This window comes from Amphiura filiformis, chromosome 6 (genome assembly GCF_039555335.1).
Source record: "Amphiura filiformis chromosome 6, Afil_fr2py, whole genome shotgun sequence".
Lineage (NCBI taxonomy): Eukaryota > Metazoa > Echinodermata > Ophiuroidea > Amphilepidida > Amphiuridae > Amphiura > Amphiura filiformis.
The window spans coordinates 14,452,746-14,590,509 of record NC_092633.1 but is presented as its reverse complement, the minus strand read 5'-3'; the positions used below and the strand labels follow the sequence as shown (position 1 = coordinate 14,590,509).

The window sequence follows — 137,764 nt, the reverse complement described above, 5'->3', positions numbered from 1 at the left end:
ACATGATTTATACTTTTCAAATTCTAAAGTTCAGTTTAGAACCTCATTTCTTTTCAATTTTGGTCTTTTCCCGCGATATTTTTATAAAAAAGCCGTAGAACGTCGGGTACCATAAACTTTTTTGAATCAATCCATTTAGAGCAATGGGGACGAATGTCATAATGCGCTGAGATAGTATTTATTCGACCATCCGTATCAGGAAGTATTGTCCATCAAAATAGCTATATTAGCCAGTATGCCTAATTTGTGTTGAAACCCTACTGTTGAAACATTACGTTATTATTTATGAACTAAGCTGCTTATATATATAAATACATTCCTTGTGTATGTATTTATTTATTTATTTATTTATTTATTTATTTATTTATTTATTTATTTATTTATTTATTTATTTATTTATTTATTTATTTATTTATTTATTTATTTATTTATTCATTTATTTATTTATTTTACGAATTGTTCTGAGAAGGTATAGGCCTATAGGCCTACTATAAAATTACACATTTATTTTCAATTTGTTATTCCGGGTTTTTTTTTTAGTATGAGAAGGACATTTGGAAACAAAAGAATTTTTGCATCAGAAAATATTATTTAAAACAATCAGGTTACAGAAAACAATTCTTGTAAAGTCACTGTATCTGAAAATGTCAAGCGAAAGCTGATATTCTTGGGAAGGAATGATGGTATTAAACAAAACTCAAGTTACATTGTAAACCAGTTAAAATAAGAACGAAATCCATAATTTTAATGTCATTGTTAATAAATAAATAAAAAAATAAAATAAAAAATAATGCTCAGAATAATGTTATGCATAAAACGTAATCGCGCCATAATTATAGTTTCGTGTAACAAAACCGGTGGACCATCATCACCTATAGAACCTATCCAATAACCGGAACGATATAACAATTGGAATGGCAGGACAGATTGGTGGACAGATTGTTTTGCCAAATTGGATAGGGTCTATGCCCTAAGTTGAGAATGGACCGTCCCACTCGATTTGTAAAAAGGTCGCGAACCCTTATGGTGGACCCAAGTAACTGCCTAAAATGAGGCAAAATTGAAAAGAAATGGGGTTTTAAATTGAACTTTGGAATTTGAAAAGTATAAACCACATTAGGTCTAAGGCTGTGCTAACACTTTTCTTTGATGACTTTGGCCACAATTATCTATTTTTTCGAATATCTTAAAAATTCAAGAATCTAAGCTAATTGAACAGACAGTAGGTATGTAATCTCGATATGACCCCCCCCCCCCCCTTACACTTGATATGACTCGCTTGTGTGTAGTCATCGGTCATTCTTAACAGAAAACCTCTATGATGATGTGATGAATTTTGTGTAAGCTTCAAGTCTATCAAGTGGGCATTGGGAGTAACTACAGAATACCCCTCTCGGGGGTATAGTTGTATAAAGTTGTAACATGTTTGTATGTATTGGAATAGGGTGTTTTGTGCTTGAGTGGGGTATTCTGTTTTAATGATTTGTGTATGGTAATGTTGTGAGTGTGTTATTCTGGAGACTAAGTATAGGTCTTGGTTTTTTTGTGGGCGCAGTTGGCGCAGACGTAGTCGAAAAACCGAAAGAGTTGGCGTTTGACGTGGACGCAGTTTAAATTGGCGGGTTGATCAATGCAGCGTAGATGCATTATTTAAGTTGCAGATGAAACAAAGGAAGTATGTTTGCTGGTACTACTCGGGAGTAGGCCTATAGGCCCTATAGGTGTCGGTTTTTAACAAGGCGCAGTCGGCGCAGACGTAGTTGAAAATTGACAGGTTTTTATAAATGGGGCGTGGACGTAGGATTTGTCCCCGTTATACCGTTGAAGGAGTTCAAGATGTGGTATTTTTTGTGTGATTGTATTTGAATTAGTTGTTGGTACATGTATAGGCCTACTAGGACAAATTCTATGTCTAGTTTTTATGTCGGCGTAGTCGGCGCAGACGTAGCTGAAAATTAACAGGTTTGGGCTTTGGGCGTGGACGTGGATAAAATTGGTGATTTTATGAATGGGACATAGTGTTTGGGGGATTTGTGCCCATGATGTTGAATTAGTATAATATGTTAAATTGTGTGTGAATGTGGTGGCAGTACATGAACAGTATGTTGGACATAGGTCTTGGTTTTTAAGTCGGCGCAGTCGGCGCAGCCGTAGTTGAAAATGGCAGATTTTGCGTTTGGGCGTGGCGTGGACGTAGTTAAAAGTGGTGATTTTAAAAATGGAGCGTGGACGCAGTATTGCGGGGGATTTGTCCCCCAATGGCGTTGAAGGAGTAGGCCTACAAGATGTTGTTTTGTGTTTGATAGTGTTTGAATTTGTTGTTGGTACATGTAAATTGGACAAAGTATAGGTCCTGGTTTAAAGTCGGCGCAGACGTAGTCGAAATTTAGCATGTTTGGGCTTTGGGTGTGGTCGTAATTAAAATGGGTGATTTTATAAATGGGGCATGGACGCAGTGTTGGAGGGGATTTGTCCCCGTTGAAGTTGAATTGGATGGTATGTTGTTTTGTGTTTGATACGAGAAGTGTTTGAGTGTTTTGCTGCTACATGCAGTGTTTGGACCGTAGGTCTTGGTTTTATGTCGGCGCAGTCGGCGCAGACGTAGTTCAAAAATAGCAGGTTTTGCGTTTAGGCGTGGACGTAGTTAAATTATGTTAACTGTATCAAATAAATACCCTTATCTGGAATGAACTTTTGTTTTGGTTTTTAATACTGGAACATTTACGAAAATATTGCAGGATATTCTTTATTTTTTGCTTCAGGACTAATGTTGCTAAAGTTTTTACAGCCCCCCCCCCCTAAGTGCACAAAAACTTTTTAACCCCCTGTTCATACACCCAAAACTTTTGAATCCCCTATATTCAGAACTCCAAAATTTTATAACCCCCCCTACATATTTTTCAGCCCCCCCCCCCTAATAATTGAAGATTCAGTATGTTTGAAAGTGATATTAGTTCTTTAAGGATGACTTTGGCTATAGGGGTGGGCTTTGGTACGATTTTATGGCACATGATTATTTTGTTCATTGCAATTTTTTCGCGCGCATTTGTCCTGGTAATTAATGTTTTTTAGTTGAACGATGCGATGTGGAAATTTTGGCCCCTTGCTCCGGTATCCCCCTTCGCATTTTAGCATTGATAGCAAATTTTCACGGGAAAAGAGATTTTTTGGGACAGCTTGGAAAAGTTAGGTTACAGATCTGAAGGGCCAAAGCTGAATCATGTTGCCTTGCACAGGGCACCCCGAGAAAATGGTCTCTGGCAGGAGTGATGATGAGTTCACTGACCTTTTAACAAGTTCAACCATGGTTCAACAAAAGTCAATACGATTACGTAATTGTTCATGTGATGACACACACAGAGGGAAAGTCAATATTTACATTTCTTGGTCATAAACCTCACCTCCATGCAGTAGCCTTTATTATACGCATTATCGCTGTTTTGGGAAACGAAACTCTTATGTTCTCAGCGTGTCCTATGGGTTTAATAACATGCTTAATTTCCGGGATTGATTGAATTTAAATAATGGATACACATTTTAATTGTAGAATCAGTTTTTGTTATTTAGTTAAGTTGGGTTTTGAGAATTAAAAAAAAAATATTTTGCTTAAATCATTAGAAAATATGTACCATATTGGCTGAAATTTTTAGGTTGAAAAGTCGGGTATGAGAAGTTAGGGTCACAAATTGTACCAACCCGAAATTTTTATCACTTTGTAATATTTTCATTTGGTATGTTTCTTATTAATATTTTTTGAGGAAAAAAGTGAGGATTTTTTATCACTTTGTAATTGTTTCATTTGTTATGTTTCTTATTTATAGTTTGTGAGGAAAAGTGATAGTTTTTCATCACTTTGCACATTTTGAATTTTTTATGTCTTTTAATATTTTGTGAGGAAAAAAGTGAGAATTTTGTCATAACTTTGCAAATTTTTTATTTATTATGTTTCTTATATTTTTCTGGTGAAAAAAGTGAGGATTTTTTACTACTTTTATATTTTTGATTTTTAATGTTTTCTATCATTTTGTGATGACAAAAGTGAGGATTTTTTCATCACTTCGCAAATGTTTCATTTGTTACGTTTCACATTATTTTGTATGGAAAAAAGATTTTGAAATTACTTTGGATTTTTTTTTTTTTTTGTATAATGTACAATGTTGCTTTAAGCCCATGGATTGAGAAATTTAATATTATTATTCCATGCCTTGATATTGTTTGATTGCATTTTGTAATATTGTTTTCAAAGTGATGAAAAAAGTGATGAATTATTATGATGTCCAAAAATAGGTGCCAAAATTTCTCCCCCAAATCGTGCCATATCTAATTATATTTCGAATGTGATAGAAATCCTCACGTATCTCATCACAAAATAATTTAAAAAAATGAATGAAAAATTGGCGTCGTAAAATGAACAACTTTTTTCATCACAAAATAATAAGAAATATAACAAATGAAAACATTCCAAAGTGATAAAAAAATCCTCACTTTTTCCTCACAAAATAATAAGAAACGTTAAACATAACAAATGAGAAGTTGGCGAAATGATGAAAATAATTCTCACTGTTGTCATCACAAAACATAATGATAACAAGTACAAAAATTCCTTACTTTTCCTCACAAAGTAATAAGAAACATAATAAACGAGAAATTTCTAAAGTGTTAAAATATCCTTACTTTTATCATCACAAAATAATAAGAAACATAAAAACTGCAAAGTGAGGATTCTTTCTCATTTTTAACTTTCCTTAAATCGGGCCTCAATTGTCTGAAATTGATAACATTTTATTTTTAAAGAGGGACTATGAATTTAATTCCAATATCATATTGGCATCAATATTAACTGTATAGCTACTACTAGCTAAAACTACCGTTCAATCGAAATACATATTATGCAATATAGGACTGTCCGCCTTTTTTTAGGTGGGTAATGTGTATAAAACAAATGAATATCTACGTCATTATCATTTGTTTCCCAATTTTAAAACAAGATGTTTTAGAAAAGGAAAACAAATCATACATACAAAAAAAAATCACATTTTTGACCAAAAAACACCTTCCAACCCAAAAATCACATTAATTTTGACCAAAAGTCACATTTTGATTTTTGACCAACAAAAAATCAAATTATTGATCAAAAAGCACATTTTAGACCAAAAACTAATTTTTTGATCAAAAATCACATTTTAAACCAAAATATCACAATGTAAACCAAAAATCACATTATAAACCAAACATCACATGAATTGAGTAAAATTACCCGGTGTTGAAAGAAAGATTTTACTCTGCTGTTTAGTAAAATTTTGCACAATACCGTACCTGGGCAAATGATAGCATTTTTTGCAAATCATTTATTAGACGAGTGGATTCTATAGCCATTTTGGCTGCTGAAACCGAATCCGGAAAGCTTTTTTGCCGGATTTTTTGCATAAAATGTATCTACATTGGTTCAGTGGACTTTTTCAAAATGGCCGGCAGTATATTGTGGTAGGGTTAGGGTTAGGGTTAACCGGCCAATATTAAAAGTACATGACCTAAAATTACAGCTATAGGTTAGATATTCAGAAATTTGGTACTTAGGTAAAATAGTGAGTGAGGGCAAGGCATAGCTAGCCAACTCCCGTGTTAATTGAATGGAGATTTGACCGAAAATTTTGGAAAACGGACCGCTCACTTCTGAAGAATGCCACACGAAAACGGTACAAGCTACATTTAAAGTACTCTCTGTTCGATCATCATGATGAGTTTCTTATATAGTATGCCGAAATGGGGTACTGAAGGTGATTGACAAAGGGTCGTACTTCGCTGATGAGTAAGTGACAGTGAACATGAAAATCAGCGCCCATAACCCAAGTTAGTAGCTAGTTAGCGGAGACCGTCGCGGGACTGATTATTGATTATTGAAGTGCCTTATTTTATAGATATACGCACGATTAGAGCGTGATGAAATAAAACATCACGATTTTCATCACAAAACAAATATAATGCATAAGAAATCGTTCGTTTTAGAGCGTGATGATGAAATAAAACATCACGGTTTTCATCACGAAACAAAGTAATACATAAGAAATCAATTTAATTGAATAGGAAGTTTGGTCAAACAGAGTATAAGGCATGATATTGATAATAAATACATAGTCTTAGGAAGCAAAAACATTGTTTAAAATTTCAACCATTTACTAGAAACATTTTACCTTCATTTGTAAATATTTATAAAAACGAAATATTTGGAGCAAACATCGTTTTCAAAATATTTTTTCAACTCCAAAATAACATTATGTTTAGAATGATTTGTACAAAGTTTTCAAAAATGTTTTTGGAATGTTATAAGAACGTAAAACATTTTAATAACATTTCAATGTCGCATTATATAAAGGTCGTGAAAACATTTTAAAAACGTGATTGTAAATACTTGGACAAACATTTTTTTTTCAAAATATTTTTCAACTCCAAAATAACATTCTGTTTAGAATGATTTGTACCAAGTATTCAAAATGTGTTTGGAATGTTATAAAAACGTAAAACAATTTAATAACATTTAAATGTCGCGTTATATAAAGGTCGTGAAAACATTTTAAAAACGTGATTGTAAATACTTGGAATGCAAACAAGGGAAGAGGCCTACGCATCATACACTGGAACATAGAAACATTCAAACATTACAAACTAGCGCACGAGATCAAATTAATGATGCTTAATCGTATTCTTAATATATCAATATACAGGGGAAAGAAGAATTTCGCATCGCACACTAGCACAATTAAACATGAATTTACAAATGGAAACATTACACGCATAGGCAGAAATACCAGAGTAAAAACTCCGGACATACCTGCCTGTGCGGGGACTCGAACCCCAGACCTCTCGCTTGTCGGGCGAGCGCTCTTACCACTGAGCTACACAGACTGTCCCTGATAAACAGGACTCAAGTCTGGTACTTATGGATATGAGCAGTCATGCGGGGTAAACAGTACAAACAACACATTACATACCAGTGTACGAGATCAGTTAATGATGCTTACCCGCCGGCCTAATATAATCATGCAAACAAGGAAAGAGGCCTACGCATCATACACTGGAACATAGAAACATTCAAACATTACAAACTAGCGCACGAGATCAAATTAATGATGCTTAATCGTATTCTTAATATATCAATATACAGGGGAAAGAAAAATTACGCATGGGCATGAAACTTGGTGGGTACAGTCAACATTGCTAGGAAACTGTCTATACATACAAAAACTTCCAACACACGGCTCGGGTTGTTTTGGTAAAGCAATACCAACACCTGTTGTGAACTCGACACCACGAGGGATATATTCCCAACCCGTGCTCTGGGCATCTTATAAAACATAAACATTACACAGCTGTGCGGCCTATTACATTTCCATATTATTTCCTTCTTTAATCACCCCACACTCCCCATCCACCATCCAGGCTTCGCCCATACAGGGTTCTGAAAAGAAACTCACATCTTAACACAACCACTACCATACCATCACCCAACAACCTTACACACCAACCGCGTATGCCGAAAACCGCGCAACCCGAGAACCGCTCTTTTGTTATTACTATCAATATTACCATCAAGAATTTAACAATAATTGTGTATATCTCTGTCTTTGAGTCACATTTGTATACCATATGCAACTTGGACCTCGGGGACAGGGGGGCACTCAACTTTGGAAGTGACGGGTATGTGCCTACCGGAGTCGCGAAGTAGGGGCCTATCGGGTACAAAGCGTTATTTTTAAAACTAAGGGGTCATTGGGTACAAACAAAATAAAAAGGGGTCATCGAGTATAAGATTGAAAGAAAGGGTCATCGGGTAGAAAATTGTGAAAAATGTAGCAAAATTTTGAAACTTTCGGCATAATTTGGAAAAAATGAAGCAAAATTGGACATTTTCGGAATTTTTTAGTTGCATTTTGATGATAAAATTAAAGAAAAAATGGGGTTATGGGTAGCCGCAACCAAAGAAAGGGGTTCATTGGGTAGCCGCAACTAAAAAAAAAAAAAGGGGGTCATCGGGTATGGATTGTAAAGTCCATTTTATCACGTTAAAATTGGGACAATTCTCCCGCGAATTTATGGCTTTGGAATAAACTGAATTCTAAAAATAATAGAATCCAAATTATATGAGTTTGGTCTTGTTGCGATGCATTGCACTATTACACATGTTCTTATACCAACAAACAGCAAAATAGATAAAAATTAATGAGACTGATTGAGACTCTTTTTATGGTTTTTACAACTAAACTAAAAATTTGATACGATTGATTCTAAATATATTACAAAAAATAAGGTCTCTCGTCCCAACGCGCAGTCGGGCTTTCTTGTTAGAACGAGGCATTCCCTCATACATTATGTTTAGTCGTGCATTGTGTTTAAGTAAGGATCACTGCGAGTTCTCAACTATGAGGTCTATACCTACACGCAAGTGTGTCCATTAATTACGGAACACTGCGAATTCTCAACTATGTCCACGCCGACTGCGGCGAGGTCAAAACCTACACGCAAGTGTGTCTATGTCCTGTTAAGTAGCATGCTGTTATCAAAGCCCCATATCGAATTCAGAACTACGTCTACGCCGACTGCGCCAACATAAAACCAAGACCTATAAGCCCTCTATCGAATTACGTCTACGCCGACTGCGCCAACATAAAACCAAGACCTATAAGCCCTCTATCGAATTCAGAACTACGTCTGCGCCGACTGCGCCAACATAAAACCAAGAATTGCGTGCATATCCTATTTGGACATGGACGCACTTGGTTAATGGCCCATGGTGCGGAACCTTGACTACTCAAATAATGAGTTTTCAACTGCGTCTACGCCGAATAATCCCGGCGAATAATACCTTATGGCTAAATCGCCCTCTCTGTGTACAAGTGTGTTCGGTTATTTGTCTAATTACCAGAATACGTCTTAAAAGACGTGACTGTAGGGGGATTATTTGTCCAGCTACTAGATAGATGGCGCTTCGTTGAAGACACTGCGTCTACGCCGACCAACACCGTCGGGCTGTTTTCAATCAACACGCCCTCTCTGTCTGAAATTATTTGCCCAAATACCAGAATCCAAAAAGCCATGTCGTGACTGTAGGGGGATAATTTGTCCAACTACTAGATAGATGGCGCTTCGTTGAAGACATTTGTCCAAGTCCCAAAATGTAAAAGAAATTATGATGTGACTATAGGGGATTATTTGTCAAAATACAAGAAAATATCAAATTGAGGGGGCTATTCCCTTCGAAGCAGCTCGGGGCTGTGCCCATGGTGTGGTGGGTATTGTGTAGTTATGCCGGGCATTGAGTTATGGTTTCAGTTCCTCGAGGGGCCGCTTCGCCCGCTTGTAATGTCAGAGAGGGCATGTCACGGTCCAATACACACTGAACAGTTAGTGCTATCCGTATTTTGACCGAAAGTGCTATCAATTATTTTTATGAAGTTTGCACTCGGGTTTGCACTACACCGGAAGAAGATTATTGAAATGGGTGGGAAAATCCAGTATTCTTTAATATTATTTGCAACAAGGGACCATTTCCTGATACTTTTTTTCTGCATTTGTTTTTAATTTGTACTTAAAAAAAAAAGATGTTGTGAAAATCAAGTTTAAAAAAATACATTATTTGGGGGTTCTTTTAACAAAGGACCATTTCCTCATATATTTATTCATTTAATTTGTCTTTGTTACTTTAAAAGATTATCGTGAAAATCAATCAATCCATGGATTTAACATTGTATAACAAATTAGAAAATAGTAGCCTATTTATAGTCAAACTTGTCGCTTATTGATTTTACTGAATTTTACTTGGTCGTCAAGGTAATATCTTAGGCTAATACATAAGCTTTGTTTCAATAAAATTGGTGGTCTACAAGAGAAGATATGATCGACCAATATGTGTAATGTAGTCCTAAAACAGCTAAGGAACTTGACTTTACGTAGCAAAAGTGACTGAATCAATCATGCATATGGTCTGTAAATAACTATGTATACTCTAAGGTTTGACACTATTTTAAAGTGTTGCGATTTGGTAGTTCACAGTTTCTTGCGAATGGTAGTCAGCTTTGGCAAAAATCGCATTGCTCATTTCATAGCGAGTGTGTAGAAGAATTCAAATATCATAGATATACTTTTGTAGGTCCTGTGGTTCTTGAGTTATGTTGTAGGAGGGCTGAAACACCTGCGACACTTACATAAACGTACATAACCCATTAACCCGGGCCATTAACAACAATAAATCAAGCAAGGTTTGAAAGTATATGGTTTGTAGAATGAACTTTACATAATTTATCAAATGAAAATCGATATTTTTTGGCTGCTTCGACCAACAGTACCTTGTCTACCCTTAAGGGTAGACTATAAAGGTATTGTTGATGGTCGAAGCATTATAAAATTGATCTTAATTATCTAAATCAATATATTATTGAAAATAACTCTTTGATGTTTTGCAAAAGTTAATTCTACAAAATATACCGGTACTTAATTTGAAAACTTGCTTGATTTATTGTTGTTAATGAGTTACGTACGGTTTTACAAAAGTGTTGTTTTTCAGCCCTCTTTACAACATAACTCAAGAACCACAGGACCTATTAAGGTATATATGTGATATTTGAATTCTTCGCTAAGAATTAAACGAATGCATTTTTTGCCAAAGCTCTCTACCATTCGCAAGATGCTGTGAACTACCAATGATCGCAACAGTTTAAAATATTTGCTAACCTTAAGGGAAGGGGTATGAACGTTTGGGCAGTATTTATTGTGGGACATTAGAGCACATCAGACATATCAAATTGCATTCTGAATACCAAGAATGTCCTGCTGATATCAAATAATTTTGATTTTTTTGAAATTCGCTATGTAATACACATTTTATGACAAATCATTAAAAATTGATATATTTGATATTTAACAGTACTCGAAGTAAACTTTATAAATCTGATGATTTATATTTGAAGTTATGTAGGTGGGATGAAAAGCCGACGATCAATTGAAAATTTTGACCTTTCGTATTGAAGATATGGATTTTTTTCCCAAAACACCAATAAAAAAATAGGTCTTTTGTTAAAAAATCCATATCTTCAATACGAAAGGTCAAAATTTTCAGTTGATCGTCGGCTTTTCCTCCCAGCTACATACACTTTAAGAATATATCATTAAATTTATAAAATTTACTTCGAGGACTGTTATATCTCAAATGTGAAAAATATCAAATTTTATTAATTTGTCATAAAATTTGTATTATATCGTAAATTTCATAAAATGAAAATTATTTGATATCAGAAAGACATTCTTCGTATTCAGAATGCAATTCGATATGTCTGATGTGCTCTCATGTCCCACAAAAATACTGTCGAAACGCTCAAAACAGTTCCCTTAAGATGGGTAATTTTAAACAATGGGGCATTTGAAGCGATGTTTTAATTTATGATTTTGAAATTAAAATCATATTATTTATTTACTAATGTCAATTAAGTGAAAGAAAATCATGAAAACCTTTTTGTTCTGAGATCTTTGACGATAAGCACGAGAGTTCATTTTCCGCGGTACAAACTTGATGTGCGAAATTGGCAAAAAGTGGCCAATAAATTATAATCGTATAATATTTATTGCTACAGTCTGTATATAGAACTTTTGTTGCTTACTCTAAAACAAATAATTACATAATGGTATATACATCATTTTAATGAACCACGGACAGTCTCTAATATCCCTGATATATAACATATATAATATAATATTAGCCTATTATTGGATCAGACTATTTGGTGGTATGATTCTGATGGTATGTGATTTGACGTCAATGAATGCAATGTGCACGAACCTTTCATATATATATTTTGCTACATTTGGAATTCCCAATTTTGGAATCATCGTCGTGAGAATTTACAATTAATAATTGCATGCATGACTGCCTATACCGACGTCACAAAACGTCACTGTCGCAAAAACTTCAATTATTGTATACTTCACATGACCAAGAGTTAACACAACCTTTTCATTCAGTTAACCTGTAGCCTGAACAACTTGTTCGTTCGGTTGTCTGCTTGTATGGTTTATTTGCTTGTTTGTTTATTTAAATTGATGCCCCGTTTGAAGCACACTTAGGTCCTGAACATGTTTTTAAATGATTTTCAACCTATGGTTCTGGTAGGAAAAAGTGTTCGTTTTTTCCTGGGATGGACCTGCCTAATACTTCTTTTACGACTACACATTTTTCAAGTCAAAAAGTCAAAGAATCATAGACGCAGGTTTGGGGTAAAGAGGTCGATTTTGAATAAAGATCACTAAAAGCACGTATTTTGACCCACCATTTTTGGAACAAGATTTGGAATATGTACAGGTTGTTCAAAAATAGGGGAGACCGGGGTAAGTGGTCGGTTGGATAAATTCCACTTTTTCATATTATTGCCTCAAATAAGTAGAATGTGAGGACAGTATGAAAGTACTATCATGACTATGCCTGCTTTTGCTACCGGTATATGCGAATTAATTTACGTATGAGCTGGACAAAAATGGAACACCAATGTTTTTGCTTGCTAGTGACTCTAAATACCTACTGAACAACATATCCAAAACGGGCAAAAAATGACACAGGGGAAAAGATGTTAATTTGCAAAATAGCCGCTATTACCTCAAATTAAAAAACTGGGGGAACGTGGATAAAAATCATATCTTATTATTAGGATTCAGAGTATAGTTTGACCTATCTCCGATGTATAGCTCTTCGAATTAAGGAAAATAAATGGTTGTCGCACGGACAACCATAAACAGCCTTACATTTCTGGTTGTCCGTCTAAATTTTTGGTCGTCCGTACGTACAAAGGTCCGTTTTGGCTACAGATTTATGGTTGTCCGTCGTGACTTTTTTAGTTGTCTCGGGCGAACGGACAACCAAAATTTCGAACGCTGAATTTTATTAGGCATAAAGGTCAAATGTCAAATTTTGGTCTCCATCATTATATATTTTTATTTTGTAAAGTAGAGGAAATGATAATGGAAATAAATCGTAATAAACATTAAAATCTATGGTTATATCAAGCCCCACTTACTTATGTATTATGTTTCATCGCATTGCGGCACATTGCGGTTGCAAAAAGAAATTACGCGCCCGGCACTGAGCGTGTGGAGCGTGCGGGCGATGAGGGAGAGGGAGAGAGAGAGGAGACGTGGGGAGGGAAGGAGAGAGGATGGAGTCTAAGAGGAGAGAGAAGATAAAAGAAAGAAAGTTGCTATTTCAGTGTGCATAATGCTCATCATTGATGGTTTGCTAGACTGTCGATGTCATGCAGCATGATGGATGTAAGCGTGATCCTCAAAATGCCTTTCACGGTGACCCAAACTTATTACAAGACCTCTTCTACATTGAAACTGGCTTTCGAGGTGGTGTTGGTCGAAGCAACAAAAATAAAATCGATTTTCATTATCTAGGCCTAGATCAATATATTATTAACAAATAACACCTTGATATTTTGCAAAAGTTCATTAATACTATGCTGAATTTTATATTTATTGTTGTTATTGAGTTATGCACGTTTTACAAAAGTGTTGTTGTTTCAGTCCTCTTTACAACATAACTCAAGAACCACAGGATTTACAAAAGTATTATCTGTGATATTTGAAGTCTTCTACACACTCGCTATGAAATGAGCAATGCAGTTTTTGCCAAAGCTTACTACCATTCACAAGATGCTGTGAACTACCAAATCGCAACAGTTTAAATAGTTATTAATAGGCTATAACCTTAAAGGGAATTTTTGTTATGATGTTCTCCTAAAAGACAGGCAACTTAAAAGTTGGCTTGCCCCTCTGAAACAGTGCTGGCTACGCCACTGATTATTTCCATTCTTCTGTGAAGAGTGCTATCATGGCTATGGTCTTCCTGTGTAAAAAATCCAGTCAACCTTGCAGTTGCAGCAAGGGTAGCGTACAACGCCCTCTGTGATATGTAACTGTTCCTGGTAATCAAAATAGGAAATAATAAGATGGTGCTAGACTTGAGTAATGGTAAAACTAAGCGGCGCAGAACAGCGGTTGTTGTAAACTTGAATAATGCAACGTAATTTTGGAATTTTGAGACATTGAAGAATTTCTTTATATAGGCCTAGCCGCCTAGGCCTAATTTAACTTGCACGTTCGATAATTGTAGGCCCTATATCAGGCATTTAGACCACATGTAATATGTTTGCTCCAAAAGCCGACCTAATTTTCCAATACACAAAAAACAACTGAGATAGTCCCAATCATATGGAAAGGTTTGACTACAAAACGATTCTCTTATAAACGCATCTATGCACAGTTTCCACCTCGATACATCTGAGCACAAAATTTCGTCCAAGAGCTTCCAAGCAAGCAGTGAATTGTCTCTACAGTCTTTGTTTACATAACACGGTTGAGTGCATAGCATCATAAGAGCTGTGTGAGCTTCTAAAAAAAAGCGCAGTGATTTATAGTGCGCTACGCACAGGCACAACGCCTAGGTTGGGATTCCGAAAGCCTCAGCACAATTCACAGGTTGTCGCTGACCACTATGGCCTCACATCATTCCACAAACTATTAAACAACAAATCAGGGACTTTGCTGCTTCAAGAGCGCACATCCTAGACATTCCACAAATAACCTTCGCAACCAGGATCAGCTCCCCGAGTTTCGTACGGGTTACAACGAGACAAATTAGCAGTGAGTTCCTTGTCCAGGGGAATTTCAAGCTAACTCAATTTTTCCGTGTGAGCGTACTAAGCGCCGCCAGGGTTCGAACTCTCGCACCACAGTCGAATACCTTATCGATTGAGCTAACTTGACTGCTTCTATAACTTGAGCTAACTTGACCAGCTTCTAGCTGGTGACTAGTGGAAAATAAGCATCTGTGAAAGAATAACCTTTTTTCCAAGCAAGCAGTGAATTGTCTCTACACAGTCTTTGTTTACATAACACGGTTGAGTGCATAGCATCATAAGAGCTGTGTGAGCTTCTAGCTGGTGACTATTGGAAAATAAGCATCTGTGAAAGAATAACCTTTTTCTAGATGCTTATTTTCAATTGTCATAATTTTCCTCATAATACAGTGAAAAACAAAATAAATAAATTTACAAACCCTACTAAATCATAGTCAAACATAGTAACTTTTTCCGGATGCTTATTTTGAATTCTCATAATTGTCCTCATAATACAATAAAAACAAAAGAAATAGATTTACAAACCCATAAGACAAAGTCAAACATAAGAATACCGTTTTTCTAGATGCTTATTTACAAACCCTAATAAAACAAAGTCAAACATAATAACTTTTTTCTAGATGCTTATTTTCCATTCTCATGATTTTCCTCATAATACAATGAAAAAAAAGAAAGATTTACAAACCCTAAAAAACAAAGTCAAACATAAGAATCCCATTTTTCTAGATGAACCTATAGCCAGAATGGAGTCAAGTGACTCTATAAGTGGAGTAAACTAGCACTGACTCTCCAAAGGAGTCACCTGATTATCACAGGAGAGTCAGTTGACTCTACCTGTGGGGTCAATTGACTCTACATTCAGAGTCGTCGACGGAGTCAAGAAATTTATGGCTCTTCACGGGAGTCAGACTCTGTAATTGCTTGGCTCTTGACACCATGGAATGTATATTCTCCCATTCCAAGAGGAGGGTGGTCAAGTTAAATTTTCTCCATCGTGTCGTCTGACAACCACATCTATGTGTATCATTACTTTGTCTTTTTTTTCGGACTGTCGGAGTAACCCTGTAATGGAGTCAGGGTAACTCTATTAATGGAGTCTGGGTTACTCTAGGAGCAGAGTCCACTCCAGCCACTACGCGACTCTATGTCTAAAATGACTCTATATTGGGAGTCAAATGACTCCTGTGTAGAGTCATCAACAGTGACTCTTAAGCGGAGTCACTTTGAGAAATTTATGACTCTTCAAGGGAGTCAAATGACTCCCAATATGGAGTCATTTTAGACATAGAGTCGCAGAGTGGCTGGACTCTGCTTTTAGAGTCACCTAGACTCCAGTTTGGCTTTCAGTGTGCTTAATTTCAATTCTCATAATTTCCCTCATAATACAATAAAAAACAAAAGAAATATATTTATAATAAAACAAAGTTAAACAAAAGAATAACTTTTTTCTGGATGCTTATTTTCAATTCTCATAATTTGCCTCACAATACATTGAAAAACAAAAGAAATAGATTTACAAACCCTAATAAGACAAAGTCAAACATAATAACTTTCTTTCGGATGCTTATTTTTAATTCTCATAATTTTCCTCATAATACAATAAAAAAACAAAAGAAATAGATTTACAAACCCTAATAATACAAAAAAACACAAAGAAATATATTTACAAAGCCTAATAAAACAAAGTCAAACATAAGACTTTTTTTTTCTAGATACTTATTTTTAATTCTCAAAATTTTCCTCTTAATATAATGAAAAACAACAGAATTAGAGTTTCAAACCCTGATAAAATAAAGTCAAACATAAAAATAACTTTTTCTAGCTGTTTATTTTCAACTCTCATAATTTTCCTTATAATACAATGAAAAACAAAAGAAATAGATTTTAAAACTCTAAAATTAAGGAATTCAATAGAGCGCGTGCATGTGAGTGAGGCCTGAAAACCTCATACTAAATTCCCCCTAAATCGCGCCATAGTTGTTTCGAAATCCCAAGAAGCTATGACCCCCCCCTGAGTGGTTTCAAATGAAAAAGAAAAAAGGTTCAATCTTTTTAGTTTTTTTGTTTGTTTTGTTTGTTTGTTTTTTGTATGTATTGGAAAATGTAGGTCGGCTTTGGAGCAAATTACATGTGTTCTAAATTTCTGATATAGGGCCTACAATTATCGAACATACTCCAAGTTAAAGCAGGCATAAAAGAAATTCTTCAATGATTCAAAATTCCAAAATTACGTTGCATTATTCAAGTTTACAGCAACCGCCGTTCTGCGCCGCTTATTTCTACCATTAATCAAGTTTAGCACCATCTTATTATTTCCTATTTTGATTACCAGGAAGAGTTACATATCACAGAGGGCGTTGTACGCTACCCTTGCTGAAACTGCAAGGTTGACATGACAGTATTTTTTACACAGGAAGACCACTCTTCACAGAAGAATGAACATAATCAGTGGCGTAGCCAGCACTTTTTCAGAGGGTGTGAAATGGTGGAGGGGGGGGGGGGGGAGCCAACTTTTAAGAGGGAGGACTTTGACAATAATGGTAAAATATGGGGCTAAAAAGAAAAGGCCTAAAATCTTAAATGTCAGGAGTCTATCAGGGCGGCCAGCATCCCACGGGAGGGGTGCAAGACAGGGACAAGACTTCTCACAGGGGGAAGCTGCCCCATTTTCCCCCTGGCTACGCCTCTGGATATAATATAAAACAAGATACATATTTGTTGCATACGGCTCTCGCGCCAATCGATCCATGTTCAGATTTGCGACGTCGAATATCAGTGCAAAGCAGATGATGACATTCTTGCGATATTATCCCAGGGATCCCATTTTTAACCCCCCCCCCCATTTTCATCGTAGTTCCCGTTTTTTTGTAGGTTGGGCGATATATCGCTAGGTTTCCCGATATATCGATATCAGCTATGTTCCTTCCATTCACCATGTTCACCATTATGAGAAGCGAGGTATCCTAATTGCATTGAAGGTACATACGTATACACCATACGGTATCTTAAAATGTGATCCTATTTGAGGTCCATTGGCCTCGACATGCGCTTGGCTATTTTATGTTGCATGTTGCCCTCCTCTTCAGGTTCATGTCCACCAATTTTGAGCCTAATCGGAGCAATTTTAAAATTTGACACCCAGATAACCTTTGACCTCGACTGACCTCTACTTAATTTTTAACATGTTCCGGCCCCCCTTGGTTTTATAGCCACCAATAGGTGAAGCAGTTCATTACTTTAAAAAAAAAATTCAGTGGCTTTAGGTTAGACTAAAGGTGCAGATGCATTTTATCAGATGTGTAGAAGAGAGGGCACTGCAGTAGTTGGTTATCCTGGTGCAATATATTTCCAAAGAGTTGTTGCCAGCTTTGAAATAAGGCGCGTCCTTGCGTCAAATATCCGTAAAAGTGGGAGAGGACCCACCACTTTCCTACGGTACGGGTCCGCGTGACCCGTAAAAATTGAACCAAGCAAAGAGCAGAAAATCCTAGTTTTGTTGTTCCACTGGAAAATCTGATTCACTTAATACGTCCAGCTCCCTGAGTACACTTTCATTTTAGTTTCACATCAAGTTTGCAACCCAGGTTTTTAATTTTCTTGAAAATTGGTGAGGACCCTTGAAATTTCAAAAGCAGATTTTTTTTCCTTATTTCAACGCCTGGTTGTTGCAGGGTTCATTTTATGACATGGCAAAGCTACAATGTATATCCTTGGATCAAGGTGCCCACATATGGGTCTGACAGAGACGGGAAAAGCAACAATGGCTTTGCATATATTGGCTAGGAACAAGCACCTAAACTGGCAATTGGTCTGTTCACCATTATGAGGACCGAGGAATCATAATTGATTTGAAGGTACAATCAAGCCGTGAGGAGAACCTAGCACGTGCCAACCACAGGAAAAAGTCCCATGTATGAAGACAGAAGGTCATGCAGAAGGTTGGGAGTTGAGAACTTCCTAGTGGATGTTGGAGGATTCCCGGGAGGATTGACCAATATAACACTTCAAACCTGCAAGAAACAAGTACCCTGGTTTAATAAATACAGAAATTAAGAAGACCCTGGATTATATGGCAAGAACAGCTCTAGATAACCTTCATGGAACAACATGGCTATATAGAACAATGAATCCTGAAGGGATTTCTACCAGTCACACAACACATCATGGAAACCCTCGTTGCAAAATAAAGTGCTGAGTATCTTTGGTGAGATCGTATAGCGGCCTTGTTAGACTTGACCAATGCTTATGGATCCGTTGTACACAACTTGATCCAATATGCACTACTTATCAATAATGGTACCACATCCCATCTGATACGTGAATTTATGTACCAAATCGGTCTGTTTCAAGGATGCCCCCTCTCAGTTGTGCTCTTCGTTGCTGTGGTCAACCTCTTATTGGACATTCTGACATGTCTGAAGACAAAACAAGAGCACGGGTACCAAAATAAAGAACACAACCTTTAAACAGTCTATTAGAAAGCTTATGCAGATAACCTATGACATTAATAACAAGAATCGCACCTGTATGTAAAAAAAACTTCACAAGGCTGTTGAGAGTGGACCTGCACAATGTAAACTAAAGCAACTAAATACCGAAATCTGAAGAAATCTATAAGAAGAAGTATAATCAGGCAAGTGGAAGGAAATCATCAACGTATACTCAATATGACTCAGACTACTCATCAGTGGAAAAGAGATCCGATTCCATGAGATTTATTGGTCAGGAGATCTTCAAGGACCTCCATGACAAAGAGATACGAACTAGTGTTGAGGTCAAGTTGAAATACCTCCTGGAAAGTGTGGGACAAGTCCATGGCAACAGCATCGGAAAGCAATGGCTATTATCAGATTATGAGAACCACATCATGATGAGCAGCAGGATACCATGCATTGAAATTCAGCATGCTTCCCAGTTTCATTCCCCAGAACAATCAAGCGGTGGCAACACCTTTAATTCAAGAAGTGGATTGGTCTTCCTACGTGTGCATGTAGATGTGTGAACTCGTCCATTCGGTACAGGAAAAGAAAGAGCACAGGACTGCAGCTAACCTTGTCCACTACTCTTGCGGGAGATTAGATTCCGTCAGTCCAAGTTTAGTCGATCAACATTTTACGCACGGTCATTGCTGATCACGAGCATGGCGATGGAGGGAAACTAAGAGAGCATAGGACAATGGTACAACTGAAACATCTCACCAAACATCTCAACTTATTACATTTAGCATCTTGTATTAACAGTATTCTGCGGATGATAATGACGATATCGAGATTGTGTATAGCGACAAGGGACAACAGCGGAAATTCCGCTGCTTTCGGAGAGAGATACATCTTTTCATATGAGATATGGAGAAAACAACATGAGCGTCAACATGGGCAAGGCCTAGGTTACCAAGGTCATCCTTGGTGAAAGACATTCCAAATGGGCATTTGCCATAGGTTCATTGCATGACATGTCAAAGCTATCCTTCGAGCAAGGTGTCTACCTGAGCCTGGTAGACAGAGCATCTGAGAAGCGAGGTATCACAATTGAATTGAGAATATGTCATCTCACACCAATAGTTCCTTATCGAAAAAAGGAGCACTGGTGAATGTGGTACAGTAGTAGATTTAAAACAACAGTCTTACTACTGGCAGAGCTGTGGTTTAATGAAAGTGATTTCTTCACCATACAGTTGCTGCTTCTGGAGAGGGAGCCCGGGGTTTCCGGGAACAAAGTGCTCAATCCAAAAGTTTGAAAGGAGGATTAATCATTACATGGGCATGATAGTTTTAACACTAACAAAGCTTCAAACTGTGCACATCCTAAAAAACGGCGAAGTTTTAAGTCACACTTCGTCTAGATTTTAGATTTTCTGGTTTACAAGTCGGATTTCGATAGGCCCGATAATTTGAGCCGCAGCATGATGCAGTCATGTCTACAGTAGAATTCATCTCGACCTTTGCAGGACTTAAACCCCATTAAAAGCTATTAAACCAAGATAACACTCATTGAAACAGCTCAACTGATTAAATCGGATCTTCTCTGGTTGTGCACAAGTGTCTGTTTTACATGTGCGATATCGCAATAAAGCTGGTATTATAGCTTCAGTTGGGTAACCGATTATAAAGGAAACGAAAGGAAACAATGGTATGTGTACCTTTGTTCACGAAATGAGACAATGGCCTGCTTTTTTGTAAACCAGCATTCTTGAAAATGAGCAACATAATGATTGTTGACTTAACACGGTTTGGAAATAATTTCTTCATATTTTTGGTGTTATCTGTCGTTTACATATCCTTCCTAAAACACAAAAGTGCGACCCTCTCCAAACACCTAAATTAGCTAAAATTTAGGACATGTTACAAAACTATATTTCCTAGAATTTCATAGAATAGTTTAAATGTAGCTTGTACCGGTTTTTTGTGGCATCCTCAGAACGGAGCGGTCCGTTACCAATATAGCTCAATATTTTCGGTCAAATCTCCATTCAATTAACACGGGGAGTTGGCTAGCTATGAGCTAGCTATGCTTTGCCCTCACTCATATTCTACGAAAGTGCGACCCCTTCTGAACATCTAACCTAGCTGTAATTTTAGGTCATGTTAGAGAAATATATTTGCTAGAAGTTTAAAGAATAGTTTAAATATTGGCTGGTTATTTTTCACACAGTGATGTTAACTAGGCAATGCCCATATACCTATAACATACACTGTTTGTAGAGGTCACGCGTCAATGGTGAGAGCACTGTGTATTGTGTATAGGAAACCGGACAGTAACTGCAGTATTCGCCACTTGCACGGTTCCGCCATTATGCACTATGTGCGGGGAGAGCCTCGAACTGGCAGCATACATGAATGGGAATTGAACCAGTCATATAACATTCTGTGTAAGGTTACGTAATTCTTCCTTTCATGTATGCTGCCAGTTCGAGGCTCTCCCCGTATATAGTGCATAATGGCGGAACCGTGCAAGTGGCGAATGGTGTTCATGGTGTTGCGCTTGCGTACTAAGGTGAAAACGATCCTCTCTGCTGATTGAGATAAAAAGTTATTTTGCATGAATAATAATTGAAGACCTGAGCGCAAGAAAACCGTAAGTCCACTTGGCCCCTTATAGTTTCGTATAGTTTGGTAATGTTTTATACATGTTCAGGGGCCAAAACATAATCTTTCACAACCTTACATGATGTTTTCACCCTGGAACATGTATTAAACATTATAAAACCCTAAGAAAGGTTTGGCTACTTCAAACATTGAAAAGGAGTACACATACAATGTATGATTATCAAGCATTCCTCAGTGATAACTTTATAAAATAACGAACTTTATTCAGGCAATGGGATTTACCGGTGGACCTATGGGATATAACTTGTCGGCAAAATGAATGTGCGATGGAACTTCTCTTGCTATACTTGCAATGAAACTTATTTTTTCTTGGTTATTTATGCCTTTTTGTTTTATTATGTTTCTTACTTTGTTGTTTCTTGCTTTCTTTTTATTTACAACATGCCATTTTTTCTTTTGGAGATAAAAGGTAGCCTGAAAAGGGATATTTGGTATGTCATTGGTTCTTCTGAAGTGAGTTTACTGTGCCGCTTTGCCCTCTACCTGGTTGCCTCCTGGTCCTCTTTGCATCACTTGCATTGCGTACCCTCTTTATACGCGGTATTTGCGAATGCAGCAGTAATACGGTTGCGAAGATGTTAGAGGCTAGCTGGTTATCCTTGATCATAATGAAGTGAATACGTTCCAAAGCCTATATCTATCCATGTCATTAACCGTGTGTTTCGTTTTAATCTTTGATGTAGCCAAACCTCATCCGTGGACAGAGTGAACAACGGGTACATTTTTTAAATAGGGTATATCTTCAAAAATTGTAAGCCGATTGAAATAACTGTTTTGGTTTATTAAAGCTAACGATTTAAGGTTTCTTTACATACCAAAATACATTTGAACAACTTTTCAGAAATAGGAGAAAACGAGGGCGCAATGAGGGTTCTGTTTTTATTGGGACACCCTGTAGCAACTAGCAAGCCCCCTTTTTCATGTTTTTTACTGCCTGCGGTCCAAGGACCATAATTATTATTAGGTCATGTACCAAATTTATCTCACCTATCATGTTGAGTCAAAAGTGGGGGTATAGGATTTGGATTTACGCAGAGACCTTTAGTTAGGATCAGAGTTTGGATCTGAGTTAGGATAGCCCTAGCTAGTAGTACCACCATCATGACCATAGAGCTTTCTATAGACGCTATACTCCAAGAACCGCTAAAAACCAGTGATGGTGACCGCTGCACTGGGTTTAGCAGTTGTCATTGGGTTAGCAGTTGTCACGTTGTTGTTGGGTTTTTTTTTGGGGGGGGGTTTGCCACGGTCCTGACGGTCAAAACGTTAAGTTAGGGGTGGGCCTGCAGTTTACAAATTGGTTGAACCTACTACGGAGCTACGATCGCTCAATAACAGCAATACGCAAGTTTACATATGGGCAATTTTAAGCTAAATTTCTACAGAGCTCATTTTAAGAGACCATGTTATTTTTTTAATATCATCTCGTCGGGTGCTTCACATACTGGTCTATCTTGAATTTTTGACTTTTTTGAGAAAATTGGTATATAGTTCTTTTTTACGGAGCTCTTCCAATACAACAAATTACAGACCTCAATTTGTCCTAGATAATTAGTTATAAAATGTTTAATTTAAACTATCTATGATTTTTTTTAAATACGTATTTTCACATACTGATCTATCTCGAAAAAAAACATGCATTTCTAGAAAATCGCAATTTAAAATCTTCGTATTAAGTTTACCTTTCTATAATTTAATTAGACTATGGATTTTCATGAAGGTGGTTTTAAATTAAATCATATACTTAACAGATTTATTTAAGTGGAATCTTTAATTATATTTACGTACGTAATATTGCTTAAAACTACACTTAAGTTGTAGTTCTGTATGTGAAATCGTTAATTTCCCGATATCGTATTGAAAGTGCATTACATACTGGTCTATCTCGAGATAGACCAGTATGTGATGCGTCTAAAGTCGCATTATTGTTCGCGAAATCGAGATAGCCCCCAAGATAGACCAGTATGAAACGCACTTTAAATACGATATCGGGAAATTAACTATTTCACATACAGAACTACAACTTTAGTGTAGTTTTAAGCAATACTGCATACATAAATATAATTCAAGATTCCACTTAAATAAATTTGTTAAGTATATGCTTTAATTTAAAACCACTTTCATGAAAATCCATAGTCTAATTAAATTATAGAAATAAAAGGTAAACTTAATACGAATATTTTCAATTGCGATTTTCTCGAAATGCGGGTTTTTCGAGATAGACCAGTATGTGATGTGCCCGACGATCTGAATTTTTATACAAGCGTAGCCCATTATATCCATAGGACATATAGCGTCACTCTTTGGCTACTGATAATATCCACAAGTTACAACATAATTTCTCTTGCAATGTTTCTCCGAAACATTCTGCCAAAGATCATGAAGATGATAATTGTTTGTCCCCTGCATGCATCTGGGACATTAACATCATAGTAAATAACAGTCCACATAATATTCTTTCTTCAGTTTAGTTTTTGCTGTCGAATATTCCAACCGGATCTACTTGGCATTGTCTGTGTTTATCTCATTACCACGTGCCCAACCGGATTCACTCTCACCCCTACTATTCTTGCTTATGGGGTTGTCAAATGATTTGGGAATTGGGTAAGGATCAGCAAAGGGTTAAGATGTCTTTGTTAACATGTTTTACGGCTCCTGTGGGTAAAATTGACATATGAGCTACGCGTGCCTATAGACGATAACAGATAAGATGGCACGTGTCGAAAGTTGAGTCGAAACCAAAAATAAATCTTCAAGAGGCACAAAAAGTTCACCAATTGCCTCACGGTTGGACCGCTATAGTATGTGCAATATAATATTCAAAGTACATTGTCCTATAGCATGATCATAAATATCAGGATGGCCAGCATCCCATGAGGGGGGACCTCTCACATGGGGCAGCTTCCCCTTGGCTACACCACTGGCTATACCCACCTGTAATAGCATGGTTAGTAATGTATGCACAGTTCTTGAGTTACAGGAGAAGGTAAAAAGTCAAAAGTCAAAATTTTGGACAAAAGTTGAGAATTCTCTGATTTTGATTTATAAAAACATACGGGCTCAGATTGCTCCAAACGCATGTTATACAAAGAATAGTTTACCACATCTTAGGTGGCTTGTTATCTTGGTAACATGGAAAACAAGATATTCCTGAAAAAAATTGGTGTCAGTTCCAATTTACAATGTAATTATTATTTGAATGTAATGTTAAAGATGGTTCCGAAAAATGGCTAAAAGCAATTCGACAAATAAAAAAATAGGCAAATGTGGTGACTAATTTGCATATCTTGCGACAAAAATTGCATCGGATCTTACGACTGCCGCTTACCACAATCAAGTTACATCCCTATACGCCTCACCAGTTCTTCGAAATGGGAAAAAAAACCCACCCAAAAACAATTTTTTTAAAGTTAAATATGCAAAATAGCTACCTAATTTGCGCCAAAAATTGCATCAAGTCTTAGGGCAGCCACTTACCACCAACCTACCAAGTTATACCCCAATACACCTCACCAGCTCCGTGAAACTGCCGCTTACCACAACCTCATCAAGTTATATCCCTATACGCCTCACCAGTTCTTCAAAATGGCAACAACAAAAACCCCAAAAACAATTTTTAAGTTAAATATGCAAATTAGCTACTTAATTTGCATTTTTTGCGCCAAAAATGCATCAAGTTTTAGGGCAGCCACTTACCACCCTACCAAGTTACACCCAGATACACCTCACCAGCTCCGAGAAACTAACCTGGAAGCCAAAGGCATTTAAAAACAAAGTTCACACAATACAAATGTATAAGACCCCATTATAGCATAAGGCAATTTATAAGTCATTTTAAATGATTTTAAATGTGACGTATACAATTTGTCTATAACACAGGGAGATATAAAATGTAGGGATTTGGGTACTTTTTGTTCAATTTTCACAGAAATTGAAGGATTTTGACCTATGTTTTTGTTTGTCTGTTTACCCCTGGGTCGCTGAAACAAAGAATTATATTAATTAAATCACCTAATTTATAATTAATAAAGGACAAAGAAAGATAAAAGCAAAAATATGCTTCATTTAGTTAAAACAATAGTAACATCCCTGTTGTGTACAAAAATATAACTCTATACGACAACGCAAATCAGGATCAATTCATGGACTAAGTGCACAGGGAAATGTTGAGTATGTAAATTAAATGGAACAGCCAAAATGCCAATTGGTATGTAATTTAACTAGAACATCCTTAAATTGATATCGATATTAATATTGACGTCACAGATTCGATTTGTCACGTGATCGTCAAACCTGTACTAAAGGTGTCAGTTCTGCAGGAACTGACACAAAAATCAAAGTTTATTGAGCTCTGTTGACCGTACCAATTTTGAGATGTTACCTATGTAACAGAACATTCAAAATAATGCAACTTGTCTCATTTTAATTAATATTTGCAGGTACAATTTGAGACCAATTTGATTAAAATCGGAGCATTTCCAATTGTAGACGCCTGTAGACCCCAAAATATTACCTTTTTGCCTATAACCCAAGAACTGTATGACGGAGACAAGTCATTTTATACTTTTCTGATTTATAATGATGAGATGAATACACTGATTTTGACCACCAAGTTGGCCAACTTTTAGATTTTACACATGCATATAAAAAAGCGGCCATGCATATTTTGGATGTTTGCAAAATAAGAAATGCGAATTAAGCACTGTTCCACACTGAATGCGCTTTCTGGGACTTTTGATATGTTCTTTATTGTGCTTTTCTGAAACTAAATAAATGGTGATTAAAAAATTCTGTTGCAATTAGTGCTGGGTTAAGCCCTTATTGTGTGATCCGTAGGAAATCACATAAGCGATCCGACCAGGTGCATGTTTGTTCGCGCTGAACAGGCCTAACTAGCTGGTTGTATATTCTATAATTTTCCTGGTGTGTTAACTGTGCTTACATCTAGTTTTCCTTTAAGGGTACACGATGTATTGTTGGTCGAAGCAGCCAAAAGAATCGATTTCCATTATCTAAATCAATAAAAATAACACTATGATGTTTTGCAAAAGTCATTCTTCAAATCATATACTTTGAAAACTTGCTTGATTTATTGTTGTTAATGAGCTATGTACGTTTTACAAAAGTGTTGTAGTTTCAGCCCTCTTTACAACATACCTCAAGAACCACAGGACCTAGTACCTATATACAAAAGTATATCTGGGATATTTTAATTCTTCTACAAACTCGCTATGAAATGATCAATGCAATATTTGCCAAAGCTCACTACCATTCCCAATATACTGTGAATTACCAAATCGCAACAGTTTAAAATAGTTGCTAACCTTAATTGACCTGAGCTCTATCAGCGTGTTTATAGTGAATATACCGCATTTTGAGTATAGGCCTATAATACCGTAGAAGCTCCTACTTTCGGTAATACCGCACACAATGACAATTTATACTGGTGTGTTTATAGTGCAAATATCTTGCGACAATATCCTTCGGGTGAGAAGGATATCGATGTACCGTACACACCGACATCGCCTGGCTAATAATTACTTTGTCAGCAGAGATACTAAAATAAATACCCGGGATTGATACACGTGAATTTGCTATGCACGAGTTTGATATGAGAAGAAAATCTTTGGATACCGGGGTAGAAAATGATGAATATCTCCCGTAACTGATTTCGTATAAAGAAACCAGATGTGGTTCCTTCACTTGAATATATATTTTGAACAGATATGATAGTCGTTAGCTTGCGTCTTGAGAAAGTAGCGTGCGTCTTGAGTCAAAAACTGATAATAATTCTGATTTATATATGCCGAATGATCAGATTATATAGCGCAGTGTATAGACGAATCCAAATTCACACATTCCTATACCTTAGCTTAATGGCTGCCAAAGTGGCCGGCTTAATCTCACATAAAATGTGAAATAATGCGGCCTTGGAGGGTATTTTAAACTGCATTCTATCACTCGTGTTACACGTAGACAAAAGAATAATGACAGTAACTGTTTACAACATAAAAGAATCTAACATCGATTTTTAAGCGGCTTTAATCCACCCAATTGGGCAGTCACTACACCAGTGTGGTGCATGCGGGGACCCGTCATGGCCGACCAAATCCTGACCATGACTTGGCTCGTTGGATTCGTCTATAGGCCAATCGTGGAGGTATGTCGTAAACCATATGACCTATTGCGTACCATGCACGACTCACGCACAGCGAGGTTAGTAACCGAGCTAATCGGGGCTATTGTCAGTAGCCTTAGTCAGATGTCCTTCGGCCCATTATGCGACTCAAAACTATTAAACAGGTCGATACAAAATGGCCATGCGTGGCGGTGGATTCAACCTACCATGGCGATTTCTGCCATGAAGATATCGGGGCGAAGACACTGTGCCGTACATACATATACTGCTAGTGTTTATCCGGATAATTTCTGACCGGATATATCGATCGGACGAAGTTTGAAATCCGTGATGACCTTTGACCTCGGTTGACCTTCATTTTATTTCGCACATTATATTTCCCTTGTATCAAGGATTCAACCCACCAAGTTTGAGCCCGCGGCGGGCAAAGTTTGAAATTTGAACCCTCGGCGATGACCTTTGACCTTGGTTTACCTCAATTTCATTTCACAAATATATTCCCCTGGTATCAAGTATTCCGCCCACCAAGTTTGAACCCAATCGGACAAAGTTTGAAATCCACGACCTTTGACCTTGACCTCCAATGACCTTTAAAACCACCCGAAGGACATGCTTTTCCCGGTGCGAAATATCGCATCGAAGCGTCGAAGCGTGGCGAAACGCATAGCCGGACAGACACACACACCCCGACACCCCACTTGCTCATTATTTTAGTAGTATAGATTTGTGATCAATTATGGTCTTGGCCTATTGGGCCTATATAAGCTGACTAATAAAGTGCGTCGCCGGTCATGCATGTACTTGTAAAAATTGTGTGCCGGGTTCAGTGATGTTTGTTGTTATTTCAATGAACCTTACCAGGAATTAAGTCTGTTTATATGGTTTATTTTTGGAAAACTATACACACTTTAACATTTTACACCGATGTTGAACGTCACAAAAGTGCCCATGTAACGTTACATGTTGGTATATCGAGGCTATTGAAATATCAAGGGTCACAAACGTCAAAGGAAATAATACAGATCTTCTTTATCATGCTTGTTGACGGCAGGCCCATGTGAACTACATTCAAGGTAAAAACTCAAACAAAAAGGTATACGTAAGCAGCCAGAAAACAAACAAAATCTTTAATAACCTGACGATTTCTGTTTTCTATATTCAGGTGCAATTTGAGGTATTTTGAAAATGCTCTAAGCATATTTTAAACAGATTAATTGAGTATGGCAATGTGCCCTTATCAATATGCCTTTTGTTTGAAACTAATCGGACATCTATCTATCCATCTATGTCCCATATAGCTAGGAGGCTATTGGGACGATGTAGTGATGGATGGCTAGAGATGCACAATTTCCAAAATTCTCTGTCCTCAGCTGTTCGTATGAGCTGGTCAAAGTTCAATCCAGTCAAGTCTTTATCAATCCACGTCTTCTTTGATCTTCCTCTCTTCCTTGCCCCATCTGTACCTCCCTGCAGATTGGTGTTTGCTAGACTGTTCTTCCACCTGACCACACGGCCAAACTGGAGTTGTCTTCTTTTCACAATGGAGATCAGATGTTCGTACTCCTTCAATCATTGCCCTTACTTACGCGTTAATCTTTTTTCTATCCCAATACAGGAAGACGGAAACTACCAATGCCCTCAGGAGGCTCATTCTTGCTGCCATTGTATTCTTGCTGCATGCCATTGTGATGTGTCTCTCCAAATGGGTTTCAGATTGGCTAGTGATGATGTCGCTACTGTAATTCTGATTTTGATATCTTGCACTGATTTGGCATCATCTGTGATGGTTGCACCACGGTATTTAAACTGTGTAACTGTTTCAAGATCTTCCCCACCAACATGAACGTCTACATTTCCATCAGATCCCATCTTCACAAGATCTTGCTCTTTGCAGCACTGATTTCCATGTCAAGTTGCCACTGTCATCCAGTCTTCTTAGCTCTTCTTGTGGTCACTTAATTTGTCAGGTTCCCGGTCAGGTTGTCTTGCCAAGCATGCCAAGAGTTCAATATCATCAGCGAATCGCAAGTTGGTAACAGTTCGCCTTCCGACACTGACTATTCCCTCGAATCCATTAAGAGCTTCCATCATGATACCTTCCTTGAGGAAGGTGTTTAAGATGGTTGATGACAGCAGACAGCTTTGTCGAACTCCAACTCGGGTATATATGAAACCACTCACTGATTTCATATCCTAGCAGTACATCACTCTTAGATGCAGTGCACGAACAATGCTTCAATTGTATTCCATATTGATGTTGAACTTTCTCATGACTTCTTGCCAGACACGGTCAAACGCTTTTTTGAAATCAATGAAGTTGTGGAAAATTTGTTCTACTGTGCTGCGCCTTTTTCTGCTTGTTCTTCTGCTATGATTTTCTCTGCTTGATGTCGAAGTCTGTTAAGAATGATTCGGAGTCTAAGTATAGTATCTTGCTAGGATGACTGATCAAGCTGATGGTGCGGTACCGCGGACCGGTAGCTGTTGCAAGATTAAAAGTTGGCTAGGTTGCCCTTCTTTGATAGAGGAATGATGACTGGCTGAAAATGTGTCCATGAGGATGGTCAAAATTATTCCTGATGTCCATATAATAGTACCTCATTGCAGAGTTTTGTGTAAACCTCGATTGTTGTTTGCCCACCGTACTTCAACATCTCCAAATCGTAGACTTATAAGGTTTTTTGGTGAAAATTTTATTATCGCAAACAAAGCGGAGAAAAGCAGAATATGATATTTGTAAAGCGGAATATTTTAGGCTTTACCTTAGGGTGCTATACGGGACAACAAATTCTAAGTTGCACCCTTCTTTCTAACAGTTGCAGGGCCGGATTTACCATTGGGAAAGATAGGCCTGGCCAGGGTTCCAACAATTTGGGGGCCCAAAATTGCCCTGTGCATGTTCCTTTTTAGCCCGAAAACACCATTCTTTGGACCAAAATATGGTAAAATTGCGCAATTTTGTGCGCTTCGCGGGCACTGGCCGTTTATATTGTAAAATTCACTTTAAATGTTCTGAAATTGAATTTTTTTCACGCGCTTCGCGCCGAAATGTCCTAGTAAAAGAAAATATGCTCGTCTACTTCTAAATTGCAAAATGCTGCTGCCGCCACTGACGATCTTTAGTAGGCTCCCTATTTTGTAAACCACTCTCGCCATTGAATACAAAAACTGACAGCATTTTGTTTTCTAAATACAAAAATTAATGCCAACCCGTAAAAATAATGACGATGCATGCAAAGTTTATCCAGACGTTTTATGTGTGTTTAATAATTTACTTTTGATTAGATAATAGGCGTCTTGATTCTGTCTAAAATTCACTTCACAATTGACGGTTAATTGTCATTTTATTCCAGGTGTTTACCAAATTGCGGATAGCAAACCTTCAACATGTTCAAAGCGAAGTTGAGCATTCATGCCATTTCATTGTAATTCATTGTATTTGAAATTAACTTGGTTGTATTAATTTTAGTAGAAATTCTTTTTAAGTTCCTACTTTAAAAACCACAATCTGAAAAAAATATGTTCTATGTCCCAACTTCTATCCTTAGTATAATAGTTCTTAATCTATTTCATCTTCATCTCTTTCTATCTTCTTAAGCTTCTTCTTCTTAACATCTTCTTCATTCACTAATTCTAAAAGACCTTCTTCTTAACGTTTTTCTTATGCTTCTTGATAAGCTTAGATTAAATGGGCTTCAAAAGGTCACGGGGAACGCCGATCTAACAACATCTAAAGGACTTACAATTACTCATATTAAGGCTTATGTCACTCTTACATGCAGAATAAAAAAATCTATAGGACTTCAAAATAAAACTTTGAAATTTAGAAAGTGCACGGCAAATGACGACCATTTAATATAAATTCATACAATGAATTGCCACCACGTGGCTTCAGATGGTAAGAATATAATCGATGATAATGACCAATTAATGAATCAAAACAATCATTATAGCTGATAAATCATGTATTATTTGCATTGCACTGTGCACATCGCGTTGTATTTCCTCCTAAATTGTCCACACGTGCACTTGCAATCCGCATTGTTTTCAAACATTATCAACCACTATCATTTACATACATCATAATGTTCTTCGGGCCAATCGAATAATTATTGTTTGCTATAAATCCCTATTAATCATGTCAAGCTCACTGACTCTTCATCAATGGTGAAACATTTACTGTTGGCACATAATTTTTGGTCACGCTTCATTATTCGTGTTTCCGAACGGTCGTTATTCTGAAGGGTCATTACTCCGACTTTACAACAAGGTTCGTTCTTTTGGAGGGCCGTTATTCCGAGGGTTCGTTATTCCGAAGGGCCATTACTCCGAATTTACAATAAGGTTCACTATTTCAAAGGTTCATTACTTCGAAGGTTCAATATTCCAAAGGTTTATTACTCCGGAGGTGCGTTATTCAGAGGGATCATTTGTCCGAATTTACAATAACTTACAATAAGGTTAATTATTTCGAAGGTCTGTTATTCCAAAGGATCATTATTCCGAAGGTTCGTTATTCGAAAAGGTCATTACTCCGAAGGTGCGTTATTCCGAAGGGTCATTTCTCCGACATATCAATTTGTAAGCGGTCTTGAGCAAAGTCATAGTTCATTGTACAACCGTGATGACAAAATAGGTGAAATCGGTTTACACAAGATTTGCAATTTAAAGAGAATTGGCCATTGCTCATTCTAATGACGCTAGTATATAATAGACAATATGAGTGTGCTCTTTCATTTAAGGGTGTACTACACCCCTGCCCAATTTTGTGCCTATTTTTGCATTTTTCTCAAAAATTATAGCGCATTGGGGACAAGTAAGATATGTATATTATAGGGGCAATGACTACAACTACTGTACTGACAATTCAGCAACTGAAAGCAAATAGTTATTGATTTATTGATCAAATATTGGTTTTCCCTCATTTTTGACTGCAACTCCGCAACTGTTGTCTGTGCTGAAATAAAATTTCCAGTGCAGCAGTTGTAGTCCTTGCCCCTATAATATGCTTATCGTACTTGTCACCAATGCGCTATAATTTTTGAGTAAAATGCAAATAAAATATTCCAGGGGTGTAGTACCCCCTTAATGACATAAAATATAAACAATATTACAAGGAACACTTGAGGTTTTGACTTTTAAAATCTACATTTTGGTCAAAAAGTCTGCTTGAATAAGTCGTTTTCAACAGATTTTTCACATTCGCGTTGAAATTGAATTGCGTCATCTGTTGACTAATGACAAAGAGTGTTTTAGGGGGGAAGTGTTGGATTTCGTTCGATATAAAAAAGAAATTCTGATTGGATGAAGGGAACACTAGAGGTTTTGGCAAAAACCAACTTCAGATGTCTATTTTCCACTGGATCTCACACAGCTCTTATGCTATGCACTCAACTGTGTAACATACGACTGCGTGGAGACTAGATTCGCTCGTTCTCGCTGTGCTGGAAATTTTTGTGTGATCTACATCGACATCTACCAGAATACTCAGTAAAGTTGCCAAAATTAAGGCAATATCTGACTGAGAAAACAATACTGACGCCGGTCATCAGACACGGATCAAAAACTGACAAATAATAAAATTACACTTAAAGCTACTTTTACTTACAAAAAGAACTGCACTACTTAATTAATACTTTTGTTTTTAAGACCAGATGTAAATGATTCCAGTTTGTTACAATCGAGTAATGATGAGGGTAATGAATTCCAGTCCAGTATAGTGCGCGGGAAGAAGCTGAACTTATATACGTTTGTTTTGGGAGCCATGACACAGAATTTAAGAGGATGATATTGGCGAGTATAATATGTGATGCCCTTGGTGTTTGTATGTAATCCGGTATGGGGACGGCAAAGTTTTGAGTTTGAATTTTGAACATGGTGATTAAACGTGATGTTTCCCTTCGTTGTTGGAGTGATATCCAGTTTAACTTATCTAACAAGTTGGTAACTGTGCCCTCTGTTCTATTGTGGTTATTATTTACAAATCGTGCTGCCCTTCTTTGCACCATCTCTATTTTATTAATATCCGCTGCAGTGTGAGGATCCCAAACTACACTCGCGTACTCGAGAATTGGTCTTACTAGTGCAAAGTACATCTGCTGTTTAATTGATGGTGGGCATCTAAATAAGTTGCGACGAATGAACCAGAGGGCTTTGTTAGCTTTCAGAGTTATGTTGTTAATATGTTCCACAGTTCAGACCATTTGAGGTTGTGGGTTAATTCAATATCAAGGTATGGATGATGTCTGACGCTGTCCAGAAAGTCATTTTCCATTTTGTAGTCATGAATGATTGGGTTCCTTTTTGTGGTGACTCGAAGAATGTTGCATTTAGCCGTGTTGAAAGATATTTGCCAAGCGGCAGCCCAGTCAGTGAGAGACTTAAGGTCTTTTTGCAGATGTTCTGTGTCGATGTGATCAGGTGTATCGAGGTGGAAACTGTGCGTAGATGCATTTATAAGAGAATCGTTTTTGTAGTCAAACCTTTATTACCGTATGCTTTACAATAATATTCGTTATTCCAAAGGTTCGTTATTCCAAAGGGTCATTACTCCGAAGGTCTGTTATTCCGAAGGTTACACAAAAATGGGCTTGTATAATAAACGATAGTGCTGTAGTCGATCGAGTGACCAGTGGCGTTTTGTTGGGGGGGTGGACACATGCCCTGGGCGCCACCTTAGGGACGCCGAATTGACCAATTGTAACACTTTGTTCACGCTTTCCTATATATTAGACCTATATTCATATACCTTTTCAGTTCAGTTTGTTTATTTGTTCCTGCAGGATGCGTAAACCTATTACCTACTTTATATGTATTTTTAGGCCCCAAACACGGAAAGTGGGTGTTTTCAATTCCTTCTAGTTTAGAGTTACAGAACCGGGATTCAATAATTGTGCCAAATTCTCACCCATTATTTAACATAGTAGCTATATATAGGAAGAAAAGTGAGATATTTTCTTTTTCAATTGCACATGTTTTCTTGCTGCCCCAATTTCAGCGCTGTAAATAATCTTTGGCGCATTTTTTAAAAGCTTAAAAGCTCGCCTATAGTATATTATGCAGGGGCAATTCGCGTTTTTAACTCGCCATTTCTCTAACTCACTTATCACCCATTCCCAAGTTTAATTCTAGCAAGAGTTTCAGTGAGCTGATGTTCATGTTTAACGTGGCCGAAATTCGCTCCCTCAAATTATCTTGCCAAGAAGCCGTCTACTATATCCTGCCTGCTATACACAGGAAACCCATTTGAGCAGCATTTTTATCCTGTTCGTTTGTCCAACACGGATTTCCCATAGGATCAGTGACAACGCATATTTGACCATGGCTAGTTTGACCAGTACCATGGCTAATTAGAGCACGTCGTCAATGACGCCGCATGCTGAAATGACCATTTGTAAGAGCGGACCAAAACGAGACCATGTGGTACTCCTCACTAAGAAGAGGGTTGAATTTTATTGTTACCAGGGATTGAATAAAAACTGCTACTCTCAAAAGTTCAATATCAGTTTTTGCCAATCAAGTTGGGATAGATATGCCGTACACGTTCGGCTCCTTTTGAAATTCCAATATACCTAAAGTTACAATACAAACATTAAACAGTAGATTGGACCCCACCAATGCCACCATGGCATTGTAGTTTTCTCATTTATCAATGTCTGGATCACAAACTCTATTTAATATTTGTCTATACTGCACAAATGACATCATTCTTCATTAATTTCGGGGAATACCCTTATAATTCCAAAGTTGACTACACAAAAGAAAATCTCCATAAAGTGATATGTGACATTTAAACTTTCCCTGCTTCAATAGTACAGGGGTATGGTCCACCGAGTAACCATAACTCATAGAAAGAGTGTAAACTTCAATCTGAATGAGTGCAAACAAAAGGATTTATTACTAATAATATACTTTGAGCTGCATGGCTTATACTTTTGATGCTTTAATTCTATTTGTTCGTACACGCTGAGTTCAGACACAAATTTCACAATGGAAGAAAATATGCATTGACATGATTTTCGGAAATATATCACTAAATATTGGTCTTGATCACAGTTTGACAGTTTGTAAAATAATATATCACCCCCGTATAACATAATGAACTCTCTAAGACAGAAACTATGATTGCCACACCACCTTTAAAGTTTTATTGTTGTTTACACAACAGGAAGTGAAACTTTCTGTTCCTTTGTAGAAGGTATGAAGAAAACACTAGTGGCAAATGGTGGTCATAGACCACAAACCTAGCTGGGGCATGTTGGTGTTGTGGAGGTATCTGACCCCTACAAAATGTTCCAAAAATGCTCCCCTGGTCATGGGGTTTGTTTTCACCAAGTTTGAGTCCCGTACTCCTAACAGATGTCCAAAAAATTCAATTCTAAGATTTGACCCCAGATGACCTTTGACCTGACCTATGCATGATGTTCCATAATGTTCCCCTGGTCTTGAGGTTTGTTGTCACCATGTTTAAGCCCCGTACCTCTTACAGATATCCAGAAAATGAAATTCTACGATTTGACCCCAGATGACCTTTGACATGACCCTTGCACAGTGTTCCAAAATGTTCCCCAGGTCAGTAAGTTTGTTGTTGTGGAGTTTGAGCCCCGTATCCCTAACAGATGTCCAGAAAATGCATTTAGAAAATTTGACCTCTACATGACCTTTGACCTGACCCCTGCAAAATGTTCCCCTGGTCATGAGATTTGTTGTCACTGAGTTTGAGCCCCATACCCCTTGCAGATATCCAGAAAATGAAGTTATAAAGATTTTACCCCAGATAACCTTTGACCTGACCCCTGCAAAGTGTTCCAACATGTTCCCCTGATCATTAAGTTTGTTGTCACCAAGTTTGAGCCCCGTACCCCTTACAGATGTCCAGGAAATGCGTTTCTAAAATTTGACCTCTGCATGACCTTTGACCTGACCCCCGCAAAATGTTCCCTTGGTCATGAGATTTATTGTATTGAGTTTGAGCCCCATACCCCTTACAGATGTCCAGATAATGCAATTGTAAGATTTTACCCCCTTAATGACCTTTGACCCCAATTCTGTGTGCAAGGTATGGGCACTGGGTAAAGCCGATGCACATGTGTAAGTGACGACATTGTGCTATGTAATATGTGGCAGAAGAAGCATTTTGAAGATATTTGGTTATATACCGAAAATGCCCCTTTATTGACATTTGATCCCAATTCTGTTTGCACCCTATGGGCACTGGATATAGCCGATACATGTGTGCAAGTTACGTAATTGTAGGGTGTAATATGTAGGAGGAGAAGCATTTTGAAGTTTTGTTGCCAGAAGAAGAAAGAACTAGACTAAGCTGTGGTCTAACCCACGAACACAGCCGTGTTGTTACCCCTAATGACCTTTGACCCCAAAATATATGAAAACGGCCATAGACATTGGCTAATGTCAATGCATGGGTGCATGTGGCACCACTTTGCTATGTTACTTGTGGCAGAAGGGGCATTTTGAAGGTTTTTCGTCTCAGACCGGAAGTGACCCCTTAATGACATTTGACCCTAAATAAAAAAAATACCACATATGAATTGGGTACCCACAATTCATGTGTGAACATACCGTTACTGTCCTATGTTTTTCTTAGCAAATAAAAAAATTTGACGGTTTTTCGTTTTATACCGGAAGTGACCCCTTAATGACATTTGACCCCAAATAAAAAATACCACATATGAATTGGGTACCCACAATTCATGTGTGAACATACCGTTACTGTCCTATGTTTTTCTTAGCAAATAAAAAAATTTGAAGGTTTTTCGTTTTATACCGGAAGTGACCCCTTAATGACCTTTGATCCCAAATCTGTGAGGACCCCATAGACACTGGGTAATAACAATGCATGTGTGCAAGTGGTGTCACTGTCCTACGTAATTTGTGGGAGAAGAAGCATTTTAAACGTATTTCGTATTATACCGGAAGTGGCCCTTAATGACCTTTTGACCCTAAATATAAAAATACCACATATACACAGGATAACTACAATTTATGTGTGAACATACCGTTACTGTCCTATGTTTGTCTTAGCAAATAAAAAATTTGAAAGTTTTTCGTTTTATACCGGAAGTGACCCCTTAATGACCTTTTGACCCAAAATCTGTGAGGACCCTATAGACACTGGATAATAACAATGCATGTGTGCAAGTGGTGTCACTGTCCTACGTAATCTGTGAGAGAAGAAGCATTTTTAGTTGAAATCACGTTTTTGACCCCTATGACCTCTGCGTGACCTTTGACCCCACGAGTTTCATATGACATGTAGGGGCATGGTCAATGATGGTTGTGACCAAGTAAGGTCAAAATCGGTGTAAGCATGTAAGTGCTAGAGCAAATGAAGTGGTCGGCAGAAAGAAGAAAGAAAGAAGAAAGAAAGAAGAAAGAAAGAAGAAAGAACCTGTAAGAAAAAAGACACAGCCGTGACTAACGTCACGGCTGTGTAAAGAAGAATCGGAGAGCATTACAGTACCTAGCTGGGGGGTGTAAACCCCCCAGCTAGGTAAATAGCATATCTTTAATCTAAATGAAGAAAGCAAACGGGCATGCTTTCACTGCTCCAACCAAGAAGCCCCTTGCAGATTTACAGTGGAGTCATATCGTGGCATATGAAAATGTTCTTGTCTGGTGCAACTTTTTGCTGAACCATGAAATTGTGTCAGCCTATGTTACTTGATTAAATACTTTAAAGTATTTAATCAAGTAACATAGGCTAACTGACTCCATTTTGGTCTGAAATTGACATATCTCGAAACGTCACGAAAGTCATTGAAGACCTAATTAAAAAGACTAGTTTGCGTCTGACGTTAGGGCAAAGGCGCGGCGTGATTGGTTGCTGACCTGCGCATTACGGCATTTCTGGTCCGGTTGACAGGACGTCATACGCAAACATACGCTATTTAATTCGGTATTCAATTACCGGTATATGATCTCGCGAGTGGTGTCAAATGAAAGAGAAAAGAGAAAAGAATATAATAAAAATACTGGTTGACACTCCTCATAAGACAGGGGTCAATATTTATATGGGTCTTTTTCATATCTCAAAATGTAGCTGGGATGAAAAGCCGACGATCAATTGAAAATTTTGACCTTTCATATTGAAGATATACATTGTTTTGGTGTTTTGGGGAAAAATCCATATCTTCAATACGAAAGGTCAAAATTTCAATTGATCGTCGGCTTTTCATCCCAGCTGCAAACACTTTAAGGTACGTATTTAGATTATAAAGTTGACTTCAAGGACTGTTAAATATCAAAAATATCAATTTTCACAAAAAATACTGTCGAAACGTTCATACCCCACCCCTTAAAGACGTCTTCATGATTTTTTCTTCGATATTTCTGAAAAGAAAATTGTTTAAGGGTATTTCCTAATTTATTAATCATTTTTAGCAATTTTTTTACCAATATTTTACACATTTTGTGGTCTTCGATGAATCTCTAAAAGTCCCTTTAATCATAGACCGTATCTTCACGGTCTATGCTTTAATTTGTAGACTGGAAAGGATTATTACCTATATTGGAAAACCCAACGCCCAATCACTGAATATTTTACTATAGGGAATCCCAAACCTAGACGTCCAAATGAGTCACAGAACTCACAAAGGTTTACATATTAAAAGAATTTTGCATATCAGAATTCTGAACGAATAATGAGGAAGAAGAGGTTGATTTTAAGTGTTAAATGTTGACAATGGGCTATTCCAGAAAACAAAATGCACCCCTCTAACTTTTCAATAAAAGAAATGTCTGGATTTCCAAGTTTGCTTTCCGAAAACGACTGGAATTCCATGCAGTTGCCACTTGCCAATGTTACTTGAAAAACTTATAAATGCAATTAAATGAATGAAAAATCGTGGAATTGTCCAAAATGAGCTATCAGATTAAGGATTTGTGATTTTGAATTATTTTTCTGCCGGATTTTTTAGCCTTTGGACACCGTAAAGTATATTAGTATGGACAGTCACGACTGGACAAACAGTCCGGAAATCCGGACTCCTCTATAGGGGTGTACACTAATTTTCTGGAATAGCCCAATGGCCAGCAGAAAAAGAAAGTGAAGATATTATTAGCACCATGTCTAAACATGCTCAAACTTATCCCGGATGTACCTGAGGATCCAGGGTAGAGTTTTTTGGTCATATCAGTTGTCACTGATAGAATTGTGTGTCTAGCTAAGATAAGCCCACAAACTAAACAAAATCAACTATTTAAAAATCTTTTGCACTTTTCCAAATTGAGATATACTTTTGTTTCTTTATTTGCTTTGTTTTATTTTGATTTGTCCAGAAAAGGTGAAAGGTCATGTCTATGTTCGCAAACCGGAGTGTCAATTTCTCTTTCGAAGCGCTGATCATGCTGATGACGACAGTGGTCGTACTCGTATTCTATATGATAATATGATTTTGTTCGCACAAAATCGCGGCCCGGAGGCCGAATTACATTGTACAGAAAGTATAAGCAAGAACAAAACAAAACAAAAAAAACAATCACAAAAACAAAAAAACAAACAAAAACAAAACAAAAACAAACAAATAAACAAACAAACAAACAAACAAACAAACAAAACAAAACAATGAGAAAAGTATTAGCATAACAACATATTAAATAAATATAAACAACAAAAGAGATCAGAACACAAGGCAACCAAAATGAAACGGGATCCTTAGCAAGGCAATGTTGGAGAGGAGGCAGGTTGCTGCTGTTTAGTAGCCCAACAGTAGTCCAGTAAAGAACTGGACTCCAAACCTATATCTGTACACGCATAGCAGCTATACAATCAACGAAAAAAGTCCTTGGAACGCTTGGCACACTCTGTGCAGAATTTCTTATGTTCATGGAAATGACCTATATTGTGTTTGGGAAGAAACATGACATCTACAACAATGATTTACCCTTCGCCTCTCCCCATCAAGCAATGTTGGAACACATTGGGAAACTGCAGACATTGGCATTTCTCAACATTGCACGGGGGAGAGGGGGTGACAGTTTCCCGTTATTTACGGCGCAAGCGTTCCAAGACTTTTTCGTTGATTGTAGGTGAGATTGGCATTGTTTAATAATTGTCTACCTTGACCTTTGCTGGGTGGAAGCAACTTGACGGTCCGATCAGGCTTGGACAATGAACGAGCGAAATTAAGGCAATGTTGCTCCCTCAGGAGCAATGAAATATGACACATAATAGGGCCCAGATCTCAACCTTAATGGACTACTTGGACGTTAGCGTGGAGTGCCAAATGATAACTTCTTAAGCACGAATAGCCTTCTATTAGAATGCATATGGCCAATTTGACCATCCCATTTGAGGTCAGTCTGGAACCAAATACCCAACAATTTGGCAGAGGGCACAAAGGAGATAGATGTGTGGGACCAATTGTTAGGTCTGGATGAGGAGGAGAATCTGTCTTGAAACAGAAAATTTGCCACTTGCCGGGATTAATTTGGAGTTGTTTATCAATCTACCACTTCAGGAAGTCATCAAGATCTGCCTGCAAATTGCTAGTCACACTGGAGGAGTCACACTGACTGCATGAAAGGTTATGTGGCCAAAATTTGTTCCCTGTGGAACACCAGCGCTAAGGTAAGCGGACAAAGTTTGATTGTAGCCTATAACGAACGCATTGGCGGCGGTTGTCCATAAAAAACTACAAATCCATGAAACGATAGTCCCCCGGACCCCAAGGCAATTAGGATTTGAATGACAACATTATGACTAAGTCAAACGCTTTGGAAAAGTCAGGGAGGACTACCTGTTCCAGTGTTGTAGTCCTCGAGGACTGTCCTTAGCCTCGAGGACTCCTCGGGGACAGTTTTTGAAGTCCTTGGTCCTCGGACATGTAGTTCTTGGCCTCGGATGTGTATCCTTACTTCTTGGCCTCGGACCTCAAAGTCCTTGGTCCTCTACGACTAGGACCCGACAAGGGCAATAAAAATGTATTTCTTTTTCACAATGCCCAATTAAAGTAGCATCTAACTCAAGCAAAAGCAAGATTTATCTTTTTTTTTCATGTATTTAGTGGTGTTCGTTTAGTGTAAAAACTTGAGATAATTACAAAAAACAAAAGCAATCACGATCACTAGTAGAGTACAAGAATATGAGTGGTTCATTTTTATGACGGTCCGTGGTCCTTGGACTTGGCCTCGAAGACAAAAGTCCTTGGCCTCGGAGGGTCTGTCCTTGGCCTCGAACACCATGTCCTTGGCTTCGGACACCAAGTCCTTGGCCTTGGCCACGGACATGAGGCCTCGAGGACCCTCGACTACATCTTTAACTTCCCAATTACATATGTGGAGAAACTGCAAGCTATATGCACAACGTACCTTCAGAAAATGGGCCACTCATCAGCAGAAACACCATTACCAGTGCATTATACAGACGAAGATCTACTTTTTATGCCATGGAGATGAAGAAACTGAATGCATGCAGTTGAAAAAAATACCACCTCAACAAGTAATCCAAAGATGGAACCACATAGACTCTGTAGCGAGAAGTCATAATATAGAGAAGAAGGAGAAGCTTGTACGTTGGAATGGTGTCAAAGAAACAGAACAGAAAGAACGCTACTAAATCATAATTCATCAATTAGATGTGCAGAAGACAGACAGAGTTGGACTGCGATACGCATGTGGAGCGCAAGCATGACAAGTAAAGTGGACTCATGGGACAATGTCATGTCATGCAAGTAGTGCATCTTTGAATAAAGTCTTGTTTATTTGGTCTTCAGAACTGCTTGGATTCCACGGAATCTCCATCAACGAGACTCTCTCATTTCCAGGCAATCTTAAACTCTAAGACCAATCTATGTTTATACCAGATATGTAATCACCATCACTGCACCCGGTTTCACATCTTGAATGGTTGCAAACAGTCCCTTGAAATGGAAAATATAACGGGAGACATGCTCAGACACTCAAAGCATTAGCCGAGTGTCTGCTTCCTTTCCATGAAGCAAACAAACGTCACCTGCAAGGAAATGGTTCCAACCATTGGATTTCAAACCATGGAGTGAAAAGCATATAGAAACCAACCCCAGTGCAACGCCATCGTAAATTCTGAGCCAAGCCAGTACATGGATGAAGACAATCAAATCGCATTCCCTCCACAAATCCTGGAGACTGCGAAACCACCAGGCGTCACCATCTATGCCAAGATATATAATAATAATTTTGGAAATGACGGTACCTATCGGGCAGAACCTTACCAATGCCAATGCAAGAAAGAAATGCAAGTACAGGGAACTTGAATCGCTCACGGACCAATCACTATTTCCCAATTGAAATAGGAAGCCAGGACTTCTATAACACATCCCTGCCAAAATGCCTGACAGCATTCGACATAAGAAGACGATAGCCCATTCAGCAAAGACAGCCGTGAGAGGAAGCTTATGCAATCTGGCTTAGCGGAATCTTCTCTCTTTCCAGAAGATGTCAACAACTCAGAGTCAGAGGGAAGTTAGACAGTTGTCACTGGTTGTGGCCACGTAAACCTAGTAGGAATCCGCCAAAGCTTGGTCAGAAGTGCAGGAACCTCTGGAATTAGCTACATAGCACAACAACTATATTGAGGTTGAATGATGCTGATGGTGGTAGTCGCCAATGATGCTGTATTCATTGTTCGTCAAATAATAGAGAAGGCCAAGGAAAGACGGACGCATATTCCAATACACTGAAACTTTGTTGATGTCAAGGCAGCATCTGGAGAGAGGAAATGCTTAGGATCAATAATGGAGGTGACAACAAGCTGGTAAATCTCATTGAGAAGATGTATGAGCAAATCAATTATTCGTAACGGGAAACCTCACTGCCTGGTATGAAGTTTCAGTTACTAGACAGGGTTGCTTTCTAATTCTATCTTTATGCCTCTGGAGTAAAATGCTCTGGAATCCAAATGGGGGAGAAGCAAATCAATAAAATCTGAGATGTTGATGATACAATGCTGCAATGAATCGAAGGAAACGGTCTTTGAAACGTTACAGCTATCCTGGAAAATCACGTTCCAATATACTATGTGAACTCAGCCTGATCGAATGAGCGTATTTCGTATAGCGAATACCGTATACCGTATACTTCTATGTGATCGCACCCTTAACGAGACACCCTTTGACGTAGTGAACGACTTTGTCTTCCTTGGTAGTAATGTACCATCAGTGATCGCACCCTATTCACTTTTATAGCATTTTTAAAGCTTTTTCGGATATAAAATATATCTATTAATGACGAAATTGGTGGCGCTATTTAGTTACTGAAAATTACTCTTTCAAGCTTTTAATACAAATAATTCCTTTTATTGTTTGATAAAATATGCTTATAAAATTTCCTTGTTGCTTGTTTCACCTATTCCAGGTGTTTTAATGGCAGTATTAATCACCTACCCCTTGCAAATAAAGAAATATGATTTAGGATAAATAGCGCCATCTATAGTTTGCATTTACTTAATAATGAAGCCAATTCTATATACATCAAACAACCGTGTAACGAGACACCCTTTGACGTAGTGAACGACTTTGTCTTCCTTGGTAGTAATGTACCATCAGTTGTTGAGGAGGATATCAAGAAACGTACAAGACTGCAGATGATAGCCTGGACATTTGGTAGACTTTACACATGATTACAAACTGGACCAATCATGACATTGCAAGACCACATATGGAGCTGAGTCATGGGTGCGATTCGAACACGGATTGACAAAAATCCAATGAAATGGTTATGCCGGTCCATCCTACATGAGTTATTAAAAGCAGGGGCGTAGAGAAAGCATTGGGGCCCTTGGACAAGTTTTAACATATCATTTATCAATCCTATCCAGGGTTCGATTGGGTTTAAATTAGTAGAACTTGGTGTTTCAGGGTTGGAACCTGGGTTATAAACCTTTGAGCTTATTTGGTCGGGAATTTGGTCAGGTTTAACCCATTGGGTGATCTGACACGAAATATCTCCGACCCTTAGCCACCTTTTTGCACCACCATGCAAACGAACATAACCATATATCTCCTAAACAAATATTTTTTTTAAAATCATTCAGTTGTTGCTTCATTAAAAGCATAGTAGAATGGTAGAAAGGAAAGTTCAATGCTAGAATGATAAAAAGTTCACATGGATGGCACAGGACCAACCGTCACATGAGCAGGAACGCCGACGTTTAATACTCACGCAATCGGATTATGCAGGTATGAACTAGGGGGATTTTATTTTCAGGATGACGCAAATTCCAACACACATGGGCGCAAGTCTATATTCCGAAGTGTTGTTTTTTCCTCAAATGCCCCGTCGGAATATAATTCTTTCGGAGTCGCGCACTTTGAAATATAACCATTCGCAGAAATTTCTGGACAAACAATCCTTCGGAATAAATGCTTTTCGGACAAATGACCCTTCGGAGCAACTGAAAGTTTGTGGGTTGACCGTTTTATGACCTCCACATAACCGTGTGCGAACATTAATCGCCGAACAAACGACCTGTTCGGAACAAAAAAACAGAAAACCGCCCGGAATTGGCAAAAATGACCGTTACAACAACTAAATTGCTGGGTGTTTTTGTTGAGGTGAGCGGCAGTGGCGTAGCGTGGGTCATCATAATGGGGGGGGCACCGACCATGATTGGGGGGGCACCGGGTCTGATGGGGGCACAAGCCGTTTTTGGCCATTTTCCTATGACGCTACGCCACTGGTGAGCGGTGGGCCCTGGGTGGGGTGTGGGTGGGTGGGTGTGCAGGAATTGGGGGGGGGGGGGGGGGCGTATATGGGGTGATTTCAAGGACTATTTGTGACGGCAGGGCTCTAGTCTAAGGTCAATGTTGGTGTGGACATAATACAAGTTGTAGTATAAAACATGTCTAACGAATCCAGTGGAAATCCACACCCCCTATGGATGGAAAGATATGATGACCTTAAATCTTTTACACAGCGAAAGTGAATTTCAAAAACGCTTTAAATCTGTAACACTTTTTAAACACGATAGGCGGTTAGTCAAATTTTTTGTTATTATCTACATGTAGGCCTACCTTTTCAGAAAAAAGGTTTTATATTATGAAACCTATTCTCCTACACATCACAAATCCAAAATAAAATCAACACCGTCCCTTTTGTTCAAGTCACACTTTGAATTTGTCTAAATTGCCGAATTGTCTAATTTGCTGCAATGCAAATGTTGTGACAATTAATAGCAAACATTCATCACTGCACACAGCAAAAAACAACAACAAAAAAACAAAAAACAACAACAGGGCAGCACTTAATAAACACTTGAACACTTAATAAACACATGTTTGTACAGTGAAGGTATAGGGGCGGGGGAGGTATGTATAAACCCTAAAATAACACTAAAAACACGTAAAAATATGAAGATGGTTATAGGCCTATGTTTTTAATATAAGACAGTGTTAATAAAAAATACACTTTTAACTATTTTGTGTTAAAAACATAATCATAAACATAGTTTTACGTGTTTTATTGTTATTTTAGTGTTTATAAATTAACTAAATTAACCCCCTATACCTTCACTGTACAAACAAGTGTTTATTAAGTGTTCAAGTGTTTATTAAGTGTTGCTCTGCTGTTTTTGCAGTGCAAAAGCTTAGGAATAAAAGATTTACAAATGACAAATGTAATGACAATTATAATAGTACTATCAAGGCCTAAATCTAATAAGAGTTTGGGGACAAAAGCCCTAACCCCTCCTTTCTATGAAAATCATATTATCTGAAATCTCCACGCGCCACCCGCACGTGGCAAGATCAAAAGCACGATTTCTTGGAAACCTGACAAAAAATCGACAATGCCATAGTTATTTGTGATCGCTGGATGCTCCCAAGGTCACCCAAAGCTAAATCTGGGGCATCATGATACCACAGCACAGACCCTAGAAAGAAGGGTCCGTGAAATATCTGTTTTGGAGAAAAAAAATATATACCGTACTATTATTACTAAGTTGTATAAAAAGGGCATTTCGCGATCCACAGCCTCATCTTCCACTTTTCTCAAAAACAGTTGAGATTTTTATACCACTCGAAACCTCTGGCTATATAATGTTTATGTACAACAAATTTCTTGCAGATTAATTCGTTTAACACAAAATATCGTCAAATTTGAATTACGTTCTGGTGTACAGAACGAAATTACAATATTTTTTCGTGGATATCTACTAAGAAATGTCATAAAAATGAGGATGCTAGGATCACGAAATGCGAAATTTGTGTGAAACTATAGTTTTTATATGCTGTACAGAAATGCAATTTGAAGTAAGGTGTATTGGGTGAAAAAAAAGAGAAGAATCGGGAAAAAATTGTATCCCATTAATATTCTGCTACAATCATGACAATTCGTAACAGGTTCGAATCCGTCTTTAATATATTCGCATTTGGACGCGATACGTGAATGTGTGACGTCAATTTTATGTCATTCAAGGGTGCCGGTTGGTTACAGCGGTTGATGAAGTGACATCAAATATAACTGACGTCACACGTAAGGTTCGAATCCCGGGGGTGCCAAATAACTTCTTTTGATTTTTTGAAATTTGAAAATACAAAATTGGTCTATTCTGGGTAAAATCCATACCAATGTATAAAAATAATACTCTCTTTATTAGGATGCAGAAAAAGAATAGTTTGACCTTTCTCCGAGGTACAGTTCTTAAGTTATAGGCATTAAGGTCAAATGTCATTTTTTTTTTGTCCACATGGATAAAAAATCTAATATGCTCCGATTTTGATTAAAGTGGTCTCAAATTGTTACGCTTGGAACATTACTTCGCCATATCTCAGTGTTTTGTTACCTGGGTATTAAACAGTCAATGTTAATTCAATGGGCTTTGACTATTTCCCTGTTATCCAAGTAACGAAACACCCGAGAAATAGCAAACTAAAAATGTTTTCTAAGCGGAATAATTTGAGACCACTTTTTAATCAAAATTGGAGCATGATTGATTTTTACACCTTTGGACAAAGCTGGGTCCAAAATATTTGACATTTGACCTTTATGCCTATAATAACTCAAGAACTGTACATCGGAGATAGCTAAGACTACATGCATACTTTTCCGAATCCTAAAAATGATAAGAATACAATTATTTTTTCTTAAATCCATATTCGCCAAATTTTGAAATTTAAGCCCTGCATTAGTATAGCGGCCATTTTTGTTTTATGCAAATTAGCATTTTTTCTATATTCCTTGTTGTTAAAAACGTAAAAGAAATAGGATGAACGGCATCATTCACCTTGCAATTGACCTTAATTTCCAGGGACTGCATAAATACCGAGCATAATAACAATGGAAAACCATTACTGCTATTTTTAACCCACTGATGTAATCATGGTAATAGGCTTGAACCGTTTTTGCTGGCAGAGATTTTAATGGCCAGTACACTACAGGGCAAATTGACCAACACAGATTCAAAACTTGACTTTATATATCCTAAATTCAGCATCGGCCTAATATCTTGAAAATTAAAGGCTTCTTGAGTGTCAAGATCAAATGATATCATTTTTATGTGAGGGAAAACTTGACGCTGCCCTAGTAAACAAACCATAATAAAGTTGGCTAAGTCACTGCTGCGCGCTGGTGGCAAACCGTGGTATCAACCAATCAGAGGAAGCCAGACTATGCCATTACGTATAACACAAGGTCGGGCGATATCGGGAAATCCCCGCACAGTTTACCAACGCTAAACTTGGGTTGTGCTGAGAATAGATAATGAATACATATTGTGGTGACTGGACCAAAAAGTTTCAGTTTATCTTTTGACACGATAGTTGAACAATCATAGCAAAGAGCTGTTGAACTTGTTTTGTGCGCTGCAAAGCCAGATTCAACTGAGACTTTAATTTGTCTTCTCTAACTCGCTTATGCATGGATTGGTATTTGTGGCCTATTCCAAGTCGTCCAGATTAGAGAATTCGGAAACTTGACTCAGCTGACAATTTGACGGCTTTGCAGGTAAGATAAATGCAATTTGATTTTACGAATTTCGTTTTTGATGCATTATTGTTTAAACAAATGGATTAATTTTGATTTAACAATTATACTTTGCTTTGCTTCAACATTTCCATTTTTATTTGTTTAAGACGATGTTCCTCAAAAACAACATCATTCTGTCTTTTATTTCATTGTCATAATTTATTTTACTTCATTTATATGGGGGTGATGATGATGGGGTGTAGTATCTGCATGACCAGCACGTGTCCTCCATGTTGTGTCCACTCCACACTGCAAAAACAGTAGAGCAATACTATATAGATACTTGCACATTTTAATGGCTAAAGTTTGTACAGTGAAGCCTTCAAGTGTGGCTAATTTAAAACACTAAAACACAAGATAGTGTTTAAAAAAAAGCACACATTTAACACTATCTTTAGTTTAAAAAACATAAACATCTTAACGTGTTTTAGTGTTTATAAATGAACACCCCTATTCCTTTACTGTACCAACCTTAGCCATTAAAGTGTTCAAGTGTTTATTAACTGTTGCTCTGTTTGCACTTCATACGGTACCGGGGTAACCCCGCCCCAGATGAATAATTCATTATTTTTAAGTTGTGGTCTAATTGTTCACAGTACATTAGGCAACTTATTTATTCTTGCTATGAATCATTGCAAGAATTTATATCGTCTATAGTTTATTTTTAGCATTGATCTTACATTGGGATTTTAAAGTAATTTCCAATATATATGGTAACTAGGGTTCTACGTAGCTTGTTCTTGAACTTTGGAATAAGCAAACATAGCGTAATTATTAACCGATACGTTTATTATAATACTATTACTAAAGTACTCGTAAGGTACGAGCACCTATCCCTTGAAAAAAAAGTGATACGGTTTTACTTTAAGTTACGGTTTCTGTAGAAAATACTTGATGATACAACAGCATCTATAGGTTGAACTAAACAACAACAACACTTTTCAAGTAACTTTGCCGGTTTCAATAGTTATGGGCTCCCAGGTAATGCATGTATCTAACTTTTCAGTAATTTGCCTTTTAGAAACGAGCTCAACAAACAAACAAACAAACAAAAAAGTTTAAATTCCTATACATTTTAGTCAAGGCACCAAATTCTGAAACAGGTTAATATTAAACAAGCAAAATATCTGAGAATTTTGGCAAAAGAAATCATGTGCGACAGGGTCGGATGTCACACTTCATCATATTCCTTATCATTGTACGCTTAAGTGTGACGTCATCATCGTACTCACTCTACATTGTTGATAAGATCAAATCCGGGTTCACGAAAATGGTGGTATAGCAATAGAAACCGATCAAGCTGACACTTAACTTTAAAACGTTAATGAAGTCATTTATTTATTTTACAATTTTACATCAGTGTGAGGCGCAGGTCCTATTTTGGAGACTATTCACTGTAAATAATGTGAATTAATCAAAAATCCATTCCAAATCTCGTAAGCTTACCGTAACTAAATTGGAGCTGGTTTCAAATATTATTACCGTATGCATTTAACATATTTAACCATGAGCTACCATGGAGATGGTTAAACCATAGGCCTTCAAGGCCTAAGGCCTATATGGTTTAACATACTCTCATTCAAATTCATATTTTATTTGAAGTTTGTACATTTCTTCAATAATATGCATACACGTGCATTAGAAATAACTCCAATGAAATTATGCATACAACACAACATACACTCTGGCACTCAGAAGGTTCACTGTATGATCGCACCCTCATTTACTACCCCTAATATCGACACCCCACCCCCTACAAAATCAAAAACACAATAAGACATAACCTTGACACCGGGCTTGACACATCCATTGTCACACATACGAACGAACTTATAAACACATTGGAAGAAATTTCGGGTGATCATGGAGCCAAATGAAAATTTGGTGAGGCTGAATTTTAGGATTCTCTGAGTATTTTGGGCGGATTTGAGAGGCTGTTTTGGACCTTGCTGGATGGGGTACACCGCTGCCCCCTCCTCTGGCTATGTAGCCTGACGACGCGCGAAGAAAAAGTTTCAATCGGCTTTGATTTAGATTTAATATACAAATCAGTTAAAATGATGCAAAACCGATATTTTTCTAAAAATCTCTTACATTCTTTTCGAGCGACCTCCAATTACAAAGTATTAGGCATACAAAACTGATTCAATCAACTAACCATCAGACCATGTCTAAATTGATTGGATACTTAATACTTAAATTGTCCGTGAGGAGTGGATCCAGTAATTGTATCTTTGCATAAGTTAGGACACTTGACGAACAAGTAGTTATCATTTACGTCAAAAGCAGATGCCTCTCTATCATGTTTATGCACATAACTTTTATGTGCATGTTTTTTTAATAACATCTATCGAGATGGATCTTTTGAGCATATATTTGATTGATGTCGATTAAGCTTAAGGGATCTAAAATGAGCGTTTATTGCGTTTCGACAGTATTTTTTGTGGGACATGAGAGCACCTCAGACCTATCGAATTGCATTCTGAATACGAAGCATGTCTTTCTGATATCAAATAATTTTCATTTTTGAAAATCACAATATAATACAAATTTTATGACAAATTATAAAAATTTGATATTTTTCAAATTTTTGATATATAACAGTCCTCGAAGTAAATTATATAAATCTAATGATATATTCTTAAAGTGTATGTAGCAGGAGGAAAAGCCGACGGTCAATTGAAAATTTTGACCTTTCATATTGAAGATATAGATTTTTTCCCAAAGAGACCTAATTTTGTTTGGTGTTTTGGGAAAAAAATCCATATCTTCAATACGAAAGGTCAAAATTTTCAATTGATCGTCGGCATTTCATCCCACCTACATACACGTTAAGTATAAATCATCAGATTTATAAAGTTTACTTCGAGTACTGTTAAATATCAAAAATATCAATTTTAATGATTTGCCATAAAATGTGTATTAAATTGCGAATTTCAAAAACCAAAATTATTTGATATCAGAATGACATTCTTCGTATTCAGAATGCAATTCGATATGTCTGATGTGCTCTAATGTCCCAAAATAAATACTGTCCAAACGTTCATACCCCAGCCCTTAATATCATAAAAAAAAGAGATGGACGTCAGACGTAGAAAAGCTTGGACAGAATACACACGTGAAAAAAAAAGTACGGTTAAGTTGCAACCGTTGCATAATACGTAATTTACACCCAAGAAAGTAAAGAATACTGCATTGTTGTTTGGTAAAAATGCACGGTATGCGTGCATTGTACAAATCATTTGCAAATTTTATCCCCCTTGCAAAGACAACTATTTATCAAATTGATATTGAAATTTATATGATTGGTTAACGCTTCAGTATGTAAACTTTCATTGAATTGACAGGCTTATAGGCTATATTAAGAAAATCAGATGACGGACAACCTTTAACAACCTACGATAAATGAGTTTATGTAGATACAGGTGCGACGAATCCGACGTGATGCCATATACGGAATGTCAAAAACGTTAAATGTTGCAAAAATATAGGCTGCATTACAATGTGAAACAAATGTTTGCAGACGAACATTGTCATAGTCCTTTTAATGCACATACAAAGTGCAAAGTGGGCGGTTTAAAGTCCAAACAATAAGCGAATTCCAATTGCTTGTTAATTTAGTTGCTTTGGTTAATAGTTTGTATTAGTGAAACTCTGCAAATATCTCTGTTACACTTCTTCACATGATTTACATAAGATGTAACCATGAAACTTATAATAGCTTATCTGATGAATAATATTGGAGTTAATGAGGCTCGTCTTTTGTGTATTTGTAAACTTACAGACCAGCCCTTGCGTGAGCGAAGCCGAGATACTACAAGAAAAGTTTTTTCTGAAAAGAACAGCAACGTAACATAAAGAAAAGAAAAGAAATGTATACTATGTATAATCGCACCAACCAGCCAATTAAAATTAAAATGGAAGGTCTCCGAGCCGACAAATGCGATCTGGTAAGTATTACTGGATAAACTTAAATATTAACAATAATGAATAATAATAATAAAATGACACCTTAATTAAACCGTCTTTGTTTGTGAAAAAAATAGAAAATAAAATCCTATCCTAGTATCAATGTCTCAAATGACGGGGAAAAAAGAACATATCACCAAATCTAATAATCTGATTTCGGTAAGAATTGAAAGTATGCATGCAAAGAAAGAAAATGGACCAAGTTATTTAGGAATGGCTTTTTACTGACGTCAAAAATTGTATTATGGCCTCGTTGTATTAAAAATTGAATATACATGTATATAGGATTGCCATGCAGGTCGGATTAAAGATTACGTTATTTTTTTGCAAAGTTGAAATCACTGGTACTCATGGTATTAAAGAATTATAGTTTTATCTTTTTAAAAGTGACTGTAACAAGAGAAAGCATGTAAAATAGTCTGATTTGTTTTGCATGGTTACCTAAGCGAGCTTAAGTACATAATCTGAGTTTGCAATTGTTTGGGAGTTTCACGTTTACAAGTCAAGAATGCCTTACTTGTGTCTCTAATGAGGTCTGGTGCTCTAAAAGTGGATGACACAAACATATTTGGTTTATTGAGGGATAGGACGTCTCCGAGAAACAACGTATTTGCTTAATAACTCGATTGTGTGGCATTACCGAATACTTGCTATATAGGATTCATTGAGTTGAATGTGTTATCGTATTTTAATTGTTATAATTGATGATTAGAGAAGGTGAGAAGCATTTCTTGGTGAGTCGAATCATTTTGATGGATTGTATTTTACCTTTTATTTTACAGTTGTGTTCAAAATTTGAGCACGCACGATATGTTTACAATATTAAGGTTAGCAACTATTTTAAACTGTTGCGATTTGGTAATTCACATCATCTTGCGAATGGTAGTGAGCTTTGGCAAAAATTGCATTGCTCAATTCATTCAATATCACAGATATACTTTTATAGGTCATGTGGTTCTTGAGTTATGTTGCAAAGAGGGCTAAAACAACAACACTTTTGTAAAACGTACATAACTCATTAACAACAATAAATCAAGTTCAAAGTATATGATTTGTAGAATGAACTTTTGCAAAACATCAAAGTGTTATTTTTCAATAATATATTGATTTTGATAATGAAATACGGTATTTTTTGTCTGCTTCGACCAACAATACCTCGTCTATATATAGATATCGTGATATATTTTATTGTTTTGTACCTATTATTACGCGTAGGCCCCTACAGATTTTATGCATGCTTGAAAGGTTTTGGAATTTATTGATTGATAATGTTATTTTGACAAATTTAAACATATTATTAAATCAGCATTAAATAGCTGGATCTGGACGAGCTATGTTGCACATTTTATGCATATATGATAATTATTTATCTATGCTCAGTTTAGAATTTTGTTTTTTAGGCTGCTATTATTAGACTCAAATTATGTTTCAATATGCCATTTTCACAGTTGTTTATAACTTGTATTAAACATGTTAAAACGGAATTAAGGGTTTGGGTCCAACACCAGCATGGCAATAGATTTTGACATGTGGATGGACGTACTATCAGGGATGACCAGGTGTTATATAAACCGGTATCTAGGTGCGGATATTTCCCGTAAAGGCTGTTTCCGTTTTTATAAATGTCAGCATGGTCTGAGTGAATACTATCTTGCAGATGACTTTTTCAGGCCATCTCGCTCGAAGGCCTAATATTAACACATTGACATTACATTAGCTGGTTTCATATTGCGCTCCTGAGCCTATTTCATAGTCACTATTTTTCATTTCTGGCGCCCTGGAGGTATTAACTGCCGCATAGCTACTTCATGATCATACTCTAGAGTATAATGTGGGTGGATACTCTAGAGTACGCACGTCGGAATCGTACGTACCAGTATACGCTGCACTGCACGGAGTAGCCACGAAGTATAGTGCAGTGTACCTCTAGGGTCTGCAGCTGAAGGCAAGGGTATCATTATGTTGATCATAGCAACTTAAGTGAGATTTCATTTGTACAGGAATTATGCTCAAAAGCTGTTTTAGCCTGGAAAGCACAGAAAAAATAGTTTTCGAAATAACATTCTGGCGAAAAATGCAATAAAATACAAATAATTAAAATTGAGTCTTTTGATTTTGATTCAATCCCAGGGTTCAAAACCTTCAGATTTTGATAATCTGAAAGCATGCATGATAAAATGCTGTGAAGCGAGACCAATCCAATAAATAAATTACCTTGCCTATCAAATATGGTACTCCATTTATTAACATGATTTAACAATTAATGTACGAAATTTGTTGTATACAATCGTGGTACTTATGTTCTTGTTTCAAAATTCAGTAAGAACTCAGGTATGATGTGATGCAGGTCATCAATCAATGCTGACATAAGTGACAAGCCTGACATCATCGTGACGTAATCCCGGGGACGCAATATATACATGACTTCACATTCTAATTCGATATCACAATCGATACTCTGCAATGACCCTGAGAAGGCATCGATTGTCAGATTGAAATTAAAGATTGTCTGGATTAACATAATTGAATCGGATCAGACCTCATTATTAAAATCCCTGCTCTCTTTCTCTTGCCACCATGCAGTTTTTCACGGCTTATGGTCAATCTGACAATACCCAAACAACAGGAGGACCAAGAGCAAAGAAAGTATCCATTGACGGTCAGGCGGACACACCTTTCTTGCCCACACCACCAGACAGTCCGGTTTTTGCTGAACTTACCACGGCTGGACAAGTGGACAGGAATAGTTTTCAGGACGGAGCGCGGGCCGTACCGAACTTGGAAATGAATACGTCAATTACTGACTACTATAATATGAATACTGGTAAGTAAATAAGTAATAATAATTATTTTAAAAATGTTATACATGTTTAATTATTGTATACGTACATTTGTAATTCAGTCATCTTTATTTCATACCTCAGGTTTAAGTGAATATTTTGTGCAATGCAGTGAATTCTAAATCATATAGATAGGCCTAAGTGTTAAATAAAACGAATATTTGTAGGCTATGCAAAAATTCTGCTCACAAACTTTAAAATCATTTAGATTACAATGGCAGTATTTTAATGTATTAACGGGAAAATTATAGCCAAAATAGACACTAGTCCTATTAGAGTTCAATGTGAGGTTGGTATGTATACGTGAATACAAAGTGAATGTACCCACGCATGTTATCACATTGTTATCAAACTTAATGACTTGTTTTATATTATGATTTGGTATATCATTTTTTGGAACATGACCAAAATTTACATGTTTTAGGCCTATTCATTATTTTTGTTGGTATGGGAAAGTAAAACATACATACCACAAGATAGCATTTTGTTATTTATTACCTGTCCGGTCAAAAACTTATCAAAATATAAATCAAAACAACATTCTTGAACTCGCATGAATTTTATATATAGTTTGTTCCCGTCTCAAGTTGAGAGTAACGCCGCGCCATGTTGGATTTCGCAGTGGCATATTGATATTAAGGGTTGATCCAACGTCATTACATAAATTGGTAAAATTATTAATTCAGTGTAAATTTCACCTTGATTTTAACAGTGTATTCACCACTACAACCTCTGTCACCTTCATTTGAAGGGAGTATTTGTGATGATCCGCTTGGAGGGTCGAATAATGTACTTGTTAAACAAGGTAAGAACCCGGGTTAAGAACTTCATTAAAGACATACTGACGCAAAAACAACTTATATCATGTATATAGGCTAAAGAAACTCAGAAAAACACACCCACCCAGTGACACATCCCGACTGTTACTAAGTCAATGCTCAGTGGGCTACGCACCGGACCACTGAATAATCCATTAACACAAGTTAGTTGTTACACACTAACGTTGTCTTTCCATCATGCGGATGCCCGTCGAAAAAGAATTAAGTTTCCACCGACATGTCCGAGTCTTCTGTGCGCGTGATCCTTTTGCTTGCCCGTTGACAAGTGTTGGACAAATTCATTAAGTTTGGTTTGACTTGCGCGTCCGCATTTCAACCTCCCCGAATATTTTCCCTATTATTTTTTTCTCGGGTTGCCTTTTTACTCTGCCTTTTTACATGCGCCGAGTGGACTCAACTTAGCCTGTCAATCAAGTGATGGTTAGACCTAAATTATATGTCGATTGTCGAAAGGCAAGTGACAAATTCGAACCACTCTCGTCTCACTTATTATCCATTTGATTGACACCCTATATTCTACTTGTCATTTTTATCAGAATTACCGGATACGTACCCGGATGTATTTTCAGTAGCACCGTCACCATTAGATATGCCGATATGTGGAGGAGAGCAAAGTAACCTTCTTCAACATCAACAGTTTTTTGATTGGCCAAGTCAAACGGTATCCGTTTTTGAGGCCCCAGCACACCCACAAATCAAAGATGGTAAGTCAGAACGATCGTGCCATTAATTAGTTCGGTAATAGTTCACCAAGTATATGTTGACATAGTGTCGGCAAAGAGTTTAATATGGAATAAATGATAATGATGATGAATTAATGACGATTAACGATGAAATTTACGCTTTTTTTTAAAGGAATAAATTAACACCCATCAAATCAAATCGATTTTCACTTTTTCATTTGTCTGCAGGCCTAGCCTATATAATAAATGTATGTAAATAATATAATAAGTTGTGTTTTATCAGCTCGGCACACGCGACCGAAACTACGCTGGTATTATTCCTGGGCCAGCTGAATCATTAAACACAAGAGTCGATTAGCACAAAACCATCACTCATGTAGTCTAATTCTTTATTTTATTTGGAGACTCTCGGTTTTGTATGATACTAGTTGTACTACTAATTTCAGCTAAGTGTAAGAGAGGTGCTGCAGTTGCCATGTTTCTATTTACGATACACATAATTATAATTAAATGGGATGTAACGATTCATTAATTTGATGCAACTAGCCATATCGTGCATATTTGGCGATAGCTCTAAATATCTTGATGAAAGGGAGCTTGGGGACAATTAATTTGGAATCCTTTTTAGGAGAGGGGTGGGCCAAGTAAATCAAAAGCGGCGTATCAAAGTCACAGGAGCAAAGACGGGGAAAATATAAACAATTTCCTGTGGGCATCATTTTTTGCTCTGCATTACCATGATTACCGAGACAATTGCGAATAAAGGGGATATGGTAGGAGGTTGGTGTTGGGGGGGGTAGTTAGCAAACTAAATCACGGGGTGGGGTGACCTCGTACCATCGCAAAGAACACACTGGAATGTAAATCATTTTATTTCACCATCTTAATCTGACAGATTTTTTTAAACTTGTGAATCTCTTATATACTGGAGTAGACTAATCTCAAATATTGAGGGAATGCACACATAATGTTGCCGTGGATGCATAGCTCTGTATTTCGTCCTTGCACTGAAATTGATAAATAATTTGCATATTTTTAATACACATGTTGCTTGTATTTGTTGTTGCTTTGATATGAACAGATCCCGAGTATTCAACTATCCCTAGCCCAACCCCATCATTCGACAGCGGGATCGGCAGCCTGAGCAGTTACCATCATGACACAGGTCTGCTTCCTCATTTCAATACGTTAAGTTTGGGAGGAAGGGAACATCTTAATTCTGGTGGAGAAGGTAATTATTATTATTTTTTGTACTTCAAATTGAAAATTAAATGTGTGTTATGAGAGAGTATAAAGCCATAGAGTGTTATGGATACGGTGGCGCAGTGGTATGCTCTGCCTCGAAATCGGAGGACTGGGAGTTCGCACCCCGACAGTGCCGTCGTGTTGTGCACTTGGGCAAGTGAACAACTTATGAATCTCTACATTTCGTCAATAGAGGGCTAATATAATTATAGGCCTGGACCGTTGCACCCACATTGCACCACATCTTGCACTTGAGCATGCATTAGGCTGAGGCGCCGTATTTAGCGTTAGCTTTGGATATTTAATTATTTTTTCCCGGGTAAGCTGGGTGGAAAATAAAGAAAATAATTAAATATTCAAAGCCAACATGGCTAACGCTAAATACGGCGCCTCCGCCTAATGCTTTTCAAGAATGTGCCTTTCCGAATGATTTAAGAGCTGTGGCATTTAAGTTTTGAGTGTAATGCAAAAATTATAATATATCTTTTTAACACACTTTATCTGTGTTTTTCGTATTTCAGAAATAGATAACGACGACAGTTGCAGTGAAGCCAGTTTTGATCTTTCAACCACGAGTAATTCAGGAGATGACAGTTTGGACGCCATCATCCCATTTGATCCGAACAATGAATATCAAGCTCGCATGTTTGTGGCACCCCGTATCCATAACTATAAGAGAAACACACTCAATCAGAGTGTTGCCATGCTTAGTAGGGGTCAGCAGAATCTTCCAATGTCAAAATGTGGCATTCCCAAAGTTTCAAGTTCACAGAATCCAATCAAGAAGCGAGGACGACCCAGGAAACCTTTGGTGCCTACAGGTGATGGCAACGAATTACCTACACCTGGTCGAAGAGGGCGTGGTCGAAGAGAAGGTAAATAATTATGTCGCATAATGAGCTCGTATAAAGTAAGGGACAGAAAATTTATATCAAGTATTTTATACATTTTAATATGTAATTCGATAGTAATTACTACATTTCATTATAATGATCGGAACCTAATCATGTTAAAGACAGTCGCAGAGAGCGGACATGGGAGAGAGTTTACTTCTCGGAGTTTTGAAAATTACTTATGTTTGTATTCATTGTTATATTTTTGCAGCAATGAAAGGGAATCATCTGTGGGAGTTCATCCGAGATTTATTAAAAGACTCAAATTTCTGCCCCAAATACATCCGTTGGGAAGAAAAAGACGAAGGCGTCTTCAGATTCGTCAACTCAGAAGCTGTGGCGTCAATGTGGGGACGCAAGAAAAATAATCCTGCCATGACTTACGAAAAACTCAGCAGAGCAATGAGGTACGTGTGGATGTGGGCATGATGGTACACATAAAGCCTAAATTATGATTATTCATTGAGGTCTTTATTATCTGATCCCCTGTTCATCTTTACCGATAGTCTTTTGGATAAATGCGCGAGCACACTATAGGTTTTGGCTTTACGAAATGTGTAATCTTTTGAATATACCGACTTCTTAACCTGTTGAAATCACAGTTGCCATCCTAATGTCATATACAATGTATCAAACATGTGTCAAATCATGCAAATAGGCTAAATTATGTTATGTACACACACATATTGTCCTTTTGTCCTTTGCCTTCTTTACAGGCGTTGACATAACGCACAAACCCCAAAATATAATTGCACGAACACGATCATTTTCAGCGCTGATTTATTTGATCTTGATTAGTACTATTTAAACAGGAATATCTGTTTGGGCTCCGCCTCATAATTATGCAATGAACAAAATTAATCAGATAAGAAGTCATCCAATAAGTATTAATTTATCATAATCCTCCCTTATCCTTTTCTACATGTGTAATCTTCAGTTTATCTAAAGTGATATCTTTTTAATGCGTGTCATGTTAATGAAATGACAAGATTTATTTTAATCTGATAAATATAATTGGCCCCTGTGCATTGTATTTTGCACGTCGTATTCCATGCTCAATGCAAGATTATTGTGGATGAGCTATATACAAATAATATGTTATTATTAAAAATAGACTTGCCGACTACATTCATGATCCATTTTAAAGAATACTATCTTTCGAGTTATTTAGACTGTCAACAAAATATCAGTTATCAGTTATCAACAGCAATTGATATCTTTGTTAACCTTTTGATTGCATCTACAGATACTATTACAAACGAGATATTTTAGAAAGAGTGGACGGCAGAAGACTGGTATACAAATTTGGTAAGAATGCAGTAGGATGGAAGCAGGCTGCCGGTGTTCCAAATCAGTCAGTGGATAAGTGAAGTTGAAGTTTTCTAAAGAAACATTCAAGACCATTTTATGGTTAGGCGAAGAGAATTGATGCAATTAAGGTATGAGCTGGCCACGCCCCGTAAGTTTTACAAGATCTATTGGCCTATAGAAGTCTACAAATCGGGAACTTTTCACTTTCTCTCTATACACAGGATGTAGCTTCTACCCCGGGCTTCTATTTTCTTCAATATCAATATTCTATTGTATGTCGAAACCAATTATCAAACACAAGTAATAAATACCTGGTTTCTATGTGACGTGATTGACGTCACGATTGTACTAAGGTCGTACATTTACAAAACATTAACATACATACATTTTTATCTTCCAACATGAATGATACAGCAATAAAACAAAAATATATCAAGTCTTCCTTCATAACTTTCTGAAAATGTTAAGTTGACGTGACCAATTCTTTCGCAGCTAATATAAAAAAATCCACATTTTGCCTTACAATCATTTTGGAAGGGCAGAATGCATCGAGCCAATTTATACAACTTCAATAATTCAATGAAAGTAAAATATTGTTCGATCCTCCATGTAGTTGTAAATTAGTGTATATAGGTATTTATTTCCAAATAAGAATACAGTACCATACATGGCAAATGCAGCACTATTTTCTAATTCATGAAGAGTTTATTTTCTGTAAACATTTGTATGATTTGTTAAATTTTTTTTCTACATTTCTTAATGATTTGTTACGTCAGAACTCTGCAAACAGTACTACAAAATTCGCAAAGTATAAAAGTTCTCCCATAGGTACGACGGCTTACTTTTGGACATTATTTAACTTTAATTACGAAACGTAAGCACTATATGGTACTTTTCAATACCTTACTATCATGATTATACTCTTCGAAAAAAATGGGTTCTATGGGTTATACATGCAGGACAGCTGGGGTTCTAGGAAATTGCAAGAACCCCAAAATGGTTCTTTCTGTCCTTTTTACAGAACTTTTTTTTTATTTCTGAAATGATTTAAGGTTTTAGACACATACACGACAGCTTACGAACCCATTTGGAACCCTTTTTTTTCTAAGAGTATATCATCAAAACTAACTTGAGATATCACAAGCATGACAAGAAGTAAACGGTGCAAAAAAAGTACATCCTAAACCGAGGTCGTACCATTTATATACCTTTATCAGGGTTGTGTGATTATTCAGAATTTTTCCTGATTTCAGGATTTTTTGTGGCAAAAATTGATGCAATTGATTTTCAGATCGTTCAGGGGTATTTTAGCCCAATTGTTTTTATTTTCTTGTTTTTTTTAGAATTTTCTACTACTTTCAGAATATTTCCCAAGCTTTGAATCACACTCCTGCTATATAGGTCTAATACTGAATAATTTATCATAAACCATAATTAGTTTGTTTCTATCATATATATTGATCATTCAACTGTTTCAACGGTGTGTTGGTAAATGTTGAGTCATATTTACGATGATTTTATCTGTGTTGTAAGTACAGGATGTACAAGCATTCCTCGTTGCAATTAAGCTCAATTATGCAAAATTCCAAGATGAGAATACTATTGATATCAAAAGTATTTTAAATGTCTGACTCTGCTATTGCATTGTACTATATAGCACATAGTACTGGGACTTTTCCAGGTCATATATAGTACTATTACTTAGTAGTATCATTACTTGCCTCAGAATGTTTACAAATCGTATTGAATTTAATCCAAATAAATAAGAATGGAAATTGTTTGACTTGCGTTGGCGTTGACACCAATAATTGCAACCGAATGACATAATTTCTATATTTAAACATTTTATTTTATTTTGGAATTCCCCTTCTGTGTTCACCATAGTATGGAAATCCCCTTCTGTTTACCTTACTTTTCAGGCAAGAGCACCACCGTGTCATGGCATGGGCAATTGTACAAATTAACAATTGTATACATTTTAAAAAAATCACGGTTTACAAATATGACAAAAGGCTTTGTTATTCATCCAGGTCCCAAAGAAGTCATTGCTATCAAACACTTTGCATGGTTGGCTAAACATTTTCAATATTATTTTCTTCGTGGAATGTCTTCGCCTGATCATGTGATTATTATCATATACTTGAACTTTAACAATTTTTGAAGAATTTTATGACCAAACGTGACATTTTGTGAATGCCTTGTGTTGGAGAAAAATAAGTCAATTAAACAAATCAGGACGTACATAATATTTTTTCCAAATAATGAAATAGATCGTCACAAATCGGAGCAAAATGGAACAAAAAACTGATGTGCATGTTTTCGTGTGACAACTATAACTTTTGTACTATTCTGGATGAAATCCAGATCTTGGTTTTTCGATTTATATGTTGTCTAATATAACTATTGAATGTAAAAGCCTGAACATGCATGTTGAAAGTAAAAGTATGATGTAGTGAGAAAGGCCATCGGTGCCACGGGCGCGGCGTCTCATTCCTTATCTCATTGGACCAGACGCGACTTCCTAGAAAATCTCAAATGTCACCACTCAAGTGCTTTGTCGAGTATTTTGTTCAAGACCCATGTTCATAATATTTATCCATCATTTTATTCTGAGAAATACAGTATTTAACCATATTTTGGTGCTGATTTTCCTCTATGGCGTTATTTACAAAACTGCGAAAACAAAAGAAAGCTGGGTTTCTCATAAAAAATCCAATTATTAGGCCTACCGAGAAAATGCCCGGAGAAAATGACAATAGTCACAATACGCCAGCGCACAAATCAAAAGTTGATGGATAAACTTGAACGATGAGTTGTTGTTTGGTTTAGAATAGACAGGAAATGGTATTGGTTCACACAGGGAAAGTGTAGCCTGTAAAACAACAAGGGAAGCGCGTCACAAACTCCGTCAAAAGTGCTCGATCTAGGATATTGAGGTTTTGGTTTCTTTTTCATGCTTTACGTAAAATACGTTGCATGGTTATTATAATGTCCATGAGATGATGAGAAAGCCGCGCCGTGATTGGTTGAAAGTTGTTCAAATATAATGTGAAGCGGCGTACCATTTTATTTGCATCATTGTATTATATTATGTTTAAGTTTTATGTAAAAGAACATTAATTGTACTATAGGGGCCTACTCGTGATTCAGTCAAGTTTGACGTCATTCTTTTAGTACTCTCGAAAACTAAAGTGAACGACTTTCTACGTATACATACGTGTACACTTGCCAGATTTACCAGTGAAGCGTGTAGGGCCCTACAACAATATCACATAATTATGTTGGTCTATGCCAAAATTGTAGCTTTAATTTGGTCAAAATACACAGAAATCATTCAGAATGATACTATATATAATTATGTTTGTAAATTGATTTACAACATCAAGATTACGGTATGTGCCGTGCCTAATAAGGTAAAATCATATTGATTTAAAAAACAGTATATGTCCCAAACACTGTCAAAACACGGTGCACAATGTATGGGTATAGTCAGTGTTAGGATGGAGTAGGGCCTACGCCATTTAGCATGTTTCGATATAATAATGCAAAAGGACCAAACAGTAAATAAGAAACAGTGAAAATAGTACAGTCTAGTTGGGTTTTTTCTAAACGACATGCCACTAAGCATGGGTTTGACATATTTTACCCGGGATTTTACCCATACCAGATCACTACCGCGTGTATATTTCCAAGTTTTTGAATCCGTCAAAATCTGAATATACTATGCCTATAACGTTGATGATTCAATCTCCCACGAAAGATCTACCGATCAATGGCCAGGTTTTCGATCACATTTATTCGCAGTTTACTTTCACTGCGTTTTTTTAAAGACAGTGCTTGTTTAGCTATAACTAGTGAAGCTGTGAATTACTGAATAATTACACGGATTTTACATTTGTACCAAATATTATTTTATATCACACTCTCATCCTGTAGCAATATTGCATTATCCTTACCCTCATAACCAAAGTGCCTAAGTCATTATTACATGTTTCTCATTTGCAATTTTGATTTTCTGAGTAATAAACCCATAATTCATAAAATTTCCAGCTGCATTCTTCATTAACTTGTGGAATACATCAAACGAGATGAATTCCACAAGTTAATGAAGAATGCGGCTGGAAATTTGATTAATTATGGGGTTATTACTCAGAAAATCAAAATTGCAAATGAGAAACATGTAATAATGACTTAGGCACTCTGGTTATGAGGGTGACGTTATGGTAAACTAATTCAATTTTTCTCAATTTTTACAGTTTAACCCTATTTTTCTAACAAAACAAAACGAAACAACAATAAATCTTCCCCTTTGTGTGTGTGATGTGGAAACCTCCTTGCCCGTGCATAGCTCATTTCAAATTTATATTTTCATTTAATAGAACAATATTGATAAAGGGGTGTATCATTGCAAATGAACTTCAAAATTGCTATTTTCTTAGTTTCATATTTTGATTATTACAAAATACTCTATAGAAACGCAATTATTTGTCTTGATATTTTAATTCATTATTTTTGACGTGTCATCTTTTTTTGTACATTGTATTGATCCTTCCCCGTTAACTAGGCCAAAATGTTTGTTTACGTGTGCTCCCTGCGGGCGGGGATACTATAATATATATATAATTTCAGTATTTTTAAGTAAGATTTAAGAAATCCTTGTTTAAGGAAAGTATTTTGTAAAGCTGTATATTGTATAAAGTTATTTTGTAATTTTGTACGTGTTTGTATTGTTAGATAATAAAAAGAAAACGGAATATGTCATTGTTTGATTCTTTCTTTCTTTATTGTTTGTTAGTTATCATAGCATGTACCGTGGTTAGAGGAGGGAAGGGGTAGCCAGGGGAAGAAAGGGTGGGCGGTATTACTCTCATTTGTGTATATTCATTCGATAATCTTTGCCGGGTTTCTTCATTATTCCCCCGTTGTTCCCCAATAGGCGATATCTTATCAGACAAACAAAGCAAAGTCCACTTTGAAATGTAAATGAAAACATAAGACATATTATCTAATACTTTTATGAAATAGACGAGTTGCTTCCGAAAAACAATAAAGACGATTATTTTTGGAGATTTTGGCACCAAAAACTCATTTCTCCCCAATATTTAGCCGAAATCCAAATTTTTGCCAAACTGACGATCCACGGCATATATCATGTATATATGCCAATCAGCGAAATTACCCCTGATCATTAGGGACCGTTCACAAACACTGGCCTGATGCAAAAATAATTCATCATGAAACATTTTCGGCCCCCCCTTTGAGATCTCAAAATGTCAGGTCCCCCTTTTTGACATGAAAATTATGGGTCAATCCCATAGAAAAGCATATAAACTCAATTTTCACAGGAAAATTTGTGGTCATTTTTTTCAGGGCCCCCCTTAGGAGGGTCAAACATTTTCAGGGCCCCTTTTTGCATCAGGCCCCCTAACAAGTGTTTGTGAATGGTCCCTTATGAAACATTTTTGTTCAGGTCATTTTGCAATCATCTAACGAATGTTTTTTTGACAAAAAGCACTTGACATCGCGTATCGAATAATATTGCAACTTTAGAAATATTTGCAATAGCGAATACTTTTTCAGTCATTCTACAGAAAATTTAAACGATTTAAAAGAATACTGTAGGGGTGGTGCAATAATTAAGTGTACCCGGGGTGGTGAATTATATATAGGATGGGGCAAAGTTTTTTTGGGCAAGCCAAGGGAGGGGCATTTTGCCAGGTTGAAAGGGGTGGAGGGTCAAGCGATTTTGGCAGGTCGAAAGGGGGGGGCAAGTGATATTTGGCACAGATGTTTTGGGCCGTTTCTATATAATTTACGTTCTAAAAAGGTGCAGGAAAACGTTAGGAACACGTTCAAATATGCAAAATTTCCTGTTCGCTGCGCTCGCATTATTATGTGATAAAACAATTTAAGGTTTAAAATTAGGGTTCCCTAAAATCTTGCATGTGTAATGTGTAGGCCCTAAGGGGGGGGGGGGGTTTGGTACGTCAAAGGGGGTGGGGGGGTTGGCATGGCCAGGGCGGGGGGGGCGATTTTGGCAGACCATTTTGATAATTCAACCCTGTATATATATAAAAAAATGTATTAAGAAGTAACAGTATCACAGACAGCTATACAGTGCTCGATACCAATAAATGGTAGACCTATAAAAAAAATGTAGATATTTATATAACGCTTTATGCCGTAAACAGCCTCAAAGCGCTTTACATTTATTCCGCCGTCATTAGAATATGTCGGAACCACGTTTGCAGCCTACGATTGGCGCAGGGTTCATCAGTACAACGACTGTGACAACCCCTAACAGCTTCCCATTGCACCTGGGTGGGGTAAGGCAAGCGAGGCAAAGCGCCTTGCCCAAGGGCGCAACACGGTGGTGGGACGGGGACTCGAACCCATGCACATCAAACAAGCTCTCAGATTATGAGTCCAAGGCGTAACCACTGAGCCACCGTGTCAGGTTTTTACACCGCTGGCTGTGAGGAGCCGGGTGACCTGTGGGTACAGTGATACAGTTATCCTTTGGGAGCCGCGGGGGGGGGGTTGGGGGCACTGACCATGATTGGCACCAGGCCTAGTGGGGGGGCACATGCCGTTCCGATGTAGAGCCACCATGAACAGATTAGATCGATATCCGCTGATCGCGAAAGTCCATCCGCACGCTTTTATTCTTTCTGCAACCACCATGGGCCGCAATAACATTTAGGGTTAAGGTTTAGGGTTTATAGCGACCTATAACATATGGTTGCAGAATATAAACGCGTTCCGCACAGCTGCACAGGTACAGATCAAGTAAAAATACCCTTTTCGGCTAAAACGTGGCGCAAGTTTGTTGGGGTCAAAATACGGTAAAAAGTAAATAAAAACCTAAAAATTGCGGGGAAATCCCGTCCTGGATCAGCAGACTGGGTGACATTGTTTGTTTGCATAGTTGTTTACTTAAGATATGACATATACGTATCTAAAAATTAATAATGTATAGAACTTTACAATTCAATATTGGACTTGCAACAACATTTGTGAAGAAAATTAGAGGGCGCAAATCCAATTTTAAGTTTCATGAATTTAGAAAGGGTTGATACACTGTGCTGTTAACACCCACACTCAAATGAAGAAAGCAAAATAATGAATGGGAAAAAGTCGTACGATTTGTATAATATTTCTGTAAATCACTAATTTTCTTTAGGTTTTGAAGCAAAAACCAATGCCAATAAGCTCATATTACATTGTATATGAGTGAATTAAGGACACGATATGGGTGATGGGGGTTCATGTTGGTTGGCACATTACTGCAGCTATTAATTCTAGTTGTATATTCAATTAGAAGTGGGGTAAGAACGCACCCGTCTTTCACGTCTCAAGATATGTATGGGACTGTGGGCGGTGGATAATAGGCTGTTGCAGAGGCTATTTTAACGTGCCTCCTGGCACGTTCGTGCAGTGAGATTAAAAATTCGTGCATGCAGTGAGAATTAAAAATCCGTGTTTAAATATTTCTATGTCATTCAATTTTCAACCGGTCAAAAGGCCGGGGCCATGAGGACCCAGCAAACACAATAACGTTTTAAAAACGTTTTAAATAAGTTATATTTTGGCTTTTGGTTTAGGTAAAAACGTTTTAATAACATTAAAATGTCGGGTTATATAAAGGTCATGATAACGTTTTAAAACGTTTTGTATTAAAACACACTACAACAATATTTTTAAATGTTTTCAAAAAATGTTATTGTAAACTATTTTTGCAAACATTTTTGCCAAATATTTTGTCAATATTTAAATAACATTATGTTAAAATATTTGACCCAGCAAACACAGAAATGTTCTTAAAAGGTTTTTTTCAAGACCTTTTAATAACATTTAAATGTCGGGTTATATAAAGGTCATGAAAACGTTTTTAAAACGTTATTGAAAATATTTTAGGCAAACGTTTTTCGCAAAATATTTTTTCAACCCCAAAATAACATTTTGTTTAGAATGTTTTGTATCAAGTTTTCAAGAATGCTTTTGGAATGTTATTAAAACGTTTTTATACCCTATATATAACCCGACATTTAAACGTTTTCTGTAAAACATTTTCGTTTGCTGAGCAGTAGATTATGAAAACATGTTTTTTAAGGTTATGAAAACGTTTTATACTCTTAATATACCCTTTATATAACCCGACATTTAAACGTTTTCTGACAACCTTTTATAACCTTTTGCGAATGATGTCGAAAACGTTATGTGTTTGCTGGGGAGGTACCACCTGGCTCGAAATACCGCTTTGACTCAAAGTAGTAGTATGCATAATAGGCGGCAGAATCGGAGGCTTCCCCTGGTTTTTTTTATGGGGACGTCCCCCTAAATAATTATCCTAGTAGAAGAAAAATTCAAGCAATAATTTCCGATGCTCTGACAAAAGTAAACGTGCAGTGACCTCTTCCGCCTAAAATAGCCCCTTGCCTGTTGGAATAGGTGCACAACCCACAAGGTAATTTCCAGGAAAGAAATATCCGTGAAATTCGCAGCTCACTTTGACCAACACTTTTTAACTAATTCATTTTACAGTCTGGGCAAGCGCGCTTTTTGCACTTGTCATGGACAAGTTCGGTTTTTGCCGGTAAAAACCTGTTTTTTGTCGGGAAAGTGCCAAAACTGGCAAAACATGGCTTAAACCGGCAAAAATGGTAAAAACTGGCAAAAACTCAAATGTAGTCAGTCAAATATTAAAAAGTAACACATAAAGCTCATAAACAATAACACACACCTACCTATCCTCTTCGGGCCCTGTGGCCCATAAGGCTGCAAGTCTCCTCCTCCAGCTGTCCCTTTCTCTAGCTACTGGCTTGGCTTCACTCCATGAATGCCACCCTAATTTCTTCCTTTCTTTTTCCACTGTCCGCCTCCATGTTGTCTTAGAGCGACCAACTTTCCTTCTGCCTTCTGGAGCCCAGGAAAGTGCTGTCATGCAGTGGCTATTATCTTCCATCCTTAGCACATGCCCAATCCATTTCCACCTCCGTTTTACTTCTTCACTTGTCCTTGTTTGATATGACATATGGCCATCTAATCTTCAGTATTCTCCTGAGACATTTGAATTGAAAAGTGTCCAACTTCCTGTTATCACTATCATTGATTTTCCAAGTTTCACAGCCGTATAATAATACTGACATTACCAGAGATTTGAACAGCTTCAGTTTGGTTCCTAAAGTGAGCTTGCTTGCATTCCAGATTTGTTTGAGCTTCATGAATGATCCCATTGCCTTGCAAATTCTGTTCCTCATGTCTTCACCCCCTCCTCCTTGGTTGCTGACATTTGCACCTAGGTATGTATAATTTTCTACCTCATTTTAGTTGCTGGCCTGCTAAGACTATCCTGGTGTTGGATTTGCTGTTTATTCTAAGTACTTCAGTTTTGTTGGTTTTAATTTTTAAACCAGTTCTTGCTGCAAATTCACTTAGCTTTGTTGCCTTATCCTGCATGTGTTGGATGGTAGATGATAAAAGAGCTATTTCATCCGCAAAGTCCAAATCCTCTAATTTTGTCATAAATTTCCACCGGATTCCTGTGTTATTTCCCTCTGTTGCATGTTTCATCATCCAATCAACCACAATTAATAAAATAAAGCCAGACATTACATCTCCTTGCTTCACACCGGTTTTCACCTTGAACCATTCTGACGCCTCCCCTTCATCTAATACTGCGCACTCGCTCTCTTCATACAAGATCTGCATGGACCATTCTTATTATATTTGACATGTTTGATGGAATTCCATAGCTAGCCATAATTTTCCACAGACTTTCTCGGTGTACGGAGTCAAACGCTTTATCAAAGTCCACAAACGTAATGAATAAGGTTGACTGCCACTCTACGACTTGCTCAATAATATTCCGCAAAACAAAAATCTGCTCCACTGTACTTCTTCCACTTTTAAATCCAGCCTGTTCATCTCTCAACTTGTTGTCTACTATACTCCATCTCTAATTCTATCAATAAGTACTCTTCAAAATACTTTGCTTGGGACAGAAGACAACGTAATGCCTCGTCAATTTCCACATTCTATGAGATCACCTTTCTTTGGTAACTTGACAATGAGCCCCTGCTTCCATGTTTTGGATACTTCTTCTTTATCCCAGATTGTGTTAAAAAGGCCTGCAAGCCAGTCTACAGTTGTGTCTATGTCTACTTTCAACAATTCAGCCGTAATTTCATCTTTGCCACCTGATTTTCCATTTTTCATCTATAATTACTGCTCTAATTTCTGCTTTTGAGATGTGTTTATTACTTAATCCTCGATTACCGTTACTTGGTCATTTAACTCCTCTGATGCTGGGTTGGTTGGTAGTGTTCTGTTTAAAACTTCTTTAAAATGTTCTTGCCATCTTGTTCTCCTTGCTGATTGTTCTGTTAATATGTTCCCAGATTTATCCTTTACAGCGTTGCTTGTTCTGCCTTTATCATTGCTTAAAATCTTTGTAATGTCATATAATTCCTTCATTCGCCCATTTCCTGCTGCTTCTTCAGCCCGAGATGCGAGATCAGCAGCCCATTCCCGCTTGTCCCTTCTCATACTTTTCTTGACTTCCTTGTCTTTGCTCCGGTATTCGTCTTTTAAGTTCTGTTTGATTCTGCTTGACTTTGTCTGTTCAATGTCTCTCTTCAGCTTTATCCTCTCCTCTACTAAATCCCATGATTCCTTGCTGATCCATGGTTTCTGGCCCTTCTTTTTGTACCCGAGAACCTTCTGTGCAGTTTCTTTGTAAGCATTCTCAAAATGTTGCCACTTCTTCTCTACACTGTCTTCTACATCCTCATAATCTTGGAGTACATCAAATCTATTTTTAAGTTCAATTTTGAATTTTGATCTGATGGTAGTCTGTTGTAGTTTGGTCATGTTGGTTGTATAAAATTTCCTTCTTGTCACGTTTGGTGACACAACTTTTGATCAATCATTCAACATATTTTTGTCTTGTCAAGTCCTTAAAATGAAAAGGTTTTGAATCTGATATGCCAGTAATGCCACAATTCAGTTAAATGCACTATGAGCAATGATAACCCATATGCCTTTAATTTCTTTTAATATTTTACTTACCAAATCTGGCCTTCTTACACTCAGGAAATTATTTTTGTAACTTCTTAATTATTTTTGAGATGAAAAAAAGTGATCTATTCATCACTTTGTTTAGTTTTTGCGGCAAATAACTGGCAAAAACTGTTTTTGCCAAGTTGTTTTTCCACCATGTCCACCTGCGGCAAAACCCTGCGAACCCTGGTCATGGACAGCTTGGTAATACAATCGTAAGTAAGAAAATCGTCAACAACTTGAACATGGTCAAGTTTTGATTGGGACCTATTGTTAAATCCCAAACACCACTCTGAATCGGGGGCGTGCACGTAGGCATACATGTACACTATCTGATAATAAATCTCCAGCTTTTGGACCGCAAAGCTGAGTAGTTCCTGACAAGCTGGCTAGGGATTCCAAAACATGGCGCTAATACAGCCTTGTTGCACATGTCACGAGGTCTTACCATCCAACGCATTTCGGATGTATATCGTCAAGCTCATTGTGCCTCATACAGTAGATCAAGATGCAAACTGATCAAATAACAAACCTAGCTCTGGACCTTAAAGCTCCAACGTGAATCCCCGCGTGAATCTTCCTGGGTTCGTAAAATTTCCATCACTAAAAGAATGCGAAAATATTAATTCCCTGGCCATCAGAAACTAGAAACTCCGAAGACATTCAGATTCACCATTAGATGCTATAGGGGTTATACGATATGCAGAGTGTGTACGATATGATTCAGCAAAAGAAAAAAGAGTGTGCAGTATTAAAAGCGAAATCAACATGCCATTTTCCCGGGCATTTTACTAACTGATTATTGTCCTTAGTGAAAATTAACGAGCCTTAACCAAATTTAGGATGTCTCTTGTGTTTAATATAGGAAGTCATTTTTGTTTTAGTGGCGGAAGATATGAGATCCTGTTTTTTCTCAATCCCCCCAAAAAAAAAAAAAAAAAAAAAACCCTGACCATTTTTTTTAGGTCTTTTGGGGAAAAATCTATATCTTCATAAGGTCAATATTTTCAATTGATCGTCGGCTTTTTATCTCAGCTTAAAGTACATATCATTAGATTGATACAGAAGGACATTCCTCGTTTTAAAAATACAATGTCTGATGTGCTCTCAGGTCCCACAAAAAATACGTGAAAAAACCTACATTGATGAAACCTCTAGAGTGCTTGGTACGCGGTCATAAGAACACAAAACCGAAGCGGAAAAAGCCTCAACTAGGCTTACACCAGAGCACAGAGGAAGGCCTCAGTCACCGGAGAGCCTAATAAATCCGCTATCACAGACTATGTAGCGGAGAACAATCATGTGATCAACTGGGATGACGCAGCATAAAGGACAGAGAGTAAAACAGAAATAGAAAGACACATGAAAGAAGCTATTTGGATACGGAAAAGGGGAGCCAACACAAACCGGGATGAAGGAAATCACTTCCTGCCGCACATCTATGACCAGCTCCTTAAACCCAAAACAGCGCCACCAATATCAAGCTCCAACAGGAAGCAGACGAGGAGGACTGGAAGAATTGGTCAGTCGATTTGAGAAAGTGCTACGGAGTACGATGTAGCACGAAACGTCATTGTAGGTATATGTTTAACCCCGGTGTTTAACATCATTTTACCCAATAATCAATTGGATTTGTTTACATGAAATTTTACAAATGATTTTCTTTTGATGTTAACAAAAATAAGGAACGGTGGTCTCAATGTCATAATCGTATTAATGTCTAATACGTGGCACACGTATGGGCATAGCCCGTTAATGTGCCTTTTGCCCGTTTTTTGCCCCAGATAATTGCCCCCCCCCCCATTCTGAAGAAAATGATAGCCACATACAGTACCTTAACGTGTGTACATGAGCCCTCGTATGTCAAATATTATGTTAAATGTTTATGTCATATTGAAACCAATATAATGTTTGTGTGCCGATGCGTATTTGCATGATTTGTGTATATATATTTGACCCGAACCTTGAACTCCGTGTATAGAGAACCATGATAATTCTCGACGCAATATTGTCGTTGATATTTTTTTGCAATGACCACGTTTCGTCATTTTGGTGCCGGAAAGCAATCCTTTGAGAACAATGTTGCTGGTGAAAGTGAGATCCTTCGACAAGAGGTATTTAATACAGTTGCGAGGTGAAAACTAACTCTGAGCTGCATGGGCAGCTTAACAACGCAACTGCAAACGTAATTGGTTCCGTAGTATTTATTTGGTTATCACTACGATCAATATGGTTGTCAATCTGAGTCCTACTTTCGAGGTTTTTCTCGAAACTCATTCTCTGCTGTTATTTGCAGTTGTATTTCTTTTTCTTTTCTGGTGGACTCATACCCCAAGAAACTTGCCTCCTGGACCAATCAACTGGCCACTTGTCGGAAGTTTCCCTACTTTAGCATGGCAATCCTACATGTCTGGGTTAGGTCTCCATAAAATACTGACATATTTCGGAAACAAATATGGAAAGATCTGTACTTTGAACACGTTTGGAAGCTACATGATTGTTATTTCTGATCACCAGCTTCTGAAAGAGGCACTGAACAATCCAAAAATTAACAATCGGTACTTCAGCAACTTAGCAACAAAGGTTTTCGGCTTAAACGTCAATACTTACGAAGACTTTCATCTTTATCGTCGCTTTGCAATGACCACGTTTCGTCATTTTGGCGTCGGAAAGCAATCCTTTGAGGATAAAGTTGCTGCTGAAAGTGAGATCCTTCGACAAGAGATTGCCAAGTTAAGAGGTGTAAATTCTGAGCTACATGAGTTTCTCAACAACGCAACTGCAAACGTGATATGTTCCGTAGTATTTGGTCATCGCTATGATTACAATGACGACAGATTTAAATCTCTGATGCATTTAGCGAATCGTTGGAATGACGCCATTGGTGCAGGAGCATCAGAAACCTCTCTTCCTATTTTAGCTTTACTCCCATCAAAAGCGAAACGTGAAATGAATGCCGTTGAGCGACCAATACGAGATTATGTAACCGGCATTATAGAAGAACATCGTAGAAACTTTGATTCTGAGCACATTGATGACTTTGTAGATGCATACCTTCGTGAGCAAAAGCAGCATAGCGATTCAATTACAGGTCTGCGTACGTTTCTTACTGACGATAACATGAGAGGCAATCTAACCAGCTTGTTCATCGCAGGTGCCGATACCACATCAGTTGTCATTTACTGGGGGATATTGTATCTGCTTGTCAATCCAGACATTCAAAGTCGCGTACAGGTAGAGCTCGATTCTGTTGTAGGACGCAATCGCTTTCCCAGAATTTCTGACAAAGTCAATCTTCCTTACACTCGTGCCGTCATTCAAGAGGTGTTTCGAATGGCAAGTCCAGTGCCTCTTGCAGTACCACACGCAGTAAGCGAAGACACCACAATCGGTTCTTACAATGTGCCTAAGGGGGCAATAGTTGTGCCTAATATTTGGGCCATACATCATGATCCTCAAGTGTGGAAAGACCCAGACGAATTCCGACCTGAGAGATTCATAAATAGTCGTGATGAAGTTCCCGAGGTCATTCCATTCAGTGTTGGTCGTCGAAGTTGTCCAGGTGAAGCTTTGGCGCAGGCAATGGTGTTCATATTCTTTACGCATCTTGTGCATCAATTCACATTTGTAACACCTGAAGGGTCATCGAAACCTTCTATGGAAGGAGAACTTGGAATTGTCTACAAACCAGCGACATTTGTTACGTGTGCTGTAGAACGCGATTTAGACTAAGACTAAGTGTTTTTCACCATAATGCACAAGGTCTTCAATTTTTCACCAAAATTTTCGCCACATCATTAATCATCTTTTTGAGAATTTTGAAACAACAATTTCAAAAATATGATTAACACTACTTTGCTGACTCTAGATCATGTAGATCGATAATATGTTTTAAATATTCTGTAATTCAGTGTAAGTATTATAGTCATGTTAGTAAGGATTAACATTCGGATGGAAAAGTCCAGTTGTTAATATTCTCTCCGAAAACTTTTGCTTTAACCTCTATCATTGCAAACAGGGCCTGAATATTTGCATTTCCGACAAGGTGTAAACCAACACAAGAATGTTTTCTGACTTGATTTGCAGAATGCATTGGCTCGGTTCATGTGAGTCGTATTGTTAGACAGTGTCCTTTTTGCTTGGAACATTGACAGGGCCCATTGAAGTGTTCGGAACTTCGGACCATTGTCAGGGCCCATTGAAGTGCTTGGACTATTGACATTGACAGAATCCTTTGAAGTGCTTGGACCATTAACACGGCCCATTGGCGTGATTGGACCATTGTCAGGGCCCATTGAAGTGCTTGGACCATTGACAGAACCCTTTGAAGTGCTTGGGCCATTTACAGGGCCCGTTGAAGTGCTTGGACAATTGACAAAACCCTTTGAAGTGTTTGGATCATTCACATGGCCCATTGAAGTGCTTGGACCATTGACAGGGACCAATGAGGTGCTTGGACAATTGACAGATTAATGCCCTGCGGGGCAAGATGTTAAATGAAAATTAAGAAGTGCTTGGAACACCGACGGGGCTCATTGACGTGCTTGGACCATTGGCAGTGCCCATTGAAGTGATTGGAACATCGACAGGGTTCAATGAAGTACTTGGACCATCGACAGGGTCCAATGAAGTACTTGGACCATCGACAGGGTCCAATGAAGTGCTTGGACCATTGACAGGGCCCATTGAAGTGTTTGGACCATTGACTTGCTTGGACCATCGAAAGGGCCCAATGAAGTGCTTGGACCATTGACTAGGCCCCTTGAAGTACTTGGAACATCGACAGGGCTCATTGACGTGATTGGACCATCGACAGGGTCCAATGAAGTGATTTGACCATTGACAGGGCGCGCGCAATAAAGTGATTGGACCATCGACAGGGCCCAATGAAGTGCTTGGACTATCGACAGGGCCCATTTAAGTGTTTGGACCATTGACAAGGTCTATTGAAGTGCTTGGACCACTGACAGGGCCAAGTGATTGGACCATTGACAGGGCCAAGTGCTTGGACCATTGACAGGGCTCAGTGTAATTGACACGTGAAATTTGGAAATTGTGAATATATTACGCTTATTACATTAAATTCAACATCTATAAGCTTCAAATATTTTATATTCAGTCCGAATTCCACGGATTATAAAAGTATACATGTACCATGCGTACGGGTCAACAATGAAGTTGGATAACTCTCAACTGTTTTGCTGTCTATATGTTGTACATACCCATTAATTCTGATTCTATGTTGTTATATTTTGTTTTGCCTTAAGGGATCTGGAATGAGCGTTTTGGGCGTTTCGACAGTATTTTTTGTGGGACATGAGAGCATCAGACATATCGAATTGCATTCTGAACACGAAGAATTTCTTTCTGATATCAAATAATTTTCCATTTTTGAAATTCACGATATAATACAAAGTTTATGACAAATTATTAAAATTTGATATTTTTCACATTTTTGATATATAACCGTCCTCGAAGTAAATTTTATAAATCTAATGACATATTCTTAAAGTGTATGCAGCTGGGAGGAAAAGCCGACGATCAATTGAAAATTTTGACCTTTCATATTGAAGATATGGATTTTTTCCCCCAAAGGACCTAATTTTTGTTTTGTTTTGGAAAAAAAAATCCATATCTTAAATACGAAAGGTCAAAATTTTTAATTGATCGTCGTTTTTTCATCCCACCTACATACACATTATAAATCATCAGATTTATAAAGTTTACTTCGAGTACTGATAAATATCAAAAATATCAATTTTTAATCATTTGCCATAAAATGTGTATTACATTGCGAATTTCAAAAAATCAAAATTATTTGATATCAGAAGGCCATTCTTCGTATTAAGAATGCAATTCGATATGTCTGATGTGCTCTAATGTCCCACAATAAATACTGTTCAAACGTTCATACCCCACCCCTTAAGATGGGTGGCATGACAGGAACCATATTTTCTTGCTTTAGCCACTTACATTGATAGGAAATGAGCCCAGAAAGATACTCCACAGGGGCTTGTGCTTCTTAAGTTAGGGCCAATAATATACAAATCGAAAGTTTTGGGCATTTTTCCCCCCCGAGAAAAAAAAAAAACATGCAAAAGGGGCTCAAATGACAATCCTTTTTAATACTATATCAAGCATTATATTTATAGCATATCCTTTATAGAACCCATACCATTCCTCTTGTGTGTCAGCTTTATGCTAAATATAACTCAATATTTAAAGACCCATTCAGTGATTCCAGCGCAAGTGTAAAAAAAATTAAAATTGTTTATAAATTGCTTAAAAGTGAAGGATAAGTCATTCAAATTATCATTTGGTATTTTTTGAAATGACAAATTTGGCAAAAACAAAACGAAGAAAACAGCAATACTGACGAAGTTGAAGCCACATTCAAATACATGTAGCTAATTTAGATACTGTCAGTATCTAAATTACAGATTCGTGTAAAGTGTCTTACTTTGTCTAAAATACTAGTACACGGCTTTCGGCTGAACCACTCGCAGGCTATGTTAGCACATCAAGGTGCCAAAATCTGAATTTTGATGATTTTTTACGATCGTCCGGATGAGCAAATCACTGAATGGGCCTTTAAGTGCAAACACCGCCAGGTTATGCCCTCTGACCAGCCTTAAAGGTCGTTGGCCCGATTGTAACATTTCATATTGAGGCTCGTCACCCAAACATTGTTGCATGGATTGGATTTTGAAGAAAAAATGTGTATCAAAGTTAAGTGTCTCAATATAATATAATCAGTACATAATATGACTTCCGGGTGTACCACCAAACTACCACGTTTTATTCATACCGTCTAAAATTTCTCTGTGGTGGTTATGAGAAAATTATGAGATTTATGCTGATACCAATATCTGCATTTTGACCCGGCATTTTGATGAAGTAAACTGGGTGTAGGTTGCCAATCGGGTTACCCACCTTTAAGATGCATGATGCTAGAGGTGATGCATAAAGAAAAGATTGACCAATATTATCGGCAGGATCTCGTATCATGTTACCATGGTTACTAACAAGCACAATTTTCTCCTAAGGACTTCATGATGCATCACAGCGAGACTATCACGCATGGAAATAGTGTTTCTTGAACCGATTCTTACAGGCCAAGTAAGTCTATTTTCCCTGTCACAATAGTATCTGCCTATTTATTTTGATTAAAGGTGAAGTGGCTGTTTCCCCGGGCTATTACCAGAGATTTAATTATTGAGTCCTTCCACAGAAATTGGATATCTGTGGTTAATATTCAGAGGCATTGGACAGTTTAAAGCGGACGATGGCTTGCATATTTGATTAGCTTAAAAATATTCAGACAAGTCACAAAACTGAATAATTTTATACTACACGAAGTTTAACATTTTAAGCTGTTCTCAATGATCACGTTTGTAAAACAATAGCCACTCCCAATGAAAACCTTGAACACGACCAGAGAATAATTATATTTGTGCAAATCTTTCATTTAACTTAAAATTATTGCTATATTAATTACAAGAAACATATACAAATCAATGCATACCAAATGATTTTTTTCAACAAGATAAAAAAAACAAAATAATGTTCAATGAAAGATTGAAAGCACGATTTGAAAACAACCTCGGGCGCGGATGCCTGCCTCGGAAATGGTCAATTTATGTTTGAGCTAGACAAAATGTGAACGTCAATGTTTTTTGTTTTATCTATACCACCAACAACATATCAAAAAATGAGGGGAAAAAACGAAATAGGAAGATATAATTATGCTAATTTGTTTAAAACAAATTTATATAGCAAGTTTAGTACTGAACGCACGACTCAAACTTCGGTCTCATCCGTTATTCACCCTGAATATCTAAATTGGGTCGCTTGTAAAAAAAGATTAGGAACCGCTGTGCCAGACAAAAGGCAAAAGTACTATGATTGAAGTAGCACGACGCATCCAGGATTCGTAGTTATAGGTCATTGGTCGGCCACTCCTGGTAACACTGCACTTACTTACACCCGACACATATGTTAGTATTATAAGGGCTTTCATAAGTTTACTTTATAGAAATAGCGTTTCATTTCATCCTCAGTACATCTCACCACGCTGTGTCAGTCTCCTGTCGACAATAACCGTCTTCAACAAGTAATTAGTCTTCTGAAACAAACTGATTGGGAAGTGGAAATGAACATGACTGTTGTCACTTTGGATATAACATCAAGTATATTGGAACCAAGTACGCTTCTTCTGTTAACTGTTGTATTTCTTTTACTTCTATGGTGGATACATAGAAGAAAACATTTACCATGTTTACCTCCTGGTCCAATAAATTGGCCGCTTGTGGGGAATTTGCCAACATTTCTATGGCACGCTTTCAAAGCTGGATCGGGTCTTCATGAACTCTTGACTAGTCACGTATTGTTGGCTCGTCTCAGTAAAACATATGGAAAGATTTATATTTTGCAAGTATTTGGAAACTACATGATAATTATATCCGACCAAAAGCTACTGAAGGAAGCATTGAGTAACCCAAAGATCAATGATCGTAGTCGCAATCAGGTAACAAAGAAAATATTTGGAACGAATTCAATGAGTTATGAAACATTTCAACCTTACCGACGATTTGCAATGTCTACATTTCGGCAATTTGGAGTTGGGAAGCAATTGTTTGAAGAAAAGGTTTCTAGTGAGAGCTGTGAACTTCGAAATGAAATTAGTACGTTACAAGGGCAACCTATCTCATTGCGGGAATTATTAACTAATGCTACAGCAAATGTCATCTGCTCTATTGTCTTTGGTAAAAGATATAACTACAATGACGGCAACTTCAAGCAGTTGATGAATTTTGCTCATCGCTGCAACGATGCTCTCGGAGCTGGCGGATCTGAAAATGCTCTTCCAATTTTGTCGTCAATCCCAACCAATGCCAAAGAGGACGTGGATTTATTCCATAGCCCAATTAGTGACCTTGTTAGTAACATTATTGAAGAACATCGTAATAAATTTGATTCGAATCATATAACGGATTTTGTGGATGCGTATTTACATATGATAAAAGGACAACACCATAAGAACAGCGAAGTACCACCTGATCCTAAATCGTTTCTCACGGAAGACAACATGAAAGGCCATCTAACTGCTCTGTTTATTGCTGGATCTGATGCAACATCAACGGCCATTCATTGGGGTGTTTTATATTTACTTGCCAATTCAGACATTCAAAGCCGTGTTCAGTTTGAACTCGATTCTGTTGTTGGACGCAATCGTTTTCCACGAATTTCTGACAAAATAAATTTACCTTACACACGTGCAGTTATTCAAGAGGTTCTACGAATGGCAAGTCCAGTGCCTCTTGCAGTACTACATACAGTAAGCGAAGACACCACAATCGGTCCGTACAATGTGCCTAAAGGTGCAACCGTTGTGCCTAATATTTGGGCCATACATCATGATCCTCAAGTGTGGAAAGACCCAGACGAATTCCGACCTGAGCGATTCATAAACAGTCGTGATAAGGTTCCCGAAGTCATTCCATTCAGTGTTGGTCGTCGAAGTTGTCCAGGTGAAGCTTTGGCTCATGTTATGGTATTCATTTTTCTGACACATCTTTTGCATCAATTCAAATTTCGAGTACCTGAAGGATCGGCGATACCGTCGCTACAAGGAGAATCTGGGATTGTTCTTAAACCAACAGACTTTCAGGCGTGCTTTGTTGAACGTGATTTCAATTAGTGGGTTTCAACTGTTTAGTTCTTAGAGTCCATGCGTCATAATTTGAAGACGAAGTTAAAGGAGTGTGGTCTTCAAAAGCACGCAAAGCACAAGAAAGTAGTACAGAGCTGGTTACTGTCCTTTAATAAAAAAAAAAATCAGTTTTCGGTGGGATCTATGACGCTGGTTCGTCCTGCTTTTAAGTTTGAGGTCTATACCTTACGAATAAACTCATTTACAAGATGGGTTTTGATTATCGCACCACAAGTCTCATCTCAAGTCCGGTCACGATTTCACTGGGAGATGAAAGTGGCACATTTTAAGAAATCTCATACTTGACCAATATCAGATGAGCTCTGATGGCACAAACCTAGAAGGTTTTTGGTGCACAAAACAGATTATTGTCATGAAAATTCAACAATCTTTGGTCTTGAAATTACCGTCAATGCGGCAAATCTATATGATTCAAATAATAAAATTCGTCTAAAAGGTCGGTATTATATTTTTTTAGTAGTGGTTTGCTATACGAATTACCGACATAATTTGCAAAATAACGGATCATGTGTGGAAATAGTTCACCCAACAAGTTTAATTTACCATCAGTTTAACAGATCTTGAGGTCTGCTATAGGAAGGGATGCACATTGGCGAATCACACAAAAAAGGTAAAAACTGAACAACATCCTTGAGTAACCTTTTCTTCAGCATTAAAGTATCGAGTATAAAGTTTAGACTAAGACGTATGGGTTACCAACCTTTTAGGTCATAATAACAAACATGAAACATTATGAATCTATCTAAAGTAATGTTTAAGAAAAATTGTTATGTATTGTATCGAAATTGTATTGTATTGTATTGAAAATTCGCATCCGTCCAGTTTTCCAATAACCCAAATGCCGGATAGGCCATTTTTATATTGACACTCAATTATTGTTACACATATTTATCACTAAAATTAATGTTCATATTTGTAATAGGTTCGGATTGCTTTTATAAATTAACTGATTAATCAGTGTATACATACTTTTTTAATTTTTAAAAGTGTCCTTTCCTGTCCATTTCCATTCATTCCATAGATTTAGTTTTGCAGTCGGACACAGAATCCGTGAATTGATTGAATTTTGCCTTAAATTAATGTAATTTAGGAATGCAAAGGTCAATGTAAAAACAAATGAGGTATAATAAAAGCTGATTAATTAAATTTAGTACAGCATACACGGTTACCTGCTTGATTCTTAAAGCTACTTCTATAAAGTCAGGTTCTTTCAGACGCAGTCTCTTAAATTGAAAGCGTGTGTGTAAACCACTGATGGTGGATGTTCTCAAAATAAATATAATAATGATGATGTATAATACCTATGGTATAAATGACTACGACTCGTGGGGCGATACTCGAATACATTTATTTCATTAAATTGTATCTTTGTGGTAAATAGATGCATTTGTAGGATTGTAGATGAATAATTCAAACATTTTTGGCTGACAAATCCAGATGGCGAAAGCTAAAGTAGTGAGTACTTTTTCAATGGATTTGTCAGGCAAAATGTTTGAATTATGTATCTTTGTGGAATATTCTTGTGATAGCAAACATATTTTTCCATTATTACTCCATTGGCGCTTCATAATCAGTCCAAGAGAACGCCAAATATGGATCAGGAGTATTACATAATAATACCCTGCTATGACAATAGCTGCACTAGGTTAATCGTATAATCTCCTTATGTGGTTAGCATGGCTGGGCCAAGAAATCCACAAGGTCAGCCAATGTATGTACGTGTATTCGTACATGTGCCATATCTTTTACAATGGGTGATAAATTTCTGGTTTGTTTTATTTCAAAACGCAACATTCGATATTCTAAAGCTTGGTCCAAATCCAAGAGAAGAACCAACTCTAGTAATTTATGTGGTTTCAAATTATATCAGACGTTGCCTTTTTGATAGAAATGGTGTTTGTTGATGTGCACAGTTTCCCATTAGATCATAACATGCTGTTGTACATCCAAGGTCAAAGGTCTTTTAATCCATATTTGGCGTTGTTCTGGGACTGATAATGAGATGGGGAAGAATGTCAGTAGCCAGCCTCCTTGCTGGTGAGCAAGATCGTGTGACCGACTGACCGTCAAATGCATGTGGTAACACTTTGGCATGCAGGGTCAGTTTTATTCAGGTCAACTCTAAATATATCACTGGAAGCCATTTGAAATAATTTTTTAAAAGGTGGACACTAAATTTGAAAAGTACACACCATATCTTCACCGAACTGTCCGTATTTTAACAGTTTTAAAATTTTAATTAATGGTGATGGTCATATCCTATGGTAAATTCAATGCATATTGAATGTCACCATTCACTAAAAATTTAAAACTATTAAAATACGGACAGTCTAGTGTCCACTTTTTTAATGATTTCAAATTGTTTTAATATAGTGTCCACGTTTTAATGATTTCAAATTGTTTTAAAATGGTTCTTCCAGCCTTTGTTATCAACAATTGTTGATTTGTTTTAGCCCTCCGATGGTTTTTTGCCAAATAAATTTCAAAAAAGAAAAAAAGAAAGAAAAAAAAGCGTTTACACGTTTAGCGATTTTTCCTAACATTTTTTAAACGGCTCCAATTACATGTTAAATATTGACAGCCTTAAATTTATGCTAGATTTATTTACAATTGAACTTGTAAAACGTGACCTGTAAATAGCTGCCAAAGCAATTACCCCGCATGTCAAAGTTATTCTGCATGTCCAGTTATTCCTTTTTCCGGATATCAGCAGTAGATGTGGGCATTGATAAACTACCTGATATCAGCAGTAGATATCAGGAATTGATTTTCTTAGGAGCAAAATTTATTCAATTTCAAATAGATTTATATAGAGTTGAACTTGTAAAAAGTGAGCTGCCAAAGTTACACCTTTTATGGTATTATAAATATCTGGTTTAGGGTATAAAATAAAAGTTTTAATAACATTTAAAAACATTTTTGAAAACTTGCTGCAAATTTGACAAAATACAGACCTGAAACTGACCATTTGTGAAAAAAAAAGGAAAATGCTTTTAAAAAGAGGAAAATATCACAAAATAATGCTAAAAAAACTCAAATTGGACTGAAAATAACAGATAATGCGTAAATTTCAGGAATAGAAAAAGAGGAAATCATCTAAAAATCTGAAAATATGTTGACAAAATATTTTGAAAAAATGCAAAAAATATTTTACAATAACATCATTTTGTGGTGTGTTTTTCATATACGAAATTTCAAAAACATTTTTGTGATCGTTATATTTTACCTGACATTGTAAAAATGTTATTAAAACCTTTTGGTCAAAACCAAAAGCGTGTTTATAACGTTTAAAAATGTTGTTTGCTGGGAACATCCCGGCCGTGTGTCCTGAACTCGCCACCCTTAGTGTTACATGACAAATATTATGAATTTTTACACCAACCGAGTTTCTAATTAGATTATCTTGTAGGAGTAACAAATTATTCACGACGATGCGTGAGATTTTACTCATTTTCCTGCTTTTTGCGTGGGATTTACTACCTAGGCGTGAGATTATACTACCTTGGCGTGAGACCGTGAGAAAGTGACCCAATGCGTGAGACTCACGGCCAATGCATGAGATTTGACAGCCCTGTTTTAAGTATCTTGACCAGTGTCTCAAAAAAAAAAAGTTTGCATTGGTAGGGATTCTAGTCAACTGGTCTTCTATGCCATGCCTCTAGCAGCCATTGACTCTATTCTCTCTTTGAATTCTTAGCATATGTACAGAATTCCATCCACAACATTGTCTTCTAGGATTACAGTTTAGGGTTATGAGGTAGCAACTTGCTGGATTAGATTATTTACAGTTATTCCAAATTCTTAAATTGCACAAGGGACAAAATGGGCCATTATAAATTGCCCAGGACATTCAGAAAAACAGAAGTGTGTATCAATTAATGTATGCAAATGATTTCATGAGCAGCAGCGAAGCGTTGTTGGAACACAAAAGCATGAACCCGCACCCATCCAGTAAAAGTAATTATTTACAGACCTTTAGCTTTACCATTGAACAAATAACACTTGCCTGGATGAAAAGTACTTTCTTTCTTTCTTCTTCAAGACCAAAGGTAAAGTTATGTGACTGAAATAAATTTGTTATTGTCTAAATTTGCTTTATTTACTTATTTCTTTTGAACATTTACCCTGGGTGCACTTTGTACACACATTCTGTCTGCAAACAAATACTATACACACTGAGTCATTGGGCTATTCCAACTGATATCCATACACCCCTTATGGAAGACATGACCTTAGTCTTCCACACAGGGAGTGTAGATTTCAAATGGAGCCACCCATTCAGATAATCCCATTTGAAATTCACATTCCCTGTGTGGAAGATTAAGGTCATGTCTTCCACAGGGGTGTATGGATTACAACTGGAATAGCCCATTGCAGGTAAAGGTAAATGTGCTGAATATGAATCGTCAATGAACCCTGTTCAATAGAATTAAGGGGTATACAGACTCAGAATATTCCTAATAGTCCCATTATCCGGCCATGAAGGGACCCAGTAAGTGCAAAATCCTGAGGTGAATTAAATGACTTAGTGTCAAAATTGGAACTTTTCGAACAACAAATTATTCAACATGGGGGTAAATAACTCTGAAAGATGGTATTTCAGTGTTATATATGGCACATAGATATCATCCTGAATGCTTCAGAGCATGAAATGAAGGTTTCAAAAACCAAGTTTTCCTGTGAAATACACATATCTGGATAACAGAGAGATCCGTATAAAAGAGGTCCAGATAAGGGAGGTTGGACTGTATTTCAATCTTCTATGAATGTGCTGTTGACGGAAAATCAATTATATGTTATGTTGAATGTCTGTTGGAAATATAGTATCAATTTTATGTCATCAAACATTCATTTAGAAGTTAAACCCCCGGGAGTTGAAATATTACTAGAAATAGAACAGGAATAGATTAAATAACTAAGACATGTTACATCAAATATTCTACATCCACTAAAAAGTCTGTAGCGGCCCTTAAACCATATCCTCTATGTTGAAAAATGTATGTGCTCTGGCTACAGAAACGACAACCAAAAATAATGACATAAGAGTATGTGCATTAAAGGTGACATATATGACTGCAAAAATGATTTTGCTCCGAATGTTTAGACTTGATTTGAAAATACTATAGTAGTTAGGGTTGAAATTAAAGGTTTGAATTGATGACCCTAAGGGTATGTATCAGGAGCCATTTCATTTCTTTTGTCAAATGGCTGTGAAATGGTACATTAGGAAAATATACCTAAATATCTATTACAAATTTATTTTTACAAACTGTGATCCCTACCTGTGTGATTGCTGAGTGTGATGGGTGGGAGTGGACCCGGGGTGGGGGTGGGGGTGGGGGCTGTGGATATAAAAAAAAGCGTACTGCTCTCCGGGACTGCTCTATGGTGCAACTTTTGGTGTGCTCAAATGGTTACCTGCACCTGATACTGTCCATAAGGATTTCTATGTAGTAGTGTTTTTCCCATTTGAAACACACCCTGAAATAAAATATTAAAAAATCCTTAAACAACAACCAAACATTATCTTCATTTCAACTCCCACAGCTTCCTGTCAACACTCTAATAACAACTCAAAACTTTTCTGTCTTTTCAAATTTTCTGCTTTTTCTGTTTTCTGTCTTACACTCCCAGCTACCACTACCAGTATTTTTCTGGCACCTGGAACAGCACATGACTGAACTTTTAACACTAACAATGGAAATAAAGTGAATGTATGTAACATGGTGATGGATCATTGCATGTCCTATGTTCTTTACATATAAGAGGCTATGACTTTTTGGTTTGTTTATTATTGATTTAATGATCTCACGCTATGGAAGATCCTTGATAGCATAAATAACTTGCAAAATTCACAACTGGCAGGTTCTTGCCCTCAAAGTACAATACAATCACCACATGCAAGGTAAAAGTTGGTTTATACCTTTCATATACTCTTAGAAAGGGGAGAACCAATCAGAGCAAATGTTAGCAAAATGTGAACCATGCATTGATGTTTCATACACTCTTAGATAGCAAGAACCAATCAGAGCAAACATTACAAACATGCATTGATTGTGTGTATAAGCAGGGATATGTCTCATATCCCTGGTATAAGCAAGGGTGCACACTTCGCGTACTACTCACAGTGCTTTCGGACGCGTTTATTTTTCTTGTGGGGGTTGATGCATTATTTGCTTCTCTATTTTCTAACCCTTTAGTGATAATTTGTTATAAAAAATTGCAAAAATCATGGTATTGTTGTCTTGCGTATGAAATATGTCAATAAATGTGCATCCTTCTTCCTTGAGAAATTGTACAAAATAATGTACTGAAATGCTTTAATGGCTTGTGCATTAGACGCATCAATATCTCAGAGTGCATTATTTTGCACAATTGGACAAAATAATGCATGTGTGAGATTTTGATGCATCTAATACACAAACCCCAAAGGGGGGGGGGTGCATTGGATGCATCAATATCTCAGTACAAGTGCATTATCTTGTACAAATTTCTTGAGCAAGAAGTGATATGCATTTATTAACCTATTTCATACACCATAATTTTTGCTATTTTCATAACAAAATTGTCACTAAAATTGTTGGAAAATAAAAGCAAATATAAATGCATCAACCAGCAAGAAAAATATACGCGTCCAAAAGCACTCTCGTAGTACGCGCCTGTGCATACACAATCAATGCATGGTTTGCATTTGTCTAACATTTGCTCTGATTGGTTCTTGTATCTAAGAATGTATGAATTATAGATGATGTACATGTCTGAACAAACAAAAATCAACGTATTTCCACAAAATTCTTGCTTTTGAATGAAAAGGTTTTTGTGCAAGGGTTTCAAGAACTAGATCATGCTGAACTTTAGCCCTACCACTGGGCCTTTTTTTACACACTATACTCCGAGACAACATCCTGAGAACTGAAAAACCCAGTGACAGCTCACAACCCAGTGACCGCTCACCCCGAGAAAAAAGGGTGAGCGGTCACTGGGTTTAGCAGTACTCATGATTTTGCATGGTGTCTTGAAGTATTATATTATACTTTATAGTTTGTTTAAAAAAAAAAGGGCTACTGAACTTTGGAGTCTCAGAACAACTAGAGGAAGTTTGATGCGCAATTTGAGTAACTGCCGGAGGTGGTCACTGTGGATGTTTGATATCTCTGCAATAGCTATCTCGTCAATCAGCTGAATATCACCTCAAACCATTGGCACTGTCCAAATGTTGGTGACCCACGGCACGTGTACAGAGGTGTCATGTGGCAACCGGTACTCTACCATGTCTCTTATTACATGGTGGCATGCAGATTGTAAGGATATATGACAGAAAGATGCTTCCCATTAACTTCTTCCAACATCACCATGCAGAGGCTAATGCAGGTCCACTGAATCCAAACAGAGGTCACGCTTGCATGGTTTTGGCTTTCGTCCTTGACCTTAAAATTTGTATGAGCTTCAAGTATGCCCCTATAGAAAAAGTATACATTTTCTGATTGGAAATTTCACAAGGAATTCAAATTATGTATTCAAAAATAAGTTCATGTACTGAAATTAGCCAAATTTTGTTCTTAAAGGCATATGATGCTTTTATGTCAGAAAATTGCTTGTGGTAACCCCGCATCAATGTAGTGCTATTTTCTAACAGTCCAGACTTTGACCTTTACAGCAATATTATAGGGTTTAATATGATTGATGTATAAAACTAGGTTGTTCATAATTCAGGTGGCCCTACAACGAAGGATTAAAAATAATAAGATCAATGTGTAAATACGAAGAATATGCATTATGCAAATTAGCTCATTAAAGGAGGATTTCGTGATCCTAGCATCCTCTTTTTATAACATTTTTCAGTAGATATCCACGAAAAAAGGTTATTCCGAAAATTTCAGTCGATTCTGATTTTGCTTTTGTGAGTTATGCATGATTATGTGTATTACTATTACACTGCTCTATACACCAGTGTTGTAATTTACGTTCTAGTATACCAGAACGAAATTCAAATTTGACAATATTTTTCCTAAATGAATTAATCTGTAAGATATTTTTGGTACATTAATAACATTATGTACCCAGAGGTTTCCAGTGGTATAAAAATCTCAACTTTTTTTGAGAAGTGGGGGGGGGGGGGATGAGGCTGTGGATCACGAAATGCCCCTTTAATTCATAAAAATATATACTTTTATTTATATATCTTGCGGAATAATCACAAGTTACTTTTAATTAATGCATTTCTGAGAGTGCACAGTTCCCTTCAAATGACACCAAAATTGTGGATCTTAAAGACTTGTATTTTTAAAAATACAGCAAATAATAGAACTTGGGATACCAAAAAGTGTAACACTGCCACCCTTTTTAGGCGGCAAGCTCAATACCCATGGCCCAGATCTTATACAGTAGCCCGCATAGTAGTGTCTATTCCAGATGAATAGATAATGGAATTGTGAATCAATGAAACTATGACTGTGTTTCTCAATTTAGGAAGTGCCATGCATGTGATTGCGCAATCTATGAATGGAGATTCCCCTCCACACTACCGAAAAAGTTTTGCAAGCCAGTCATCTGGAAATGTTAAATATCTCAGTGTTTACTTCAGAAAAGCCTTCACATTACATGACTAATTAAAACTTTGTCCAGTAAAGGTGTGTGTCTAGATTGACAACCTCGTCAACCATTTTTCAAAATAGAGTTTTTGGTATCAGAAGCAAGCTCATATTATTATTTTTCTCATTTTGATATGCTAGTAAAATTTAACACCCGGGATATGTTTCGTGCTTCAGGACAGCAACGTACCCCATTGGCAATGGTAACTACCACTGGTAGTATGAAATATCATATGTATTATTAAGCATTGTTTATTGTTATATGTGACACGATGAAATGCGTCAGATGTCGCTAATATTGATTTTGAGATATTGGCAAAGAAAGTGTTAAAATTCTTTTGTTTTATATTGTTTTCAGCGATTGATAAATTGATGTAATGATATGTTCTTAAAGTGTATGTAGCTGGGATGAAAAGCTGACGATCAATTAAAAATATTGACCTTTCATATTGCAGATATACATTTTTTCCCAAAAAGACCTTATTTTTGTGTGTGTGTGAATCCATATCTTCAATACGAAAGGTTAAAATTTTCAATTGATCATCAGCTTTTCATCCCAGCTACATACACTTTCACTTAAAGTACATATCATTTGATTTATAAAGTTTTCTTCAAGAACTGTTAAATATCAAAAAAATATCAATTTTTAATAATTTGCCATGAAATGTGTGTTATATCGCGAATTTCAAAAAATCAAAATTATTTGATATCAAATGTCTGATGTGCTCTCATGTCCCACAAAACGGTTATACCCCAGCCCTTAATGTATGATAGTATACAGAATATGATCTGACCACCCACCTTTAATGGTCCTAACAGTACCCGGTACTAGAGCTATTAGAGAGCTTGTGATTGTTTCCAAACGTACATTTCAAACGCCTGTGCATCTATTAAAAATCCTGTCACACAAGAGTGATTTTGAATAGATTCATGGGTGTTTGAAATGTACTTTGGAAGCTTTTGGAAATCGCAAGCTCTCTTTTATAGAAAACAGAATGACCAAATCTGACCATCCACCTTTAATGCTCCTAATAATAATGTGGTATTTGAGCTGTTATAGGTAACAGTGTAACCACATGTATGAACTTCAAAATAGGCTTGACAATCAACCACAAACATACAGACACCCTGGGGTATGCACTAAACATTCATCATGTTCATGTACAAGAGCAATACACTTTCTATAAGGTCGTACTCACGATTTCTGAAAAATACAGCACTAAATTTTTTGGACTAAAATATCTTCTTTTGCCACTATATGAAACAGCTAAATCTTAATCCTTTAGTTTTAACTGGCAATGAAAGTCAATTTTAATTTTTTTTTTCAATTTTTGGAAATAAGGGCCAAAAACATGTATTTTTTAAGCGTTTTATGTATGCTGTGACAATCAAGGCCAAAGACTTGTACAAAGATTAACTTCAAGATATGTATTCTATTGAAAAACACATTCTAATTTTTTGCATAATTATCAAAAATAACAATATTAAATTTATGAGCTAACTCATATATTAGTATATTCAAGATTTTGAATGCTTAGGCTTGTTCCTTAAAATTTTGTAAATACAATTGTACAAGTACATGATTTTGTAAACATCCAAAATTGCATGTTCCCTCAAATTGTAAAAATACTTAAAATTGACTTTTATTGCCAGCTGAAACTAAACTAATAGATTAGGATTTAGCTATGTTTCATTTGGCAAAACAAGAGAATATTTTTAGAATACCAAAAATTTAGCACTGTATCTTTCTGAAATCTTTGAGTCGGTAGTGAAAACCACTGTCAACATAATAACTTCCATTGGTACCTAACAACAGTGCCAAGCTACACATGCATGATTAAGCTTGTGGGCTTAATTACTTTAGGGTCAATTTCACATACAAATAGAGAGCTCCCTCTTCTGAAAATCCCAACAAGAATGAAGTGTTGGTGCCCTTATTTGCTGGTGGGATTTTTACGAGAGGGCACTTTTAGTCTGTGCCTTAAATTCCAGTTATGTCAAGGGAGCCCATATGCATCATTAGGCAAATCTTTACGCTACCTTACTTCACCCCAGGTTTGGTAGTGACGTAGGTGTGCATTTTGCTGGCCACTATCAAAACCTCAAATAATGTATTTTCAACAGGTCATGCAGTTCTTGAGATAAAAACCAAATCAATACAAAAAACACAGAGAATAATCTGTCTTCTCTCTTTTCCTTGGAGAGTTAATTCTTTTATCAAAGTTTCATAAAACTTAAAAAAGCTTTCTATTTTGAGTTAAAAAATAGTAGGGCTGTGGTCAATTAGAATTTTCATTGTCAAAAATTGTCAAATCTCAAGATCCGACGTCAGCAAGTTGTTGACAAAGGGATATATCAATAAAGTCCAAATATTAAGTTCAGAGACCATGTTATGGATTAATTTACATTAACATATATACTGTCAAATTACATGTAATCGTAACTAACAATTACAAATGAAGAATTAATCCACCCAATCGTTGTCATCTTGTGTGTGCTCAACTATTACTTTTTTTTTTATTTCATGGTAAATAATTATGATCTTAAGCTTATCTTAAATATTTTAATGACTTAAGGTTTTGTCAAAAATTAGTCCATGCTTGTCAATAATCAGGAAAATTGCTTTGTCAACCTTGTCAACAACATCACTAAAAATAGTGGATGATAGATGTCAAGTTGAAGCTGAAGCCAGAGTTTTGGTGCAGCTATCCATGGTATGGCAGACAAAATAGGATGGCACTGCACGAAATGGGTAGTCTTTTGAATTTGCCAGGTTTACCCATATTGAAGACTGCCCTCCTACGTGTATTGTGTACGCCATATCTCGAAAAGGCTAATAGACTGGGACATACTTTAATTGGGATGTAAAACCGCAGACCCCCACCCTACGGTCTATGATAAAATTGTTATCCACCACACACTCCGTATCCTGTCTATATGGGTTCCTCCCCTCCCATTTTCTCAGGGGAATAAAAAACAACAACATTATTACAGTGTATGTGACCAGACTATCATTAATCATAACATACACCTGACAAAACATTGTCATGAATTCCCATTGCGTTCACCAAACGCTCTACATTTAGAGATGACTGGTTCAGTTTACTAGGAAAATCAATTACCAAATCAAATCATATAGACACAGGCACATGTTTCCTGATATCAAATCATTGTAAAATTATTTTTATTAATACAGTTTGTATTTCTTCTGACACACAATACAAAAATAATAATACAGACACATTGCTATTGAGACATTCTATTTAGAAAGCATACTCCTACAAGTGTGCTGCCCATGTCTGTATGCAGATGTTTACAAGTAATAATGACAGGGGCATAGCAAGAGCCTTGGGGGTCTATGGACAACGAGCAGTGCAGACCCTTTTACATCTCCTTTATCAGCCTTATCCCCCCCCTATCCCTAACCTATCATCATTTTTGCTTTTACTCAGGGCCCTGGGCTTCATCCACCCTGTCCACCCACTTGCTACGCCCCTAAATAATGAAGTTAACATAGTAAATAGTTATTCAAAAATTTCCTTCAAATATTACATTACGTTCGGTATTCTGTCAATTACAAAATCATATAATTACATATTACATGGTAACCTCAAATCACAAGATTTGTTGATATTAATTCATGAAATTTCACAACATTTTGAAGAATAAATATGTCCATACACCCTATACTTTTTAGGGTTTTGAGATCTGTCAGATGGGATTTTTCCCACCTGAACATTATGTATATACTTCTGGCCCCCATATGTTCAAGATCAAGGGCCCCAGTAGCCCAAATGTTAAAACAAAGGACCGGTCTCATTTTTCAGTATATGAAGCAATAACAGGGTTGCCACACTGATAGCACTTGAGCGTGATACCCTCACATGGGTACATGAGTTAAAATGTTAAAACAAAGGGTTGGCCGTTTCTCAGTAAATAAAGCAGCTTCAGGACAGTTGGTACACTGCTAGCCTCACAGATGATTATTTTGGGCCTCAGATGTTAAAACAAAGAGCCTGACATCTCACAGTAAATAAAGCAGCTTCTGGGCTCTGTTGGTACACTGATAGCCTTGATGAGCATTACACACCGAGTCGGATACATTAACCTCATTATGTTAAATATTATGGGGGTCCAAATGGCCAGAAAGCCGCTGAACATAATACAATGGTAGTGGTACTTGAGCCCCATATGGCAAATAGTTAAGGGGTGGGCCTGCAATAAAGATGCGGTAATACCATTTTTGTGTGCACATAGAGGCCCCTCTAGTTCTTTTCAATATTACGGCCAGGTAGCTGGGAGCAAAACAGCAACTGCATGGGAAAGGAACAGAAAGGGGCAAGCTTTATACAAGGGGGTGTGAATATTGTCTGGAATTGCTCTTCTAGGTATGTCATTGTAGTGATCCGTACACTCATTTCCGTTTCTGATCCATTTTAGCCAATATTTATATTGACTTACTATCATGAAACAAAAACAAAAACTTGATACTAATCTGATTATATCATTTTCCACCCTGATGTGACAGTGACCCAATGTGTCGTGTTGAGGCAGCTGTTTTGCACATTCGTCTTTAAGCTAGTGTGTATGTACGCCAGCGCTTTGAGCGAATGCTAGCGCTTTGAAGCTGCACCCAATGAAATGCGCACCGACGTCACTTCCACATCAGGGCGATAACTGGTATAGTATAAAAATCAAAATGTTTGTATAACGCCCACACAGAAGTTAGGAGCAAGCTTTATTTAAGGGGGTGTGAATATTGTCTGGAATAACTCTTCTAGGTATATGATTATATTACAAAAATCCCATTTTCCTTTCTGATCCATTTTTATCAAATTATATCAAAAAAGTATGTGTTATCAAGAATATTTTTAGTTCTTGTCAAAACAAAACATTGTACAAAATATACTTTATAAAAATATTTGTATAACACCCCCTATATTAGATACAAGGTGTTCAATTTATTTTACTCTTCTACATTTGAGCATCTATCACTTTCTTGTATGTGTACCAAAAATGTTATTATAACATTTTTTATTATTATTAACATAATACTTTTCTGGATGCCCAGTTAGAACTTTGGTAGTTTGACTACCTAGCTGTATATGTATGTGTAAAAGCAGTTTTTAATATGCCAATTATTTATCATGGCTCAGGAAATGATAATTTTATAAATGCTGCAAGCAAGATGTAACATGAGTGAGGGTGTTACTTTCTTGGACATCTAAATATTAACCATCTATAAGTGTGATGGTCGAAAAAAACTTAATCAAACACGAGGTGAAAGATGGATTGTTCCATAACATGAGTCGGAACGTTGAGTAGAGTAGGTAACCCTACATCTTTCACAGTGTGATTATATTATTTAATAATGTAATATCACTCATAGTCATATATAAATTTTATTACTTACAAATAATATTTAAGGTATAAAACATTTTTCATGAACATAACACCATGTTTTGCCGCAACACACTTCACATTTTGGGATCCACCCCGTAACTAAAGCGGCAAGTTTAAGAATCACTGCCTGCCGCACGCATACTACAGCGCAGCACTGTGATGGTTAAAACTATCACAGAGAATCTGATGGTAAAAAATATGAATGGCAATTAACCAATGAACTGTTTAGAATTTATGAATGAGTGATATAATAGTCTTGGGATTCACTCACCTAAATGTACTCATCAAACACTGTTTGAATGATCTTGAACTATTGTGATAATATAAATTATAAATAAGAGCACTTGTACAGTAAGGTATGCCACTCTTGTCTGACAACAGTGCACTATACACAAAATAAAGCACAGCTCATGAATGGCATATCTGATTGTACAACTCAAGCCAAAAATAAACACATATAAATAAATTTAAATGAAAACATTGACCATTCAGGCAAGCTGAAATGTTGTTGATCCACTTTCAAACAACAACTGGTCTAATCGGTATTATAGCAAGCTCAGAAATCCGACGCGAATTGCTTCGCGCATAGATTCTCGTAAAACATCAAGTGGGCGAATCCATATGGATTTGCATAGTGCATTGGCAGTTTACAGAAAGAAAAAAAATATGTACCAAGTTTGACTCCCGGTAGAACTTTGTTTTGAGATGACTGTGCAAAAGGGTCAATAGCGCCCTTTTTAGCCTTCTCTAATCTTCATCACCATACACTTTATTATGTAAAATGGCAAGGTCCATTAAGAAGGAACCGTATTCAAGCTTGTAGTAAAATTTTACACAAAATGCTAATTGAGCAATGCAATAGTTTTCAAAATGGGCTATACAAATAATTTTGTATGTATTGTATGTCGCAAATATGTATGGTATTTTCATCTGAAACATAGGTGCCACCCTCTCAAACAAATTAATAATTACACATTTTGGACATAAATGTCACATTTTGTGTGCAACGGTGAATGTTGGTAATCATATTGAATTGATGGATTATGAATGTTATCAACAGTCATTGTGCTGAATACATGACTCTTAAGAACTCATCCAGCATGAAAGTACCGCATACTCATGTCAGACGCTGGCAGACAACATTCAAATTCAATGCCATTTTTACATAAAATCCCGACATTACCAGACATGAAAATAATTAGTGCATAAATTCTATCAAAGCAAGAGGTATGTGATATTGTGACAAATGAATTAGGACAAAAATAGGTGAAATAGCCCAAGCATACAAAATGTATGTGACACGATTGACTCGGTTGTTGATGATGTAATGTAAATTGTCATGGTTTCATTCAATAACCTTGCCCATGTACGATAAAATTAATTTGGTTAGGTTTTTTTAACCTGATTTTCTGACATATTTGCAATGCTCCAACTTTACACCTAATTGGAATCAACCAAATTCATTGTGCTTGCAGGACACAGAGCAATTTTGAATTAATGCCTTAATAAGACATTAAATCCTCAAAGAACACACCGCAGTTAAATGACTAAGATAGTAAGTGGGTTTGCTTTCATTTTACATTTCAGCATAAAATGACCAGAAAATTATTTCATAAATTTTGGGCAAAGAATAACAAAATGAAAAATTTGACTGAAATCGTAACTACAATTTATGCTGGAAACTCAATTGAATGGACTTACAGCTCATGAGATACGAATGTTTTACGTTGCAGCAGAAACAATATTTATTTAAACCAACACCAATTTGAGCAACAAATATCTTACTTTTGTATCACATGTTTCTCAGGCTTTAAACCTTCTTAAACCAGGTTACAATAATACCTTAAAATGGCTCTTTGTGTTTTCAACAATACTCCACTTCTGCAAGCAGGCTATAACAAAAGAAACAAATTTCTTTATGCATAACAAAAGTTCAATGTTGTACCATAACATTACTGGAGGTAACGTGAAACAGTTACCATATCTGAATATCACATGACTGCAGAATTCATTTTCTGTAGGTATGAATTACGAAGTTGACTTGGCACTTTATCAAGAAGGGTACCTTGTCTAGTTTTCATTAGTAATTCAATTAAATCCAGCAAGTTTTTTTGGTAATCTCTCACCATACTGGCTGTCCAAAACGATGTATAATGGCATCTTGATCTGCTAAATCCTTCTGTACTTTCTTTCTCATATAGAATATTGGACAATCACGACTATAAAGAGAGTAAGATAAGAAAAAATTAGAAAATACAATTAGTCCAACAATGATTTTTTTAAATGTCTTTGTTTTTTATAGAATGTGAAAAATCTGAGTTAATGCTGTTTCTCTTCCCACAACATTTCCATGATGAAATAATAACAGAAAGTCTTAATGCACAAAAGTCTATCTGCAAACCTAAGATGATTCACATGGCAGTATGGATCTCAATTGCTGCAAACATTTTCAACTTTACGTTGGCATTACTTGCTGTATGCTTGAGAAATGTGCTGTACAATTAAGGGTTGAAAAACACAGATTTTCATAAATCAAGGTAGTTTCTTTTACAGTGTTTAACTAATTTTGTAGTGTTCTCATATATTTATAACTTGAGTTCAAACAGGGCAAAGGTGATCTAAAATATTTTTTTTGTTGCAAAACTTGGTATACAGAATTATTTGTGCTGTATTTTGCTGGGAAGTTGAACCTAGGTGGGTAGTTATAGGGAGGGAGTGAGACGTAAGGGGAGAGAGTAGACTGCCAACCTCATTTTTCAACTGAGAAACCTATGTGTAACACGTGTCAGACTTTTCCCCAGAATCTGGTGATATGAGACAGTTGTGACCAAATTGACCTTTTGACCATGCTTGTCATTGAACACATACTTTTAGAACTTAGAGAGCAATCTTGTCACAACGGCAGGCACCAATAGGCAGTCGCGCTATGACGCACGACCAAAGTCTCACGGGAATATTTTCATGAGTCTGACACAATACAAATGGCAAGTTGTTCAGTTGTCATTATAAGAATAATACAAATACATGCAAATGAAGGATTTAATCTTCGGGAGTGAGAGGGGAGGAGCAAAGAGAGAGAGAGAGAGGATACATCAAATGATCAAGTGTCCCACCCAATGGCCATTTCCTCACCTTGTACACAATATATCTTCATGAAGACTACCCTGACAACGTTGACATTGAGTCCACAGTCGGTTGAATTTCTCTTCTAGGGCACTAAGGTGTATAATCTGAGAAGAAAAGCAATATAGGACCATTATGTCTTGTACTGTAATCTATAGTAGACATATGTTATACTAGAGTTTTTGGGACAGGATTTTGACCATCACCCAAAATGGGGACAAGAACTTAAGTCATTTTGATATTGATCTCTTCTTAATGGCACTGTATTGGCAAAATCTGACTATGGCATAGTGTGAATTTATGAGTCCCCAATTGATAATAACACATGTTACTTCACATCTATGAGTTCATCTTTAATAAACAAACCAAATAATCAGCTAATACCATCAAGGCACAAATATTTTATTAGGTGAATGTGCTACGTATATATTCTTTCCACAGTTCTATCATATCCTGTAGACCCTCAATTTTATACCTTCGTGAAAGAAAGTATTTCACAACTTATGTGAATGTTACTTTTAGGAAGTGCTCAGGACATGTAGGTAATATGCTTCTTTTGATTGCATGCTAAAAGCTATCCATGAAAGGATTGAATATTCAAGCTCTGGACCATTTTCTAAAACACTGTATTCAGAAAAAGTCTTGCCATCTACAGCCCTTTTTGAAAGCATCTTGAAATATTTTTAGAAAAATAAATAACAGCTTCATGAATCTGTCAAGAAATTTAAACATTGCACTCACAGTTCCGCAGTCTTACACTACTTGAGTTGAGACAAAAAATTGCAAAGACAAGTTTTGTTCCATATCTACACCCATATCTCAACAACCCTAAGACCTATTGAGTTGACAGTGCATTAAACCAATTCCTAAATTTTTTTAACAATATCAATGTATACAAATTGCTTTACACACATACTGCACATTATTGGAGATCAAAAATCCCAAAAACTGGATTTGCACATTAGCATCAGCATAAATCATTAAGCATGCATGGTGCTTATTTGAAAACTTTATAATATATACAATAAGCAAGACAAACCTCTTTCTGGTATAGCTCTGTTTCTACAGGTTTGCAGTGCTTGCACACAGCCATGTTCTCTTTGGGTAGCGTCGTCTTGCAGCCAATGCACGTACTACGTTTCTTGGTGAAAGCTGCCAGACCACCAATCTTAGAATGCACTATGGTCTTCATGCGTGTGTGCTCACCCTCTGTAATCAATCAGTCAATCAATCAAAATCAAGCAAAGAATCAACACAGGTTACATTGTTTTTTTAAATCTTACTCTGGAAAAGAACATTACCTTATAATCTTATTGAAAAAATGGTTTATACTGTGCTTTGGGCCACAGTGGTCAGCAACAAGCCTTGAAATAAGCAGGTGCCAAGAGCAAATTTGCTCTTGCAAAGCCATCAATTGCTCCTGGTCCTTGTAAAATTTGCATGAACCAGGAGCAATCTTCTAAAACAAATTGCTTCTGGTTCCAGCTTTGCACTTGATGCAGCAGTAGAGACTGACCGATCAGATCGGGAGCTTCCTAATCGGGCCAATTATTAGCTTATCGGTAGTGATCTGCATCGGGCGATTTTTCCTTCATCCGCCGATGTAATGCACCGATCACCCAATATCATGAAAGTAATTGTTGAAGCTTAACAAGTATTCATTTATTGGTATATTTCTTTCTTTAAATCAAGCGAAATTTAGCAAAAGAACAAGCTTTGTAGGCGATAAACATATATAAAATCATACCGTGATTCAGGCACTCAGCTGAGATAATCAGATAATTTCCCGCATGCATACTTCCGGGTTACACACGTGCGCCAGTGTCAGATTGGAGAGAGTTACGGGCCGCGTGCAAAACTCAACACTTCCGGGTTACACACGTGCGTGTCAGCTACGGGCCGTGTGCAAAACTCAATACTGACTTGAACGTAAACACAATATTAAAATGGGGTGATCGAATGATTCGACGGACTCGGATATCAGGGGGAAAAGGTAAATTGAACTTAGAATAATCATGGTCAAATTAAGTATTGTAAATGAGCACGGGAGTGTAGTTTTGTGCTCAGAGCATACATAATTATGGTAATACTTTGCGTACAAGTACCCTTTTAACATACAGGTGAAATTTACTCATGGCGATGGCAGCCATTGTTTACAATTGGGGAATTGGTAATCGGTGATCGAATCGGCAGATCAAAGAGGGAATTGATCGGCCAATCGGCCGATTCAGATAGGGACCTGATCGGTCAGACACTATGCAGCAGTGTTGGTATGCTGTATTGTAGATATGCAGAAAATGATTTAATATTTGAAAATTGCCTGTTTCTTCAGAAATTGCTCATTGTTCTTGTAAATCCCAGTGAACCAGGAGCAATGTTCAAAAACAAATTGCTCCTGGTTCCAGTCCACTTTCTCAAGGCTTGGTCAGCAGGTATCTATTAAGTGTTCAGAGGCCGGTGGGTTGGCATCATGATTTAATATTTATAATTATCAAAAACCAATACACAACATACAAGATGACTGTTATTTCATACTTACTGAATAATATAGATTCCACTTTCTGCTCACCCAGCACTGGCTCAAATATTCTTAAGAGTGGGTTCTTCAGTTGTTGATCTAAGTAATACTTTGTATCTATGGGAATGTTGTTCTCTAACACGTAAATGGGATCCTAAATATGAAAAAAACAAAAAAAACAAGCAATGGTCACATTATCACAACAAAAATTGCACTTGTTACACTTTCTGTATTCTTTAATTAATGGGTTTTCACTAGAAGTAAGTTTTAAATGAAAAAAAAACTGCAAAATACAACTTTCGAAACTCCCAAAAAAGGACTTCTGGTTTGAAATACAACATGGCAGCACTTATGCCGGCACCACATATTATCAGAAAATACTAGATATGTAAAATTAGATATGTAAAATTAGATATGTATGTGCATTTTTAGGCAAGCATTATTTGGTTAAATGAACATTCTACTATAAAGTTAAATTGGATGGAAATGTCAATCAGAACACAATTTGTCCATGCAATTTTGGGATCATGACATGCCAGTTTTAAGCTTATTATGATGCTTGCATGCTATGGCATGGACATTTCTGCATTTTGGTCACTTAAAAAAAATAAGATGGGGACTGGTGAGGGTGGTGTTTATTAAACAAGGTACCAATTAGAGGGTACTTGAATCAGAGGTATTGATTAAGAGGGGATGTGTATGGCCAATTGACCATTATTGAGAAGCCCATGGGGTCATCCTCCCCGAGTCAGAAAATGCTGCAAATAAGGGGGTCAAAATCACCTGTTTTCACAATCTCTGAACAGACTTTCTATCTACAGAGCAATTGCATATATCTCTTTTCTCCTTTTCTTTCTTTTTTCTTAAAGGAAATTTACCCCTGCCTGCAGTATAATGAAAGACAAAGATAAAGACAATTTATCGCGTCTGACGTCACCTGTCAATCAAACTCGAGCACGGTTTGTTTACAAGTGTCGTGATGATGACTGGCTGAACGCGGATTTATAACCGGCGCCTTTATTGTTGATTTTGCACCTTCGATATGCAAACCATCTCAAAAGTTAGGGCTTTATAGTAAGAAACTTTCTTTGGTGAAGGCACCATGTCCACAATCCCTAGAAAAGCTGATTTTTGCCTTGTAAATGTACGAACTTTTTCGCCATTTGCTGCTATTCCTTTTCTCCGATCAGCACCAGATAGATCGGTCTTCCTTTACGCTGATTAACCTGTGTAAACCAATCAAGGATCGTAATTGACAGTGACATCAGACGCGATAAATTGCATTTATCTCTGTCTTTAATTATAGTGCCAACAATTATCAGCCCTTGCAAAATGGTTACATTCAATTTCAACTTTTTATCATGGTTTATTTGATCAAATATTAATGATTCATGAGTGTCCGTTTTTTGCATGAGTTATAAATATGCATAGTATTATCTAATTTGATTTTAACATGTATTTTAGTTATTATATTTTATGTATTTTAGTGCTACGGCCCTATCAATTGTGCAATGTTCTGCAATCTGCACTGATATACCCTGGCCAAATCAAAATTGTCAATACAAACCATCCAGAGACAATGAGAGAGAGCCCTTATGGTAAATCTTTTGGACAGTGGCCAAATGAGAGAAAAAAAAAGAGGCTCCAAATCATGGGATCCAAATATCTTTGTGGCTCATACTAAAGAACTATATAATCATATGAAACCACAATGAACTCTGATATTTCCAAAACTGAATCAGATTCATATAACTGATTCTGTATTAAATGTCAAATTCATTTTAAATCAAACTCCAACATTAATACCAAACCATTTAATATGTTGCTAAAAGGACATGAAGGAGAGCCATAAGTTTTATGTGTATCATCTTTGAAATTCTGTTTTGTCAATATGTCATTTTCTGTGTTTTTTACTTTTTCTTGTGGCTTTCCATGTTTTACTGCTTTACCATGTTTTTTCCTTTTCTAAGAAGTTTAACTAAGATATACATAGCAAACTTAATCACACTTTTTACATATTTATTTTATTGAAAACAAAAATAGACACACATTTTTTGATTTTTTCTTTGTATTTTATTCACTTTTTTCAATTATTTCAATTTCAGTTTTCCAACAACATGAAAGCCTATTTACAAGCCGACGTCAAACGTCGGCTTGTGCTGTCTTCTTCCAATTCTTCTTCTTTCTTTCTTTCTTTCTGGCAACTCGTGACATTTTGCGTGACTTGCCACGTTTTGCCCTAGCTCTCTTATGCTTCGACAGATTTCAACCATACTTCAGCCAAATGACCACTGGACTAGGCCAAACCTTACATTTGACTTTGACCTGACTGTGACCTTTGACCTTGACCTTATGGCCAAAAATGTTGATCTCACAAAAAATGCTACTCCTTCCACAAATTACATGCAATGATCATGTGACTCATGCATATGAATCAACATGTGGCAGTGCTTAAAACTTCCTAAAAAGAATTGAGGTCAAAGGTCATTAAGGAGTCATATCCGGTCAAAATCTGAAAAATTTGTAAAAAATATTCAAAAATCACTGTCTGTACAAATTACATAGCAGAGAGTCGCCATTAACACACATGCATTGCTATTAGCCAGGGTCTTTAGGATGCCTACAGTTTCGGGGTCAAAGGTCATTAAGGGGTTACTTCCGGTCAAAAACCAAAATTATCAAAAATGTTCAAAACATTTTTATCTCAAAATGTAAACAGACCAGAATAATATAACCAACATACATGAATTAGTGTTCCCTGATGTATGCATGGTATTTTTATTTTGGGGGTCAAAGGTCATTAAGGAGTCACTTCCTGTTTTTAGCTGAATAACTTCAAGAATTTTTATCTCAAGAACTGAACATGTTAGAATTTTTTTATTAAAATTGGGACAATGCATTTTGTCGCTGTACATAAGTTTTTTTTTTCATTGAGGTCAAAGGTCATTAAGGGGGTCAAAAGGTCAATCAAAAATTTAAAAAAATCAAAATCCATGTTTAAGTTCCGATTAAGCTGAAATTCACCAGGAATATTTCTTATGACATCCTAAGCACAATGCAAGAGCAGTTGACCCCATCCGTAACCCAGGGGTCAAGTTATAGGGGTCAAATTGCGGCTTGTATTCAGCGTCTGTTGACTCTAGTTTCCCTTTTCTCTCTCCGATTCCATGAAATTTGTCAGTTTTCCGTATCACAGAAAACTTATGGCTCTAACGAAGGACACTTATATGATTGGTATCAGTTCTGTGTGTCATCAATACCCCACTAACCCTAACCTAAAGAACAAATCTGCTGAAGCGGATAAAGCAGGGCAATTGTTCTGAAGGGGAGTACCAAAACTTTCCAAATTCAATAACATTTGTTGCGGATCATTAAGCTATGGTGCCATTTAGTCTTTCGGGGGTTCCCCTTACTTTCCCTGAGCTAACAATAAAACAGTACATGTCATGTGAGTACCACACAGTGATACCGTATCACAAATGGCTGCCTAGTGTGTACTTTATTCTAGGCACACGCTCAAATATATGGACTAGAAGACCAAATGCATCATGATGAAAGAATTCATTTGAATTTTTATCACTTTTTATGATTTAACATAAAAATTAATTTTACTAAACAGGTAATTCCAGGATCAGCTGTATTTTTTATTAGAAAGTTAAGCTAATATTATCACAGAAAAAAAAGTCTTGCAAACACGATCAAGGTATGATACTAGTAACTTGTTAGGGCACTGTTACTTGGTTTTTATCATAAGTGCTAAATAGATCATCAATGGCTGCATTGCATTTATGACATTTGTTGACCAGCTGAGATCATATTAATCATAACAGCATACTGAGCATAGACACTACAACCATGATCACTGATTCTGTATAGATTCTTGAGTTTGTGTCTGGAGGGCAACTATGGAAATGGTGCCTGTGCAACATGAGATCCATTAGCCTAATTATACACAGTGAAAAAAAATGTCCAAGAAACCACCATAAGTTATCACATAGATCGTCTTGCCAATCTATTGTTATCAGCACATTATATTGGTGATGCCACTGACTGATGATCAGGGTGTGTGTGACATGATAAGCAGCCACTGTGGTTAAGCTATTATAATATGTCATGTAGTTAACATACTTACAGTGTTAGTGGTATGGTTTTTCCTATTGATGACTTGGAAAGCAGATATTGGCCACTCAGTATCGATAAAAATCCTCCCAAATTTACTCATATCTTCTACATTCATCCATAAATTTATCAGAACATAACCCATACACATGTAACAGGTTGCAACATGCCATTTTGACAAATGCACCAGCCTTCTTCCAGCGACTTACAGAGTGCTATGCCATTTGGACTCACAAATGCGCCAGCCACCTTCCAGCCCAATTTCATAAGTCCCTTTCCCCTAATTTTGTGATACTTTTTTCATAATCAGCAACTTGGATCTAGTTGATTTATTGATTATTATCAATGTGACTTAAGCCCCAAGCCTTGGACCAAGGCTACCCAAACCGTGTGTTTCAACCCAAACTGTGCGTTGCAACCCAGATGTGGGTTGCAAACACTTCTTTGTGGGGTTGCAAACCTTGAACTGAAAATCTGAAAAAAATAATTATACAAAAATACAAGGAGGACGATGCATAATCAAACAAGGTGGTTTGTGAAGCACTAACTCCCCCGCCCCTGCTGACACAGGGAAGGTTGTGATGGAAATAGGTGGTTCTTGGGCCTGCTGCCAAAATACATTTTGCAAAAATGTTAAATGTTTTGCATGATTTATATCCAGCTGGATTAACCGAGGACACTGTAGCTCCAGCTCCAGCCGGATTAACCCAGGACACAGGAGCTCCAGCTCCAGCTGGATTAACCGAGGACACTGTAGCTCCAGCTCCAGCTGGATTAACCTAGGACACTGGAGCTCCAGCTGGATTAACCTAGGACACTGGAGCTCCAGCTCCAGCTGGATTATCCCAGGCTTTGATAGAGACTGCGCAGGCAGGCACAATACATAACTTTCAATAAGTAACAACATAATTTGTATCATACTATGGTCATGCCATATTTTTCTCATAAAATTTGGGTGGGAAAAAACAATGGGAAGCCTTCAACTAATTGAAATAAAGAAGCAACTTAACCATAACCTTGAACTTAGAGAAAGCTTTGAAACACTGGTTCAGTGACCAAAGAATGTGCAAATCACAATGATACATTTGAGCTGCTTAAGTGTTAAGGGGTATTAACCTGGTGATAACACGCTTACCCCATTTTGTTGTACAATGCAAATCTTCTGGTTCAATAGCTCTGACAAAAATAACTATCGCTCTTCTTTGAAATGGGTTGCAGAATTGTACAGATAAAAATATCTCCCAGGGATCGCTACGTGTGGGCGCTTCTGAAATGACCCCTGAGGTATGTGCAACTAACCATGGTGGGGATGGTGGGGTGACCAGCATGTAAATATACCTCCAGGCAGGTACTACTGGGTTACGTTGTCGACAAAGTAGGAAGAACATGTACTGGACCAATAAGGCAGAATACAAGTTCTTGACCCAAAGTCGATTGACCCAAAATTGCTGAATTATTTCAAGGTTACACAACATATTACTGGATTTAAGAACAAACTTCTTGCTTAGCAATAATCATTTGTTTGCTATAATACTTCTTTGATCTTTGCAAATAAATTTGTCTATATTCAACACAATCAACATTATTTGATCACTTGCAGATGTATACATTTACACTGAGACCTATGTTATAAATTTTGAACTTATCTGGTTGTCTTTTAATGTATGTGTTTAGTGTATTTTGCTGTTTTGATTTGTGTCGAGGATGCATCGTTTCTCCGGCTCTTGCCTTAAGATGCATCCAATGTTCAATTTACCTGGTGTAGCAGAGCAAAATGCTCCCCATTTTGGACAATCTGCTGCAAACATTTCAGCTTGTATAGCAATTTTTTTACAATGTAAACATATAATATAAATATCATAAGAACAGCAAAGTTACAGTAAATCGAACCCTGGATGCATAACTTCAATACTTATGTTTTGTTTGTTTAATGTTAGTTGATAGAAATAAAGTTATCAATCTTATCTCCACATCAAGTAGCTGTATCAAATGCCTTGTTAAGCGTGGGAGGGGGTTGTTTGGATTCTTTTGTGGTTTGATTTCATGGTGACTTATTGAACTTGTCCAGGTTTCACTTTTGCCATTGTCCTCTCAGATGGGGAAAAAAGAAAGAAAAGGAAGGTATGAAATCTGATATGAGACTTTTTTCTGTGTAAATTATACTGATCAGATTGGATAGGTATATCAAGAAATGCCACATGTGACATCTCCATCCAAATATACCTAAGTGTAAATTTCCAAAAAGTGTGATTTACTTATTTATAGACTTTTGTACAAAACTTTGATTTGAAGTTTATGAATTTAGCCATTTTTTGAAATGATTTTCCTTATATTTTTCAAGCTTTAATAGTTTGTTTATTTTTCAGAACTTGCCAGGCTAATTTAAGGTATTTTGTTGGAACAGGCCACATATCAGGCTCCTTACTAATCAATGGATTTGATACATGTCTGCAAGCCAGAGATAACGTTGTGTATCTTAATGCTTGAATGTTCTTTCTGTTTGTCTAAGTTATTGTGTGCACAAGATCCATGTAATAATAGTGCAATTATTAAACAATAGAATAAAACAACATATTCAATCTTGGGAAAATGTTGCAACTTTCACATCAGTAAATCTTTATTATTCAGTGCAAAGATGATATGAGCCCGCTCTTTCACTCAAAACTATTATCATAGAGGTAACCTGATCATCCTAATGGTTTCCCATAGATTTATGGAGGTACAGATAGCGACCAGCAAACAAAGTCCTCGTACTTTGTATGCAATGATATTTCTTGCACATTTATGAGGACGATCATACCATCGCCTGGGTCTAACAACTTGCGCACAGTGCAATAGACTGCTCTTTCAAAATGCATGCCAACAAATCTGAAGAGTGGGCATAGCAGTTCCATCTGTCGAACATCATGGAACGATTGGCCTTCATTAACAGATGATACTCGACATTGTTTATTATTAGCCTGGAAGAATTTCCCTCATATTTCTTAAATTAGCCCCAGTGACAAAATATTTGACGGTATCAAAAAGCAAGCAGGAGGGATTTTTTATGTAGAATCAGTTCAAAAATCCCACGCAATGATAAAGTATTTTGAGCCCTGGGTAAGCCCCATTGCGTGCCATGATGAATTAAACTATGCCAATTATATACTATGTATTATATATAGTATGCTCACATAAATTATTATCAAACTTCAATCTTCTTTGAAATATATTACTTTTATTTGTAGCATTAAAAATTCATGTATTGCCAAGGTCATACATAATCATAATACGGCACATTCAAACCATTCTTTTGTACAAAATAAAACCACAACAAATCATAAAATAGTTCTATAATCCTTCATCTTCTGACTAAAACTACCAACTTTGACAACTGACTCATAGAGGGCAGCAAATGCATATTCCAAGTATGCAAATTATTATTTTCTGGAGTTGTATTAGGCATCTCCAGAGGGCAGTGTTCAAGGTAAGAATATAGTGCACACACACACACACTATGGACCACAATGGCCTCATGAAATTTTGACTGAATCATAATCCTGGATATAGACAAGGTGATATATGACATCATACCAAATATTTGGTTGATAATTTTCTTTTTCTAGTTGTATGCATAATACATGCACAGCTCAGTGGTTACGGCCTTGGACAATCTGAGAGCTTGCTCGACGTGCGTGTCCCACCACCGTGTTGCGCCCTTGGTGCAATGGGAAGTTGTTAGTCATTGTACTTAGAGAATAAACGATAGGAATTTTTATTTTGCCTATCCTCTACCGTGTGATAGACGACAGGCAGGTCCAATATTTTGAGTAGTGGATGCCGGCGCAGCCGGCATCCACTACGATAAAAATATTGGACCTGCCTGTCGTCTATCATAGGCAGAGGATAGGCAAAATCAAAATTCCTATCGCTTATTCTCATTCTTAGTCAGTTAAATATTATTTTAATAACTGTAAACAATTTTTTTAAAGCAAAAATTAAGTTACTGTCATAAAAACTCCCCTCATTATAAAATGAACGAAACTTGTTTACAACTTCACGTATTCTGTTGCGCGTACTGCCAGCGCGTTCGCGTATTCCGCACTAGTCTCACGCATCCAGCGCGATACATACGCCGCACCTCTACACGCTTGTTACGCATTATCAAGACGCATGATGACGTGGGTTCGTCTACGGCCTGATAGACGGCACCCGAAATCATGCGATTGTCCAATCAGAAATGTGTCTACGAACTAGACCACTCCCACTGACTAAGAATAATGGACCCTGCGCCACTTGTAGGCTGCAAACGTGGTTCCGACATATTCTAATGACGGCAGAATAAATGTAAAGCGCTTTGAGACTGTTTACGGACATAAAGCACTATATAAATATCTACATTTTTTTTTTTTATTTCTTTGCTGAGGGCCTGCCAAATCAGGATTTGTGTGATTGTAATATCATTTACACTGCCATGACTGATGGTGTAATCTGAGTACACAATAAGTCTTGACAATGAATGTACATCAAGCATGCTTTTCAACTTTTAGAATATTCCAATTTGAAGGACTGCTTCCTAACAGTATTTCCTCTCACAGGCAATGCCGATGCCATATTGAATTTTCATTTACAAATGTTGAAAACTCTGGTTGAAAATCTTTTCAAATCACACACAAAAAAAACCATGTCAAAATAAGTTTCAACATGTCTCCAGCTGAGCTAATAACAGCCAGTATGAGTTCCATTAATATCTTTAACACTAATACACCATACGCTAGCAAAGTGATCTGTAAATTGATATCTTGATTACCGTGTCAATATTCATATGAGGTAGTCAAAAATGGACCAATGACAGCAGCTCCTTGAAATACTTGTAGTATAAAACAGACAGTGTGCACAAAATAAAGTTAATTCTGTTTATCACCCTCTTTTTTATTGTATTTTATTTCAATACTTGATAGCCCTACTTTTACATATTGGGCTTTGAAAAAAATACAGAACAAAGTATTAAAAATCTGTACTTCCATAGTATTTATTGATAAATCTGTACAATTTGGCAACTCACAGTGCCAAACACAAACACACTGTGCCTGTTGCATTCATGATGTGTCTATATGCTGCTCAATATAATTAATTCATGCTGTTTATATTTGGCCAAGAAAAAAAAGATATTTGGTAGTCCTCCATAACGCTGGGATAGGTATGGGCATTGGGCAGGCAGATTATACTTTTATTTTTAGAAAAAAGCCTAGTACGGTGTAAATGAGGACATTTTACCCCGCCATTCATGTTAAAATCATTTATAAGTGTGAACGTTTTTAAAAACTGCTAATATTTGAGAATATGAAAAGGATAACCCTCTTTTTCTGAAATTTCAAAAATCAAAACTCAGGGGAGGTAGGTATTATTGTGTACAGTTAAAAACTTTTTTCCCAGTTTTTAAAATTTGATGCAGACGGTGGAGAACAACCAACCAACTGCTTTGATAGGAGGGGCTTATTTGGCCCACCTATTTGGTCCTGATTTAAGATGTCCTCATCAGGTCACCAACTGGAAGCTACACTGGAATCATTCTCAAGATTGCTAGAGTACAATACAATTCACCTACTACAACTGTACTGGCTATGGTATCCTTTTGTGTTGTATTTAGAGAATAAAGGTATTGTTTTTAGTCAGCTGGAGTGCATCTATCGTCTCATATAACACGGCGACATCATTACTTTAAGTAAAACAACGAGGCTAAGCTGAGTTGTTTTACGCCAAAAAATGATGTCGCCCGTGTTATATGAGACGATAGATGCACGACAGCTGCTAAAAACAATACCTTTATTCTCATTCTTAAACACTTCAATTCAAATAAAAATATCATACAAATTTTAATCAAATTAAATCTACATTTTGCAAGGAATTACCTAGGGCTTAATCCTGTTGGCCTTTACGCTGCTGACCCGTGTGATATCGTGTCATATCACACGGGTAAAGCTGGGTAAGAACCAATAAGATTGCAGGAACGTTCTTAAGTGTTTAAGAATGTTCTTTGCACAGTTCTGGAGACAGTTAACCCTATGACCTCTCATGTAAGAACCCCATACAAGGAGAGGTATACAGACTTGTGTTTTATGCCACTTACCTCTGACTTCTCATAAGCAGCACATCCTTTGGCACCAGCTATGATTACATAAGGCACTCGGTCTCCTAGAGCTGGAGCGCTACCGGCATCTCTCTTCCTCATCCTGAGTAAAGAAGAATACGACAATAAGTGAGTACATGAATTAATGCTAGGGTTGGGATTTTCGGATAATTTTGTGCCCGGGTACCCGTTTATTTTTCGGCGGTACTGGGTACCAAATTAACAAAAACAAAAAAAAACTTTTTTTTTTTTAAAGTTTTTTCTGGACCTAGACCTAAATGCTAGGATCATTCATGGTTGACCTAAAAAAAAAAAAAAAAATTCAAGATGTTTTGTATTTTTAATATGAACATTGATGTCATACTCTATTAATGATTTCAAAATGCATTGAATTTGTTTTTTTGTTTTTTTTTATTCCTGCCCGGGTACTCGGCTACCCGGGCGGGACTCGAATTCCCGGACTCGGTCCCTACCTTAATTAATGCATAACTAGCATACACAAACAGGACTGAAGGGCTTATAACAGGTATATGCTAATGGGTCTATAATTTGCCTCATTGTTAACAACTATTGTGGGAAACATAGAGATGGTGATTCCGAATGGCATGTTTTCTTGGAGAAAAAAATGTATGGTAGATTAAGACAAAATGACAGAACGATTAACATTTAACGTAAGGCTGAGTTTTACAATAAGGTATGAATTACTTCTCAACAACATGCTATCAACAGGCCTTACCAACTGGAATACATCTACCTAAATGACATAGATCAATAACACTGTTTTCACTTTTTAATAGTTTACCCAATAACAAGTTGACAATACTAACCTTGCAGCAAGCTCAACATGGGCTTGTTTGGCGGCATACTCCTCTCCAGTCTTGGTAAGCTCCTTGGTGATAACCAACTGTGATATATCTACACGATTACATAGCAGATCAGATATTGTTTGCTTGGCATGTTCCACTGCACCATTTGGGTCTCTGAAATTAGGGAACCGACCAACAGATATTAGTATTTTGTGTAGATATTTTAACAGTCTGGCTTCTAAATGACCAGAATACTATGGAACCAACCAATCAAAGCACAGACCTACATTCACTATTTCTAAGCAAAAAAAAAAAAAAAAAAAAAAAGAATTGTGCAAATGAATAGGCCTGGAATACTGTACTGTCTAAGCATTGACTTTTATGGACTCAGTTGCAACTTTTAAAACAGCCTCTTTTTTGCATAATGAACCATTGTGACCAAACGCAATGATGTGTGATGCTATAAATTGTCCAGATGTGTAAAACAAAGAAAGCTACACATACCTTTTTACATTTCGTAAAATATTTTTCCGATTTATTTCAAAAGGCATTGGGGGAACTTGTAAGATAGTGAGGTGCGCTGTTGCCACAGAGGAGAAAGAAACAGAGCGTGTGTTCCTGTGTATTGTATGATGTAAGTTCTCGCATATTCATGAGGGCCGATTGTTCGATCGTGCCGTGTCTAACAATCATGCCAGCGCTGCGTGCCTTCGCGTATACGCGATAGAGCATTACCTGCTTTCGCGATTAACCATGAAAATATGTGGTAATTGCGTAGCAGTCGCATCTCATGGAACAATCGGCCCTAATTATCGGGTGATGCTGAGACTTTGTCTGGTTGCACGCACTCTGTTTCTTTCTCCTCTGTGGCTGTTACATACCTATCTATAAGGATCTTCTGTAAGCAAGCACTGACAAGGTTAGCAGCTAGTTGACAGTTATCTCGTCGGACCGTTTCAATCCCTTTGCAGTCCATTTTGTCGTATGTATCTGCTTTGGTGAAGTACAGGCCAGCATATCGCTTCTTGTTGATAAGAAGGTATGGGAAATACACCTGAAATATTGTGAAAAATAAAAGAAATACATCAAGAAGAATTTACACTTGCACTCTTGACTGGGAGAATTCTGTTACCCATGATACAAAAACTCGCGGCGCTGATCTTGGCTGTGATGATTTATTGTGGTATGCATAGGGTGTGCGTTTCTTAGTTGCAAATCCCTGATTGTTGCTAAATGGTTTCAATAGTGTGCCTTGGGCCACCGCAGTCAGTGAATTCCTGTAAGTGCGCCGAGGCATGGGGGTTTATGCCTTTGCGTAGCACACTATAAATCATTGTACTTTTTTTTAATAAGCTCCTCCAGACACATCTGCACCTCTACAAGCAGCCAAGTCCCATTTGCCAAAGAATACTCTCTCTGACCTTACCTTTTCAAATTCCAACTTGATTGGCTTGGCAAATGTAGTAGAAATATGATCTGCAGCTTCTTTACCGAGTTCCATACTTTCTGCTACAGTTGCAACTCCAAACCTCACCATGACAGAATCAGTATCTCCATATATGACCTGCAAAATATATCAACAACATAACATGATTGTCAAAATGGTGTACATCATGTATGTCTGGTTTTAAAGTATATGTACCAATAGAATGCATTCGTTCGATCGGTATGACATCACTCGTTATAGATCGCTTCATCGCATGTTTTTGCCGGGATTTGGCTGTTCCACACAAAAAAGGCACAAAAAATAAGATTCATAACACCGTGTATTGATATAGAATGGCACACACGCAGTTGGCGCAATGGTTACGCTAGTTGTGCGTTGCGTAATGTGTGACTGGCGCACGCTTATGTAAATTTACACAAGGGTGAGTTGGGACTTTATTGACGCACGCAGTAACAAAAGCCGAATAATTTCCACCTTATATAAACCGAACAAACTTTAATGTATGAATGTATAAAATGAATACCTCTTGATAAGTAAAGGCAAATTGGTGTTTTCAATGCCGAGAAAATGGACTGGAACTGAAACGCCCTGTACAAACCATTAGGGATTTTACCAGGGTGTCCCCTTTGACAGACGTGAGAAAAAAGTGCAATAGATGGAACAACCCCGACCGAAAGAATACTTGCGAGTAAACTGGCCTGGTACTGTTTGCATTCAACATTCTAACATGTTCTTCATATTATCTAACAGATTTTTGTCTGCTTTGCATACTGTCGTACCTCAAAATTGTGATGAGATGCACTGTAAAATTAACTACATATATAAACTGAGCTCAAAAAGAAACTTATAATTTTTCACAAGGTCATATCTTGAAATCCTCTCCATCAAATTGAACCAAAATTACACACAGGTTTACTTCAATACTCTACTCTTAACACATGTCAGTAACCAAGCAGTTATCCAACTGACACAACAGCAAAATGCACTGACATGGAACAGCTTCCTGGATCACAGTCACAGCCCAGCCCTATTTCATGAAAAAAGTGTATGAAAAGCAGAAAGCAGCACCGTTTTATCATCTGTGCAAGGATCTTGTGTGCATTCTCACAGATTTTTGTGCTGGGTGCCAAATGTTGGGCTGTGAAAGTGGAGGAACTTCCAGGAAGCTGTCCCATGACAGTGCATTTTGCTGTTGTGTCAGATGGACAACTGTTTGGTTACTGACATGTGTTTTGAGTAGAGTATTAAAGTAATCCTGTGTGTCATTTTGGTTCATTTTGATTGACACTATTTTAAGATATGACCTTGTGATTCACAAGTTGTAAAAAATTATAAGTTTCTTTTTTGAGCTCAGTTTATATTAATTTTGAACCATTATCACAATATTATTACATCATGTCCAATCTATTCATGAAAGAATCATGCTAAAATATAAAATAACAATATGAAATACAGCAATAAAACAAATCACATAGCCATTTGAGATACAACAGTATGTGATGCAGACAACGATATAAGGCATATTATCTAATTTTCCTACCTGTGCATTATGTTTAAAGCCATTAGCTATTGAGTACTTGTCTTCTACTAGTTGACGGGTTTGCTCTATCATCAAGCGGCCAAAAGCAGTAACACTCTATTGATAAGACAATATAACAAATATAAACATTCAAATTCATTGGTTTTGCTTTATAATTCTCAAACACTTTTTCATTGGTTCCTATGACAACATAAGACAACTCACCAAGTGATAGTTATAATATGTTGTACTGCTCAGTGTTCACCACTGCTCAAATTAAAATTAAAAAGTGTGAACACAGCTGATTGATTCAAACTTCAGGAAATTCAGTAGAATTCAAGTTTAATTTTTATCTATGTATCTTATTTGAGTAAGTGTTAAAGAATGAAAATGAAAGAATTATTTTATCTGATTGTTCTACTTTAAATAATAGTAATAATGGTATCACATGTGTTAAAGACATGGAAGATGCAGGACAGTGGCTAATAATACCTCTAGTATTCATTTCTTTACAAAACCTTTATGTTCTGCTTATTTTACAAAGGAATTCTACTTGCATGAACATACGAGGGGCAGTCAGTATGTTTTAAGAGTTGACTCGTGACGTCATTTGTGGATCGTTTTCATGGCATTTCTCAATGATTTCATAAACACTGTACCTTTGTCTTTCAAACAACACATGTAAAAATTCTATCACACACATGATTACGTAACAGCATTAGCATAAAATCAATGGTCTAGAGTCACCTGGTGAAATTGAAGCGTTTTTGTTAAGGGAAATAAGAGGCTGAAATGAGGTATTGTTGTATTTTCTATATTTTCTCGGGAATTAAAGAATGGAGAATGCTGCCTTTTGGAACAGTAATAGAACACAAACTACCAGTTCATTAAACCATGTTTGTTGAGCTGTAAAGGTTTTAGTTTATTTAAAATGCATGTTCAAATATGTCTTATTTTTGACAAAAACAAGGCTTTTCTTTCTTTAAAAATCTTGATATTGCCAAAAATAGCAAACATGGAAATTTAAATTTTTTTGCCAGTTCTGTTGACTAATCTCCAAACATTTAAACGGGAGTCTCCCTAGAAAATATTTGAATCTGTGATTAAAATATAACTGTTATTGTACCATTGTTACATTTATACAAAAAGTAGTGGTATAAAGAGAGAGGCCATCGTTTGAATGAGAAATTTATTTTTAAAACTTTTCTGTTCATTTCAGGTTGAGATCATCCATAAAAATTCATATGAATATTTAAATTACAATTTTCAGAGCATTTTGTAATAATTTAGGCCCTATATACATGGAATTAAGCAATTTTCGTGCATTTCCACCATGTTGTATCGGTCATCCCACCTGCGCATGCGCAGATTGTTGTTTCATTTGCACCAGTTATCATCGCACTAAGTACCAGCTCTCACACGTGACCAGTCATTATATTTTAGTCTGTTTCATTTTGGAGATAATTAATGTCATTTGTAATAACTGCGTTTTTCATTTTCGTCATTTTTGCAGAATAATTTTGCTTCCATTCAAGCCCTAAAGTTGTTGAAGTTTCCAGACGTCCCATTTCCACCACAGTTTAATGGCAAGTCTCATATTTTACCAAATGCAAACGGAGGACCTAGTGTTTATTCATTCCCAAAACTAGCCATATGCACCTTGTACTTCTGCTGTTTTCGGACATTGTAAACACATGTTTTTTCTGTAATTTAAAAGGCCCGCCTTTTTGCGTGATTTGGCAGTGTCCCTAGTATATTGATTTTATGCTAATGCTGTTACGTAATCATGTGTATGATATAATTTTTACATGTGTTGTTTGAAAGACAAAGGTACAGTGTTTATGCAATCATTGAGAAATGCCATGAAAACAATCTACATATGATGTCACGAGTCAACTCTTAAAACATACTGACTGCCCCTCGTATGTTTACTTGTGATTCAACTAGAACAAGTAAGTACATGTGACTTGTTTATTTCCAATCATACCTGTGATATTTCTAGGCAAGGCAATTTGCCAACCTGTGCCCCAGTGAATCCATACACTGAATTAGCGCTCACTTTAAGCGCTAACTGACGTCCATCAAGCACTTTTTTCCGCAAGGGATCAGTCTCTTTCTTCAGGTCAGCTTTGGCCCTGTTTAACATGAGATAGATAAATTATTAAGTCAACAAAATATAGTCATTGGGTTAAGAAGCTGAGGTTACAAAAGAAGATACCAACCAACGAGTGATATGGGCAGAAATTTAAAACTCTCCTAAAATCATGAAGTTGTAATCAATGCTCTCTTAAAGTACTCCCAAAGTTGTACTAAGTTCTGGATAGAAATCCTCCCTTAACATAATCATGACTCGTGGTGGCATTTTAAGCAGAGTTGAAGTTTTCAAAATTAATGTTCTAATAAATGCACCTGTAACATACATATATTCAACTTAAAACATAGGCCTATTTCATCATGACGGATGTCTCCTCATTTGTAAGTCATGAGAAATAGGACATTTTGAATATTTTGGTGAATTGTATAGGCCCTAAAACTGATACAAATATCAGGGTTCTCACAAATTTTTAAAAGTTCCATCACCTTTCACAACCAAATCACAGAATTCCAGACTCACATACTTCACCAGCAAATGACCTCCATTTTCTTTTCTTTTACCTTCATTTAATACACAAATTCTCACTCTTTAATTTCAAAACTTTTGACCTCTCTCTGGAATTGCCATGACCACTATTAAACTTTAATGGCTTTTCACTTTTTGTTTCAACCTTACATGATTTGTCACGAGTTTGCGGAAACCATAAACTGAAGAGATACAGACCATTGACTAACAGGTACAGTCCCTGGGCTTTGCATGCTGACAATTTTTCGCATATTCATGAGGGCCTATCATTTGATCATGCTCATCCACCAAATCACACTAGCCTTGCATGCTTTCCCACTTACGAGATAGAACATTGAGAGTCTTCGCGTTTGCGTAAAAGACGGCAGAAATATGCAGTATATGCATAGCAATTTCACCTGTTGATTGATTCTTCACATTCAATTTTCAGGCAAGATTTCTGCTAGAAATTTTTTTTATATAGGTGGTATCAAAAGCCTTACAAATCATGTCTATTTGGTATTGATTAATATATAATCCCAGTTGTGGATAGGATACAGCGCACGACTATCACAATACTTCTTACACAACCAACCTTTTTCTTGCAGTTAACAAATCTTCCAGAATTTCTGGCAGAAGTCCTCTTCTGAGCGTCGCTTTGACAAAGTAATTGCCTGATGGGGTCTTAATATATTGATCCGGATCGAGACTGAAAAAGTAATCACATGCACAAAACTGGTTATTTTAATTTGTTTCAATGTGGTTTAAAATTTCATTACAAGTGGTTACGGTTGTGATATACTGTCTGCCTTATGACTTAAAGGAGGATTTTGTGATCCTAGCATCCTCTTTTTATGACATTTTTCAGTTTTCTCAAAGCGTTGATGATGTTATTGATCCATCTGCTTGGAGCGGGAACCTTGATTGGTTGTTTTGATGCTGGAGACACAAATACCACTTCCAGGAAAATCAAAACATCCGGTTAAGGTTCCTGCTCCAAGTAGATGTATCAATAACATCATCAATGCTTTGAGAAAGCCAAAAGGTTTCTGGCGAAACTGTCATCAGAAAAACCCGTAACGTAAGTTTTTCATTTGGTCTTGAAAAAATGAAGTAGAACATTGAAAAGGGCTTACAAAGTGTTTGTATATCATGTACATCACTATTATAACCATTCTCAGTCTTGTAAAATAGTTTATGTGTTTGCATGTTGGCAATTGGGATGTTAAGGTGTGATTTGGTACTTACGTGTCTCTCATTGTTGGTGACAGCAGTGTAGTGTAACATAGATTGTGTGCTTGCATATAATGGATGGATATTACTTACGTGTCTCTCATTGTTGGTGACAGGAGTGTAGTGTAACATAGATTGTGTGCTTGCATAATGGATGGATATTACTTACGTGTCTCTCATTGTTGGTGACAGCAGTGTAGTGTAACATAGATTGTGTGCTTGCATAATGGATGGATATTACTTACGTGTCTCTCATTGTTGGTGACAGCAGTGTAGTGTAACATAGATTGTGTGCTTGCATAATGGATGGATATTACTTACGTGTCTCTCATTGTTGGTGACAGGAGTGTAGTGTAACATAGATTGTGTGCTTGCATAATGGATGGATATTACTTACGTGTCTCTCATTGTTGGTGACAGGAGTGTAGTGTAACATAGATTGTGTGCTTGCATAATGGATGGATATTACTTACGTGTCTCTCATTGTTGGTGACAGCAGTGTAGTGTAACATAGATTGTGTGCTTGCATAATGGATGGATATTACTTACGTGTCTCTCATTGTTGGTGACAGCAGTGTAGTGTAACATAGATTGTGTGCTTGCATAATGGATGGATATTACTTACGTGTCTCTCATTGTTGGTGACAGGAGTGTAGTGTAACATAGATTGTGTGCTTGCATAATGGATGGATATTACTTACGTGTCTCTCATTGTTGGTGACAGGAGTGTAGTGTAACATAGATTGTGTGCTTGCATAATGGATGGATATTACTTACGTGTCTCTCATTGTTGGTGACAGCAGTGTAGTGTAACATAGATTGTGTGCTTGCATAATGGATGGATATTACTTACGTGTCTCTCATTGTTGGTGACAGCAGTGTAGTGTAACATAGATTGTGTGCTTGCATAATGGATGGATATTACTTACGTGTCTCTCATTGTTGGTGACAGGAGTGTAGTGTAACATAGATTGTGTGCTTGCATAATGGATGGATATTACTTACGTGTCTCTCATTGTTGGTGACAGCAGTGTAGTGTAACATAGATTGTGTGCTTGCATAATGGATGGATATTACTTACGTGTCTCTCATTGTTGGTGACAGCAGTGTAGTGTAACATAGATTGTGTGCTTGCATAATGGATGGATATAGCGAGGAGAAATCCAGAGTAGCTATTGGTGTGTCATAATAACTGCAGGAGAAATAAAACAACATATATGAGGCTTAAGACAAAACTGTCATTATCAGAAGGTAGAAAGAGGCAGAGAGCAGGGTTGTAGTCACGGTGGTCGGCAGTAACCAGTACTCAGCCTGACCGACCGGCACTCAAGGGAATTATAGGTCTTGTCGACCAGCACGAAAATGACAAAATGTCCTCAAAACAGCTGTCAAATGCCATTCTGTCAAGTAATTGCCATTCTGATTCAATTTTTTCTAAATTTCAGCCGGCACTAAAATTTGGCTAGATACAACCCTGGGAGAGAGACAGACAGAGTCACAGAGGGGAGACATAGACAAGAGACAGAGACTGATACACAGAGAAAGAGAGACATACAGGCGCAGGGGAAAGAAACAGAGGGCTTGAGACCTGCTCCAGTTATAGCACAAATCACTTGCCTGGAGTTTATTACAATCATGTTGCATGATAACTCTGCATCAATTAAACCATCATTCATCATTTACATGTAACACTCATCATTTATATATTATGCAAATCATTTCTTCAATATCAGAAGACAGAAAAGAAAAATGAGAAAGACAAAATTAACAACAGCCATAGCCAAGAAAACAGATATAAAATGGACCTTATACTATAGTTATAGCTTATGATGAAGAAAAGAGGTGGATCTTATAAGCTGTGACATAGAGGGAACAAACTTACCCTTTGATTGGGTCAATAACATAGCCTCCAGTGTAGTCATCCCCAGTATCAACTTTCTGTGCTGGCATTACCAAGTCTTGTGTCTTAGCCTGTGGAAGAGACAAGCACAATCAAACACTCAAATATGAAATATCTAACTTCTCTTTCAACCACCACATCAGGGGCTCAATTTTGTTACCCTGTTAAAACTGATTCTTGCAAACTCTTTGTCGTAACCAGAGATGCCAGTCAGTTTCACTCAAAAAACCTGTAAAACCTGAAAAAGCATGTGTATGCAGGCCAAAAGCCCCATAACGGGCTGAAAATAAATATTGGGACTCGCAAAAAACGTGAAAACTGGCATCTCTGTGTAACTTAACACATACAGAAACGATAGGATATGATGTGGGGAGAGTCAAATCTGATTCTTGTAAACTAACAGCCCTCGAATTAACCCACGGCACCCATGGCATTTTGCCGTGGGTGCCCATCCCCACTGCCGTAATGCCCTCAAAATATGTCCTTTATCCAAAGCAGTCACTTGCCGTGCCCTCTAATGAAGTTGCTGCTGGTGCCCCAGCCCTGCCCCTTCATTATAAAATCATCTATCAGACTGTTTGTGTGTGTTTTTTTCACTTTTGAGAAATTGCCTTGGTGCCTTTCTCAAATTTTCAACAGTTGCCATGATGCCCTCTTGAAGTATTACAAACTGCCGTGCTGCCTTGCCTTTTCAGTGAAAATCCAAGGCAATTATCAACTTGCCCTAAAAAAGTTGCCGTGCCCCTTCAGGTCCTTAATTCGAGGGCTGTAAACTAAGTTTAAGAGAATCATTGCGAGAATTGATTCTCTGATTATTGCCAAATTTGAGGCCCTGCACATGAACATAATGAAGGTTTGGAAGTTTGGATAATGGTATTGAGGATTTTGCTATCTCCGGAATGGGCAGAGGAGTGATCTGATCAAATGTTTAAAAGAATCAGATATATCTCCACCTTGTGCAAACATTACAGTTATGGCATATTCAATAACATAGATTCTTCAAAGTATAACCCAATCAAAGAAGAATACCTGACCTACCTTTCTGAGTAGTTGTGAGACAACCTTAATCTGTTGACCTCTGGAGAGCAAATATGACAGTGGTACTCCTGTGACACGAGCCATTTCCATGTAATTGATGATACTCATAAGCTTATCTAAGAGTCGTATGGGTAGGTATGCATCCTTCAGGCAGTACACAGCCAAACGTCTCCTTGTCTGGTCATTGCCATTCTATGAAACAACAATGATCAATATAACGGTATTAATGGTCAATAATTGAGCCATTGCCGATATTCCTGTGTATGTGATCTAGATATTTGTATCAAGGATCTAGTTGATTTTTATACCTAATTACATTGGGCTATACCAGCTGAAATCCATACACCTCCTATGGAAGACACAACCTTATTCACACACAGGGGTGTGAATTTCCAAGGAAGTTACCGGAATGGGCAACTCCCATTTTAAATCTACACCCCACGGGTGGGAGAGGGGGTGTATGGATTTCAACTGAAATAGCTCATTATATTGTATCAAAAGACCTCATGTTCTTCTAATTACAGCCAGAGACTTAATGGGTCACATTTGCTGCATTTATAATTCAGTTGAATGTTGTGTGAAGATGACCTTACCTGTAGATCTGTAATGATAGAGTGATGTACATCCTCCTTTTGTTCTTGAAGAAAATGATAACTCACTGCATTCAACCGGTAGGATCTCAGTTTGTAGTCGCGCACCAAAACCTAACCAACAGAACAATGGAAATACCTAGCAAATTACAAAGTCAAACCAGTGGCAAACAATGAATGAGAGAATGGTACAATGGGTAATCTCACCTTGTATGCTATCAACTTGGGATCAATGGTATTTTTCCAAAAATATAGCAAAATGATAGACATGTTTTATTTTGATCCTCAAATATGACAATTGATATAACTGATTTACCTTGTGTGCTAATGATAAACCATATTGGCATTTCCTAAAAGCTGTTGCAAAAGACATCAAAACTATGTCATTACATGGTCAATCTACATGCTAGCAACTTGAGACTAAGTCACATCAAAGGTGAAAAGAGTTTCAATTAGTTTGCAAAGGATTTGGGAAATTTCCAAATCTAAACCTATAACAAATCAATTCACATATTTATATTATACAATGAGTAACTCACCTGTAACAAATCAAACTGCACCCTGCCATCCATGTTCACATACTTATTTTCCCTCTTTCCAAGCTGTTTAGACTGGAATGACTGGTCCTTTACCACGCTGCGAACATCCTTCAGACGAGACAGGTAGGGGAATTTGTTAACCTTGAGGGCGCTGGCACGATTCATCAGATATGGATTGTCAAAATTCTGGATGTTGTAACCAGTTATGATGTCTGGGTCAACCTCTCGGATGAAATCACTCCAAGCCTGCATAATATAATTACAAACAAGTTAAACATCATTATTCATATAATTTGCATTAATGTAATTCACTTTAATGTAAACTGTCTCATTCTTCAGAACATTTTAGACAACCAAGGCATCAATATTTATCTTTTTTAACATATTAACTTTCAACATTTTTCTTTACTGAGTTTCCATGATACTACCCTTCATCAATAAAACAGCAAAAAAATACTGGAAATGTATTTCAAGATAAAACTGCAATTGTGGCGTCAACCAACTTCTTATCCTTGCACACTGAATACTTAGTAATAATATAGTATACATAGTATACACAAAAAATCTGCTTATCTACAGTGGAAATTCCAATTGAATGAACACAGCCTGACATAGCGTGACGATTTTTTGGGTACACAGTGTGATGTATGCCAGCGTGTGCGACTGTGCGTGGGTAACGCGGAAGTGAATCCAACCATGCCGTGATTGGTTAGTATTGTATCCAAGGTCGTGCATTCGCATTGTAGTTTGAAATATGCAAAATGCAATCGCGGTTGGATCAAATACAGCTGTTGAAAGCTGCGTTCATTCAATTGAAATTCCCACTGTAGTTGTTAACACATGCTAAGCTTTTAACACATGCTATACGAGTAAATACTACACATTTTGTCAATAAATACTATTTTTTATTTGTCTTTATCAGTAACAGGTGAACCAGGAAACATCACATTCATTTACCTGTAGTAAATCAGATTCCTTTTTAAAAGGCAGTACATGTGACCCTACGATTGGAGCGCATGTGTTCAATGTAAACACATTACGTATAAACGGATCTCTCTCTCCTTGTCTGATCACCATGTTTGCAATTTGGATGACTGGATCTTTGTCTGCCTCCGGAAATACACCTGCAATTAGTAGTTAATATAATTGGCGAGATCATTGATAAAATTAAGACAATTACAAGCATTGTATGTCAAGTTCATGATTCTGAGACACAAAAGAAAAAAAGTTTTTCAGTTGGAACATTTGACAACAAGCAAGCAATCTTTTTTTGGGGGGGGGGGGGCCTAATAAAAGTAGATACTGTAAAACAAATGTCACAGTCATTAATGTTGGTACATGTACACGCTTTCACTCAAAAACAGAGGGATGGGATGCTGCTTATTAGACCAAGTATGATATTATGTCTGTCTGAGCTTAAATTAGGAAGCACTGCATATTTCTTTCTTAAGTCTAGAATCCATTTTGTAAGCTTGCTCACACGAACGACAACAACCCCAAATATAATAGACACACATACCTTTCCTTCCAGCACATTCTATGTCATAGCTAAGAATACGAAATGGCGCCATCTTCTCCCATTTTCCTTCAGTGGAATGACTAATAAATGCATCCCAAGCTATGTCCAATTCTATCTGGCATAGCGAGGTAGGTGCATTTGCTCCCCCACTCAGCTTGCGTAGTTGATACTTGCCAGCAGGCAACTCAATCCAGTTGCATCCTACAACGTCAGTGTCCACCATAAATCTGTGAAATCAATATACAACCACTGTTAATACAGGGCTACACCATTTACACCAATGTCGAAGTGCCATCAATGAGTTGAGGTAGCTGTTTCAGCACACACATCTATCTATGGTATCTTTAAGCAGGGGTGTGTATGCGCCAGCGCTGAGCTGAACATTTGAGATTTGAAGCATCGCCCAATGAAATGCGCACTGGAGATACATACATACATGAGAGCTTTTGTTACACCCCATTTCAAAAGATCACAGCGTGAAAAACCAAAACATATGCAAAATATATACAAGAAACAATTGACAAACAAAAGAAAAATGAAACAAGCAAAATTATGTTTGCGGAAACAGGTGAGTTTTGAGGCCTTTTTTAAAGGCAGAGACTGTTTCAGCACTTCGCACAGATGACGGTAAATTGTTCCAGATCAGAGGTGCATTGTAGGTAAATGCCTTGTCGGCAGCGGATTTAAAAGTCCAACTGCGTATGATCGGCACATTTAAACGAAAAGTGCGATCTGAGGCGGATCTAAGGCCCTCGAGAGGATTCCTAAGTTCCAGACATGATGACAGGTATTCTGGTCCAATGCCGGCAAGGCATTTAAAAACATACAGCATGGCTTTGAATGTTATTCTGCCATATCACGGTGAAATATGGTACAGTGCAACATTTATTCAAAGTTCCCTATCTACTATTGCATACAATCCACTAATAATTTTAGGAATATTCACTCTGGAAACAAACTAAATGATATATTGATTGGCTGTCGATAGATACTAGTGTTAGCATCGCTATTAGTTAAACTTAAAGCAACTTGTTTGCCACATAGCTTCAAAATTTTGGCCATGACTGAATCCTTAGTACACTGTAGCTTTTGCACTTGCTACCAGCATTTGATCAACTAGCTGCTGCTACTGCTAGTATTATACAGCTTTATATAGCTAGTATAAAACAAACTTTATGTTCAACAATGCAGTATTTCCATATTTTTTCCAAACTTATAATCTGGGTGTAGTGGCAGAAAAAGATTCTTAAACTTACCTGATTTCAAAATCAATGTTACTTTCATAACTTTGAAATCCTTGGGCTGGATATGGTGGTACTGAGATGCCTTGCTCTAACAATCTCTTACATGGTGCTATCAGCTTGGGATATGCCACTGTGATCTTCAGAAATGGGATACTCTTCATGCCATGGTAACCATACAAATCTTTAGAACAAAGACAAAATAACACATTGAAATCAATCATTTCATGTTTATATTATGTACTGTTGATGCCCTTTGTGTGACAACGAGGCAGAGCTGCAACGTGCTAGAAATTAATAAAAGGATTTTTTTTTACTTTGCAATTAAAAGGCCAAAATCAGAGAATAGATGGCATCCTAAAGAATATTTAAAGTCAAATAAACCAAAAGATTGATCAAGTCAGCTATGAAACAAAACTAGTTGTGTTTTTAAGTTCACATCCATCATCATTTATCACAATCATTTTTCAGGCAAAGAAATACCAGCAATACCCATGCATAGGAATAAGTCAGACACACAATGAAAGCATCAAGTGCTCTTAGCCAGTCCCAATCCCTCCCTCAGCAACATGGTTCAGTCTGCTTTGCTATTGGTGAGAAGAAGTTCTTAAAGGGATAAGGGCTTTGATAAGCTTATAAAGCTGAGTTTGACCTGTTCTTATCCAAGGGCCATATGGGCATTGTGTGAAACAAAGGGTGATATCTCGGCTTACTTTCTTTGATGACCACATCTATTGCCAGCACAGCTGTCGTCACACTATCTCTATTGGATTTCATGTCGGCAAGGACCAGCTTGTTTAGTCCATCTCGGAATTTTTCACAGTGCTCCTGTTTAAAATCCTATGTAGACAAGTTTGAAAACAAAGTTAGAAAAAGGTGCATAAATGCTGCTACTATGTAAAATATGTCACTTAATTTATGAATGACCTTTCATTTAAGAAAATAAGATATCCAGGCATATTTAAAACATGTTTTCCTTCAAAAAAATAATTCAGCCAAAAACATAGGGCTCTGTAAAGAAGAGGGCTGGATATTGATAAATAATTTTTTCCCTAAAACCTCTCCAGCAGGTAGGGTTGGTTGATAGATATGATTATTTTTTTAAAGATTACACTACATAAATAATTAACTAATAAAAAAACCCTAAATATGTGTGAATTGTTTTTTTTAAAATTCTATGTCACTCCATACATGCTTTAAAATGTGAAGAAACTGTTTCAAAACATTGTGTGTTCCAGTCTTTGTTGCTTCCTTGAGGCAATACAGCATTTCCAATGGTCATAGCTTTCATTTGCACTATGTAAGTTGTTTTATACATGCTTACACCAAAGCATTTGCATCACTACCTCTAGGGTATTATATGTCCCGATTTACCAGTGGCTTTTCCGAGATACAGCATGCCAGAAGAAATATGAAACATTGACCAATCTAACTTTCCAAATAGTCATGTTAGATATGGATCCACACATGTTATATTCCATTTCTTTCCAAAATGAAACCCAAAAAATGTTTCAGGCATTGCTACAATAGATTACAGGCCACAATAATTATAATCTTTATTTAAAAAACCCACTTACATGAGGTGCTGGAACATAAAAGTAGGGTGTAAACCCATGAACATGACACAGGACACTATTGCCTTCCATAGTGATGCCAAACATGCGGACTATTGGCACAGGACCTGTAGTTGCTCCTGGCATGCCAGGGAGATGCTTGCCTGTAATGAAACCAAGTGGTAAGTAAGTAATGCTTTTGTCAAGCCTGAGCCACATTGGGATGACTTGCACGAAGGAGGTAGGGTTAAGTGACCACTTATATAGGTTCAAGGTCTTAGCCAGCCATGCGTCCACCAGTCTTTAAGACGGCCTAATCTAATTTTAGACGGGTGGATTTAATTGATTTTACAGATGTGATAGCTCTAAAACAGATGATTTTAAGGTTATATGAACTTGAGACTAATTCAGAGTGACATGTAAAGGCCAAATCATGACATATTTGACCCTAGTGACCCTTCCATGGGTATAGACAAGTTGTTTTATATTTGAGGGTCAAATTTTGGTGTCTGCTTGGAAGGGTGGTTTCTGATTTCTGGCTAAGACTCTGTATAGGTTGAATTCCCAGTCTGCTTAATCATGAAGCTCCCGTGGCCAAGTGGTTAAGGCTGGTCTCGTAAACCAGAGGTCCTGGGTTCAATTCCTGGGCGGGATCATTTTTCCTATTTCCTCCTTTTATCATTGCTCGATGACGAAACTGATAAAATTGCATTATAGTTTGCTTATTTCCGTCGAAAAAAGCCACTGTTTTTCATGATAATTTTTTTGTATTATTGTGGCAACACATTTTTTGGCATCAACAACACGTTAATTTAAGAAGTGCGTAAGTACGGATATAAATTTTGCTAAAAATTGGCCGAGTTTTTTGGCACCAGTTTCTTAACGAAAAGCCTGGCAAAAATTTAATTTCCCAACTCCCCATTGCAGTGTTACAATGGGGGCCTCAGCAGGACGAGTCACGAAGGTTAATGAAATTTGTTTCATGAAATCAACTTACCAATGTAATGCTCTAAATCAATCTGCTGGAACACAAGGGTATCATTGGCAGGGTTTATTGATGGCACCTTGGGTCTGGCCCACTTTGGATTCTTTGCTGTTTTACCTGAAATTATTGATAAAAACAAATGCTTGATTGTCAAATGTTAAATTGACACATGTACATGTATAAGAAATCAGAACAGGAATGACCTGATTTGTTGGTACAATGTAGTCAGTGATTGACCTTCTTTTCCTTATCAATATTATGGTTATCTTTTATATTTGTTTTTTTCTTATAATGATAGCCTGTTTTTTATGTTTAAACTGCTGATCCTTGCAGATGGGAGTCATGGGACCATCTGAAGCCCATATCTGATTTGATCATACCTGTGGGTTGAGTCCATTCTGAATCTTGACTCAATTCCGCTTCAACTTGTTCTAACATTGCCAATTCCTCTTCAAAGGCAGATGGGTCCACATCATCATCAGGATTGTTACGGGGGCGCTTTGATTTTGGCCCTGTTGCAGGCTGTGGTTTACGTTTTGCAGTGTCCATCTACAATTTAAATAACAATTAAATAGTGCGAATTATCATTTCAGAATATCAAACCTTGTGAGTCACCAAACCACTCCTACATTGTACCTCTCACTGCCATTAACTACTAACTTCAAATTTCATCACCAGGCCTGGAAAACAGTTTTTAACTCCCAAAAAGCATGCCTGCTCATTCCTGGGAAATTTCAATATCTGGAGAGAAAATGTAATTCTCCAAATGTACAAAAATGGTGGGAAGTTGTGTTTCCTTGGACCGAGAAATAATCATTTTTCCAGGCCTGCCAAAATGGTACCACCACAGACCTAATTAGACCCCCAAAATAAATTGTTCGATTGTCCACAGATCCCCTCCAAGAGGTAGGTTTGTTGGTAATAAAGCAGGCATTTTCAGTCGGGTTTTGCATCGCATGTCGTGATCAGCTGTGTCCATGGTGGTTACTCATGCTAGAACGAATCCTTGTTGTTTGTAGTAATACCAATGCAAGTTATGTGTGTAATGCTTGTTAGTGAACATTGCGGCCCTGATTTGGTAAAACGATCTAACTTGAAATTGGGACATTTTGAGATAAATCCACATCAGGAGTAATGTGAGGGCGCTCTTTCCATTGGTGATATGCTCAAATCACCACCATGCCATCAAATAATGAGATTTTTTATATTTTCTAAGACATTAGATCCGTTTGATAATTTATTTTATTCAAAAAGAAAAACGGCAAGTGTTCAAACTTTAAAGCTCTTTTTCTCGAAACAGCGATTTTAATTTCAAGTTAGATCATTTTACCAAATCAGGGCCGAATTTGATCGACTGTGGGTGTCAGTCTATAGTGAACCGCGCACTTGCTCAGTAATACAACAGCAATTTTGTACACTGATATGTGCGATTCGGTTTTCTGCAAAAGTGACTGAGTATTAATAAATCTTTAGAATTGACCGACGACTGTGTGCTCTCATTTTGATTTTTTTTAGCATGGTTAGCGACCTTACACACATTTGTATCGTGACTTGGTTTGATCAAGCATTGAAGTGCTTAGTGCTTACTACTTCTACAATGTACTGACTACTTGATTACAATTACAATGCCAGGATCCAACAGGCATGTAAGGGCAAGGTCCTCTAGCTGGGACTTGCAGATATCAGAAGTTCAGAACCAGGGATGGTATCTTTTGTATAATAGTTTCACTATTCTGTACTTTCAAAAATATTGTAATTTGTTCTTACTTTGCGTTATTTTCATATTAGGGGTCAACAAAGGGTCCATCATGAATGTATGTGACATCATATAAAGGTAATGATGACAGTAATAATCTATTTCAGTCTGTTTTTAGTATAGTAAAAACAACATTTGGGCCAAACTTGGAAAAAGATAAAACTTGCATGATATCAAAACTGTTTTCTTTTTAGAGCGGGTTGAAAAGAGAAATTCTGTCTCGTCAGGAGTGTTACATCAGAATTCAACTTGATTTTTTTCATACACCAAGGTGGCAATATTCATACATTACTTTTTATTTTATTAGTGCATAATTTCTGATTATACCCATTTGGCAATGTGTGTGACATTTGGTTTTGTTCGTTTGAATGTCACACACGTGACCAAACTTTTGTGTGAACAATAAAAGTATCTTACAAAGCAAATTTGTTTCCAAATTAATGCCTTATAATTATAAATGTGTACCAGTATTTTATGGAAAACAATGGTGTAATATCATCAATAAGTTCATACGAACCCTCCATTAAATTAAAACTGAAATAAATGGATGGTGAAACAGTAGGCCTATCCGTTTTCTTAGAGGTAGGGGTAAAATAAGGGTCAATTTTTGTTTTTTCAAGAATATTTTAGGTGATGTTGAGCTAAAAATTTGTGTTTAGGTTCATTTTGTGATCAAGTAAAAAGTATGTGTTTGGATTTTTTTCTGCAAAAAAAAAAATCAATTTTTAGCCTATTTGTGTGTACAATCAATTCTCACATTTCACTTGTGAGGGCACACCACAACGCTGCTGATTATCGCTTAAAAAGAACAAGGTTATGCATTGCTACCCAGCTTGACCAAACAATGAAGTGCCGATGTGATGATGACCAATAGAGTCCCAAACCACAAAATTTTTGGCTTATTCTCCCAATAGTGCGAATTCGTCAAATAGTGAGAAATGGTATTGACCATCCATCTCTACACCAACTGTCAGTGCAGTGGCGTAGCTGCCGGGGGGGGGGGGGGGCAGGGGGGCAATTGCCCCCCTGGCAAAATTTGCCTATTTGTGCCCCCGCCCCTAGTGCAAGGAAAAAGAGGAAAAAGGAGGAGAAAGAGGAAAAAGAGAGAGAGAGAGAGAGAAGAGGGCAGAGATGGAGAATCCATACGATATGCAATACCATACGATTATTATCAATAAGCCTGGCAAAATTGTCTATTTGGACCCCCCCCCCAAGTGCAGGGAAATTTGGTGGATTTGGGCCCCCGCCCCATACAGGCTTGCCCCCTTGGATAAAATCCCAGCTACGCCACTGTGTCAGTGCTTTGCTACAATTGGTAGTGATTGGTTGACTTTCGGTACAAGCGCTGTGGAAGAGATCATTAGAGATGGTACATGTACATGGATGATGGCAAAGGTGTCAACTTTAGTTGTAAATTTCTTACCGCGATCGACCACTCAAAATCCATTGCACTAAAGCTATATTTTAAGTACGGTACAATTAAGCTAAATAATATCCAAACTTCGCTCGTTTAAGTTGATTTGAATCATTGATCATGATTTTTGTGGTAAAATTCTGACAAATATTGGGGCAAAATATTGCAGACACAGAATCTTCAAATGGGTACTGTATTGAATTTTTCGACTCACATGCTTCTCAAACTGATAATAAAACAAAAATATATAGAATAGCTAATAAAATAAATTTTAAGCTCTTTGACTTTGTAAAAAAAAGTTCTGCAAATGACTTGAAAATGCATCAGGGAATTTTTTTCCCATCGGCAGTCTTGGCCGTTTTGATCCGCTCTTTACGATGCTGATGTCGCCAAAGTGCGACCACCTATCGTTAGTTGCGAGAGTGTGTTTGAAATAAACAATTCACACTATAGTGAGAATTTCTCACTACATGTCTAGTCTCAGACTAAGAAAGTTTCTCACACCGGTCGGTCGTCCGCCCCACTCGTCATAACAACAGTCAAGCCTACTTAAGACCAAGAGCAAAGAAAAACTGCTTTAAATTATAAAAAATAAAGACTCGTTCTTTCCAAGAACAATTCATGAATGGAACGTATTGCCTGAACATGTGAACAATTAGTAAACACCCCAGTAACATCCACTTTCAAGACACAAGTAACAGACCATCTGAGAAAAGAACAAGAAGAATAAGCAAGGCTACAACACGCCCTCACAACCAACATGACAACCCTTCGCGTTTGACTTCAACCTTGGAAGCGTTGCGAAGACGAAGTATTCGTCAAAGTCTATGCATGTATTAGTCCGAATAATCAGACCCAGAACAAAATATTAATTTCTGACATGATCTTGTACTGGGTCTGAACTGTTTCTATATGAAATCTTGATGGCAAATTGGACAATAGAAGCACATGGTTCTACGTGACAGCTTTTTAATCCCTATTCAGGTTACGTGAATCACGCTATTGTGGACCATCCTTCTGATACATTGTACTTGAGTGTTTGGACACGCTGAACGGTTTTTGTCTACCTCTCTGTTTGTAAACAAACCAGGAGGTCGAAATCGTCCTCCTCGCCGAATACGAAAGTCAGCGTAATTGTACGGCACTATGCATGTTATGTATATAGGTGAGAAGGTGAATTCTTACTATTTGGAGAATTCGTACCATTTGGAGAATTCGCCAATTTTAGGTTTGGGACTCTACTGATGACGTGATTTGATTAGCCAATCAGAAGATCCCACTTCCGTACATACGCCATATGATAAACTGCGCCAAATTTACGACCGCTGAAGACTTTCTCTGCTGAAACCTATAGCTAGTAAAAAGTAAAAACGTAAGGTTCATAATAAAAGTTGGTGAAGTACATTAGTTTATCTGGCATGTCTGGCAAAATAATGCTGGCAATGCCGACTGTGAGTACATGTAGGTATGCGACTACAGGCATTGAGTTTTGCAATGTGACAGGTGTGCTGTAAATCGCACGCCTGGATAACCCGAGGTGTGCTTTTAGGTGTGCTGCAAATCGCACACCTAAATAAACCAAGGTGTGCTTTTTCAAAACTGGTGTATGACTATGATTTCATTTTCAGCTAAAACTTAGCAATTGTGACAACATACATGTACTTTTTTAAATGGCCATGGTAAAAGCTCTGGGGTAATGAATGGTGTATACTGCATAGATGTCCCTGGACTTTGGACTTATTGCTAGTGTCATTTGTAATTAATTTTTTTTTTTAGTTTTTTTTTTATTTAGAATGTCCCTAGAATGTCCCTGGAACTTTAGAATGTCCCTGGAATTTTTTTAATTTAAAAAAAAAATTACAAAAAGATTTTAAAAAATTATAAATTCTTGTTTAAAATAGGCAAATTTGTAAATTATGTTCACATGATAATCTATGAATGATTTTAAAATGCATTTGTTTTGTATGCTTCTTTACTTCATAAATAGGTTGTAATGTGAACATCAATTATAAATTTGCCTATTTTGAACATGAATTTAAAATTTTTAAATCTTTTGTAATTTTTTTCAAGTTTAAAAAAAATTAAAAATATTTCCAGGGACATTTTTAAGTTCCAGGGACATTCCAAATAAAAATAAAAAACTTAAAAAAAAAAAAAAAAAAATTTTTTTTTTTTTTTTTTTAGGTGTGCTAAAAATCGCACCCTCAGGCGTTTTTCAGGCGTGCGGCGCGTGCAGAATCGCACTTTCACGCCTTAAAACTCAATCCCTCACGACTATCAGCTGTTCATTGGAGCATTTAGTGAAGCCAATTTCTTAATTGTGCTTTTTTTCAGGTGTACACAGAGCACTCTGTTTGAACTCCTGTAGAAATAGTATTATTAAAGGTACATTGGCAAGTAAATAATGTATTTGAAGCTTACATTTTTCTCTTTCTAATCATGTTTTTAAAAAAATTTTATGATTTTTGAAAGTTGAGAAAATCATCATGAAAAATTAAGGTAAAATTCAACTTTCATTTGTTCAATGCAGATGAATTTTATTTCTTTGAAACTATTTTTTTTAGTAAGTATATATACTCAGGCACATGCATGCCAAATATCTAGTTGATCTGAAAACTGAAATGTTGTTTTTGAGCATGATATTTGTAACAGCATGCACAGAAAATGTTGAAAAATCAACTGCACTCAATACACTTTGTACAGTCCACTTGTGTGTGGGTCGTTGTGCACCCATGTATGATTGGATAAAAACGGTCACAGTGTTTGCATTGAAAATGTGGCTTCAAAACTGGGCCAATTTTTAGACATAAAATTAGTCTAATTTCATCATTTTATGACTTAAAGTGATAATTTTGGTATCATTCTAGACTAAACCTATTTCTTGTGCTCTTTCCAATGGTATAACTTTCCAGGCGATTCAACACTTTCCTAATTTTTAGTCACATACCTACTGTGAGTTCGTCTGGCTTCACTTGAAGCGTTGAGCAGTATTGCTACAGATACAGACAGACAGGGTCTAATTCTGCATAAAACCGGGCAACGTTATTTCTATAGATCTGCTGCGCATTCAAATTGCATCGTATTGCATCGTAATTTCATTTAAGTGTCTATGCTAATTATGTTTACACAACATGAACTCACGTGTTTTCAAGCAAATTACCGATAATAGGTGATCAAAAGCGATCGAATGTCACAAAAGTACAGATCGCATTCAGCTTACTTCATATGAGATGATCTTTGGAAAAATACGGCATAATTTGTCTTGGTGTTTGCGGAATGCCATGCAGTAAAATATTAATACGTTGGAATTGCGGCAATTCATGATTGACAACTAACAATCGGCGTGTCCTTCGTATCCTCCACTGTCAATTTCTTATCCACTGTGTGGATGCAAATTGACAAGCGGCTAGGGGACGCAGGGGTAACCTTGTCAATCAAATACTTCATACTTAATCCGATAAGTGATCGATGTATATCGATAAAATAGGTTCAAGATCATGGCGGCGCGCTTTAATACTTTACGAGGTGATTCAGCCAGGTACTAGTACCTGGCAAGTTCAGCACTCAACAACAGGATGTCATCATGGTCATGACTTAATTCTTTATGATTACGATAAAAAAAAAAATAATAAAAATATAAACAAAATAATGATAATATTATAAGAATATAAGGTATATAAGATTTTTTTTATTAAAGAAATTAAACATTTTTTTTTATTATAGGCCTAAATATGAATTCGTAATGGTCACGTTTTTTACATTATAACATCCGCACAAACAGCATGACTATAGCTTAAGGACTAACTTGAAAACCTAAGACGAATAGGCCTACGTGCAATAATTAATAAAATAAACAATACCAATTCAATTTAGCAGAAAAATGTTATAATAAAATGCGCTTTGCTATTTTTAATTTGGTTAAAACTCAGGCGGTGCGGTTAATGTTTATTTAATTATTTATCACAACCTGAAAATATTCAGTTTTTAATATATTAAAGGGCATTTAAATGATCCACAGCCTCATCCCCCACTTTTCTCAAAAAAAGTTGAGATTTTTATATCACTGGAAACCTCTGGCTACATAATGTTTATGTACAAAATATTTCTTGCAGATTAATTCGTTTTGCAAAGATATCGTGAAATTTGAATTTCGTTCTGGTGCACCAGAACGAAATTACAACGCATTGTACATGTATCTATGGAGCAGTGTAATACACATAATCATGCATAACTCGCAAACGCAAAATCGGAATCAACTGAAATTTTGGGAATAGGCTTTTTTCGTGGATATCTACTGAAAAATGTCATAAAAAGAGGATGCTAGGATCACGAAACACTCCTTTAAGTTGACGTTTTCCTAAATAATCTACGTTTCGTTTATTAATATTATTGTTACGATAAATAAAAGCAAATTTAAAAGACAATATCAAAATGATAACATTTTTTTTTTTATTGTGGCACCACGTGCTTGGTGTTTTAGCATGACAACAAAACGTTAATTTAAGAAGTGTGGAAGAACCAGAATTTTGTGAAAATTAGCCGAGTTTGCACATGTTTTGCACCTGTTTCTGACCAAAACTGACTTAGAATTGAAATGAAGAATAAAATATCATAGCAACTAGAGATGGAATATGATAAAATATCACGGTGAAAATGCACTTTTATCTTAGAGCAATCGACATTTGATGGGGTCAAATTGTACTCTGAGCCTGGGTAAGGGTTAGGCCGGCCGTGAAATGTTACTCGCCAGTCGACATCATTCGCAAAAGGTTAGAAAAGTTGCCAGAAAATGTTTAAATGTCGGGTTATATATAAGTTAAAGGTATATAAAGGGAATAAAACTTTTTCATTACATTCAACAACAAAAAATTGATAATTTATTGCAAATATTCTCAAACATATCATTATTTAAATGGTGACAAAATATTTGGCAAAAAATGTTTGCAGAAAATATTTTTCAAGAACATTTTGAAAACATTTAAAAAATATTTTTGTAGTGTGTTTCCATACAAAACGTTTTAAAATGTTTTCATGACATTTATTTTGTTATAATATTAAAACGTTTTTACTAAAACCAAAACCCAAAAATATAGGCCTAACCTGTTTAAAACGTTTTAAAAACATGATGATTTTTCATTATTAATATCGATTTTTATTTCGTTTCAAATTGTAGTATTTTAAATTTTAATATTTAACTTTTATTCCATGCAAGACTTATGCGCACACGTGAAACTTGGTCAATTTCGCATGCAGTGGTCCTCTAACCGGATAATTGCCTATCGATTGGATTGATCATGGATTGGTGATGTCATACTAGTAAGCTTAACTTTGGTGGACAATAGAATAACCATTGATTGACAAGGTTACCCCTGCGTCCCCTAGCCGCTTGTGCAAATTGCAATAAGTACAATGAAATAATGCCCTATAGGGCGGGCTCCGAGGTGGGTTTCTTCTTCATCTTACGTAACAGTATTGTTCTCCAAAAAAACCCGGAAGCTTGTCGTTTGGAGCTCTAGCTGAAATACAGCAAGATAATGTAAGAGAGTAAATGTAAACCTGTATTTTAGCTAGAGTATCTCGAGCTAGATACAGATACAGAAGGAACATGCATGGTTGCCGAATTCGACTGGCTCATCATTTCATGAAAATATTACATTACGATACTGACACTATTATATTGAATATACCCATCAAACTTTAACATTATTGATGTCATACCTTTGTGGTGTACACTATCCAACTGAAACACTAAATTTTCCGTTGTATATCAAGATTCAGGGCAGGGCAAGGTATCACGCAAAACACCAAATTCGGCGGGAGAAGTTTTTTTGACAACTTGACCTCTGACACAAAACAAAAATAGACTCCGAGTTCAGTCGTTGAGAGCCGCTTGTACGCTTGGAAGTGACATGTAATTTTTTTTTTAATTATCTCGATATAATTTAATTATCTAGATAACCTGATTATATCGAGATAATTATCTCGAAATGATTTAAATATCTTGAGATAACCTGATTATATGGTATACCACAACTGCCAAGCCCCGGGGCACTTCCGAAATTGAGGTGTAGGGCTGACACTTTCACAGCTTGGGGCCCGCATGATATGGGTTCATTGGGTGAGAAAATGACCTTTTTTTTTTAAATGGAACCTATGGGTGAGAGCCAAAACAGCCTGCCAGAGCATCGAACATTGAATTTCTAGTTCTAAATGGTTTCAGTGGTTTGTTTTTCAAAATAAGTAATTGATAAATGAACTTGCTGCTCAAATTGAAAAATTAAATTGGGTGACAGATCAAATGGAA

General features: G+C 36.9%; 5 protein-coding genes across 6 annotated transcripts; 3 read left to right on the top strand and 2 right to left on the bottom strand.

Annotated features, from left to right (window-relative positions):
• The first annotated feature begins 48,652 nt into the window (after nt 1–48,652).
• On the top strand, nt 48,653–65,420 carry LOC140155015 (uncharacterized). Of its 2 annotated transcripts, XM_072177686.1 has the most exons (9): nt 48,653–48,863; nt 52,669–52,834; nt 55,437–55,677; nt 56,406–56,498; nt 57,069–57,236; nt 58,297–58,446; nt 58,982–59,335; nt 59,565–59,760; nt 60,600–65,420. In XM_072177686.1, exons 2-9 carry the CDS (start codon nt 52,757–52,759, stop codon nt 60,721–60,723), a joined length of 1,404 nt encoding a protein of 467 aa, XP_072033787.1. In that variant the 5' UTR covers nt 48,653–48,863; nt 52,669–52,756; the 3' UTR covers nt 60,724–65,420. The 2 variants fall into 2 exon arrangements, with proteins under 2 accessions (XP_072033787.1, XP_072033788.1); XM_072177687.1 differs by lacking the exons at nt 48,653–48,863; nt 52,669–52,834 and adding an exon at nt 53,429–53,587.
• Nucleotides 65,421–69,985: 4,565 nt separating this feature from the next.
• LOC140154365 (uncharacterized) lies at nt 69,986–70,375 on the bottom strand. The gene has a single exon (XM_072176931.1). It carries the CDS (start codon nt 70,373–70,375, stop codon nt 69,986–69,988), a length of 390 nt encoding a protein of 129 aa, XP_072033032.1.
• A 3,321-nt stretch (nt 70,376–73,696) lies between these two features.
• On the top strand, nt 73,697–78,164 carry LOC140155014 (cytochrome P450 2J4-like). The gene has a single exon (XM_072177685.1). The coding sequence runs from the start codon at nt 73,955–73,957 to the stop codon at nt 75,455–75,457; it is 1,503 nt and encodes a 500-aa protein (XP_072033786.1). The 5' UTR covers nt 73,697–73,954; the 3' UTR covers nt 75,458–78,164.
• A 1,048-nt stretch (nt 78,165–79,212) lies between these two features.
• LOC140155013 (cytochrome P450 2U1-like) lies at nt 79,213–82,624 on the top strand. Its single transcript, XM_072177684.1, has one exon. The coding sequence runs from the start codon at nt 79,878–79,880 to the stop codon at nt 81,423–81,425; it is 1,548 nt and encodes a 515-aa protein (XP_072033785.1). The 5' UTR covers nt 79,213–79,877; the 3' UTR covers nt 81,426–82,624.
• A 12,795-nt stretch (nt 82,625–95,419) lies between these two features.
• LOC140155012 (DNA polymerase delta catalytic subunit-like) lies at nt 95,420–137,283 on the bottom strand. Its single transcript, XM_072177683.1, has 24 exons — nt 137,179–137,283; nt 128,671–128,839; nt 128,303–128,407; nt 127,330–127,469; nt 126,466–126,592; nt 125,768–125,936; nt 124,512–124,738; nt 123,950–124,116; nt 122,993–123,238; nt 122,457–122,567; nt 121,864–122,055; nt 120,808–120,896; nt 120,007–120,117; nt 118,288–118,401; nt 117,081–117,228; nt 115,115–115,210; nt 113,554–113,691; nt 113,009–113,181; nt 112,149–112,301; nt 111,322–111,424; nt 101,115–101,247; nt 99,615–99,784; nt 98,585–98,682; nt 95,420–97,671 (listed from the first exon to the last, which is right to left on the bottom strand). The coding sequence occupies exons 2-24, from the start codon at nt 128,837–128,839 to the stop codon at nt 97,575–97,577; spliced, it is 3,276 nt and encodes a 1,091-aa protein (XP_072033784.1). The 5' UTR covers nt 137,179–137,283; the 3' UTR covers nt 95,420–97,574.
• Between the last annotated feature and the right edge of the window lie 481 nt (nt 137,284–137,764).

Coding starts and splice junctions, on each gene's coding strand:
- LOC140155012 (XM_072177683.1), bottom strand. CDS start 128,839: ATGGACACTGCAAAACGTAAACCACAGCCTGCAACAGGGCCAAAATCA. Junction 128,408..128,670: donor AGAATGGACTCAACCCACAG/GTATGATCAAAT, acceptor CAATAATTTCAG/GTAAAACAGCAAAGAATCCA. Junction 113,182..113,553: donor TCAAGTTGGAATTTGAAAAG/GTAAGGTCAGAG, acceptor ACAATATTTCAG/GTGTATTTCCCATACCTTCT.
- LOC140155013 (XM_072177684.1), top strand. CDS start 79,878: ATGAACATGACTGTTGTCACTTTGGATATAACATCAAGTATATTGGAA.
- LOC140154365 (XM_072176931.1), bottom strand. CDS start 70,375: ATGCAGATCTTGTATGAAGAGAGCGAGTGCGCAGTATTAGATGAAGGG.
- LOC140155014 (XM_072177685.1), top strand. CDS start 73,955: ATGGTTGTCAATCTGAGTCCTACTTTCGAGGTTTTTCTCGAAACTCAT.
- LOC140155015 (XM_072177686.1), top strand. CDS start 52,757: ATGTATACTATGTATAATCGCACCAACCAGCCAATTAAAATTAAAATG. Junction 58,447..58,981: donor TCTTAATTCTGGTGGAGAAG/GTAATTATTATT, acceptor TTCGTATTTCAG/AAATAGATAACGACGACAGT. Junction 59,761..60,599: donor AAACTCAGCAGAGCAATGAG/GTACGTGTGGAT, acceptor TTGCATCTACAG/ATACTATTACAAACGAGATA.